The sequence below is a fragment of the Rhynchophorus ferrugineus genome, unplaced genomic scaffold, assembly GCF_030347505.1.
Source record: "Rhynchophorus ferrugineus isolate W39M unplaced genomic scaffold, kcgeb_rfMv2 rfM10, whole genome shotgun sequence".
NCBI classification, from domain to species: Eukaryota; Metazoa; Arthropoda; class Insecta; order Coleoptera; family Curculionidae; genus Rhynchophorus; species Rhynchophorus ferrugineus.
In genome coordinates, this window is record NW_027472589.1 from 31,285,113 (window position 1) to 31,429,291 (window position 144,179).

The 144,179-nt window shown below is 34.5% G+C and overlaps 5 protein-coding genes across 35 annotated transcripts; 3 read left to right on the plus strand and 2 right to left on the minus strand.

Moving 5' to 3' along the window:
- The first annotated feature begins 4,149 nt into the window (after nt 1–4,149).
- On the plus strand, nt 4,150–7,627 carry LOC143203453 (NPC intracellular cholesterol transporter 2-like). Its single transcript, XM_076415617.1, has 4 exons — nt 4,150–4,335; nt 6,570–6,689; nt 6,753–6,931; nt 7,450–7,627. Exons 1-4 carry the CDS (start codon nt 4,239–4,241, stop codon nt 7,552–7,554), a joined length of 501 nt encoding a protein of 166 aa, XP_076271732.1. The 5' UTR covers nt 4,150–4,238; the 3' UTR covers nt 7,555–7,627.
- Nucleotides 7,628–35,110: 27,483 nt separating this feature from the next.
- Nucleotides 35,111–75,002, minus strand: Mbs (Myosin binding subunit). Of its 24 annotated transcripts, XM_076415571.1 has the most exons (20): nt 74,588–75,002; nt 72,563–72,812; nt 72,340–72,502; nt 72,139–72,283; nt 68,284–68,497; nt 68,108–68,194; nt 66,738–66,914; nt 66,593–66,680; nt 63,827–63,952; nt 63,588–63,722; nt 63,373–63,528; nt 61,618–61,786; nt 60,666–60,887; nt 57,523–57,691; nt 55,138–55,259; nt 54,996–55,067; nt 42,349–42,540; nt 40,960–41,046; nt 39,429–39,527; nt 35,111–36,631 (listed from the first exon to the last, which is right to left on the minus strand). In XM_076415571.1, exons 1-19 carry the CDS (start codon nt 74,834–74,836, stop codon nt 39,429–39,431), a joined length of 2,922 nt encoding a protein of 973 aa, XP_076271686.1. In that variant the 5' UTR covers nt 74,837–75,002; the 3' UTR covers nt 35,111–36,631. The 24 variants fall into 24 exon arrangements, with proteins under 24 accessions (XP_076271686.1, XP_076271688.1, XP_076271689.1 ...); XM_076415573.1 differs by lacking the exon at nt 68,108–68,194; XM_076415574.1 differs by lacking the exon at nt 63,827–63,952.
- A 354-nt stretch (nt 75,003–75,356) lies between these two features.
- On the plus strand, nt 75,357–79,985 carry LOC143203446 (uncharacterized). 8 transcript variants are annotated; one of them, XM_076415596.1, is made up of 9 exons: nt 75,357–75,498; nt 75,635–75,711; nt 75,934–76,028; nt 76,082–76,132; nt 76,705–76,991; nt 78,286–78,487; nt 78,546–79,383; nt 79,445–79,613; nt 79,669–79,985. In XM_076415596.1, exons 2-9 carry the CDS (start codon nt 75,645–75,647, stop codon nt 79,772–79,774), a joined length of 1,815 nt encoding a protein of 604 aa, XP_076271711.1. In that variant the 5' UTR covers nt 75,357–75,498; nt 75,635–75,644; the 3' UTR covers nt 79,775–79,985. The 8 variants fall into 8 exon arrangements, with proteins under 8 accessions (XP_076271711.1, XP_076271712.1, XP_076271713.1 ...); XM_076415597.1 differs by having other exon boundaries at nt 79,448–79,613; XM_076415598.1 differs by having other exon boundaries at nt 78,298–78,487.
- Nucleotides 79,986–80,678: 693 nt separating this feature from the next.
- LOC143203447 (uncharacterized) lies at nt 80,679–85,513 on the plus strand. The gene is made up of 8 exons (XM_076415605.1): nt 80,679–80,832; nt 80,996–81,064; nt 81,275–81,369; nt 81,980–82,296; nt 83,821–84,019; nt 84,081–84,921; nt 84,983–85,148; nt 85,204–85,513. The coding sequence occupies exons 2-8, from the start codon at nt 80,998–81,000 to the stop codon at nt 85,307–85,309; spliced, it is 1,791 nt and encodes a 596-aa protein (XP_076271720.1). The 5' UTR covers nt 80,679–80,832; nt 80,996–80,997; the 3' UTR covers nt 85,310–85,513.
- A 6,517-nt stretch (nt 85,514–92,030) lies between these two features.
- LOC143203454 (uncharacterized) lies at nt 92,031–93,494 on the minus strand. Its single transcript, XM_076415618.1, has 2 exons — nt 93,012–93,494; nt 92,031–92,909 (listed from the first exon to the last, which is right to left on the minus strand). The coding sequence occupies exons 1-2, from the start codon at nt 93,424–93,426 to the stop codon at nt 92,044–92,046; spliced, it is 1,281 nt and encodes a 426-aa protein (XP_076271733.1). The 5' UTR covers nt 93,427–93,494; the 3' UTR covers nt 92,031–92,043.
- Nucleotides 93,495–144,179: the final 50,685 nt, after the last annotated feature.

The following is a 144,179-nucleotide window of genomic DNA, read 5'->3' on the forward strand; positions in this document are numbered from 1 at the left end:
TCCCGACACATAATGATCCGACAGCTGTCAAATTTATACACGCTTGGGTTTAACAAAAAAACATATGGATTTAATTCTAGTAGCGCCATCTATGTGGCAGGCCGGAGACTTTTCAATTAACCTGTTAGACTACAGTTAATGAAATAGGCACAATAGTTTGTAGGTTTGAGTTGTTTTACTATATTTACATTGAACTATTTTCCACACCAACTACGATGTAGAGTTTTAGGCGCGTTCTTTTATGTAATGGTATTACCAGGAGGCCTAATTGACAATTGTATATCCAAGTAATGTATTTTACTTTCACTAAAGATCAAGTTTACCTTTTTACGTTTAATTCTTGTTTCCTTCGATGGTGTATTTCACTGTCACAAGTTATTTTGATATCACTGTATTTCTACTACTTTTAATTTCTTCTGTTACTACCTGTGTACATTTTCTTCACAAAATTAGATTAAATAATTGCATTATCTCTAATACATGTGTATACAATACAATTTTCTACAATTACCCTATATTTTTTTTATTGCTCTTCGTGAGTCCACAATCTGCCCTATTGGCAATAAGTATTCCTTCTGTCTATATTATATATACATGGCATGTAGAAAATCACTTCATTAAGCAATCTTCTGTATAAAATATTATCTTAATTAATTAGTCTTATTCTAAAGCTTATTCTAAAGTCTACATATGTCCAGTAATCAGATCAGATGGTGTTAAACGTTTTAGTCTACGCACTTCACTATCACGTCGCATATTTAGCTGATTAGCGAGTACATTGGGATGCACTGACACTCTTTCGAAGTACTTCACACAAACACGTTGAATTACACTCGTTATAGGTTCTAGAGGAATATCGCGTTGTATCACTTTATTTGAAATATAGTACGGAGCATCAACAATGGCACGCAACACCTTATTTTGGAACCGTCGAATGAAGGATATATTAGATTTGCTAGCGGTACCTCATAGTTGAATTCTATATGTCCAAATGGGCTTGAGTATAGACACATACAACAATACCTTGTTATCTAATGATAACTTGGATTTGCGCCCAATGAGTCAATACATTTGATATAATTTTAGTCCCAGTTGTTTCCGTTTAGAGAGTATGTGCTTCTTCCAGGTTAGGCGTCGATCTAAATGCATGCCAAGATATTTAACATGCTCTGCTTGGGGGAGTTGACGATGATTGATATTCACTGGTGGACATGTTCTTCTAGGCAGGGTAAACGTTATATGCGTGGATTTTGATTCATTGGCTTTAATGCGCCATGTCATCAACCATAATTGTATTTGCTCCGGGTGGGTTTGTAGGTTTATTGATGCTGTGACTGGATCTTCATGGGATGCTAAGATTGCTGTATCGTCTGCATATGTTGCAACCCTATATTAATTATATATTCATCTTTAGTTGTTTCAGCTCTTATCACTCCATGTTGGTAATTGCCTGCATTAGACCATAAACCCACAACAAAAGTTTTATTCTGCCACTTTCACTATCAGAATTAGTATTCAAGTTAATTACCAAACTGTTAATTTCTAATCTATCAAACATTTATTCACAATTCCACCATTTGTCAATTTCTTCTTCTGTCCCTCTGATGAAGTTATTATATTATTACCGAAGGTATTATTGTAAACAATGCTTCTTTCTACAAAAAAAAATACCTAAAATATTATACCAAATTTTTAATTTATTTACCAAAGTAGCAAAACACTAAGTCAGCTGCAGGAATGAAGCCATGCCTGTTTCACAATTACGATTATCAAAACCTAATAAAACGTTATTACAAGATTTACCGTTGTCCATCAACTTTTATTGTATTTACACTCATTAAAAGCGTCTTGCAAAGAGTGGTCCAATGTTCAATTTTAAAATATTGATGCCTCGTTTAGATAAATGAATCGAAATAATAAATCTAAGCCTTTCTACTCCAACTCACATATTTCGAGTTGAGTAGAAACTGGTCGACTGTCTGAACATGGGAAAAGTCGAATAGCAGATGGAATATTAGAATACTCGACTGTTTCTTCTTTAAACAATTCTGCTTTTATAGAGGGTGTCAAGAATTAATAGCAGTATTCTATATGATTTGTACATTTTGACGAACCATAGAGATACCAAAAATCATTGATCGTTTTTTTATTTTTCAATCATTCTCGTAATATAACTTAATATAATTTATACCATATATATAAAACCCATTCATATTAAATATTCTACGCCATTTAAATAAAAAATTCTATGATGTTATATGAACAATTTCCACATATTACTATTTTTAAATTTCGCTGAACATTTTCAACGAGCCGCCTGTGAAGGAACGCGACATATTCGATATAAATTGTCAGAATAAAAGTGTTTCCAATTTTTTTTCTCATATAAAGGCTATACTGATCTGTATTAATAACAGATTTTATGTTGTATCTCTGTGAAACTGGTCAAAATTTTATTATCAAGGGCATATGGAGCAAAGATAATTATGCATATATAGAAAACAACATTTCGACAGGACCATCTGCATCTTCAAGATTTCTCAGATTTGGTCTATACTATTCAGCATTTCTATATTTACACTATTTAGCTAAAAGTTTAACTATACATATCTTCCTTTCAATCCAATATTTTTCTTCCAAAAAGAGTACTATTTTAATTTAGAAATTAATTTATTACTACTGTTCTGCTGTACTTCCATTAATACACAAGGCGAGTACGGGATTAATACATCAGTATGTATTTCCCAGATTGAAATAAAAGTAACCTATTTAAGCTAAAGTTAAGAATACACTTATATACACGAAACAAGTTCGTATGGTTTGGTTCTTTTCAATCTTCGGATTTCCTGTGCTTTGCCCAGTAGCTGTATTGCTTCAACAGCAACCTTATTTCATGTTTTATGGCGAAATCTTGGATCACTTCGTTTATCCATTTGATTCCGAGGTCACAGTGCAGATCTTCGTTGGTTACGTTGCGATAACCATTAGTAATTAATCGTAGAACATTGTTTTGGAGACATATTCCGAGGTATTTAGCTAATTCTGCTTGGGGAATCGGGCATCCGTTAAATGACATAATTAAATTTTTGTCATTTCGCCGCAATGCAAAATTAACATGCATAGACATGGATAGATACTGCATATTTAATCTTATCTGTTAGTCAAACAAATGTGTTTGGCAGAACAATGTATCAACAACACATGTATTATATAAGTGATAACAAAAATGAAAAAAAATATCATAATACATATAGGAACCTAGTATAATAATAAAAAGTATTATATATATATATATATATATATATATATATATATGTAGATAAGCAGTATCTAAATGATCAAGAATCGATTGATGCATTAAAATTACATTGTGTAGTGTGCTCTCAAAGATAAGATAATTTTTAAATAAAAATACACTTAATTTTTTAATAATTAACTTTTTTTGTTAATTTGGATATACGGCATAGAAATATGGGTCCACAGAACTTAACGTTCTATGACTCAATAAAACATTTTTAACAAAAAAATTGAGCCGAATTCAAAAAATAAATAAGGAACTTGCTAAAAAGTAAAAAAAAACAAACTTATATTTTTAAGACAGAAAAAAAACCATTTTAAAATAAAATATGTTCAAAATAATCGTTGTAATAACTAAATAATTATAAACAAAAACCTTATTTAACCTATCTACTAAACGTATTTTTTATTCTACTATATACACACAATTTAGCTTAATACCTACCTACATCTATTTATCTATTTACAATATTATTTTAACTACTACCAACTGATCATTTTGAAATTGGAACGAGCAATAAATTAGATTTGTTTTGTTCGTAATTTAATTTTGTGTAGTTGTCACAAAATTATATGATTATTATTGTATTGTCTGGGCTCGGTACCACTTATAATATCTTATGAGAACTAATGCTTCTTAATTTGACTCATCATAATAGTTATATTGACTCAGCAAATTATCAAGCAAATATATCAGGACTAATCATAACTCGTATAAATTTTATAACAATGTATCATTTTTTTTTTAATCTCCAGTTGGAACAATTTTTTTTTAATTTCGTTGATTTAGATAACGAAAATAATCAAATAATCAGAAACGTTAGTCGAGAGCCTACAGGTGTTTCCTTCAGTTTTGTTTGATTTAGATATCTACTGATAAACATTTTGAAATTACATTGATTGTTCTTCACAATTATTAGCGTAATAGTGTTGCTAGAAAAATGGTTCTGTATACGAGAATGTCTAAAATAATTTCATTTGCCATTGTGCTGCAACTAATTGCTTTAAATAGTGTCCAAACAACAGTCGTCAACTCTTGTAAGTAGTTGTTTCGTATAACATTAATTAGAATCTTATTAGATATGCTTAGTGTAATCTTAACTAAAAATTTAAAGCATTACTACTATTCTGTTGTACTTGTTGTAGTTGTTGTACAAATTAAAATAAAATTACTTAAGCTAAAGTTTTACACACTTACTAAATAAGTTCATGTGGTATGGTTCGCTTCGGTTTCGGTTTTAGTGCACCTCCATATTTGCACCCATAAGTCCAAATTGGGTTTATGTTTGACTGATAAACCAATCTCTTTAATTTTAGGTAAAGTTGATAGTATATGTCATCTAACCAGTACAGTCGGTTGACTTTGAGTGTAATCTGCTCTGCTTTTTGTTTAACATGATTTTTCCAATTTATCCTACCATCAAAATTGTCATGGAAAGATTTGGAGCTATTAAGCTGTATTTCCAGTCTGAAGTTCATTTGTAAATATTGTTGACTGCTACTTCTATTTTTTCTCCAGCCTTAAGCGGAGATATATCTTTTGTCACGATAACTGTGTCGTGGGCAAATGTTTCAACCACTGGTTCTTTTATTGTTGGAATATCAGCAGTATTGAGCAGGATGCAGATACAGGAATACCAGATACTACCTTGTGGATTTTAACAATAAATGTAGTTTTAAAAATATGTATATGCCAGCTTGATTGATGCAGTGGTCAAATCGAGAGGACGGTTCTCCTACTGTTGCGATAGTCCCGGGTTCGAATACTGCTGAAGCATGGTTGTAAATTTAGGTTTTTGATTGTCCAGGTGATCTTCTAAGTTGCCTTGATACCGAGCCCACGTTAGTTGGTATAAAGGAGGCTAAAATATAACAGGTCAATTGGAAAGTCCCGGACTACCATAGTAAAACACAATTTCTTGGCAAAGTTAGTTTTTTTATTCAACATAATTCCCTTCAAGGGTGATACACTGATTATAGCGACCCTCCAACTTTTCGATACCATTTTTGTAGTACGATTTGTCCTTTGGTTCAAAAGAGGCCTCAGTTTCGAGGATTACCTATTCATTCAACGAAAATGTCTTCCCAGCGAGCATTCTTTTGAGATCTGTGAATAAGAAATAGTCTCTGGGGGCCAGATCTGGAGAATACGGTGGGTGAGGAAGCAATTCGGAGCCTAATTCATGGATATTTGCAATAGTTTTCACTGACCTGTAACACGGTGCTTTGTCTTGGTGAAGCAGCACTTTATTTTTCTGCAAATGCGACCGTTTTTCGGCGATTTCGTCCTTCAAGCGGTCCAATAACGCTATATAATAGTCGCTGTTGATGGTCCTTACTTTTTCAAGGTAGTCAATGAAAATTATTCCATGCGCATCCTAAAATACAGACGCCATAACCTTGCCAGCCGACTGTTGCGTTTTCCCACTCTTTGGAGCGGGTTCATCGGGTGCGGTCCACTCGGATGACTGTCGATTGGACTTCGGAGTTAAATGATTGAGCCATGTTTCATACATTGTCATATATCGACGCAACAACTCGGGTTTATTACGTTTGATCATCTTCAAACACTGCTCCGAATCATCAACTCATCGTTGTTTTTGGTCAAAAGTGAATGATATGATTTACACGATCAGTTGATATTTTTAGAGTGTCTGCTATTTTATTCAATTTCAATTTACGGTCATTCAAAATTATTTTATGAATTATTTAAACTGTATTTTTTCCTTTCAAAAAGCAATATTTTATCAACACGCGAAATTCCTTTTTATCCATTTTTTTTCACAATAACAAAAGTTGCTTCACTCAAAATGCTAAAATTCACAAAATAATGATCCGACAGCTGTCACATTGATACACGCATCTTTTGAGGGTTAGGGCTAACTAAAAAACATATGGATTTCATTTTGGTAGCGCCATCTATATGTCAGGCCGGGAACTTTTTAATTGACCTGTTACAATCCATGTTAAGAAGACCTCCAAATTCAAGGCAGAGAGGGAATGAAGGATGATCAGAGAGTGAGAAATGAGGTGGTAGATGGATGTAATTAAATTTGAGGAAACAGTTGCATTAAATGAGCCGGCTAAGATTAACCAATGCTTGTAACATAGTTTGGGGCAATTATGAGTTGTGTCATAAATATTACAAATAACTCATTGTATAAAATCGAATACAAGTTATTTTATTCTACTATTTTACTAAAATGTATGTACTGTTTTATGTTAACTGTTGTTATTTTCTGAAACTCAATGCTTATTTTTGTAATTCCTAGGTAATAAAAATCTATTATTACCAAACACCACAATCTCCATCAACTCGCTCGTTTGTTCTGAAACGCCCTGTACGTGTATACCCGGTTGTCCCTTCAAGTTGCACCTGGAGTTCGACTCTCGTAAGTTCAAACAGTCAGTATCCGTCATACATAACAAGCAAATTATTTCAATATCATGTTTAGCTAGATACTTGGAGCATTTCAAGCCAGATATCATAGCAACATATGCTGGTATAAAACTAGACTATCCTCTGGGCCAGGACGACGGTTGTGATGGACTCCTGAACACCCAGTGTCCCATAGTGGAGAACGAACCCATCAAATACGAAGTTACCATGAACGTGCTCAGTTTTTTTCCAGAGGTATCAAAGACAGGATCATTTAAAGCGAAAAATGTTGGCTAGCTTCTTAATTATAGCAAAAAATATATATACAATGCGACGTATATATTAAATAATTGCATATATTTTAATCAGCGATATTTATTGATAAAAATGTTCAGTATCAATGGCAAGAAACTATTAAACAACTTAACTGTTAAATTTGATACTTTTGACACTTTGGTTAGCAAAAGGTTTCGAAATCCTGAATAGTGCTAAAAGGGCTAAACCAGCATCGTTCTTTCGACACAATATTACGATATATTCGGAAAGATAGGAAAAGTAGTAGGAAATTATTGAAAATAATTTATTGTAGCTTATATTGTAATAACATATGTTGTGTATTGCTTCAATAAATTCTTCATCTTCTTTCAATAAATATCAAGTATTCTAACAATACCAAACAATAAAGGACATTTTACTTAAATAGTCACAAATCTAAATTAAGAGTTACTTCAATTATTTGCCTAACACCAACGTAATTATTTTGTTTTATTTAGGTAACAGTTTCTTTGAATTTCACCCTTCAGGATCTGGACGCTGATGAACCAGTGGTGTGTATCCTGTTCGACATAAACGTTAAGAAAATGAATTGTCCTGCCTAATATTAGTACCCTAGAACCCTTAATACAATTTTTTTATATAACTAGTTATAAAAATACATCATTTGTTTTGTTCCTCATTTGTTTTTCCTTGCAACTATATCTTTCGAATGTATTCCTTTTTATTTTTAATAAACACATTAATATTTGTGTTATTAGATGCTTGATTGTGTTAATCAGTGTATACAGAAAGTAATCATGAGACGGCAGAAAATTGTATTTATTACTTTTATTGTTTGATGTGAAGAATTCACTTTTAGAAACATACGCTGATGTTTCTACACCATATCCCAATTATCGGTTTTTGTTTCAACGATTTTAAACATCGAACAGCTTAACAGTTGAAAATTCAACTGATTCTAGATATTTATATAATATGGGAAAGATCCAAATGTAGGAAAAATTGACTAAAATACCATTTCGAACCAAATAAAGAAGAAAGTATGATGTATTGTGAAAGACGATGAAAAATGAATTTACTACAACAACGCCAAGCACAGGCGAGTCTAAAAGAACTATAAACAAAACAACAGAAAGATACACTCTTGCAGCTCGGGTTGTATTCTGTAGCAGTAGTACTTACGAGACAGTCAGATTATCACTTGTTCTGATCGATAAAGACTTGGTTCGCTGGTACATGATTTCGAAATATTCAAAAATGGCGAAAATAGGTCGATGTCTGCCAAACCAACATCGTTCTTTCAATACGGTGTTGCCACATTGTCAGAAAAGGGGCAAGAAGTTCTAGAAAGTGATAAAAAATATTTTGATTAAAATAAATTGTACCAAGGTTTCTCAATAAATGACTTTTTATATCAAAAACCATCAAAGCTGCATTTGTCGATGACAGAATAAGAAGGTTTATCAGTATTACTGAAATTTGGATCGGCGATTCTGATTGAAAACACCAGACTAAAAGACACAAGGAATATTGTCTCTTCGGGTCTTCCGAAGCTTTCGAGAAATTGTTATTTCCAGTTTCTTCGGATGCAAGAGGAATGTTCTTCTTGAATTATATCCAAACTTTTAAAATACAAAGTCAGGTTAATATTGTAATCTTATTGGCCAACTAGATGCGAACCATCTAGAAGTTCACGAAGCAAATTGTTTTATATCAAGATAACGCAAGTGCTTACATACCTATTACTGATTCGTCGAATTATAATTCGAATATTTCAGTCCTCCGATATAACAAACAATCTCCAACACTAATTTACTGTTCTTATAATTAGCATCTTCATTTTTCCCTTTATAATCAATTGTTTCAATCGAAATAACGCGAATAAAAATAATCGACAATAATTTAACGACGATTGATTAATTTTCGTCACAGGGCTCCTACAAACTGTTGGAACTTCCCTGGTATTTTCATGAATTATAGAAAAAAAAACATTACAGCTATTAACGGTGTAGGAATAGAAGGAGACAGAGAACCGCGACTGTATCTGTGACAGAGAAGAGGCTTTAGTCCGGTCAATTCGCATTTCAAACTGCTTAAACGTAGCTAAGCTTAAATAGATCTACTTATTACAACTTTCTCATTATATACAAATAAATTTCAAAAATTATCGATATAACGATATATCGATATTTTTTCGCATCACTAGTAACTAAATAGGGAATAACTAGTTATAATATATATGTTTGCCTTTCAAGTACCTATAGTACAATTTCATACTTGAGCAGCTATTGTGCCTATAGTATGTTATGTATAATATTATTATAGATATTCGAGTATAAACTAATTAATGATTGTAATTGTGTGATAATAACTACAGGCTATTAACCGGAAAATGTTATTTTGACTTTTAAAAATTGTATTCTTTTAAAAGTTGCATTGGTTCCCTTCGTAGGTTATCTTTACACTAATTAATTTTTTTTGACACCATAGATACGTGGAGCGTTCTATTCTTCTCGGGAAGTTTCGGTCTCCAAAAATCATTTAATTATTCATGCCGAAATAAAATGTCTTGTGAATCATTTTTCGACGGTACGTGTAAAGTTCTTTTCCTAAAAAACAGTGTTTATTGCTAACATAATATGTACCGGTCTAAACGTTTTTAAAACAGTATCAAATTAAGTTATGAACTATATAACTTGTTTGAAGTTTATGGTAAGAATATAACAAACTCTTATGTTTACACTGCAAGAGATTTCAAACATTTACAATTCTGTAACGATTACAAAATAATCCGCAATCACTAGAAGATATATTCAGTTCCAAGAGAAAGGAATGTATATGTGTCAATTTCACTATGAGGTAGACATAATAAAACTTTAAATTAAGAATATTGCCTTTATTTAGTGGCACAGAATGTGTAAATGGAATCATCAGACAATTCATTCGTCAATGATAGGGACAGAAATTATATAAACACGTATGGATTTGTATTTACTCCATCATGTATTTTGTATATATTTTATTACTATTTTGATGGTGAAATATTTGCTAACTGGGTTTATATTATTTCAAACACAATGGCTAAGTAGTATGAAGAAATAAAAGCTGACAAGTGCAAGATGATTTGGATGGATGAGCCACAGTCCTTATAATAGGATATTATTCTAGTACATTTTCAACTTATAAAGTATAAAATAAACTTGCTAACAAGCACATTTGAGACATATCTGCTGTCTAAGGAATAACATAGCTAAGTGACTTTTCTCGAGAACTACTGTGTTTAATGAGTTTTACTTTATATTTTAGGTTGAAAATATAGTAATTTTTTTGGAAAGAAGCTAAGAAGCGATTGTAGAGTACAGTGCGTTTAATGGGTGGTTATTTTTACATGTAGATGTGTTCGTCACATTTTAAAATGTTTGCATTGTTCTATAAATTAAATAAAATTACTTGGCAAACTTAATATTGTTATGTTGTTAATAATTATTTTATATGGGATTATTATTAAACATCTTTTCTCTCATCAGTTGTGAAATATTTTTCCATATTATTTCACAAATTTTGTACTATAGACTTGCCTTCAATAAACGTAATTCCCTTCAATGAAAGATAACAAAACATTTCGTAATTTTGACACGTTTTTTTTAATTACCATTAGCGATATAGAAATCAAAGTTATATGTTATTTCAGATTCCTACAAGTAAAATATAAATATTTTAATTTTTCGGTTTTTTTATGAGGTTTGTATATAATTATATGTATTATTATTAATCATTAATAGATATAAAACACATATTTATCATTAAAAGGCATCTTTATTGTAATAATTAAATTACAAGGAAAAACAGGGTTATTTTTTTCGAAACCAAAACATATGTCATTCATAATCCCGCCAAATTTTCCCACGTTCGCTCAGATTTGTTGGCCAGATCTGCGGCTTCGTCGCCAAGCGCTGAAAGTCGACTTTGAACCAATTTTGAATCCTGCTCATCGCTAATGTTCGCCGAATTCGGTTCTGCTCATGCGCATGTTCAATTTTCCCACGAAATTCGTCCCGAATGCTCAGGTCTGTACCCACCATTAGATAGACCGTAAGTTCGTAGGATGGCAGGCAGTATCGTCGATATTTAATGGCCATCGCGACCGATCTAAACGCTGCGGGGAGAGCGACGAGGCTACGAGCGCGCCGCAGAAGAAGCGAGAAGCTGCGGAACACTTGTTGCGAGGTCTGACGGTGCGCGTGGGCGTAGGAGACGCGACCGATGCCGTTCGCAGGTGCGATACTCATCCGCAGGAATTCCATTTATTTGCATTCGCCCGGTCATATGGAGCGGGAATCAATTACCACGGGCTTTATTTATAATTATTTCCTTCCCGGGATCTCCAACGAGATTGTTGTTGGTGAACCCACATTATTCCGACAGCGTTTTTTCCTTAATCCCGGTCGATTGCCTGGAATGAAATCGCCGCCCATTTACTCGTAGCGTAGTCTCTATTTTAATTGGTACAGTTAATCAATCAACATTGTGTTATTGACCTATAAATTAGTTTTAAAGGATATTTTATGTAATTTGAATTAGCAGAACTGATGGCCATCTATAAGGCCCTGAAAAGTGTTCCATATATACAAAGTCTTAAATCAACTCAACGTCATCACCGGTAAAACCGTCCTATATATTCACGGGTATTTCCTCTCACACTGGAATCAGAGGCAATGTGAGCAGATTACTTGGATGGGATAGCCAAAAGATCCCTACTGGAGAACTTCTTCTGGGGCAGAGATTTGAAATCCTCTACTACTTTAGACAATTATACCAGCTCGAATTGGACCTGATTGAGAATAATGAGCTGTGAAAAGTGAAGAAAAAATTCTACCCCGACTTGTAATTGAAAATCCTCCTAAAAGGAGAGAATCCATTGTTATGCAATGAGTGCAGATCGTTGCTGTTAAGCATATACTAATTGAGTGTCCAATCTACAGCTCGCAGAAGCGACTATTCAACTTGAAAAATAACAGGTCAATTGAAAAGTCCCTGGCCCAACACATAGATGGCGCCACTAGAATTAAATCCATATGTTTTTTAGTTAGCCCTAAGCCTCAAAAGATGCGTGGATAAATTTGACAGCTGTATTGCTTTTTGAAGGGAAAAATACATTTGAAGCAAAAACTTGGCTTGATGCCGAGTTTCCGGACACTGCCCCAGGAAAATCAACTATCAAGGATTGGTATGCTAGGTTTAGACGTGGTGAAATGAGCACCGATGACGGTGAACGCAGTGGACGCCCAAAATAGGTTGTTACCGACGAAAACATTAAAAAATCCACAAAATAATTTTGATTGACCGTAAATTGAAATTGAATAAAATGGCAGACACTCTATAGATATCAACTAAACGTGTACTTCATATCATTTACGATTATTTGGGTATGAGAAAGCTCTGTGTAAAGAGGGTGCCGCGCGAGCTCACTTTTCACAACGAGTTGATGATTGACAACGCACCATGTCAAAAATCCATGAATTGGGCTTCGAATTACTTCCTCATTCACCGTATTCTCCAGATCTGTTAAACTGTGCGTAATATTTACATGATTTCTTTCGTTGTATTTCTGTAAAATACAATATACAAAACAGGTCAATTGAAAAGTGAAATGTTAGAGCCATGTTTCATCTATTGTCACATATCGACGCAAAAACTCGGGTTTATTACGCTTGATCAACTTCAAATACGGCTCCAAATCATCAACTCGTCGTTGTTTTCGGTCAAAAGTGAGCTCGCGCGGCACTCACTTTGCACAGAGTCTTCTCATACCCAAATATTCGTGAATGATATAATGTACACGTTCAATTGATATCTTTAGATTGTCTGCTATTTAATTCAATTTCAATTTACGGTCATTCTAAATCATTTTGTGGATATTTTTAATGTTTTAGTCGGTAACAATCTCTTTAGGGCGTCCGCTGCGTTCACCGTCTTTGGTGCTCATTTCGCCACATCTTCACTTAGCATACCAATCCCAGATGGTTGATTTTCCTGGGTCAGCGTCAGGAAACTCGGCATCAAGCCAAGTTTTTGCTTCAACTGTAGTTTTTCCCTTCAAAGATTCAAACGAACCAATTAAAAAAGTGGCCTGAGTGTCTGCATTGATGAGAACATACAAAACATTTCCTCCGCTTCGCCTATTTAAGTTCGACCTCTATATAATACATTATGATATGCAGTAACACCATAACAGAGTCCCTCAAAACAAATTTACAAACCTATCAATTCGGTTCAGATCCATCTGTTAAAGTAACCGGCTGATCTCAACAAGCCGAACAGAAATAATCCCGCGCGTAATTACCAACGCTCCGAAACATCTTTTTTAACCAAAGAGAGAATAACAGTACCATCGGTCAGGAATTATAAATCATCCTCCGTCTCTCTCGGGAGGGCGTGAAATCAAGCTGGAGATATCACAGTGACGACAAATGATCCCGCGGGGTCCGGAGGGAAGGGGGGCGACGCGCGGCCGACTGAGCCCCATATGGGGACCACTTAAGACCCCGCTGGGTCGTACTCATAAATCGATCGAATCACGTGAACAACGAGCGGTAATTGCCGGAGTTAATAGGAAGAAGTTGAAAGGATTTCGTCTGGTTCATCTTCGGCCGATACGTGGCGTTTGATTTATCGTCTCGATGTTGGCGGTTCCGATTCCCTGGCGGATGACCAAAATTATGTATTTTATCTTTCTAATACGGCTCGTGTCGTAATATTGGGGGTTTGCGCGGTGAAGATGTATGAAAATCAATGTTTTTTTTCCAGAATGACCAGCCAGATTGGTATTTTGCTGATGTCGCTTTGGGTTCGGGATAGAGAAGTTTTGCGAGCGTCTGAGACTCTAAGATACAACTGGGATTGTCGTCTTTGATTTAACTACTGGGGTTTGTTGATGGAGAGGGATTTGATCAGATTGTGTTCGTGTTCTAAGGCGCTAAGGGAGAACCTCGCACTGAGCATGTTCGTGAAGCTTTTTACGAACGGGAGGCCTGATTCTAGTTCTGTGTTCGCGTTCCTCATAAACCATGGAGCTTTGAGTAACGCGCAGATTTTTTGGACTGGAAGACACAAGTTTTCTCTCAGAAACGTACCTGTATCACACCTTTGCAAAAGTATACTGGACGGACTAGCATTTTATACAGAGTCGCTTTCTGGGGGATTGCGAGTTTCCTTTTTCTGTATAGGAGTGGATGTAGTAGGCTGTACACCTATGCAAATAGCGTGCTGGATTTGAGCTGATCATTGGAATCCACGGTCGAACTGGAGACCGAGGTATGATACCTTCTGGAACCAAGGGATCGGAATTTTTTTAATTTGGAGGCGATATGCACGGAACTTCTTCTTAGGGTGGAACATAATAGCCTGAGTTTTGCTCGGATTAATTTGCAATCGCCAGAATTTGTACCACGCAATCGCCTGGTTCAATTGGACTTGGAGTCCGTCACGGATGGCGTCGGAACTGTAATCAGTAGTGAAGAAAGCTCTATCATCTGCATAAAATGATGTGTGTGAATGTTTGGGAATGGGAAATCAGCCGTGTAAAGCTTGAACAGGGCTGGAGCTAGTGGAGCACCTTGTGCATAGCCGATCTTTACTTGAAGGGATATATCTTCCTAGTATGAGTGGTGAAGACTACAACCTTGTGCCATACTTGATCGAAAGCTTTGAATATATCTAGAAAAATGGCTCCAGCTTTGCGACTTTTTATCAGTGCCTGTTAGGTGGATGCTGCGACGCGAGCAGTTTGATGGGGGCTTAAAACTTCACTGGAAGGAACATATAAAGAAGAAAAGAAAAGAACTGGAATTGAAATATAGGAAAATGTACTGGCTAATTGGAAGAAAATCACAATTATCAGTACATAATAAATTGCTATTATATAAGCAAATATTGAGACCTATATGGACATACGGAGTTCAATTATGGGGATGTTCTACAAAGAGTAACATAAAGATAATACAAATTTTTCAGAACAAAGTCCTGAGCGGTATTGTGGGTGCACCCAAATACTATAGGACTGATTACTTACATCGAGAGCTTCAGATACCCACAGTCAGTCAAGAAATCAAGAGAATTGCAAAAGGGCATGAGGAAAGACTCCATTCTCATACAAATATTGCAACTTTTGGATACCACCAGAACAGTACACAGACTTAAAAGAATCAAACCATCTGATATTGTGCAGTGTTGTGCAGTGAGGAAGCATATATTAAAAAATTCAGCAGTGACATGTATAAACATTATTTCACCAGAGACTGAATTAGGGCCGATGGGTCCTCCTAGTTATATACCTAGATTTAATTTAGCATAAAGGCAAATTGTAGATTAGAACGAAACGACTAGTAACAATGTATTAATTAAATAATTAAAAAAAAACATTCTGGGGTCCTTTTTCTGTCGTCTGACTTACCACCTTCTGATTATTATTTGACCATACCGATGCAGCATGGCTGAACTGTAAAAACAATTGGATGGATGCCAGACCAATATCGTTCTTTCGACACTCTATCACCATATTGCTATAAAGATGAGAAATAGTTGAAAGAAGAATGAGAATGATGAATGATATATGAATATATTTGGATTAATATATATTGTACCAGTTCTTAAAAAAAATTAAAATATAAACAGATATAATGGCTCGTTGAAAAAGAATTCAAAATGCCAATTCACAACAAATACTGATCTACCATCGTTTGTTATATAAAAACCAATATAGCTATATGGTACAGAACTGTTGGACTGTATCCAGGATAACAATGTGTATAAGATTTAAGTATTCTTTTTAGTATGAAAAAGTAGTCAGAATAGATAATGCTATTGTATATATGCACTTATATAAGTTTAATTTAATTCCTGTAGTGCTCTAGTAGCAAATATTTTCTTTCCTTGATTGACTACCTACTTCATATTTATGATATACCAGATAGCCTAGTGAATGAATTCCTTATCACTTATATCTATCTTGGAAATTTCTTTCGTCAATAACAATAGCCACTTGTTATGTAGCTACCAAGTGATTTATCAGATTTGATAACGATATCATGGCTATCAGACGGTGTTAGATTCACAGCTTTTTAAACATGTTCACTAAATCGTTGTTCTGAAGAGAAATATTTTATATATATTTGTACTTCTTGGAGAATAGTCCACGCCTAGTAAATGATACACTTTATCATGCCAAGAAGTGGTTTGAATTATTTCTAATCCTAGAAACTAATGATTGAACAGAACAGATTCTGGCAAATTTACTTTCCCACCTGCACAACATAACCCAGTAGATCCACCACTGTATTTTTATGCCTTACAATATTGAAAAGTTTAATCAGCATTCAATATTTTTATTCGCAAACTCTCCAAAGGTACCCATAAATAATAATAACCAACGAAAATATTGATCTTTTGTGCCAGTGAAGCTATTGATGACAGTAACGGTGACACATTGTACGGGAAGACATACTTACTATATTTACTATTTTCCTCACAATTATTTCAAACCTGCTCAACATATAAACCTTCCCTGGACTGTGACAAATGTTTCAGAATCAAAATAAACCAAAATCACCCAGTCGTTCTCGAGTTTTAGCGAAACTAACTAACAGAAATTCATTTTATTATACGAGGGTCGCTATTTATATTTCGGGAATAGGAAAAAAACAAATAGTTAAGCTGAGAATATATTTTTATTGTTTTTCAAAGTACTCGCCACGATGATCGATACACTTTTGCATACGCTTAAACCAATTTTCAAAGCATTTATTCCATTCCGGATGAAGTATCTTCAAAACATGATTTTTGAGCGCCTCAATAGCTCCTTCGGGTGATGAAAATCGTTGACCACGCAGTTTGTTCTTCACGGATGGGAATAAAAAGAAGTCATTGGGTACCAAATCAGGGCCGCATGGCGGATGACCTATCAATTTGATGTTTTGAGTGATCAAATAGTCTCTTGTTTGAGCCGATGTGTGAGAGCCCGCACTGTCATGATGAAGAACAATCCGGCGTCTCTTGTTTGTTTTCCTTATTTTACCGCAGATTTCTGGCAAACAAATGAATATGTACCAATCAGAATTTACTGTTCTACGATCCTATAGAGGCACTGTTGCAATATAACCAGTTTTTTCGAAGAAACAAGCCACCCTTTTCTTTGAGGTCGTGCGCGAACAGTTTTTGTTGGATTTGGTTCATCTTGGGACGTCGGGCTCATACAAATATATCCATGATTCGTCACCTGTCATGATTTTATTATGATTAACGTCTTTCGAAGCACCGCGACTGAATTTCTTCAACATTTCTTTGCACCAATCGACACGAGCTTTTTTTGAACGATTGTCAAATTGTGTGGGATCCAACGCGGACATATATTTCGCACAGCTAAGTGTTCATGTAAAATCGCATATATGCTGGTGGAACTAATGCTTAGGGATACCTCAATCTCACAATAGGTAACATGACGATCTTGCTTAATCATTTCGCACATAGCATCGATGTTTTCTGGCACAACAGCCGATTTTGGACGACCTTAACGAAACTCGTCATACAGCGAACTACGACCACGATTGAATTCACTAAACCAGAGACACACGGTGGTTTTTGATGGAGCTTCATCACCAACAGTCAAATTAAGTTGATTGATGCACTCTTGTTCTGCAATCCACGTCGAAAATCGCAAAAAAATCATCGCACAAAAATGTTCACCATTCAGTTCCATTTTTTTGCCGAGACGAAACTTTCAACTAAATATAAAATAAACAAATAGCGTCCGTGCGACAAAATGTTCCGAGTACGTATATCGTCAAAAATGTCAAACTTTACGATGGAACCATCAGATGCACTCACATGACAACAGTGTTGGCAATTCCAGAAATATAAATAGTGACCCTGGTATACAGAACACATTTGTGATTACAAAAAAATTAGCAGAAAAAGCTGTAGAATATTATTTTCGGCATTTATGAGCAATGATTTTCCATATACCTATATCATACTCTGCCATAAGATACGTAATATGTATCAGTTTTATTATTTAACAATAAAACCATATATATATAAAAATATGGCGAAGGATCCAGGTAATATTTTTATTTTTATCTATACATTGAACCCATATCTGTACATAAAAATAATTTAAAAAACTGCCTTGTTAAACAAACAATGTAAGTTACGCGCAACCACTTACCTATTACCTGTGTGCCTACAATAAAAATTAACGCAAATTAAGCTAGCATTGTCCCAAAACAATGTAACAGAACAAATTCGCCTTCTTTTCCAGAAATAATCGTGCCCCGGCATAATAAGACCCGATAACGGGCAAATTTTCTATCAGCCCAGGCATCTAATTAATCCCCTAAGAAAATCACATAGTCCGGCCTCATAATTGATAATTATATTCAATTTAAAATGTAGCTCAAAGGTGAATCGTGCCCATTACGGCCATAAGCCGTCGCGGACTAAGGCCTTTGGGCGTTACCAAAGTTTTAATCTTCGTGCGCCGAGAAAACACGGGTCCATTCTTAAAGGTCATGTCGGTTTTCTTGACAAAATCATGAACTAACCTTATTTTTCATTTTCAATTACTTCAATTTAACGAAGGCGCTGGGCGATTTTGCAGTTGATCTAAAACAATCTATATGTTTTGAGCTAAAAATATAATAAAAAAACACTCGATACATATATTAATTTTGAAAATTGCTTTTTACCTTTCTATTTCACGTTGTTTTGTCAATTTCTAGTTACTAATATTCCTGAAAATTTTAGTTTTTTTTATTAATATCATAGAACGTCAGCAATCCGCCCTTGGGCAATAAGTATTATTTTATGATTTCAGTTATATAATATAACTATCCTGATATGTAGTAGATCATTTCAGTAAGTTACCCACTGTACAACTTAATAATATAAATCTTATTCTAAATAGTATTCTAACTTATTCTAAAGTCTATCCTAACTTATTCTAAAAAACTATTCTAGCTTATTCTAGATATTATTAAATCTCACTCTATGTGTTTATTAATCAGTTCGTACGGCAGTTTGCGTTTGAGCCTACGCACTTCACTATCATCGCGCACATTTAACTGTTTGGCGAGTGCATTGGGATGCACTAATAGTCTTCCAAAGTACTTCACACTAATACTCGTTATGGGTACTATGAGGATATCGTGCTGAATCAGTTTGTTGGACACGTAATATGGGGCATCGACGATGACTCGCAACACTTTATTCTGGAACCTCTGGATATCTATGTTATATTTGCTAGAAGTACCCCACAGTTCAATACCATAGGTCCAAATGGTCCAAATTTATTGACTTATACAGTAAAACCTTGTTATCTAATGATGATTTATAATTACGCCCTATCAGCCAGTACATTTGGTTTAGTTTAAGCCCAAGCTGTTTGCGTTTTGTAACTATATGTTTTTTTTCCATGTCAAACGTCGATCGAAATGCATTTCCAGATATTTAACGTTGTCTGCTTGCGGAAGTTCGTGATTATTCTACAAAGGGTGGTCACATGGTAGATTTTGTCTCATTTGCTTTGATACGTCACGTTTTCAATCACAATTCGACTTTGTTAAGATAAAGTTGGAGATTTCTTGTGGCTGATATTGGATTCTCGTGTATCGTCAGCATATGTTACAACAATAGTGTTTCTTGAGGTCGGTAGATCAGCTTTATACAATAGGTATAACAATGGACCAAGAACACTACCCTGCTGAACACCCGAATGTATTGGATGTAGATCAGTGTATTCGTCACCTGTTTGACAATAAAATGTCTGTCTGTGAGGTACGATTTCAGCAGTTGAAAGTGCATATGGGGCAAAAGCTTTTTTAATTTAACATGCAGTCCAGTGTGCCACACCATGTCGAAGGCCTGATAAATATCGAGAAATGCAGCGGAGAAATATTTTTTATCGTTTAAGTTTTTGTTAATTTAGTTGACTAATCTATGTATTTGTTGTATTGTTCCGTGTTTATTACGGAAGCCAAATTGATGGTCCGGAATAATAATTCTCTCCTCTGTGATTAGTTTGAGTCTCTTAATGTATAATTTTTCGAATAGTTTAGAGATCACAGGTAACAGGCTTATAGGATGATAAGAGGAGACGAAGAGATTTTATTCCTTATTTAGTAGCTCTTTCAGCTCTTTTGTGGCCTTGTTGAATTTTCTCTTGTTTTCATTTGTAGCCAAGTTTTTCGCAGTTTTCTCTTTTCGGCAATTTTTTGTTTAATTATAGATGAAATATAATTATAATTAAACTTTTGATATGTCGCACTATTAGATGTTGCGTACCATGCGTAGATTTTGTTATATTTTTGCTGCTATTTCTGTATCACTTTCTGTTTCGAGAGGTAAATTTAGAGATATTAAACTGTCTATTTTATCTCTAAATAAAGGCCAATTGGTTTTGATGTTATGCAAAGAAGGTCGTTTTGGAAAAGTTTAGTGATTTCAAATATAATTTTTAATTATTTCAATTTAACGAATGCGCTGGGCGATTTTGCACTTTGTTATTTTAAGACATATATGCTTTGAGTTAAAAAAATTAACAAAAAACACTAGATACAAATATTAATTTTGAAAATTGTCACTTAGTTCTTATTTGATGTTATTTTAATCGCTAGTTACTAATATTCTTGAAAGCTATATTAATTTCCAACAAAATTTTCAATTATTTTAATTTAACGAAGGTGCTGGGGGCTTTTTCAATTAGTAGTTATAAGACAGCATATATATTTTGAGCTAAAAAATACACAAGAAAAGCACTGGATACAAAAATTAATTTTGAAAATTGTCACTTAGTTCTTATTTAATGTTATTTTAATTGCTAGTTACTAATATTCTTGAAAGCTATATTAATTTTCAACAAAATTTTCAATTATTTTAATTTAACGAAGGTAATTTAAGACAGCATATATATTTTGAACTAAAAAATACACAAGAAAAGCACTGGGTAAAAAAATTAATTTTGCAAGTTACTAATTAGTGTTTATTTCGCCATAGTATTTGAATAATTAGCCAGTAATTTACTTTAAATATTTAGTACATTGAAGACAGTTTATTATTTAAAAATATTTATTTGTTTTTTGTATATTATATATCACAGTACTGTTGTTAGTATTTAATATTTCAGCGTATATAAACTGATACTTAAACAGTTCAAAATGGCGAAGGAATAAAAAATAACATTATTTCTAATAATAAATTTGATTTATAATTCGTAATGGGTTAAATATAATTAGATTACAATCTGCCATATTTTAATAATTTTGGACTATTTATATTTTTATTATTGATACCTTGAATTAATTAACAAAAAAGATTACGGGACACAGAATAATATATTTAATTTTCTTAATGATGAAATGGTGAAGGTAATAAAAAAATTCCAATATTAAAACAAATATTTAATTATATTTTAGATCATATATATATATATATATATATATATATGTATATTGTGCCTTTCCTGAAAATCTGTATTAAGACCTAAATGGCACCTATATTATCAAAAATAGTGGACTACGGCGTTGTTCAGCAATAAATAACGGTATTTAATTGCTAAATAGGGTGTCATTTTATGACCCATTTGCTAGTATTATATTGACCCTTCCAATTTTGAGTTAACAGGTACGTTATTTGGAATCAAAGAGAGAAAAATGTCGACATTTGAAGATGAGATTTGGTGACAGCTGTTCGGGTGTTATTCTGCGATGACTTATTTGCGTTGTAACAGGTGTACAAGTGGTTGTATCGATATGAGTGGGCTTGCAGCACAATGCGATAAACTAGAAGAAGATTTTGCAGAATTGGATCAAGAATATGACGAATTACTGGAGATATTGAGCAGAATACCCAGATTTTCCGACGTTAAGGACGCATTAAAATCAAACACCGACTTGGAATATTTTGAAAATGTACTGAGGACAGTATTGGATGAACAATCGAAGGTAACAGAACAACAGTGCCATAATGATTATCAATCAACCAAAAATAATTCGGGAAAATCATTGTTTCCTGGACAAATTAAGGAAGTGCATTTAAAAGAACCAAATGCGGATACAGGCGAATCAAACACTACACAAAATCAAATAATATCGAGATTTTCAAACACATCAAGCATATATCTGGAATGTCTTCAAAATGGATCAGAGACAATATCTGATAAACCATCAAAGGTGACGAAACTACAGTCCCGTATTGATAATCAGTCAACTAAAAAGAATTCGGAAAAATCACTATATGCAGAATTAATCGAGGAATTACATAAAAAAGAACCAAATTCAAGATCAAGCGATTCAAACATCGTCCAAATTCAAATACTACTTAACTTAATCAACAGAAGTGGTAACACAAAAGAACAATGGGGGCGAGTCGAACTACCCGCGAAAATTATAATGGTATCAAGAAAAATGCTCAAACGTGACAAGCGATCTCTCCTTTTCTCGTTGCGTTTCTTGTTGAGGAAACTGAAAGGGACCTTCAGGAAAAAGAAAGCGAAATTCGGAAAGCTTATTAATAAAATATTTTAATTATTTACCAGAATATTACTGAATATTCTACTTTTTTTTTGTTGTGTATGTTAAAGCCAGAAATATTTTGATTATTATTTAGTATTGTAAGTCAATTTTGTCTTGAGAAAAGAAATTATATTGTTACGAAACTGAAATATATAGATGTCAGGAATAATATACTGAGTATTTACTAAATTACCTTTTATATAGAGTAATAGAATCAAAAGAAAACAAGAGATATAACCAACTGCTAACTCTAAAATTTCAAATCATTTCCGTATTAATTTTTCAATAATTTAGATAAAATAGTTTCTCAGTTTACGTTTACAAATACATATTCTATCAAACAATTTTTCATAAAATAATTAAATTAATTTTAAGAAAACGACAAAAAATAAAAATCTGGCTATACCTTTAATGAGTATCTATAATTAGAATAAAAGACACTTCCATTATTTAAAATACCAGATAGAGTAATTTACAAATAAATAATCGCCATTTAATTGATAAATAGGGTGCCTAAATTATTTTATGACTTTAGTTGTTACAATTTATAATTAATAGGTACATATATTTGGAATAATATATATTGAATCAGAATAAGATAAGCCATTAGTTGAAGTGCGATATTAAAAAAAATAGTATTGGAAATTTAGCGACAGCTATTAAGTTGACATGCAACAACAGCTATTAAGTTGTAACAGGTGTAAAAAATGGTGGTGTTAATATGAATGAGCTTGCAACACAATGCTACAAACTAGAAGAAGATTTTGCTGAATTGGATGAAGATTATCAGATGAAGAGATCTTGAACAATATATCCATATTTTCTTCGTTATGAACGCACTAGAATGGAACACGAAAGAGGAATGCTTTGAAAATGAATTGAAGACAATACCAGAAGAAGAATCAAAAATACCAGAGCAACAGTGTAATGATTAGTGATGATCAGTCGACCAAATCATTGTGTGTTGAACTAGTTGAAGAATTACTTATAAAAGAGTTGATCAACAGAAGGGGAAACACAAAATAACAATGGGGAGAGATAATTCTCATTGCATTTTTTTTGCTGAAGAAACTGAAACGCATCTTCAAGAAACAGAAGGCGAAATTGGGAACATTTATTAATAAAATATTTTAAATATTTAACAATACTTGTGTTCTTAACAGTACTTGTATTTATTATTATTTATATTAATATTTAGTATCATAAAGACAACTTTTTTTCAAGAAAATAAATTTTGTATTTGTTATTTTTATTTACAAAACTAACCTTTTTACATATAAAGAAAGTAGTAAAACAATTTGGGCACCTTTAACAAAACAAACTCTTGTATTTATAAAATAGCCATAATGATGAAGTCTACCAACAATCACTATAATTAGATAATTATTGTATTGAAATAAAACAATAAATCGATTATTCAATTTATTACAGCTGTGTACATGCTGGGAGTGCCAGAAAATATTTAGATATTTTTAATAAACAATTACCGAAACTGTTAAAAAAATACTAATTTAACATTTTTATTAACAATGATTATATGGTTATTTTTTATAATGTTTAAGAAAAAAAAATATCGCTATTTTTTTTTAATAAATATCGATATTTTTCGGCATCCCTAGTACTCTTGTGTTACTGCTCCCAACTATCTGAGGACCTGTACTGACTTTAACCAGATCCAAATCCCGTTGAGATTTACAATAGAAGGAGATCCGTCGGTTATCGCTACTTTGGTCTTTTCTTGATTCATACATCCGTATCAATGAATATAGCGCTATCATCAGCGAGTATTAACTGAATTAAGGTGTCAAGACAAGTACCTGAAGAAGTTTAACAATATTTAAAGAAATACGTTCAGCTGTCGAAGTGATGGTCTGTGTGTACAATTGATAGGACAATTAAAAATCAATAAAAATATTATTTACATAACCCCAGTTCCTTTTTTCGGGCCTACTTTTCCCGACTAGTGTCCGCGCGAGCTCTTTGATCTTCATAAATACCTTACCGACAATTGATAGAGGACTTCTACCTGGATAATTTTTTACAATGTTTACTATAACCTTTTTTCGGTATAAGAACAGTTATTGCTTTCTTGCGTGCTTACGGTAGTCACTCTAATCGTCAAATTTAGTGTGAACAGAAAGCGTGAAACCGTGGAAACAATGTTTATAAGCTCAATGCCCATAATAATCAGTTTAAAAACAATAAAAGCTGAAATCTGCTTCGAACATATATATATATATATATATATATATGTATATATATACATATATATATATATATATATATGCTTTAATAAAAGAAAGACAGGTACCGATATACCTGTTAATGTTTATTTTTTATGGTTATTTCAGAAAATAATATATATATATAATGATGTATAACCCAATATAATGAAATTTATCTTGTATTAAATATGACCATTACAATCTTAATTTAATTTGTAAGTAATTTATTACTACTGTTCTGTTGTATTTACCTTTAAACACAAATAAGGCGAGAATGGATTAATAAATAAGTATTTCCCAAATCCCAATAAAACACTTATACACTAAACAAGTTAGTCTGGTTCGCTTCAATCTTCTGATGTCCTGCGTATTGTCCAGCAGCTCTATTGCTTCTACGTTGCTGTGATTCAGCAACTGTATTTCATGTTTTAAAGCGAAATTTTGAATCACTTCGTATGTCCATTTGATTCCGAGGTCGTCGTGCAGCTCTTCGTTGGTTGCGTACCGACAAGTTTTAATAATTAATCATAGAACTTTGTTTTCAATACGTTGGTTTGCTGTTTTGGTGGAACCCCATAGGTCCAAATAGGCTTTATTATTGGCTAATAAACAAGTTACATCAAGTTGAGAGTATCTTCCGACTAACCAATAAAATGGCATGACTTATGAGTCTATTTGCTCTGCTTTTTGGTCTAACATGATGTTTCCAATTTAATCTACCATAGAGATATATACCCGGTTATTTAGATGATTCTGCTTGAGGAATCGGGCATTCGTCAGATAATTAAGTTTTTGTCAATTCAGATTTTTAAGATCTTGTTGACCGCTACTTGCACTTTTTTTTCTATAGCCTTAGACAGAGATACATCTTTTGCCATTATAACTGTGTCGTCGGCAAGTACTGTTTCCTTTCTTGTTTGGGATATTAGCAGTATAGACCAGATATGGAACGTCCTAAGAGACTACCCTGTGGAACTCCAGCCGAAATAGATTTAAGTGTTGAGAATGCACCTTTATACGATACTTTAAATTTTTCTTCAAAAAGATAATGTAAATAATAAACATAAAAGGTACGTCGGTATTTATCTTATTTTATTAAAGCATATATACAACCCGTGTTATGAAGAAAGTAATAAAGTAATTAATTTATGATTATTTATTTGTATTGGTAGGTTTACTTGTTATATAAATGTGTCCAGTATCAGTTAGTAGTTAAAGTCCCAGTAGCAGTGACAAGTGTGTGATAGTGCTTCAGTCCACATTCTTCACGATGTTGTCAGAGTTAGAGTGTATAGATTTTAAGGATGCTTTCATTGATACTAGCGGGCTTACAACACAAAGCAATACACTGGAAGATTTGGATCAGGAGTACGATATACTGCGGGAGAGATTGAAGAAAATACAGAGACTTTATGACGTGATGAAGGTATTGAAATCAAACACCGATCTGGATGAACCAGAATACCGTGAACTTGAATTAGGAACAGTAGCGGAAGAACACATGAACGTAGTGGAGGAAGAGTGCCCTAGTGATAATCAAGCGAGTAATGAGAATTACATACTACTTGACGGATTATGTGAACAGGAAACTACGACTCCAGGTGAATTAAATAGTATCCGGAATCAAACGAAATTAGACTCTATAAACAATAGTGGAGAGATAAAAGACCATTGGGGACAAGTAGAAACGCCGGCAACTGTTGTATTAGTGATGAGGGAAACCCTGAAACGCGAGAAACTGACTTTTGTTTTCCCCAAGTATTTTGAATTGTCGAAGAAGCTGAAGGAGGCGTTTAAAAAGCAAACACAGAAGTTCGGAGACTTCTTTTAAAGTACAACAAATTCAATCGTATCTGATCGATAGACACTTAATATATTAAATATACATTTATTCAAATGCACAAAATCGTATTGTAGAATTTTTTCAAACGACGTCACCTAATTAGTCGTGTAAATACTATAAATTAAAATTTGTTTTGTATTAATAAATAGAGAAAAGGCAACAGATGCAATTATTATCTAATTATGGGCCACTCCTTACAATAAAAAGCTATTTCCGTAAATTTAATGAAATATATTTTTATAAACATGTATAGTACGATATAATACATTATTGTATAGATCATCATTACATAAATATTAAGCATTTTATTGCTTAATTCCCCTAATTAGTACCTTTTAATAATTTAACAATAAACCTGAAAGGTATGTCCATACCTGTCCTTTCTTTATTAAAGCATAGATACTGCCTTTGTTATGAACAAAGCAATAAAGTAGTTATTTAATGATTATATTATTTTATGATGTTTTATTTTTACAATTCAGTTTACTTGGTATATAAATACGTGTCCAGTATCAGTTAGTAGTTAAAGTCCCAGTAGCAGTGACAAGTGTGCGATAGTGCTTCAGTTCACGTTCTTCACGATGTTGTCAGAGATAGAGTGTATAGATTACAAGGGTGTTTTCATTGATACTAGCGGGCTTACAACACAACGCAATACATTGGAAGATTTGGATCAGGAGTACGATATACTGCGGGAGAGATTGAAGAAAATACAGAGACTTTATGACGCGATGAAGGTATTGAAATCAAACACCGATCTGGATGAACCAGAATACCGTGAACTTGAATTAGGAACAGTAGCAGAAGAACACATGAACGTAGTGGAGGAAGAGTGCCGTAATGATAATCAAACGAGCAATGAGAATTACATTCTGCTTGACGGATTATGTGAACAGGAAACTACGACGCTAGATGAATTAAATAATATCCGGAATCAAACGAAATTAGACTCTATAAACAATAGTGGAGAGATAAAAGATCATTGGGGACAAGTAGAAACGCCGGCAACTGTTGTATTAGTGATGAGGGAAACTCTGAAATGCGAGAAACAGACTTTTGTTTTCCCCAAGTACTTTGAATTGTCGAAGAAGCTGAAGGAGGTGTTTAAAAAGGAAACACAGAAGTTCGGAGACATCTTTTAAAGTACAACAAATTCAATCGTTCCTGATGGATAGACACTTAATATATTAAATATACATTTATTCAAATGCACAAAATCGTATTGTAGAATTTTTTCAAAGGACGTCACCTAATTAGTCGTGTAAATACTATAAATAAAAATTTGTTATGTATTAATAAATAGAGAAAAGGCAACAGATGCAATTATTATCTAATCATGGGCCACTCCTCACAATAAAAAGCTATTTCCGTAAATTTAATGAAATATATTTTTATAAACATGTATAGTACGATATAATACATTATTGTATAGATCATCATTACATAAATATTAAGCATTTTATTGCTTAATTCCCCTAATTAGTACCTTTTAATAATTTAACAATAAACCTGAAAGGTATGTCCATATCTGTCCTTTCTTTATTAAAGCATAGATACTGCCTTTGTTATGAACAAAGCAATAAAGTAGTTATTTAATGATTATATTATTTTATGATGTTTTATTTTTACAATTCAGTTTACTTGGTATATAAATACGTGTCCAGTATCAGTTAGTAGTTAAAGTCCCAGTAGCAATGACAAGTGTGCGATAGTGCTTCAGTTCACGTTCTTCACGATGTTGTCAGAGTTAGAGTGTATAGATTACAAGGGTGTTTTCATTGATACTAGCGGGCTTACAACACAACGCAATACATTGGAAGATTTGGATCAGGAGTACGATATACTGCGGGAGAGATTGAAGAAAATACAGAGACTTTATGACGCGATGAAGGTATTGAAATCAAACACCGATCTGGATGAACCAGAATACCGTGAACTTGAATTAGGAACAGTAGCAGAAGAACACATGAACGTAGTGGAGGAAGACTGCCCTAGTGATAATCAAGCGAGTAATGAGAATTACATACTACTTGACGGATTATGTAAACAGGAAACTACGACTCCAGGTGAATTAAATAATATCCGGAATCAAACGAGATTAGACTCTATAAACAATAGTGGAGAGATAAAAGACCATTGGGGACAAGTAGAAACGCCGGCAACTGTTGTATTAGTGATGAGGGAAACCTTGAAACGCGAGAAACAGACTTTTGTTTTCCCCAAGTACTTTGAATTGTCGAAGAAGCTGAAGGAGGTGTTTAAAAAGGAAACACAGAAGTTCGGAGACATCTTTTAAAGTACAACAAATTCAATCGTTCCTGATGGATAGACACTTAATATATTAAATATACATTTATTCAAATGCACAAAATCGTATTGTAGAATTTTTTCAAAGGACGTCACCTAATTAGTCGTGTAAATACTATAAATTAAAATTTGTTTTGTATTAATAAATAGAGAAAAGGCAACAGATGCAATTATTATCTAATCATGGGCCACTCCTTACAATAAAAAGCTCTTTCCGTAAATTTAATGAAATATATTTTTATAAACATGTATAGTACGATATAATACATTATTGTATAGATCATCATTACATAAATATTAAGCATTTTATTGCTTAATTCCCCTAATTAGTACCTTTTAATAATTTAACAATAAACCTGAAAGGTATGTCCATATCTGTCCTTTCTTTATTAAAGCATAGATACTGCCTTTGTTGTGAACAAAGCAATAAAGTAGTTATTTAATGATTATATTATTTTATGATCTTTTATTTTTACAATTCGGTTTACTTGGTATATAAATACGTGTCCAGTATCAGTTAGTAGTTAAAGTCCCAGTAGCAATGACAAGTGTGCGATAGTGCTTCAGTTCACGTTCTTCACGATGTTGTCAGAGGTAGAGTGTATAGATTTTAAGGGTATTTTCATTGATACTAGCGGGCTTACAACACAAAGCAATACATTGGAAGATTTGGATCAGGAGTACGATATACTGCGGGAGAGATTGAAGAAAATACAGAGACTTTATGACGTGATGAAGGTATTGAAATCAAACACCGATCTGGATGAACCAGAATGCCGTGAACTTGAATTAGGAACAATAGCAGAAGAATACATGAACGTAGTGGAGGAAGAGTGCCCTAGTGATAATCAAACGAGCAATAAGAATTACATACTACTTGACGGATTATGTAAACAGGAAACTACGACTCCAGGTGAATTAAATAGTATCCGGAATCAAACGAAATTAGACTCTATAAACAATAGTGGAGAGATAAAAGACCATTGGGGACAAGTAGAAACGCCGGCAACTGTTGTATTAGTGATGAGGGAAACTCTGAAATGCGAGAGACAGACTTTTGTTTTCCCCAAGTATTTTGAATTGTCGAAGAAGCTGAAGGAGGCGTTTAAAAAGCAAACACAGAAGTTCGAAGACTTCTTTTAAAGTACAACAAATTCAATCGTATCTGATCGATAGACACTTAATATATTAAATATACATTTATTCAAATGCACAAAATCGTATTGTAGAATTTTTTCAAAGGACGTCACCTAATTAGTCGTGTAAATACTATAAATAAAAATTTGTTTTGTATTAATAAATAGAGAAAAGGCAACAGATGCAATTATTATCTAATCATGGGCCACTCCTTACAATAAAAAGCTATTTCCGTAAATTTAATGAAATATATTTTTATAAACATATATAGTACGATATAATACATTATTGTATAGATCATCATTACATAAATATTAAGCATTTTATTGCTTAATTCCCCTAATTAGTACCTTTTAATAATTTAACAATAAACCTGAAAGGTATGTCCATATCTGTTCTTTCTTTATTAAAGCATAGATACTGCCTTTGTTGTGAACAAAGCAATAAAGTAGTTATTTAATGATTATATTATTTTATGATCTTTTATTTTTACAATTCGGTTTTCTTGGTATATAAATACGTGTCCAGTATCAGTTAGTAGTTAAAGCCCCAGTAGCAGTGACAAGTGTGTGATAGTGCTTCAGTCCACATTCTTCACGATGTTGTCAGAGGTAGAGTGTATAGATTTTAAGGATGCTTTCATTGATACTAGCGTGCTTACAACACAAAGCAATACATTGGAAGATTTGGATAAGGAGTACGATATACTGCGGGAGAGATTGAAGAAAATACAGAGACTTTATGACGTGATGAAGGTATTGAAATCAAACACCGATCTGGATGAACCAGAATACCGTGAACTTGAATTAGGAACAGTAGCAGAAGAACACATGAACGTAGTGGAGGAAGACTGCCCTAGTGATAATCAAGCGAGTAATGAGAATTACATACTACTTGACGGATTATGTAAACAGGAAACTACGACGCTAGATGAATTAAATAATATCCGGAATCAAGCGAAATTAGACTCTATAAACAAAAGTGGAGAGATAAAAGACCATTGGGGACAAGTAGAAACGCCGGCAACTGTGGTATTAGTGATGAGGGAAACCCTGAAACGCGAGAAACAGACTTTTGTTTTCCCCAAGTATTTTAAATTGTCGAAGAAGCTGAAGGAGGTGTTTAAAAAGGAAACACAGAAGTTCGGAGAAATCTTTTAAAGTACAACAAATTCAATCGTATCTGATCGATAGACACTTAATATATTAAATATACATTTATTCGAATGCACAAAATCATGTTGTAGAATTTTTTCAAAGGACGTCACATAATTAGTCGTGTAAATACTATAAATAAAAATTTGTTTTGTTGTAATATATAGAGAAAAGGCAACAGATGCAATTATTATCTAAGCATGGATCACTCCTCACAATAAAAAGCTATTTCCTTAAATTTAATGAAATATATTTTTATAAACATGTATAGTACGATATAATACATTATTGTATAGATCATCATTATATAAATATTAAGCATTTTATTGCTTAATTCCCCTAATTAGTACCTTTTAATAATTTAACAATAAACCTGAAAGGTATGTCCATATCTGTCCTTTCTTTATTAAAGCATAGATACTGCCTTTGTTGTGAACAAAGCAATAAAGTAGTTATTTAATGATTATATTATTTTATGATCTTTTATTTTTACAATTCGGTTTACTTGGTATATAAATACGTGTCCAGTATCAGTTAGTAGTTAAAGTCCCAGTAGCAGTGACAAGTGTGCGATAGTGCTTCAGTTCACGTTCTTCACGATGTTGTCAGAGTTAGAGTGTATAGATTACAAGGGTGTTTTCATTGATACTAGCGGGCTTACAACACAAAGCAATACATTGGACGATTTGGATAAGGAATACGATATACTGCGGGAGAGATTGAAGAAAATACAGAGACTTTATGACGTGATGAAGGTATTGAAATCAAACACCGATCTGGATGAACCAGAATACCGTGAACTTGAATTAGGAACAATAGCAGAAGAACACATGAACGTAGTGGAGGAAGAGTGCCCTGGTGATAATCAAACGAGCAATAAGAATTACATACTACTTGACGGATTATGTAAACAGGAAACTACGACGCCAGATGAATTAAATAATATCCGGAATCAAACGAAATTAGACTCTATAAACAATAGTGGAGAGACAAAAGACCATTGGGGACAAGTAGAAACGCCGGCAACTGTGGTATTAGTGATGAGGGAAACCCTGAAACGCGAGAAACAGACTTTTGTTTTCCCCAAGTATTTTAAATTGTCGAAGAAGCTGAAGGAGGTGTTTAAAAAGGAAACACAGAAGTTCGGAGAAATCTTTTAAAGTACAACAAATTCAATCGTATCTGATCGATAGACACTTAATATATTAAATATACATTTATTCAAATGCACAAAATCGTATTGTAGAATTTTTTCAAAGGACGTCACCTAATTAGTCGTGTAAATACTATAAATTAAAATTTGTTTTGTATTAATAAATAGAGAAAAGGCAACAGATGCAATTATTATCTAATCATGGGCCACTCCTTACAATAAAAAGCTCTTTCCGTAAATTTAATGAAATATATTTTTATAAACATGTATAGTACGATATAATACATTATTGTATAGATCATCATTACATAAATATTAAGCATTTTATTGCTTAATTCCCCTAATTAGTACCTTTTAATAATTTAACAATAAACCTGAAAGGTATGTCCATATCTGTCCTTTCTTTATTAAAGCATAGATACTGCCTTTGTTGTGAACAAAGCAATAAAGTAGTTATTTAATGATTATATTATTTTATGATGTTTTATTTTTACAATTCGGTTTACTTGGTATATAAATACGTGTCCAGTATCAGTTAGTAGTTAAAGTCCCAGTAGCAGTGACAAGTGTGTGATAGTGCTTCAGTCCACATTCTTCACGATGTTGTCAGAGGTAGAGTGTATAGATTTTAAGGATGCTTTCATTGATACTAGCGTGCTTACAACACAAAGCAATACATTGGAAGATTTGGATAAGGAGTACGATATACTGCGGGAGAGATTGAAGAAAATACAGAGACTTTATGACGCGATGAAGGTATTGAAATCAAACACCGATCTGGATGAACCAGAATACCGTGAACTTGAATTAGGAACAATAGCAGAAGAACACATGAACGTAGTGGAGGAAGAGTGCCCTGGTGATAATCAAACGAGCAATAAGAATTACATACTACTTGACGGATTATGTAAACAGGAAACTACGACGCCAGATGAATTAAATAATATCCGGAATCAAACGAAATTAGACTCTATAAACAATAGTGGAGATATAAAAGACCATTGGGGACAAGTAGAAACGCCGGCAACTGTTGTATTAGTGATGAGGGAAACCCTGAAACGCGAGAAACAGACTTTTGTTTTCCCCAAGTATTTTGAATTGTCGAAGAAGCTGAAGGAGGCGTTTAAAAAGCAAACACAGAAGTTCGGAGACATCTTTTAAAGTACAACAAATTCAGTCGTTTCTGACTGATAGACACTTAATATATTAAATATACATTTATTCGAATGCACAAAATCGTGTTATATTACAAATATGTGTCCAGTGTAAGTTAGTAGTTAAATTTCGATTAGGAGTCACATGTATATAAAGATTTTTCAAAAACTACAATATACCTTTCCATAAAATATTTCTTTTTATATTGGCAAATGCCCTAGCTAATCCAAAATAAAATTATCTGAATAATTTTTAAAATTTTTTATGCTACTCATATAAGAATAAACTTTTTTATCTATTTTTTGATACACATATGTTGAATTTTTTGTTATTATTTTTTGTTCCATCAACACATGTGTTCTATTTCGGGTGAAATAAGCTATTTTTGTGTGATAACTATCAAAATATGGTTATAAAATAAGAGAAACATATAAAAAATAACAGAGTAAAATGAGACATTTCTAATCATAAGCATATGTATATAGATATTTATCAAAAACTAATATATAATAATAAACTAATAGTAATAAACTACACACAAAACGTTTCTTATTATATGAAAAATTCGGTAGGGAATACAGAATAAAATTTTCTACATACATTTTTAAGAACTCATTTTTTAATACACGGCGACATCTCTTGAAGATTGTGATTTTCATTTTGCCCATACAATTTTACAGAATTCTGTTTACATAAATTTGTAAACAGGGAACTGTACAGTTTATAATCTAATTCTCGTCAATCCTAATAGATGTCTCAGGCGCCAGTTCGACCTGTCGTTAGTAGATGGCACAACAAGATAAATAATTATACACTTTGTTTCCTTATAGTATATACGGTGGCCTGCACACCAATACTATTTTATTTAAAATTCTAAAAATCTTTTTATCTTATACATATATGAACAAACTTTTTTAGCTATTTTTTCGTACTCATATGTTGAATTTTTTGTTATTATTTTTTATTCCATCAACACATGTGTTTTATTTCGGGTGAAATAAGCTATTTTGTGTGGTTACATCACAATATGATTATAAAATAATTAAACATATAAAAAATAACCGAGTAAAATGGGACATCAACATCAATGGGATTAGAGTAACACTAACAAACATGTGTATATAGAGATTTATCATAAACTCAAGTATACCAATACAAAAACGTTTCTTATTATACGAGTATATATTTCTTCTATACAAATTTTCTATATACATTATGTCCATTACATGGGAATAATTTTTTTTTTTGATAATTAATACAACTAATTTAGCATTTTTAGCATACAGCGACATCTCTTGTTTACGATTTTCATTTCTCCCTTACAATTTTACAGAATTCCGTTTATATAAAATTATAAGCAGGAATCTGTACGATTTTTAAGCTAGTTCTCGTAAACTCTAATAGATGTCTCAGACGTCAGTTCGAGCTGCCGTTAGTAGATGGCAGAACAAGATAATTTACACGCAACCCCACTTGTTGCTTTATAGTATATATGGTGACCTGAACATCAGTCATTTTATTTTGTAATAATAAAAATTCCCTAAACAGTGAACAGGCAGCTTGTCTCAAGGCGAGAACGAGTACATCAATAAGGCAACGAATATTTAAAAAAAACCACACGTTAAGTCTCAAAAATGTTTAATGTAATAATCAGCTATATAAAATCAATATTCACATAATTTAAGAGCCTCTCTAACAACAAACGTTTCGTCTTTAAACACTTTACACAAATTACAGATATTTATAATAAACAAATATTAAGCAAGGCACAAGATCGCAACAGACAGAGGAAATGATAATCGGTGGCGAGGCGTCGACCGCACGAGGACACCCTGTATGTGTGTCCCAGATCGATACGGACAAACGGTAAAAATAGAGACGAACAAAAAAAAAATAAACGAGCGGCGCGGGAATCGGGTCCCTTTTCCATCTGGATCGCGCGTCCTCTCTCGACGAGTTCTTTTTTCGACGCTGTACACCGACAAAAAAACGACAAGCCAAAAATCATTAATTATCCTAAACTGTTCCAGTTAAGAAATACTTAAATTTATTATAAATACCTTAGATCCTAAAACGCTACTCTCTCATATAATATATTTTACACATTATTTTACAACGCAAGGAGAAACAACAATATTATTATAATTGACATTTTATGCAGTGATAATGCTAGTTAACACTTAGGACGACTCGGATCCTAACAACAAGATAAATCGATTAATTTATTTAACAATTAATTAAATCAGTTCGTGTCTAAATAAAGTGGATTTGGGATTAGAAAACAAACGAAAAAAAGTCTTTTGAGTTGGGCTCTGGGTTGGTTCTTCGACGGTTCCGACGGAATTTCGCAACAACATCCAGGGTGATTCAGAGGGACGTATCGTGTCGTAAATCGCCGTGGATCTGTATCCAGGTCACGGATCGTAGCGGACCGATGTGATGTGAACCGAGAAATTCCGAATGGAGTGGATCGATGCGAAAAAGCGAGGAAGGGAGAAACTACCAAAGTCAAATCACAAAAAAAATTGTAAAAGTCTATCACATGAAGCAAAATGAATACGATGTTTACTTACTACTAGTAGAAGTTCTCTCTTTTGAGACTAATTAATATAACGGTCAAATCTCGAAGTCAAAACAAAAATAAACTAATAAATAGATGAAAGTTAATGTCAAGGACATCTTGGATCGGAACCGACTCCGTTCATGACCTTCTGTAGTCATGACTGATCCGGTTCGAGCCAGGATAGTCCTACATTGATAAACAATCATAATTTAATACTCCAATGTACAAAATGATACTTAACGATAAATAAACTAGGAAATAAATACATTTGTGGACGTTTTCCGTTAGAGAAAAATATAAAGAAAGGTGACGGTGACCCTGCGAGAGTGAAGAAAACCCGGGGAGGAGGAGGTGGCTCTCAGTCTTTGAGGGAGGCGGAGTCTCGCGACCGGTCAGGGATCACCTCCGGAAATGCAACGAAAATGAAAATTCCTCGTACGCGAAGGGGCGGGGGGAAACAAAACGGGGTCGGAGGGGGGGTTAGGCCTTATGCTATTTGGACAGTTTGCTGATGACTCGTATGAGGGCGCCGTTCTCGTCCTTTAATCTCTGGTTCTCGTTCTTCAGGTTCTCCATGTTCTGAAACAAACGAAACCGTACGGTACGGATTAGTGAGTGGTCTGCGGCGATATGTCGGCAGACATGAATTAAAAGCGGGTCAAGAGAACAAGAGCACAACATAAAAACAATCTAATGGTTAAGTCCAATCGTATTAGAGATTAGAAATATAACGCTCTCGGGTGTATTAGGATTAGGGTAACACTAACAGGTCAATTGAAAAGTCCCCGGTCTACCACATTTTTTTGGCAAAATTACATTTTTTTAGTTAACATAATTCCCTTCATAGGTGATACACTGATTATAGCGATCCTCCATCTTTTCGATATCATTTTTGTAGTACGACTTGTCCTTTGCTTTAAAATAGGCCCCAGTTTCGACGATCACCTCTTCATTCGACGAAAATTTCTTCCCAGCGAGCATTCATTTGACATCTGAGATCGCTGGGGGCCAGATTTGGAGAATACGGTGGACGAGGAAGCAATTCGAAGCCCAATTCATGGATTTTTACCATCGTTTTCACTGACTTGTGATACGGTGCACTGTCTTGGTGAAACAGCGCTTTCTTTTTCTTCAAATGCGGCTGTTTTTCGGCGATTTCGTCCTTCAAGCGGTTCAATAACGCTATGTAATAGTCACTGATAATGGTCTTTCCCTTTTCAAGGTAGTCAATGAAAATTATTCCATGCACATCCCAAAATACAGAGGCCCCAAACTTGCCAGCCGACTGTTGCGTTTTCTCCCGCTTTGAAGCGGGCCCATCGCGTGTAGTCCACTTGGATTGACTGTCGATTGGACTTCGGAGTGAAATGATGGTGCCATGTTTCATCCATTGTCAAATATCGACGCAAAAACTCGGGTTTATTACGCTTGATCATCTTCAAAAACTGCTTCGAATCATCAACTCGTCGTTGTTTTTGATCAAAAGTGAGCTCGCGCGGCACCCACTTTGCACAGAGCTTTCTCATACCCAAATATTCGTGAATGATATGATGTACACGTTCAGTTGATGTATTTAGAGTGCCTGTTATTTCATTCAATTTCAATGTATGGCCATTCAAAATCATTTTGTGGATTTTTAAATGTTTTCGTCGGTAACAAACTCTTTTGGGCGTACACTGCGTTCACCGTCTTCGGTGCTCATTTCACCACGTATAAATTTAGCACACCAATGCTTGATGGTTGATTTTCCTGGGGCAGTATCCGGAAACTCGGAATCAAGCCAAGTTTTTGCCTCAACTGTATTTTTTCCGTTCAAAAAGCAATATTTTATTAACACGCGAGATTCCCTTTTATCAATTTTTCTCACAATAACAAAAGTTCTGCTTCACTCAAAATGCTGCAATTCACAAACTAATGATCGGACAGCTGTCAAATTTATACACGCATTTTTTGAGGGTTAGGGTTAACTAAAACATATGGATTTCATTCTAGTAGCGTCATCTATGTGTCAGGCCAGGGACTTTTCAATTGGCCTGTTAAACTAAGACAATTAAAGGACAATAGATTGTATACACCACAGTGATTCTAATATCCTGCCTTCTCTATTGATTACTTCGTTTTAATAGATATGAAAATACCTTCTTATTAGTCCCTCTCCCCCACCCATTCATCATTTTGCTTTAGTTCTTATATTTTTTATCAAACATTAGGCATTGACAGATCACTCAGTAAGTTTAACATTCTTTATCAAGACACACTTGTTTAAGAGTGTCTTTTACAAATCTTTCTCGCAGGAGTATTGTAGTGGGCTCTTCCACCAAAATCATAATAGCCAGTTGAGCAATAGGCTAGAAGGCTATTGCAAAAAAAACCGATTTGAAATAATGACATTTTAACTGTATTTTAATTTTTTAACTGTGAAATATAGGATAAATGATCCTACCTAACATAATCGAAGCCCGCTAAAAAGTTCAAATGTTGGAATACCGAAATGATGGTTAAGAAACGGTAAGTGACGTCAATGTTTCGTATCGCTTCTGATAGCAAATCTTGAAATTTAGTTTTTTTATCTCTGGTAAAATTTTAGTAATCCTACTTTTATTTTTAAAATAAATGTATTTTTAATAACCTCTCTAGCGTATATTGTTATGATAAATCAATATTTTTATGATTCTTTGCGATCATCTAGCCTATTGTCTGAGAAGTCTAATTAATGCTACTGTGGAAAAGTTACAGATTTTTTACAGACACAGTCTATAGATTTTTATTTCTGTCTCTTTGGATTCCACTCAAAGACATTCATTGGCACTACACTATATATAACTGTGTGGTGATGTTTTCTCATGTTGAATAACAAACATACTCTAAATCCATTTCAGCATATTTCAAAGTGAATTAAAGCTAGAAAAATAATGTATTTCCTCAATGAGTTGGCTGTTAACTTAAGTCAATATTGCTAATTTGCTAAATGGTACTAAAAAAATTAAAAACCAAGCAGCATGTGGTTAACTGTCCAGTTTTCAGTATGTCCTATTTTTGTGGACATGCAATTATTTTAACAATCCCAGAATTTGAGTGCCATCCCAAATAACTAAATGATATATCAAGGTGTATTTTCAATCTACTTTCTCGTAACCAGCTTGGTTATTTCAGTGTGTGAGTGAGAAGCGACATAAGCGGTAAATACGATGATTTTATATGGTTATCGAAATGTACACGATGATGAGAGAGAGAGAGAGAGATGATACTGCGGCACGCAACAACGTCGCAAGACAACAACAAAAAATCGTGACATGACAACAAAAGAAACAACAAAAAAATAAATAAAAACGAAAACTCTGAACAGCTGTGGCGTTCGCTCAGGCGGTGGCGTTACCTATTGTTTTGCCGCATTGGTCAGTTTGTTGATCACACGGGTCAGAGACCGGTTGTCAGCCCTGAGCCTTTCGTTTTCGGCTTTCAATTTTTGCAATTGCTAGAAACAGTCGGTGATTAGGATTCAGAATCGTTCCCTACACACGTTCGATGATGATCTTACACGTCTAGTGTTAATCGGGGAAGGTGTGTATGGAGATCTGGTGTTGTGTTAGATGATTCGGGAGACAGATGATTGTTTAATGGAGTACGGACGGTGTCGTTATATACATTATTGACTTGATACTCCAATAAGTAGTTGGGTTTTGAGTCTCTTTTTTACATTACATTGCTTAAAAGATATTTCAGATTCTTTCGAATTGTATATGATTATATTTAACAATATATAAGGAAAATTGTTGTATAAATAATCTGCAACAGGGGTATGTGATGTTAATTAAAACCATGCTAGATCTTTAAAAAAACTCTCTGGTTATATGTAGCAATCCAGTGACTCCTTGTCCAGTGAAAAAGATCCCCTTTTTCCATGTTCGGGTTTTAATTATCCAGCATATCCCATTCTAAATAGACTTAAATTGCTTAAACAGTTCTTGGCTGTGAGAGAAAATCTGCATGATTATTACAGTGTATGCCTAATTAGAGAATAAAACAATATGTACCATCAATAAGTACTTAATCAATAGGCATAAAATTCACCCATGGTCGTTAAATATGATTCCTAAGCAGTTCCTAAAACTCTACACAGACTGAATGCGTTTAGATAGGAATATTTACCATATAGAGTAATTCATGCCATTATTATTTATTTTTCTATGATTGTTGATTGAATGACAACTAGAGAGTTTTCATAATGCTGCCAAAAAGTTTCAATGGTGGTCATCTGGTGCTTATAAAAATGTAGATTACTTCTTCTTGAATGGCTTAACACCCCATATAGAGATATTGCCACTATTAAGGAAACTTTGGAATGGACCAGTTTCTGTCCATTTCTTATGTAACAATTAGTAAACACCCAGTCCCCCAAGGTCTCCTTCCTTATTCCATCTTGTTCTATTCCTATCTCCAACAAATCGTTTATTTCATACAAGGGAATACATCTTGGTTCTTCCTTTTTCATTTGTCCTGCTGTCATGCTAAAAGTGGATCTACATTTTTATCACAAGCCCCAACGACTTATTTCCTTTAAATAATGTTAAATGAATAAACTCCAACGCCAACTACTTATTGACCCGGTAGCACCGTCAAAACATTACCGTTAACAACTCAAAAAAAAAAAACAAGAAACGTACTCAATAAAAATAGAAACGTGATAAAAACAGTTCTGAAAAGAAAATGTTAGATTATTATTCGAAAAAAGTACGGTCTACTGCTACGGAAAAAAAGTCTAGGGGGACAAAATCTGGAACAAAATCAAGCAGTACAAAAAAGGTCCGATGCATCTTGCAAGACAAGCGTTTTGCTTCAGGCTCGAATAATAACCACGGCTTAATGTTACCGTCCACGCCACGGGGGCGTGTAGCGCGAATAGTTACCTTTAGTTCCTCCTCCATCTCGCTCAGTTTGCGTTCGATGGCTCGTCGCTCTCTCTTCTCCAGTTCCGATAAGGAATTTTTACTGGTCTAAGACAGAAAAAATGTGTCATTAGTCATCATAAATTATATCATCATTCAAAATCCTAATTTATTGCTCTTCTATATGACAATATTGGGCTAAAACCCCATAGGCACAATAAAGAAGTTAGATAGAAGTGGCAGAATGAATGAATCTGATTATAAAGCATCAGTTAGATAAATGCGCAGGTGAGAAAGCAATCGATAAAATTACAGTAAACAATGATCAATCATTGTACTGAATAATGTGTTTCTATATTGTGATAGGGAAAGGCAGATTTTCTTGGGTTTGATGTCTTCAACCTTACATATAACGATGTGAACAACTGAGCAAATTTTGTAATCTGAACAAAAAAGATAAACAATTTGCAAAATAGTCTATATTGACACCAATAGTGGTGATAGAATAATGACCGAACTATTCAAATGATACCTGATGGCGTATGACGAATATCAAGATTTTTCAAAACATAAGACACACTATCTGGAAGCATAATGCGCTATTATTAAAAGTGTTAATGGATCACTTTATGCGGTAGGCCTTGGCCACCAAACTCAGGAACTACCTGAGTAAACAAAGCCGTGACAGAAATAAACCGAACATTTTTCTCCAATCGAAAGTGATTCATGTTTGGCAATATTCCTGCTATTCCATTATATTATGTTCGTTTAATGGACCGTATACAACAAAGCATGAAACACACATATCTCTGCTGCTTCAATTATAGATCTAGCGCCAAAACAACACAACAAAATCTGTGACGAAATAAACTCAATATTTTAGGAGACATACATTATCAGAGCATGAGTTGTTACTGTTTAGTTTAAATAATTCAAATGATCCTTTAGAGTAGATCAGTCCCTTTCCAGTATATTATTTTATTTTTTGATACATATTTTTCTACTATTGTTATTTTATCTGTAACAATTCATATGTTATGTGTGTTTTTTGTTGTTAAATTTTTACTACTAATGTTCTCTTGGTCTTTTTGGCATAGTAATATTTTATTTTCCTTGTTTTTTACTCCCATGTTAAACTATAACACAGTGTAATATTCCTTTAGAAATAATGTAATAATGTAATTAATGTAAATAATTTTTAAATGTAAAATTCCTTAGGAAGATTAAAGATAAGGAAAATATCTGAAGAAAATGTATAAAGTTATATATGGTATCAATTGTTTACTAACAAAGCTGTTTAATAAAGAATAACTGAGATTAACTGATTAAATGAGTAAAATACATTCCGTTAGATTAACAAGGGTCCTTGAAATTAATTGAAAATGAAGATGTATAGGATGGGTGCCTTACCACGACATTAATTTTTTCTAAAGTTTGTTTGGTGTCCCGCAATTCTTCGTCGGTTTTTCTCAGTTTGTCCTTGAGTCGCTCGTTCTCCACCAGCTGATCCTCGTACAACTTTTTGTAGTCTATTTCGCCGTTCTCGTTTCTTATATCGGCCAAACTGCTTATCCTTGACCTGCTGCTTCGTTCTGAACCACTCTAAAAAACGACAAAATCGTGAATTAGTTACGAGCAATACTGACATCGAATCAAACAAAAAAAAACACACAACAATCGAATCAAAGCAAAACATCGTTTCTTTCTTTGGGTGCTTACAAAGTATCCTTCGGAATTCAAGGAGGTCAGACTCATGGATCTCGGTCCCATCCCGCTGCCGGGTAACGATCCCATCGATCTGGATGCCGACCGTTCCCTGTAGCTACTTCCCCTGGATATGTCCCGTCTTGATCGTCGTCCATTGTCACTCTTTTGAGATCAAATTGATATATAGAATACGGGCACAACTATTTATTTTGACGTTATAAAATCTGCAGGAACTTGGGCATTTTTATATTTCGATTTCATTGAAATGAAATATATGCATTCTTATATTTCGACGATATGATAAATATTTTGATGATCTTCGTTATGCTGTCATTATATCTCGTAATATTCACCTACACGAAATCCTAACGATTTTATTTTTAGATAATCTTGAGTTAGATTGGCGTTAATGTGCTCTATATATTCCTGCAAATTTTCTGTTAGTTCGTACCAGTGAGTCGAGCGAAGTAAAGATACAGATATAACTATTTATAATGTTTGTTTTCGTTATAATTTTTATTTAAATACTGCAATAGTAAACTGTTGACCTGATAATGGATTTGTACATCTAGTGGGCCCAGTTACTTTACCACACTAATAGGGAACTCTGTGCACTCTTGTTATCCGCTCTGAATATGCATTCTATAATGATTGCTAAACATTAGCTAATTTTAGTCAATATATGCGGATCCAGTCCGGAAAGCAAACTCTAAATCTCCAATTGATTGCATATAAATTGTAAAAATATTTGTTGTAAGATCAAGTAATACAGCTAATAAATGAAGCCTATTAGTATCTTTACTTCTCATACAAGCTCCGGCCCGTTTGCTTGAACAAACTGACCTTCAAATAGTTGTTTTCGTACGATTTCGGATAGTTTTGGGTCAACGTCTTGACGTTCGACAGGGCTTTGGCTGGTATGGTCAGGCTGGCGTACCCCCCAGCGCCGCTGGCTCCCCGATAACCGTTGGGGAAATAAGGACTCTGATAGCTGAAAACCCATGTTAACACAATGAGTACGGGATCCTACCACACCACCTCGTCATCAACCTGGATCCGTAGCTGGGATTGTAGCTGTTCAGGGAAGAGTACGAAGACCCGTTACTGTAAGGAGAGCTGTACGCGTTCGAGCCTGAATAGGGATTGGTGTTGGCACCATAGTACCCGACGCTGCGCGGCCTGCTCCCGTAAGAGGAACTCCCGACCCTCGCGGCGGACGAAGAGCGGTGCCTAACGGGCGGCACCGGCTGCTTGCTACGCGGGGTGTGGTGGAAGGTGGACATGGCGAGAACGATCTATCGCCCGGAATTCCTGCAATTATCCTGTCGGTTTATGTTGGCCCGGGACGTAGAAAAAATCCCACAATAACTGTCGAAAAATGAAGGACGTCGTTTTATTTTTATCGATGGTCGAAACTGGTGAATTGAGAAATATTCAGAAAGATATTTTAAAGTTATACACAGACCTTTTTATATTAATTCCGACAGTTTACTATTCTCCTGTGTTGTGCGTCATTCACGATGTCAATCATAGACACCATGACTTTATATAACATTTTTTTAAGAATTGAAACAGTGTATTTTATTTTTTTTAGTCCAAAAAATCACCTGCGAAAATATACCTAGTTAACTAGAAAATGAGTGATAAACTCCATCAATTCTGCATCATCAATCATCACTACAGTAATATTAGCATTGTAAAAAATTAATTTATCTTTAGTATATATTTTGGATATTTGATGGAGGTGTCAATATTTTATTTTAAATTATGTTTTCTTTATTTGTACCTATTTGGCTAAATGTCCATACAATATATATGATTATTCAACGGAATCTAAAAAATTATATATTTCACAAGTTCTACTTTCGGTACATTATTTTAATTTTTTTTTAATAAACAGACGAGTATAGTTTCCACATTCATCAACTCAATAACCCTGAATTTTTTTCCACCAGCAGTAAAATGCACAAAATAATTGTTTTCTAAAGGTTTTTGAAAACAAACAAGAGAATTGCATTGAAATAAAAACCAATTAGAACGGAGTTCAGCAGACAAAATCAAATTATATTACCTTTCAGTTAGTTACAGTTTTTTAACAATTAAACTGATATAAATACTCCGATATTATCTTTTACTTATTTCCAAACTGGTACGTTGATATATACAGCACGTTCTGTATTATTAAAAAATAACAATCAATTATATCGTATTCTTACTAAATTTATACGATTCACGGTGATTTGTTGAAGGGGCCATGAACATTTATATATATCCAATAATTGAATAACCTAATTTTTTATAATATGCAATAAAATATAAAAATAATACTATTGACGGACAATTACGAACATAACAAGAAAGCTGCATTAAAACAAATTAGAATAGTTTACTGTAGACAAAATAAAATTATTGTTTTGAAAACTGCCAACAGGGATTGAACTATTTTAGCATTATATTTTACCTGGCAAAAAGTTACACTCGTTGCAATTATATAACAGTTTACATTAGACAAATACATTATTGAATTGGTCAAAACAAACGTTAACGATGACTAATTTAATTTTAATGGTTTGTTTAAATGACTTAGATAGACTTTGTTATCGTTAATTAGCTTTATTCGCAAGGAGGTCTATATAATGTTTAACTAAAACTATGTTACAAGGAAAAAGTTTACATTATTTTGATGTTTATTTGTATCATCTACATATTCTCTAACAAAACACCCTCACTCTCAATCTTTGTAAGATCTTGTTCAATATTTATTAGTGCTAGGTTTAGTATATAAATTGTTTCCTACATATTAGACAAAGGCTTTTGATGATTTTAACAACTTTACAATATTCCTTTCGTTGTAAGAGTTAAGAACACTTTCCTTTAAAATAATTGAGTTAGTATATTGGCAATAATTAAGTGTTTAAGCTTATATAGAGCTATGAAATAAAATTCAGCCAGCGTTAGTCACCGGCTATTACTCTATAAATAAATGTGGCCTACAACGGTGTTGAGTAATATTTATCAAATGTATAAATAAAATCGAAAAAATCAATGCTCATCGTCGTTCTATTGTGGCAGCTTTGTAAACAACTACAGCAGAGAAACTGTTACACTAACACATACCAGGATCAATCAGGTCTTCCATGTTTCTCATCTATATAAAATTGAGTAACAGTGAACAGTATTGGTAAGATTTAAAGATAAACTTTATTATGATAAAATATGTTTTATCTTAATTAGGCATTATATATTATTATATTATTATTATAGCTATATGATGGTTTGATGTTTTATTAAATTAATTATTGTATTGCACAATAATTAATAAGTTCAATTTTTCTCAATTAATTTTTAAATAAAGAACTAAGAACTTGGGAATTACTTCAATGATTCTTTGGTTTTAATTATGATTATTCTTGTTCGAAAGTCACTTAAGGTGGTAATAAAAGGATCATCAATCAATTCTGTTAAAGGTTGATGAGATTTTCAGAAAAAAAAAACAAAAAGACTGAGACGAAAAGAGGGAAAAATCCAGACGGTGTTGCCTCTAGTCGTGTTTGTGTAAAAATGCAACTATTGGTCATGCATGGTAGTTCTTAAGGACGGTGTTTGAATGAATGACAGTGAAATAAACTATTTCTTCAAACTTCTACGTTTAACCATGATATTTTTAGAACTTTTTTCTATATAAATAATGACATATTCTGTAGGAGTCTTCAGTCTTTATTGATGCATTTTCGTATATACTTCTTAAAATTAATAGACTCATTTCGTTCTTATATTTTATGTGTCTAACTCTGTACTTTCTAAATAAATAGTCAGTATTTCTTAGCAAAACACCCGAATAACAAACTCATCGTGTAAATATAAAAAGGTATGAACATTTTTCGACAGTTCGAGAATCGATGATTTTTTCACTCGTCGGACAGAAAAAGCAAAAACACGCCGTATTTTCATACTTGTGATCGCCGATGCAACAGCTCTGAATGAGGGGGGAACGACGACAAAGACACAAACGAAAATAACTGAGGAGAGCACTACAGACAAGCACTATTGGCGACAATCGTCCGTCGGTTCATTCACCAGAGCTCCAGAGACTCGCGCGACGATCTCCTCTCGGAAAAACAGAAGAATTATGTAAAATACGAAATACGCAGATCGTGGATGTGTCGCGGCAATCGCGTTCGGTTGAAAACTGGACGGTGCGCGCTCGATTTCGGGAAATCGCGCGAGCGAACTAAACTTCCACCTGGGGGGTTCGTCGTAGTAGACAGTTTGGACGACGGCAAATCATGCTGCTGCACATCGCGTCATCATCGAGCCGCGAATCAAAAAACAACGAACCCTGCTTACATGTCGTTGGGTGATTGACACGGTTAATTAAGATGACTGATGGGAGTTGATGAAAAAAATATTTATTACTTCGTATATTCACGCACATGGACTGAAAATGTCATTGTTTGACCTCAATATGATCGAGAACAACGTCAACGGGTTAATATAAAATGTAAGATCTAGGGAAAGTGCCCAGGAATGTTCTGGTTCAGAATTACTAAAAATTCGTCACTATTTCTCCGATTTGCTTAGTGAGTTATAAATTTATATAAAATAACTTATATTCTCGGTTACAACACCCTACATTAATAGATATTGAGCTTGAAACTGACGCGTTTACAATATATTATAATCACTTACTCACTTAATATTCTTAATTATAAACAAAAGGAATTTTTTTTTCATGTGGAATAAATAAAAGTACTTTTTTGCCGATAAGATTCAGGAAGGTACAGGAATTTTTATATATCGATTGTTTCAATCTAACAAATCATATTAAATAACTTATCATTAGACCTAAAATAAATGGCTCCATATAATCAATCATTATTCAAGTGTGAGCTGTCCTTGTCACTATTAATAAAAGTTAACGATGACATGAGTTTATCTTGTAACAAATAAAATAATATATATTAACAGATGATTGACATTATCTCACTCAAATTCTATTTAAACGGATTCATTTCAAATACTGCTCCAACGTTTTCTTCTATTAAGAAATTTTCAATTTTCTGGGATTATTTGTCCATTTCTTGAGGTTTGGGCCACTATGATATTACTATTATAAGATGACTAGAGTGACTGTAATGGCGTCAACCTCTTAGTTTTATTTCTGCTAATCCTATAATTATGGATCCCATCAGTTCTTGAGATCTTGATCTTGACTTTTAACTCTACCCAATTAGTTTAAAAGGTGACAATAGTAATTAATAAGTTCCCCGCTCTACCAGTTTAAAAGTAATCCACGAAGAAAATTTGTTTAATTAACACTTTCTTGGCTTTAATCAAATTCAATCCAGAAATATTGTTTTTATGAATGGTATATCATAAAAGATTGCTAGAAGAGCTCCAATTCTGCAACTCAATTGCCAAACTCAGCAGAAAGGGACCATTTGCCACTGATTAAAATCCTTGGGAATGGTTGGAAAAATAAGGACAAAGACATTGAATTATATCTTAAGAAAAGGCTCCAACGACAGAAAAGAAGGAGGTGTTTGACGAAACCAAATATTTACAGCGCGAGTGTACATCCAGCTGTTAAAACAACAGAAGAACGCTATCGATCTCAACTTATGCGATTGTGCTGGACATTAAAAGAGAAACACTAATCAAGAAACACACGACAGAATAGAGACACAGTGGCTCGAGAAGATAAAATCTTATCTTGAAACTCTAAAATGAGAATGAGTCACTGGGACTGTCAATTGGATTTTGGAGTGAAATGATGGAACCATGTCTCATCAAATGTCAAATATCGACACAAAATTGTGGATTTTTTAAAATGTTTTCGTCGGTAACAACCTCTTTTGGGCGTACACTGCTTTCACCGTCTTAGGTGCTCATTTCACCACGTCTAAACTTCGTTCGCATATCAATCTTTGATGGTTGATTTTCCTGGGATAGTGTCCGGAAACTCGGCATCAAGCCAAGTTTTTGCTTCAACCGTATTTTTTCCCTTTTAAAAAGCAATATTTTATCAACACGCAAAATTCCTTTTTGTCCATTTTTTTCACAATAACAAAAGTTGCTTCACTCAAAATGCTATAATTCACAAACTAATGATCCGACAGATGTCAAATTTATACACGCATCTTTTGACGGTTAGGGCTAACTAAAAAACATATGGAGTTAGTAGATTATTATACATTTAGATTCTAGTAGCGCCATCTATGTGTCAGGCCGTGGACTTTTCAATTGACCTATTAGTACCTTGAAACGTGAAAAATAACAGCGGTTTTCAATTTGGCGTTGAATTTTCAGTTCTACCGTCCTACTAATTGAACCTGTACAAACCGATTTAATCGAACAAAACATCTAGACGCGGGAGTGTATTCCGAAACGCTTTTATTGGACGTCCTTATTATCCGCGAAAATAAAGCGAGCTCATAAAAAGCCAGTAGTGGCAATGTTTAAATTCCGAACTAAAATAAACAAATCCGGACGTTGGGGAGGGCGTCTGGGAAACGTCGCGGCGCAGTTCTGGTGGCAGCCTCGCTCTTCGCTCGCGCCGTCGGGTTTATGCTAACCGACCGATTTCCAGGAAACTCGGATAAGCCAAGAATAGTTGCGACTCACCGATGGTTTTGGAACTTAACTGAGAGGGAGAGTCCACAGAGACGACCATTTTAACACGAAATATAGTTAAATCGGGTTTTGTCCTTATGTGTGACCAAACTGCCAACGGGAAGTGTCAATCGCTACAACGTGCGTCTTAATAATGAATTTATGTTATTCCTCAACCGACTTGTTCAGCAGATTTAGCACCGTGGAACTTCTGACTATTCTCTAAGTTCAAAAAGCCCCTTCGAGGACATTGTCTTCAGCCAAATTTAACAAACACAAAGAGCAGTAGTAGTATCTCCACGACGGACGTCGATATAAATACTGTATATCCCAAAGGGATTACTTTGAAGGGGACCAGATACATTTGCAGTAAAAATAAATTTTATACACAAGAAAAGGAAATATAACGGTAATAATGATGTATAAACCGCTAAACAGCAGGTGGAGAAGTACTCCAATGAAAACGCTCTAAACACTCAACTTATGTAGTCACAATATGGCATGGGAATATGATCTGAACGATGAAAACGCCGCAGGCCAATGTGCTGCAATGGCTCCTCGTATTCACTAGCATAGTACCACTACATCTACAAAGGGAGGAGGAATATTAACACAACTAAAGGGACACTACTGTCGAAGTGTTAAAAGAGATGCCAAGACTCAGATAAAAATCAAGTAAGGCCCCAAAGAATATCGCCAAAGGTCTAATACAAACCGAGCTAAAAATAGAAAAGAACTGATGCGAACAATGGTCAAAATTTTTCATTACAAAAGAATGGTGTTCAATCTCAATAAAGCGACAATGGGAATATAAAAGGCGAGAAATACATGGGCAGTACTTGAGAAATTACTAAAAACATTCGAAGACCTTGAATTGCTAGACTTATTGAAATAATAAAATGTTTCTGCGAAGGGAAAGGGTGCCACAGAAATTGGCTGACAGAAGATTTTTCTATGGCGTATTATGATTGGCGAAGATAATGAAAAAGTCATGGGTTAGTTGAAATTGGTTCATCGAAAAAAGAAATGACGGGAAGAATAGTCAAAAAATCTTTTGAAACAAAAGTCTGGTGCTCGATGCTAATAAACTAATGCGAATTGAACTGTCCAAAAATTTATGGGCAGTACTTTGTGGAGACATGATCAGTCACACCAATAAACTGGATTCAGAACTTGACGTGCGTTCTTGGTTTCAATGACTTTGTCTATTACTGTAACGGCTTAAAAAATACGTAAATGACTTCCATCAAAACAAAATGCTTCGGGTCCCTTTTATCGAAACCAATTGAGTTCCATAAAAAGAAACAACAAATAATAGAAATAAATAGATAATTACCGTTCAGCTTGTATGAGGGTTATTAATAGTACATTTAGGAGCGTCACATTTTCTGGTATTACCGCTTTTGTAGTTAATTATAGAATATATGGGATTATACACACGCGTTCATGTTCGGCAGAGGCGACTTTCCCATTAATTTTCCGCGTCACGCTCAAATTTAGAAGTCATGAAATATTTGTCATGTTTTATAATTGTTGTTTTGCCTTTACCATCGTCGGGCTCTTCCCAAGGTCCGCGGTTATTTCAAATTATAAAATGTAAAACATTTCGTTATACATATACATGTTGTTATGCAACGAGTGATCTTCATAGCAGCAGTGAATTCGCCCATTGTTGTACGACAATATAACACGAACCTCAGTTTTATTAGTACCATCCTGATCGAAATATCGCATGACGAGAGAGAACGTTCAAAGCAGAATAAGAGTAGCAACTACAAAGCAGTTGGTACTAATGATGAAAACTGAAACTGCCAAACTGAAAATCTCCAACTTCCAACTAGTGATCTTGTTACCACCCACCTGTTGTCATTGATCACTGGTTGTTGATAGCCCTTCAATAAATGATCCAGGGAATGAAGTTTCAACAAATGATATGAGAAGTAGAAACCAAGAGCTATGAGGGAAAAAGTTTTAATATATAGGAATAAACATATCTCAAAAATGACGATAATAAGGCTAATAATAATATATGGTGCCGAGGCAATGATAACGATAAAACAAATTAAAAAATATTAGGAATAAAAGAAAGAAGAGTATTAAAAATCATACTAGAATCAACCAAAATACCTAAGAACAGACTACGAAATACATTAAAAAAAATTATTAAAGCCTTGGATTAAGGAAGAAATCCAAAGAAATGAGAATTTGTCAACAAATAAAAAAACCAAACAGAGATTGACCCGCTCAAGAGGATTTTCAAAGCTTTTTTAGAAGCAGCAGTTTTTCTTTAATTGCATCAACCACTGCAATTAAAGAAAAGATAAGAGAAAAGATAATTAAAAACCGCTGCATAGTCCCCTAAAGCGCAGAGTGGATTGCAACCTCAAGCAATAGAATTATCTCCGAAGATCACCACACTGTATTCCATTTAAACAGATATTTTATCAAGGTTTTTAAACGACTCATATCCAACGAATGACCACTGGAAAATCGAAAATACCAAAAAACCATTAGCGAAGGCGATACCGAACATCCGCTCCACTTAAAAAGGAGCGATAGTTTTTAAACGTTTTTGGATAAAGTCGTGTGTTGGGCGCCCGCCAGAGCCGTCGCTCGGTCGACGTGCGTCGGTGACGTCAAGAGCACCGTGGGCGCCGAATGCATACAACGAAATCGCCACCGTCAAGGTGTAATCCCGTTTAATCTCAATTTTCGGCGTTCCAAAACAATCGCCGACCGAATTTCGGCACATCTAAACATGGGCATGGAAAATAATTGTTCCAGCCTCAAATTCGGGAAATATTTTATGGAAATATCGAACGTCAATGAAAATACAAAATGTTTCCATATTATTAATGTAATAGTACTTGTTCACTACCTAAGAGAGAACAAAGGAACGGAAATATCAATAGAAACAAATCGTTAGAAGAGGCAGACAAGTTGGAACATTTTGTGAGTGATGGTATTAGGGAGTGCAAACAATATCAATGAAGAAACAAGATAAATGAATAAAAGTAGACGAAATGGTAATATAGAGAACCATACAATGACAACAAAAATAGCCAAGAACTAATATAAAATAAGAATAATATATGAAACAGACAAGAAGATGCCAGAGTGGATGCCAACATGAAAAAAGGGGAGACCAAGGTCAAGAGAGTTGGATGAAGTGAAACATAATAAAATATAGAAGTACTTCAGGCATGAACCCTAATTTTAATATTTTCATCTCATCAAAGAAAAGTGTGGCCCGAACATGTATAATCCCAATAAATTTTATGTTCCATTAACATTTGAGGAGTATCATTATCAGTATTTATTCAAAATATTATTATTCTATAATTTTTGTTAAACCTTTTCGAAGGCCGTCCTCGCTTTGAATTGATTATTAAAACTAGAAAATTTGAAACTATATAGACTCTTTACCATGCGGTCAAACAATTAATGTGAATTCCTTTTAATGAAGAAAAAAAACCTGGATTACTTCTTCGAGTGTCTAACAGTTTGGAAAGAACGGTTTCCGTATAATGTGGAGAAGTTTAGCGTTACGTAATGGGCCTTGATTGGATCAAAAATAAAAATATACACCTCGTAAACGCTATAAATACCGTCTTAATTAATGAACGAGGTTCGACTGGGGTATTGGGAAACTGATAAATTGGCATTGTTGACTCTTATAGAACAACCAAAATATAAAAACATCAAATACGGTAAAACGCCATAATAAATAGTCTACGCAGGTAACAAAAATAAAAGTACGAAAAAGCATCAACTATAGAGTTAGTTTTGGTTTAACAGCCAACAAAATGTAAACCAGGTGTTTTTATATATTATATATTCTAGTGCCAATGTCTGAAAATATTCGACAATGCATTACAATACTCATTTTAAGATTTATTTTATACTAGCGACCCGCCCCGGCTTCGCACGGGTGCAATGCTGATACTAAATTAAATACACTACAGTAAAAATATGAACGTTGTATATAAAAACATAGCGGCCCGCTCCGACTTTGCACGGGCATAAAATATATATGCCTATGTCACTCAATGAAAACATGATTAAAATCGATCCAGTATTTTTGGTTCATTCATTACTGCCCTTGGCCTGCACGCATTAAATTTGGAGTAAAACAATTCCTCTTCCCCTATACTTACTATGAAGATTTCCTGCTATCTTTGGAATATCTAAATTCATACAATTTTTATTACATTACACATTTTTAAACGCAAATTTTAAATTTGTAATATCTCCGAAAATATTTGTTTAATTTACATGCTGGAAGGAACCATATTGATCTATATTAATTGCACACTGTATTTAAGGTACTTAATTCGATAAGGATTAATGCCGTATTGCTTAAAATAGCTTCGTAAATAAGCCATTTTCTCACGTAAAAAGTAAACAATAAAAATGGTTAATGTGGGTTATCCCTAAAAGATAAACATATACCATCGCGGACTTTTTTGTAGACCTTTTTATGGTGTACAATACTGTAGTACATTAATTTGATCTAACTCGTAGGGTTAGGCAGCGTTTTTGCTAATTGCTAAATAAGCCTAAAAAAATAGGTTAATTTACGACATCACGTTAGAAACCTCTAAAATTAACAATGTTGCCTCAGTATATTATGCATGTATTATACATATAAACCTTCCTCTTGAATCACTCTATCTATTGAAAAAAACCGCATCAAAATCCGTTGCGTAGTTTTAAAGATTTAAGCGCACATAGGGATATAGGGACAGAAAAGGCGACTTTGTTTTATACTATGTAGTGATTGTAGAACAAAATTATGTGATTTACTGTTAGAGCATTAAGAACTTACTTAATTAATTATAATATATATGTTTTCATGGTGTCAAGAGCCATGGATAGTCTATAATGCTCAAAAGTCAGTTTAAATTACTTAATAAAACTTTACAAAAGAATATGGATGGCAAATGCTTACACCTATAAAGCATCTCAATATTACAGTCACTTAAGATCATTGGAATCGTTAAGCCATCAATAGAAACATCGACATTTTAGAAAGATTCCAGAGCAAAGCAATAAATAATGTGTTGATCGGTATTGGTTTTAGTGAAACAATATTTGATGCTTTCAAAATAACGCTTTTCGAATTTGTGTCTACAGAACTCGAAAAGTAGCCAATAAACTGACTAGAGATGTTTATACAACATTGTATTTTAACAGAAGAGTGATTTGATGTATTTTTTAATCCGAAATTCCAACAGAAACGGGCAATTGTACGCGCACTCTAGATTCACTTATCATTTATCACACTTTGTAAGAAATTATCACTATTTTCACGTGCTCATATATACTAAGAATTCAATACAATATTTGACCCATAACTTTAATTTGTTTCTACTTAGTTTTCACTTGTTTTTAAATACGAATTAAATTGAAAAATTAGAAAATGATTATATATGAATTAATACAATACCGCACGCTGTGATGCATTTGTTGTATTTTGTAAATAATTTAATTGTATATGTGGATTCCCTGGAATACTTTTATATAATCCTCTAATGATTCATATTATATTAAGTCACAACAACGAGTTAACAAAAAGCTAAAAAACCAGTTAATATAACTTCTGAATGACATTGTTAGGAACGATTTAGTATTGTGACATTTACAATACCCATATGATCAAAATCTCCTCATAGACAGCATTTTCGTGAAAGAAACGATGTTTTGCACAAATATCGACAACGGCATTCATCACTTACCTCTTGGCTGTTGACTTTGGTCGTTTCTGTAGTATCTCCGCCCGCCGACGGATCTTTTTCCTGGTCCATGTCCTGCAACGATCAACAAAAGTCACGTTAATTCCCCCCGTACACTTGGGAGGACCTGCAACGTTCGACTCACCTCCATGTTGTCAAACGAGACCACGCCTGTCGATCGCCTTTTAGGCCGCCTCCTTCTTTGGATGGCCGCTTGTGTTGCGAGCGTAGCCTGTGCGTTTCTCACGTCATTCTCTTTATCTTGTTCTGAAACAGAGAAGGGTATTATTTGTTTGGTGATCGTTTTCGGCAGATAAGAGATTCGTTTTTCGATGTTGGTACACCTGTTTCTAGTAATTTAGTATGGAGCTAAGGGAGCAAGATAATTCATCGCGCGAAAATAACATACTACTATTTTTGCTAAAGTCTATAACAGCAGAATTTTCAATATGAAAATGAAGAAATAGTGAAATACCAGAGTCCTTCCATCTATTATTCAATCCGTTCCACCTTCAGACAGTCTACCAGTTTCTATTTCATGTGACAATGTGAAAACATTCGAGTAATCGAGTCAATCAGACTTGAATAAATTTCAATAGAGATCTCGACTTATCACAAGGAAATAGGGAACTTCTAGGACTAAGGTTACAGAAATAGGAACTCTTGCACTATCATGTTAAATTATTTTACAACGCAAAATATATAAAGCAGAAGCGAACTCACGAGCTATACCGTTCAATTTCGAATGTAATGTTACAACAAAGAACATTAGAACATTATTGCTAACTCATAATTAATATTTACCATTCTATTTAAAATGAAGAACTTCTATTAATTGTATATCACAAACACTAGAGCCAATAACAATAAGAATTGATTTAGGAATTAAAAGAAACGCTTTAATTTTTTTATAGTGTGATGGCTACAATAACTCATCAATAAATTTCAATTAAAAATTCGAAACTCGTAAAAGAGCTATAATTATTTATAGAATCTATTTATCGAACAAATAATCTGATTCTTAATCTTACTTAATAACTCATATACTCATACTCATATATTGTACATACCGTATCATACAGATATAATTACTGTAAGAGTTGAGCAACACAAAACAGATTACCGAATAATATGAAATATACCGAAGATATTTTAAAATAATTGAGATAAGATAATCGAAATATGTGAGTGTAAAAAAAGGTTTCACGTTTTAACTATGAAACACTTTTTGCCTAATGTTTTAAAGATAATGACATTAAAAATAACAAAAATGATCGTGCCGAAACGTCTGGATTACCCAAAAGTTTTAACTTAGAGCTTCACGAGTTCATGGTTTGTGCGTTTTTTCCAGAAATATTTTGATCAACTATATTAATTTTGACAGGCTAGATTTTTGGATTAAAATCAGCTTGCTATATTTTTTCTGGGAGTAGTCTCTCTAGAACTATTGTTCGTGCATATTACACACTCTACCAATCATCCAGATGTTGCAACAATTCTAATTCCTGTTTTAAATCACTGACATTCACAAGACCATTCCATCAGTTTGGAGGTAATACACAAACAAAATTTGTATTGCATTCTAAATAACTAATGATAGAATCAAATCTCATCCATAACGATGAAAAAACAAATACAATGTGCGTTGTCCAACGTCAAGTGTGGGGAAAAGAGTGTGGTACTTCCCAATAGATAACGACAATTGAAATAAACCTGGACACGTAGATTGCGGTGACACATCACTACATAGACGTATCTTAAAAAGGTTACACACGATCATTAATATGAGTGCGTCGAAATTGGTTTGGTTGTTGGGAAGTTGTTTGCGCCTGAAAGTAGTGAAAAGTAACGAAGAATTTTGAAATGTTAGATCTACAAACGGAAGAAGGAAGCTGTACAAAAAAATTCTTAGAAAACTTCCTTTTAACTTGTGAAATTCTGATGCTCCATTTTAGTTATTCAATCAATAAAAAGGCCGATGAGACTATTGAAAAAGTCAAGTAATATAAGTGTAATAGCCATATCAACATTGGTATGAATCTAGATATTGACCACAAAATTATACAGAATCATTAATACAAAGCTGGTTATATGAAGAAGACCGAAAGACAACCGGAAGTCATAGAAGATCCTTAACAATGGATGGCGAGACTTGTGAAGATAAGGCTTAGCGAAAAAATGGGTGTTGTGTGTGTCTTTGTGATGGGTTATTTCCAGCAGGTCAGGCTCTTGTTCAGATATCTGCAGAACTTTTTCAGTAGTGGGAAACTGATGCAGTTTTTCAACATGAAATTGCTCTGAACAAAAAAAAACAAACAACAACAGCTTGTTTGTTTAAATAAATTAATTTTTACACTATAAAAAACGCCGCGAACTTATCTAGAGACGATAAAATCAAATTTATGTTACCTACACTAGAGTAGTTTTCACAAATACATTTAGTAAAGGTTATCGTTTGATATAAGTGCCCTATATGGAAACAGTTCCGCAGATAACAGAAAGACGATGCCCCATAAAACTACAAACTAACCTTTTTCCTCCAAAGACTTAGGCCGCCTTAATGGTATCGTCACGGTCGTCTCTGCTGTGTCTATGGGTGCTGACGTGGGTCTCTGAGTCAAGGTGCTGGCCGGATTATGTCGCCTGACGTAGGGGGGCGTCTCGGGGGTCTCCGGCTTGGTGGCGTCCTCCAACTTGAACTGCGCCAACAAAATAAACCGATTCAGTACCGCATCGTCCAAATGGAACAACACCAAACGGCATGCATGTACTCTCGGTGCACAGATCGCGACGACAGCGATCTCCGCACCGGGGTGCGATACCTACCAGGTCTAGGTTAATGTGATTTGTTCGGATGAGTAGCGCGACAGCGAAAAATTAAAATAAAACACAAAACTCAATTCAAACGCTTTTATTTTCCACATTAGATCAATAAAAAAATAATAAAGCAACCATTAATTGTATTAAATGAATTTCCGTCCTAAAGTCATCAATAAATTAAAAGAAAAAATTAATCCAAATACGTTCTGAAATTGCGGGGTCCCATTTTCAGAAGTATTTGGGTCGCGGTGCGTGGTTTTATGTACAGCGGCCGTTATCCACACAGTCTACTTCAAGATTAATAAGTCTACGTTCTATTTTAGTTATAACTCTACTAAGCAACAAATAGAACAAGCAGTTTATATATCTAAATCTACAACGACCCGATGAACAACTTAAAAAAACGATAATTGAAATAATTAGACGCGTAAGTTTTTCATAACCAAATAGAAGAACACAAGTAGAAACAAGAGAAGGTACTGCAGAGGATGGCACACTAAATAGAAGCTAAAACTTAGAAATGGTAACGCACGGTAGATCTGTAGTGACCTCTGCAAAAAAACAATGTTTTAATTAGACAGGGTTGGATCTGGTTGGATCCATTTGTGTCGATCACTTCTTATTACTGTTAGCTTCTGCCTGTTCAAAGCTTAGATTAGGCGAGTAAAAACACCCAAAATGTATGCAAGATCTACTAAATTGGATAAGAAAATGTTTCTTTTAATGATAATTTTCTTACTGAATGATAAGTAAAAAAACGTCCTTTTTTATCAACATTTTCAAAGACAAAAAACATAAATTGAGCAAAATTTTATTGAGACATAAACCTTTGATTTAGAAGGCCATTACCAAAAACAGAGATACTCGTCTTGGCGAATCTACATCATCATTTTCCGAGAAATAAAGTCCAATAATGTATCTACTATAAATTTTGCACCAAACTCGTGAATACAATTGTCTGTGTCAATTCTTAAATGGTTTTTTTTTCTTTTGATTACCAACACTTCTTAAATCTTGCCTATATATTTTAGGACACTACATTGCGTTTTGAGTTTGTATTACCAATACTTTTTCGAGTCTTTGTATAAACAGATTTATAAGAAGTGAAAACGTAATCCACGTTCCTTAATTTGGTGGAATTCAATTGTTGTAGTGCTATGGAGTGTTTGTTGTGCGTATAATTATATATTTACTTTGTTTAGAGAATTATTTTATTATATACGTAAATTTGATGAATAAAAATAGAATAAGATAAAAATGCACGATCTAATCCCTAGAGTAGATATTCTCAACTGTTTTTGTTGTTAAAAACAATTATAAATTATGGAATAGATTGTAATAATAATTTGAGGACACACCTTGATAATATGTTGGTTGAGTTCATAAAGATTCTTAATTGCTTCACTTCTTCATATAATAAATATTTTACTATTGAAGAATGCCCTTACAGTTGTAATTAGTCTGCTGAATTGATGAAATTTTATAGTTAAAATTAAAAAGGGGGATTACTTTTTACAACTAAACATCTAATTATTGTTATATTCAACCTCTTATTAAAAATCTGTAATATGATTAAACTCAATTACAACTAAAATTAATGTTTCTCTCAAAAGAAGTAAACAAACATAACTGTTACGTTTTTGAAGACATCAAATTAGATAGACAGAATGAATTAATCCAAAGAACCTTTCTCATAATATGATTTGGATACTATATATGTACATGTTTTTAAACAGATACATATTTTAAATTTATTTTATTCTTAATAAAATGGATAATAAATAAATATTTAATTAGAAAATTGGTGAACATAAATGATCACTGGCAGAAAAATATTTCAAGTATTCTCAGCAAGATATTGGATTGGTTAACATTAATAAAAACTATATTTCAAGTAAGCAAATATTAAAAGAAATGCAAACCAACTCCTGGTTAACTACAATATTCCTTTGTAAAATAGGATTGTTGATGCACCTATACATATTATTAGTTTAGCCCTGACTCAGCTGCCGAAAATTTTATAAATAAATGACACAATGTGGTAAACATTCTCTTGATTTGTTTATGTTTCGTGTGTCCTTTAAATTATTATAAATTACCCAAAACTATACTGGTTCAACAAAATAAAGCATGAAAGTTTCTAGCTCGCCTAATCTAAACATATCAAATCGCCCCTAGCCATTCCCCGTAAAAAGTGATCGTCTTTAGCAAGCCCCCAATTTAAAATGTGATTTGACTGCAAAAAAAAACTGTTGATACAAGAGCTTCATTTACTGTGGGAGGATAGAAGTGGCATTTTCATTTACCAGCTCCTACTAATCATGTGTGTAATCATGCATCTAGCTTCTATAAAATTGGAAATAAAGGTACATTCACACTAGAGCAACTTACGGCGCTAGACCTAAAAATTATTATTCATGAAACTGTGTACATTTTAAAATTATTTGGACTGATATCTCAATTCAACTTAATATGTTATATCTCCGCTGTTGAATGTATTATTGTCGTGTTATCATGTATTTTACAATGTTAGAAGAGTTTTCTTATAATTTATAGGAATAATATGGTGGAAGTAAACTATTACGAGATTTAAAGAAAGATGACTTATCATCGTATCGTATCAGCGTATCTATACAACCTGACAAAATTATGTTAATGTAATTAACGCATATCATCATTCTCTAAATCCGGAAAGCGTTAGTAATCGACACAAACCCACAATTATTAGTACGGAAATGCCCGTCTATCCTCCGAAGCCAACGGGGACAGTGACCACGAACGGCACCACAACAAAACGGCAGAGGGAGCGGAGAGAACACCGGCAAGAAAGCGACACCTCATCCAAGCACTCACCTTGCTGCTGCCATCCACCTTCAGCCTCCACGAAGGTCTACGTTCGTGGGCGCTGGCGGGCGCGTTCAGCTGCGTTTGGTCGCTCGAACCGCCGTTGGCCGAGGATTCGGTGGCGCCGCCTCCGGTAGACGTCGTGTCGGTCCTCGTCACGACGGTGGGTGTCCCGGTCGATATCGTCACCGACACGCTGACGGTGGAGTTAGTGGAGTCTCCGCCTCCGGACTGTTAGTGCAGTAGTGATTCGATCGGTTAGATTACGAGTAGAGGAGAGTTAAGTTAAGTGTTAACTAGTAGAAGAGTGACTCTAAGACCCTTTTCCGAAAGAAAAGTGATGACGAAGGTAGAGGCTTGACGTGGTTAAAGTAGGTTTACACCAGGACAGTTAAAACATGATATTTATGAGCATACAGTATTTTGCCCTATGGCTCAACTCCATTTTTTGTCAATATCAAATTAATTTTTAAAAATATTCCAATGTTTCTCTTAAGTAATTATCAGGTAAAATAGTATGTTTTCTTTTTTTTTTAGAGACACCAAAATAGAAAATAGAGAAACTGGGAAATTAAGTAGAATAATCTACTTAATTTGAAGTCTATTCTTCATACTTACTGTTACCAATTACTGTTTCTTGAGTTAGAGATAAAAGTATTGTGTAATGTGAGTCCTATGTAGAAACAAGAGAGAAAATATAAAACCAGATACCAAATAATATCTTTAAAAGTATAGTATATTATTATTTTTAAATGAAATCTTCTGAGTATAGTTCTGATATCAGCAAACATGATTACCATAGGGGAAATTACTGTATCCTATATTTCCATCTACTAGAAATTGTACCACTAACAATATAGACGATACTTCTATATAGCAAGTTACAGAAATCATAAATGTTAAACATCATGTAATAACTGAGAGATGTAAACATACCATTAGTGATGGAAACAGATCTTACCGAATCGGTGGTGCTGCTGGGCTGGTTCTTAAGTTTGACTAATTGTTCCGCGGACTTGATCTCCTCCAAGGTGACGCCCTGCGTGGATCTTCTGGTCTCTCTCACTCGTTTGGCGTGTGCCTTCCTCTGCGTTTCGCTCTCTTCATCCCTTACTGGCGGTACAAAGGATCTGAAGTCAGAGAAAAATACACAATCAGTACGCGCTCAGAAATGAACGAACAAACTTCAGATATCATGCGATGAATATGGTGTTTCTATATATAGTGCTAAAATCAGTTACTAGCCACGCATACAGTAACATATACACTCTATGCATCTAGCATGTATGTAGTTCTTTCCTCGGACGCTGGGTGGAAATGGAGAAGAGGAAAAATGTGATCAAGCTATTGATATGTTAGGTGAGTGAAAAAGTAACCCACGTTTTTCATTTTAATCATTTTAAAAATATGATTCCGTTGTCTAATTATAATCTTACTTTGTTTAAAGAATATCTCTTAAATATATATTATTTCAGGTTATAAATGGTACAAGTTGTCCAAAAGAGAACGATGGGCATATCAATCGATTTTAGGAAGTTTTAAAATAATGGTAATTTAACGCGAGTGTGTTACGCAGAAGACCCTATAATATTTGAGGTATTCGCAACTTAAATGATGCATCAAGCATTTCTATTATTTCAAAATGGGGGGAAAACTTTAGGGGTAATTAAAAATGTTAACTTTAAAAGTATTTTAAATATGCATAATCAACATTACATCGTGTTTTGCTCGGAGATCCAAAGTTGTACTCCTACAAAATTCAATTATGTTAAGAATAAAGTCCAGGGATATCACTTAGCGGCTAGACTTCGTAAACTACAAAATTGCGCAGTTTTTAACGTTTGCGATCTTGCTTTCGGATGAAATTCATTTTCATATTAAAGGACAAGTAAATAACCAGAACTATCGCTGGTGCACAACGAAACCAAAATACAAGTATCAGGCTTCTTAGATAGATAAAATTTCATTCAATTCAGAGCACAAACTACAAACTTTTCTAGCTATAGCCAAATAATATGGTTTCAACACCATGAAGAGTCGACCGATATGTCTACGCCGCGAGTTTAATTTTTCAATTTTCTCTCAGTAAAATCCATGCTAGTTTTCCCTGCTTAAAATTGGCCTCGAGGAGAGACGCCATTAATTGGCCTCCACCAAGTCCTGATTTAAACTCTATAGAGTTTTTCCGTGGAATTAATTTAAGTGTAAAGTTTACGATAATAAATCGACTTTCCTAGTACGTTTGAAGGGTAATATTTATTATCCTATTACCTATTAAGTCTACTCGCCATAAGATATTTCCAAATTGTGAACTCAATTTTCAACAAGAGATTGATTTTCTTGAAATCACATTTTAAACGTTAGGAATTACTTTTTCACACACCAAATATGTTAATAACACTTCGTAAAAAGATGAATAGAGTGGTCTAACACACCCTGGCTAAACGGTTGTTTCACAACCGGGGATATTAGAAGATTAGAGCATGATTCCAAGCCGTGTACTATTTGAATTAATCCGCATTCCTGTTGATGATCGATGGGCAGGTGGTCTTAAGCTCAAACCGCGCAAGAAAACCTGGACAACTTGGTTATTGAACAGTTTCGGTCAAAAACAAAAAAAAAAAACACAAAAAAATATACAGTGCGTTCTAGGACACAGCGCGTTAGGGAAAACCCAAGCCAAAAACACGGTCAAACCGTCAGCGTCGGCGCGTACTTGAAGAAATTCTTAAATATCTGGAACCTGGTGCCGCCCGGCGTAGTGGGTGTGGTCGGGGCGGCGGGGGCAGCAGGAGGCGCGGCGCCCGCCCCTGATGGAGCAGCGCTCCCGTTCGCTGTGGGTGGCGTTTTGTTAAGGGCCAGTTGAAGGCCGCTTTACAACAGATAATCAGCTGGGTTCGGTTCAGGTACGTTAATCGTTAAACCACCTACCTTCTAAACGCCGATTGATTGTTGACCGCTTGCGGACTGGTGTTGGGTGATGTGGTCTTGCTCGGCGGCGATATTAGCGCGTTGTTCGCCGTGCTGGTGGTGCTCACGTCGTTACTCCTTTCATCTTTGTTCGCCCTGTCAACGAAACACACCACGAATTAGTCGACGCGCGACGGCCCCACCGAGGGAGGATCACTAAAAAGAGTTCTATATGCGTGTGTATGAGTTAGTGTGCGTACCTGCTAGTTGTTAAAATAATGTCAGACTTAGGCCTAGCGGGAGGATTGGCCATATAGTCGGCATTAATATTGCTAACGTTACTTGCTTGGATACGCGCATGCAGAGCCTTGTATTTTGCGTAGAACCTAGAAGCAGTGTGTGTTAAAAATTAAAAGACTAAAATTGGTACTCTGGTCGCCAGGCCTATGGTTTATACTAAAGCATCGCAGCCGACATGCTCGAGAAGAGAAAGGAAAACAAACTTTAAGGGCGGAGTATTTTAAAGTTCAGCGCTCGATAACTCGCGTTACCGAGTTCGTTTCAGAGCGAAGACGACTATCCATCGAGTTTACCAATTTTGTTAGTCTTAAGCGTTAAAATAAGCAAAAGCCTCGTCGTTTCGAATAAAGCGATTTATTTTTACATCCATTATTTTCATGACACCCTCAAGCATAACCAAGATCACAATGAAAGAAACACAATGTTCCATTCATCGCAATTATATATCATAGTCGTTCATCACCAGCAAGTTACCAGTACCATATTAACATGAACCAATAGTATGTAACAAAAGAAAAACGACAATAAACTATGAAGATTTGCTTCTGTGCATTGTGATTTTGTATCAAACACACAAACTAAAGCAATATCCTGTAATAATTTCAAATTGGCTTAAGCTTAACATCCCTGAGAAGCTCTCTACACCCTTCAGAGTTGGTTGTAGTTTTTTTCATCCCTCCCTGTTGATTCGTGGTCTCGCTTTTCTCGTCATCATTCATCAATTTTTCGTTTTTTTTAATTTCATTCTGGTGATTTATTTTTTAGTTCTGTGATAATTTTTTTAAATATTAGAGTTCCCCTCATAACTATTTTTTGTTTTTTTTTCTAATTTCCTGCGGTTTTGCTACATAGTTGAGTCCTCCTTCCAACTTCTTATCTTTGTTATCGACAATTATTGTTTAACAATATCTCGAGTTTCACTTCCTAAATATTCTTAAGATTTATTTGAGTTTCTTTTACTTTTTTCTTGTTTTTTACAAAATATTTCTGTTATGTTTAATTTTGTAATTGGTGCTGAAATTATTGGTTTATCCTTTTTGGAGGTTTTTGCCATTCTTCTTACCATAACCTCCATTTATTTTTACAACAACTTAAAACTGTACTTTAAATATTATAGTTTTTTTTTTCACGTGATCCTGCTTCTGACTGTCCCCTTCCAGAACCAAAGTCATCCAATCTATTCATTACAGATCTTAAATTGTATTTTAAATAATCATATAATGCCATCAATTAAATCGTTGTTCCCTATATATTTAAGAAATAGATGCAGGACAACTGAAGGTGCAGGGTATCTCCGAGTTCTATCACTATAAATGGTTTGATACAAGGTGTGGCGATTTTTTAGAAGATTCAATTTCCCATCAGGCGTTGAAAATATAAATACCAGAAAGCAATAAAAAAACTATATGTGCAATTTTACAGCGTGAGTGCTCTCCATATGAGTACTGATTAATATTGTTTAATGAAACACATATTAAGAGGCATTAAAAAAAAGCAAGCAGTTTGTGTCTGAAATAAAATAGTATAAACCATAAACTGGGCTTGGTGAAATTACCAACAGAACCCAACAAAACTGATCCACCCATGATTAAACACTTGAAATGAATGAGCGAATGACTATGGTGTATAAATTAATTCGGCCTCCTCACATGTTTTATAACAGAATCTTTTAATAAAAACGAGACATTTCTTAGCGTTTAGTGGTGGGGAATTAATTTACACTTGATTCTATGATGGCTGTCATGATTTTCGATAACTAACTGCAAGAATTGGACAATAGAAAACAGATTGCTTTGTGAGGTCTATGCATAGACATTTCAATAAAATGACCTGACATTTTTATATAAATATTCAGATTACTTATACTCGTGTGCAAAATTCGAAAAATTAGTTGATGTATTAACCTGTAATGTTTACACAACATTACCTTTTAGCAGAATAATATTTTTATGTACTTTTTGAAGTAAATAGACTTAGTAAATTTGTCATAGTTATAATAATAATGTACGATTACGGTTCAAATTTAATATCAGCTTTCTTGACTTGAAATTTGAGCAAGTACTTTGAAAGATTTAGATAAAAACAATCTGAACATTGTTGATAGGTTCCTTTGCCTATCGGGAATTTTAGACATGATTCTCAGACTTAGATCATGTCCTTTGAAGCAAAAAAGAAAGTTAGAAGGAAATTCCAGGGGGCTATAATGTTGGAGCCCTCCCTAAAAGCATTGGAATCCTCCTGATTTAATTTTTTTAATATTTACTTTTGTAGTAAACTTAAACTAACGTAGACTTTCAAAGAAAAAATACCAAATCATAATTAAAACCTAAATGAAATGTACACGTCTAGACCCACCAAGAATTCTGTTTTATAATGTCACGTCTCAAGGTAATCATTACCCTCCCTGCCTGAACCCCCATGATCTGATAAAAAGATGAAGCAAACAAAATCTTTATCTGTTAATAATTACATTGTGTGATGTTAAATAAAAATAATAATCTACAGCGTCTTGTTACACATTCAATAAGCTATTATGATAATATTGCAAAGAGTTAATAAACAAAAATAAGAGCCGGTTCGATACATTCCTAGATAGGTCAATGAGTTGTAGAAAACTTTTTACTGGATTATTCAAAAAACATTCTAAAAATGCAACGGACCGGCCATAAATAAATTTGAAATGATTCGACTGATAATAATAATAATAAATAAACGTGTATACATACAATTCATCGTTCTGGAAGCTCTTTGTTCTTCTAATAGTCACTTCGGTGTCATTGTTTAGATCGGAGGCGTTGTTCAACTTCAAGTCTTCTGCGAGGATGAGCATTCAATCATTTACTCTTATTAACTTCTAAACTCTAAACTTACTCGAACTCTTTTCGGGGCTGACGGGTTCGGGTTTGGGCTTGGTCGTCTGCCTCCAGGGCATCTTCTCCTCGACGTTCTCGATGCTTTTCGGCGGAACTGGCGGCGGCTTCACGATTTCGGGCTCCTTGATCGTGATCTTCTCGTTGATCGTTTGTGAGTTCACCCTGTTCTTCTTCTCTGTAACGTTACGAGACAGAGATATTAATAACTATGAACGTGCTGCGTTAGTCCATGTTAATTTCGGGCGGGTAACATTAGAATATCGAGTGATGACCATAAATTATACTTGTGTATTATATATAAGTTGTTGAATCATGTAACATCAAATGGGAATATTTTAAGAATAAATAAAAAGCTCTCAGCTCAGGTGGGTGAAAGGGTAATCCACGTCATATTGCTTAAAGTAATGTAAATTGGAGCAAACGAAATACATACAACACAGGAAATCATAAATAAGAATAGCTAACTACATATCACCTGATAATGGCACAATTACTATAAAAGGAGAGATATGCCATCAGATTTTTATGTAGGACAAAAAATATTATATAAAAAGAGAATCCAACAAGAATAAAGGAATTATACTACTGAATTCGAAGTACAATTCACGAAGTTCAATTGCTTCTTTTAATGATTACAGATTACTTAAATTGATTGCCAACACGATTCTTCAAGTGGAATTAGTACAGTCATGTACGCTTGGTTTTTTTCGTGTTTCTACATTGTTTACAGATAGACTAGAGTCCCTCATATATAGGCCGAGGAATAAGGAATTAATTTTTACGGTTTGCTCATAACAGTCACTAGTGTTGTGTTTGGGGCGAATTTTCAGTTACTGAATACTGAGTCACTCAAATAAGATTCTTATTGGTGTTAATATTGAATTGAACAGGCTAAGCAGTTTTCCTTTTTAATTTTTCAAACAAAAACGATGCAGTGCCCTATTTTTTTCTAATTTTAATTACTTTTTCGCATACCCAATACTTTTGAGTGTACCAATTAACATGAATCTGAAACGATTTCATGGATAAATACATCATTTACAGTCACACCATATTTAAGATGTTTTTTTGGTTGTTTTTCGACGTGTGTTCGATTTGGTTTCGTATTAACGGGCCTAATTAGTTAGTTTCAAATTGTTACTAATTTTTTTAGAATGTTTATGTACAACAGTTGAGCATATTTATAAACAAAAAGACCATGCAATATTTACCAACGGTAAAAAAACTCATAAAAACCAAAAAAATGTGTAAATGCCTTTTAGTAACGGTAAATAAACAGTAATTAGTCTAGGTGTTGGGTGTTATTTACGACACATCCCGTGGGGGATCGTTTTAGGATAAATATTGACGTTATGCTATTCGATTTACCATCTTCATCTGTACTGGTTTCCGATTCTTCCGAAGATTCCGTCTCACTATCTGAGTCGGACTCGCTTTCGCTAGAAACCTCCATTTCTTCGGCAGCAAGAAAAAGGAAGGAAGAAAGTATTGATATTGTTCGTTCGTTAAAAGACCGTCGGTCAGTGCCGCGCCGATCGACTTACCGATGTCGCTGTTCTTGGTCTCCTCGTTGGCCCCGGTGATCTCCACCTTGACCTTCTTGATCTGCGCCTGGGATTCGGTGTCGATGGTGTTGACCTCCTCCTCCGCCCGCTTCTTGGCTTTCCGCTTGTTCACCTCCTCCTTGTTCTGTTCCTTCCTGAGGTCGTCCAGGAGGTGGTACATTTCGGAGTCGGCTAGGTCGAAGGGCGTCTGGCCCTAAAATAGGAAAGGTAAATTAGTCAGAATAGTACGTGTCCGGAAGACTTTTTAGAAACAAATTCCCCGTATTACTAAAAGCATTATAAACAAGATAAAAAGTTGGTGGTTACCATTTCTTCAAAAATAATAAAATAATCCTCAGTTTTCTCCGAAATATAATCAACTAGTAATTGAATAAAACTTTTGCGATCACAACTCATTGTTTTATTTTTCCAATATAATTATCAAATTGTAGATTATCTTCGAGATACCTCCTAGTGGAAGCCCTAGACATATCTCTAGCCGATACTGAAGTCGGACTAAAAGTAAAGCAATAATTTCAGATTACTGTTTTAAACTAACTGGATATAAAAATTCGCGTGAAAAAAGACGTGTTTTGTAGAAGATATTTTTCACCATAAAGTTCATACTTTTTTCCAGAAAATTTACAAATATTTAAATAAAAATTTTATGAAATACTATTTAAATATTGTTCTTTTGTATTCATCAAAATTCCGGTATAAAAAATAAGAAAATTAAGTTTTTATAACCTTGAATCCTTAATTTGGAACTAATTTGACGGATTTTGCGTGAGGTATTGCATTATAGACTTCACAGACCATGAAAAAATCATTGGTAAACCTAAATATTTATTGAATAAGACAGGCCACATGCCTCCACCACAAATTCGCGAAGAAAAGTGTTTCAGTACGATTATAATACGAACATTTCTTTTATTTATCATTATATATTGTGATCTTTATCAAACTTTTTGGCCAATAAACAGTTCAATTTTGGAGAACACCTTAAAAGAAAGGAAAAACATATTCACAATAATCATAAAAAGCGATTTATGTATAATATGTTATGTATGTATCTATATGTATTAACTTTGTACCATATCATTATGTATGACATGGTACAAAGTTAGTTATTCACTAATAATCACAAAAAGATGATTTAATGAATGAAAATCATATGACTCACTATCAATAACCTACATTCATATTGATAAAGTTTCATCCTGGTACAATGAATCATTTCACTGATTATTTAAAAAAAAAAAGGAAACATGTAGTTTCCTACATAAAAGATATCAAACAACAAATTCACATATTCTCTTTTTATTCAGCATTGTTATTTTCTGATATAACATATATGATATATTTCTTCTTGATTTTGATATTTTAGGCATTATAATTTCGATACAATAGACAAAGAACGCCTTGTTCGACCTAACGACCTAAGAAATCAATATGGAATATAACAATCTATTGCTAGTGATATAAATGTGAGGTCCTACCGCAACCAAGCAGTCATTTCCTATTAATACTGGATCTAATTGATGTCACGTGATTTAACTGTGGAGCAATCAGTATCCAGCGTAACAATTGCACAATTTTTTCTTCACGAATTAAAAAATAATAGATGAAAATTAATTTAAAAAAACAGACGTATTTTCCCTTAGAGTAGTACAACAAATAACACATACCACAACGTGGACACATCGATGTTACCATAGTGACAGAACTCTATGATGTGTTTATTTTATTCTTTCTATTGCTTTATGGCATTTTATTCGGGGAAGCACCTAACCATTTCAACAATTTCCAATACAACACATTCGTTGTTTGTACAGTGATATGAAAGGGATTTTCAATGAAATAGAAACTGTCAAATATATCCTATTATAACCTCATGTGTTTCCATTGGTTGAATTTAAAATCATCATATAAGTACCGATGAACTATATTTGCTTGTTAATAAGAACAAGATTGGCAATTTAAATAAAGTAAACAGTGAAACACGCAATTATTCCATCTGCTATTTGACTTATTCCATTATATCCGGACAGTTTACAGGTTGGAAAATGTACTATTAAATTTATGGGTTAAAAGTAGGAAATTAAGGCAGTGTGAAATTAGAAGACCTCAACAAGTTTTCAACATCCCATGATCCTGATGTGAAGTATTGATTCCTAATCGATCCAAGCACCTGGTAGGTGTTTTTCAACATTAAGAAAGTACATGGAACAATAAAAAAGAAGAACAAATGCCCTTTAAATGAAAACCTTTCGTCTAATTCTATATTTAAAAAAAAATAGAGCTAATAAAAACATTTATTAATAGATGAGTGATGAGTATGAGGATAATTGAATACACTGAGAACACGTGAAACGATAGAATACTTATAAACAGCCTTAAGATGTTTTTTCATGCTTATTCCAGTACTAACAATGTATATATAAAAATTTAATTAATTAGATGTTAGTTACGCCTACGCCAGTAGATGTTAGGAGAAAAATCATTTTCTTGTATTCGACGAGTTAAACTACTTATGACTTATGAAAAATAACAAAATAGAAGTTAAATGATGTAGTTCTATTAAACATCTATAAAAAAACGACTGCAAAAAACATCACGGCGAAAAAGTGAAGAAATATTTTATAATTTATAGCAGAATCAGGATCATCAATTGTTAATCCTATCGTATTTAATTAAAACACAATTTAACAATTACTATCTCGATAAAAACTGGCAAGACAATATTGCTGTATCTCAGTAAATTATGTGTTCAGAAAGGGACGGTTGCCACAGAAGTGGCATATAATATAAATCTCAAATTGCCGCTCAACAGACCTAACGGGACCAAAAGTGGATTAGGGAAACTGCCATAAATGTGAGTCTGGTGTTATATTTGAAGCAGTAATCGGCAACGGCAGAAACGAAGACAAAAACGGAAAGGAAAAAAATTATTTTTCTAAAAAATGGGAAATATACCAACAACGCATAATCTAAGGCCAATGACCTATATATAAACAATATAAACTAAAAAAATATATTTTTATATTTTGTAGTTTTTAAATTCCGCCGTTGTAAATGCCTACTGCATATGTTATATAAAATGTTAGAGTTGCCAAGGATACCGGCCAAAGAATTTAGGAAGTCCTTTGTAAGTGGGCTAACTCATGATGTTCCAGCACAACACATGGGTTGAAAAATCCCGGGCGTAACAAAAAAAAAGCATATTTTTTTTGTTCAAAATTGGCTTTATTCATCAACGTAATCTTCATCAAAAGACACACAGCATTCCAGCGCCACTAGCACATTTCAATACCGCTTTTGTAGAACGACTTATCTTTTGCCTCAAAATAGGCGTGTCACCAGATGTTCCATTGCTCACACATTTTTGTTTTTGGTCAACAGTAAGCAAACGCGGCACCCACTTTGAACACAGCTTTCTCATAATCAAATGCTCATGCGATATAAAACCAACACGTTCTTTTGATCTTGACGATGTCAGTTAATTCACGCAACTTCACTTTTCGATCATTCAAAGCGATTTTGCGGATTTTTTTTGTTTTCTAGAGTTACTTTAATGTTTGTTTTGAAGGTTAGTGCTAACTAAAAAGCGGTGAATGCTATAGAACTAGCGCCGAGACTTTTCAGCCCATGTATTATCAAGCGATAAGATTTCTCAAAGCCACTGATCAACAGTGGTCGAAATAAAGTGCTCAAAATCGAGGGTTTAGGAAAATATTTAAACTGAGGTTGGTGGAGCATCACTTTTTTAGTCTCAGATTGCAGATGCAGTTTTTTTTTTTAATTCTAGGGAATGTTTTGAGCATAAAGACAGTTTTAGGCTATATCAATTCTTACCACATAGTTTTTGGCATCCATATCCGCTAAATTCTCAACTAGCAGTCTACTGGCCTCGCCCTGAGCCCAATGAGCGGCGGCGTGCAACGGGGTCCACCCGTCCGCGTCCTGGGCGTCGACGTCCGCTGAACATTGCAGCAGAATCCTGAAATAAGAGCACGTAGTACGTCGCCGCTTCGTCCCATTTAACGCAGCACTTACTTCATGACATCGATGTACCCCTTGGCGGCGGCTACGTGGAGTGGCGTGGCCCCAGTTTTGGAATGGGACGCGTTCACCGAGGAACTTTTCGTGGCCAGCCATTCTTTGGCATCTCTCAGCATAAGGTTCTCTTCGTCGTTTCTAGCTGCATTACAGTCAATACCTGCAAAATCAAAGGCAGAACGTAGAGTTAAGGCGCGGGAACGGTACGAGAGAGTACGACCTCTTTTCCTGATCTCCTCCCTCAGGAGATCCTCCATTTTCTGGCTTTCGGTGATGTCCAAGGCCAATTCGCCGTCATTGTTGACGGCGGCTACGTTTGCCCCCTTCTCGATGAGGAACTTGGCGATGTAAACAAAGCCACAGCTGGACGTGGCGTGCAGGGGCGTCCATCCTTCGTTGTCCCCCCGGTTGACGTCCGCCCCATGCTCTACCAGAAATTCGACCATGTCTAAATTGTCGTCAATACATGCCTGCAAACGTTTGATTGTAACAGTTAACATTGAAACTAAACCCCCTAAAGCTAACCTAGCAGCCCTAATCTTCTTTCGTGATATTCTGGCGTTTACATTAAAGTTACAGTAGTTCTAGTGAAACAACTCTGAACGATACATAAAAATATAACTCAATGAATGGTCAAACTGAAAGAAAAAGGTTTGGTTCAAACATTAGCCTATTTTGAAATTATTCTATGAGAAAGGTATACAAAACGGGGACAATCTCCTGATGAATAAAATTGAATATTGAGTTAAAGTCGTTTAATTCATTACATTCATGTTCATGTTTAATGATTACGGGTCGTGTTTTTCTAATAACGACTCTCGGGTCACTTAAGTGAATGAAGTTTCTATTTTTTCTGTTAAATATTCAGATTCACGTACTTGACCTAACGTTATTAGTGTGTGCTAAATATAGTTAGTTGCGAAAAATATAGGCCAACCTTTTTATTTTTATTTAAGGTTTAGCAATTATCATGTCCTAGGGGTAGATAATTTGATTAATTTTGTATTCTTAGTTTAAACAATGAAATTCACTCGTTAATAAATTGATTGATAACATTCAATATACCTTATCAATATCATATTATCAATGTACCCAATAATATCTGTACAGTTTTTAATTTGATCACAACTTTTATTTAGTCTCAATAAGTTGTCAAACTTCCTAATACTTATTACAGTTCAGAGGAAACTCGTATAAACAAAAGTTTTTTTTTCAAACATTTCTTGATAATATACAAAATTAGAAAAACATAAACAAATCCAACTAGATTGGCATGACATTATTATGATTTTGTTTAAACATGTTATCACTAATATAAGAACGATTGAATATAGTAGAATTTTATTCACCAATCCCTGAAAAATAATATACTTGAAAAGCATCATGGATATGACTATATTTAAAGTTAATCTCAACATAATATTCACGGCATGGTAGTAGATAATGGCAAGAAACACAAACTATTCATAAATTTATGGCATACAGCATGGCCTATATAAAAATAAACAGGATTTTTTATGGCGACAGGGAGAAGTTATCTCATATTCCAGAATAAAATTGTTTCACACGAGAATTATATTTTCCAGACGCAAGTTGTCAACCACCTTAACATGCAGACAAACCATAAAAATAACACGGTATAAAAATAGTTCGATAAAATGGAACATGACTAATGAACTGTATTAACTATCTGCCAATACATTGAACGACCAACCAATATCGCCGATCACACGTGGATATTTAATTGTTTGATATCTGCGTTTCCTGTAAAAACTCTAATTTTTACATTTCTCGTATGATGCATTGTAATTTTTTACACTATGTAAAGATTGAATTTATAAACAAAATATTCTGGGTTAATGAACATAATTCTCTCTTTTTTTAGTGAAAAAGCGTCACATAAAAAACGTATTATTTATGTTGCATTATGAAAAGTTCATTAACCTTTCCCTGGCATAAATAAAAATGTTCTAATTAATACAAATAGAAAGGTGAATTAGGTTTGATGAATATACTGTCATAATAAAAACAATAGGATAAATAAAAGAAAATAATCAACAATCAATCGTTGTCATTAACCACTGTAAGGATAAACATGTTACTGAACGATTAAATAATAAATTTGACGTCTTTTTGTCGGTTTTATGTAATTTGTACTGATAAATTTAAGAGCATACTATATAGAGCGATTTTCGCGGCCATATTGAGTATTTACGTCACGAGCACAAAAAGATGAAATAAATACCTGGTGTAGGGCAGTTAGCCCGTCAACGTTCGCGGTATTAATATCGGCTCCTTTATCCAACAATTTCAACACCTCTTCCTTATCACCGGCTGAACACGCGGCTAGAAACACACATCCCGACGAGAATTTTACCCTTCGAGACTTCTGCTTCGGCGACACTGGTTCACGGTTCGTGTCCGATTCTTCCCATCTTTTTAGCTGTTCGGCCCTTTTGAATAGGGCTGAACTGGACCGAGTCTCCAACGACATGATTATTTAACACTTTTTAGAGTCCACGGTCCGATACGGACTGCATTCCGATATTTTTTCAGTACAGAATCCGATCAACACCCATTTGACAGGGGCGCGGCTAAACGTCAAAACTAAATCTCGGAATGATGGTGCGCGAAGTCGAAATACTAAAAAACAAAAACATAAGGTGCTATCATAGTTATAAATTATTTAAGTCAGTATTATTCCTATTAATTTTAAATTCGTATTTATCTAACATTAAAAAATAATCTTATTATTTTGATACTAAAATGATGAGTTTTTAATTATTCATCCGTTCTTGCGCTTATGTCATTTCCGTTATTTCCATGCTGTATTGCCAAATGGTTTAAAAAATGATAAGTAATATATTCCTGGTGGTTAAATATAAAATGAGTTGTACATATAATAAAGTTATTTACAGTAAATTTAAAAAATTATTAGATGTTTAACATTTATGCAGAATATTTATTTCAAAATATAATTTTGCTTTGAGTTAACTTTAACACTGTTTCAGGATATTGGCAACCAGGCCTGTCATGTCTACCATTACGTTTTATTATCGATATTGTCGTGTCGGTGTTTCCTATTTAATTCCGTTTTCGATGTTGAAAATTAGTTATAAATAAAATTTGTCTAAGCTTGCGACTATCAGATAATAAGTAAGATATGTATTTCTGTAATCTATATATTTTGAGTTACACGTACGCAAAGCTGGGTTGTATCCTAGAATTCTTTCAACTCCATTTTAGTTTGTGAATATTCTTCTAGTTATACTGATTATTCGTTTTTCTTCAGTATTTCAATAATGGTTCGTGGCAGAGGCGGTTACCCCCGAGGCACTTATAGAGGAAATTCATGGAAGGGGGCCGGTGGCAAGTATTCTAAACTATTTTATTTGATGGTGTAATTCTTGGGAATATTTTAGCATTTTATCTATATAAAAATATTAAATATTATAAAAGTTGTGTTTTGTGATCGAATTACGTAAGCAAGTTTAGTTCTTATTTGATCAAATGTAATTTTGAAGTGGTTTCGTAAAATATCTGAATTCAAGTTGTAGCCTATATTTATAGTGAATACTTTACTTATTTCAGGTTATGGGAGGTCATCTCCGGATCGATACAGTTTTGGAGGAAAATATGGGTCTGACATGTACAGGATGGATGATTATTCAAAATCATATCGAATGGTATGTATAGATTTTATTATATTTTTTGCTATGGTTGCTAGTGTAATTTGCAGGATGATTTCAGTAATGATTGGCAATCTCCTGAGAGAAAAAGGGTGAGTTTGGTAAGTATTTGTCATCACAGCATTACAGTTTTGTGTTTGCCCTTTATCTTCACAGGAGGAGTCTAATTTTATTCCCAAAGTCTTGCAAATATATTTGATAAATATCTTAGCTGGAGAGGAGATAGATATGACTGTTGAAAACTTGAAAAAATTCAACCTTTTTTTGATTCGTAGAGACAGGATCTTAAAAATCAAAGAGAGGTTTACTTTTTGTCTCTTGGTTGAAGTGAGCAAAATATGCTTTTGGTCTAAATAAAATTAAAAGATTCATTTAGTTGAAGATAATATCAATGTACGTCTAAGAGCGAACCACTTACGAGAGAAGATTTTTTTTAAAATCAGCAGTGAATACATAATATCTTTTCTGATTTATAAGACATACAAATTGTCAGATAACAGTCTGAAATCAAAAAGGGGTCCTAGCAAGTTGACTATTTGGTCCCTTATTGATTTTTCCTTTGATATTTTGTTTTAAGTTGTGGGTAAAATGTAAAAAGATAATTAAGATGCCCCCCCAATCAGACAGGCGGGCGATCCGAGCTTACTAAAATGTTAAACTCCGTATTACACAGGGATCACGTCATGACTCGTACGGTGGCGGTTACAACTCGGGCCGATATGAACCGTATCCCCCAGAACGTCGGGGTTTCTCCGCTGAAAGAGAGAGGCACATGGCTACGTCGTCGCCCTACTCGCCTAGACGCGAAGATTTTCGTAGGCTGGGTAACAGGGTCTCCAGAAGCGGTCGGAGGGATAGAGGTGCACCCTCGAGGCGCAGATTGCCCGCAGAGAGTTATGGCATTAGGAAGAAGGGAATGAGACCAGCTGATAGGAGAGCTAAAATTATAAAATTGAGGAGGTAAATTTGACAATGTTTTATTACTGATACTTTTTGCAGGACTATTTTCTTTTGGGTCAGAACCGTTGGTTTTGTATAGATGTCGTATGTACGTAAGTTTTGTAGAAAAATTAGATAGATGCCTGATGGCAAACGGTCCCAAAAAAAAAATGGAAACAAGGCTATTAGATGAATTGCAATGAGCAATATCCAGCTTCCTGCTAGTATAAAGAAAAATGTTTGCTGCATATCTATTGGATTCAGATGAATGTTAAGATTTACCTCGCAAAAGATCATACATTTGTGGCTTGTTATGACCATACAAGAGTATAAGAGTCCTAATTATTCCTTGATAATAAAATGTCTTATCCACTCTATATATTAATTTGTTTAACAAGATAGTAAAGCTCCGATTTATCTATACCATAGGCACTGTATTATGATTTTAAAAATTATTTATTGTCTACAAAGAATCAAGGTACTGAAAGGACGATTAACGTTTTAAACTTTGCCTCAAAGCGTTGAAATAATAACGAAGTATTTGTATGTGATATGATTATATATATATATATATATATATATATATATATATATATATATATATATATATATATTCGTATATATATATATATATATATATATATATATATATATATATTCGTATATATATATATATATATATATATATATATATATATATATATATATATATATATATTTATATATATATATATTCGTGGTGTACAGATTATTAACGTTTCAGTATAGGAGGAGAATGTTATAGATGTGTGGCTAAATCTTGCTAGGCAAGTGGTTGTATCTTCAAATTCGATATAATTTGTTTATGAGTACCATTTTAATATGATTATTTATTTTATTGTTGGATAAACAAGTTGGAAGATATACAAATTGCCGAAATGAAATCATGACGGCACTTGTTTCTCTTTGGCGTCTAAGATGAGATATTGTTTTATATTTATATTTTTACGGTAATAATACTTTATCCTATCTTTTTATTATGAATTACAATTTCAGTGATGGTTACTGTTAAATTAAAAATATTTTTATGAGTATTACATGTATAACGTATTTTGTAGTTTTCTTTGTATTATTAATTTTTAAATATGTGCCTTTATATAGTTGTCACAAGCATTTTTTAATGATCGATCAATCGTAGCTTTACTATAGGTTGTGTCGATAGGTTCAGACTTGCACTCGACGACGAATTTCCTGCCTTCATTAATGGGCGCGTAGTGATTTTTATAACGTTAATATCTATGGTTCCTAGTTAGCTTACTGTTTTGATTGAATGTAGTTATTCTGGTAGCCGCCATAAACAAACAGCCGAGGGGGGAGATCAGGTCGAAAGTGACGCCAGTGATAGCGCGCCAGAAAAGAAAGAGGACGATGAGGGGGAGGAAGAGAAGGAAATCATACCTAAAGCTGAAAAACCGGAAGGCGAGGAGGTTGTCCCGATGAAAGAAATAGAAGAAACAACCGAGGCAGAGAAACCCAAGGTAGAATACCGTCCTTATAGTTTTAATAGTTCGCATTTTAACGTATTATGTCAATAAGGAGGGCGTTGAAAAGGCGGAAGAGGAAAAACCCAAGGAAAAAGACGATGCCGAGTCCAAAACCACCAACAAAAAGAAGTTCTTCAAGCTGGATTGTCCGCGCTGTCACGTAACCCACTCTACGTTCCGAAATTACGAGCTTCATCTGCACGGAAGGACTCACAAATTGGCCATGTCCAAGGTGGCCCTGAAACGCCGGCTTATTTTGTCGCAGATACGCCTGGCCCAGCGCAACGCCCAAAACGATCTGGAGAAGAATACGAGCAAGGACGAGCTGACTACCCGCACCCATTTGTGTCGCCTGTGCAAGCTCAACTACAGGCAACCCAAGGCCGTGCATCAGAGCAGTCAGGCCCACAAGAACATGAAGAAGTACCTGATGCCCTTCTGTAAAGTATGCAAGTTATCGTGCAGAAGCCCGATGTTTTACGAAAACCATATATGCTCCATCGATCACCTGAAATGCAAGCAAAGGGCGGCCGCTAACGGGGAGGAGTCGACGGAAGAAGACAACCTGGAAGAATTCACCACCATCGATTCGGTGGGCGATGTTGAGGAGAACGTGCCGTCGGGCGACGAAGACAAGGCGGAGATCAACGTCGGCGTCGAGCGGATAAAGAAGGTCGAGGTCTACTACTGCGAGTTATGCAGGATGTACTTGAGGAGGGGCGGAAGCGACGAGGACGAAATCATCTTGTCCGCGCATTGCAAGAAACGTTCGCACATGCAACGTTATATTAACCACAAAGAGAATGAAGCTCTCAGACAACGGGCCGAAAAACTACAAAGGATGGAGACGGCCGAGAAAGGAAAAAAGAAGGAAGATACTAAAAAAGAAGGTGTGTTAAACTTTAAACTCGTATCTCTAGCGGTGTTGAATTAATTATGTTTCTTATATAGGAGATGAAAATATGGACACCTCCGATGCAAAGCAAACCAACAAGACTGAAGAGGACAAGCTCTGGGATTCCGTCGATAAAGATTTGGGCGAGTTACTGGAGGAAGGTGACGGTAACAAGAGCGATTACGACGATGATGATTCTCGCGTGAACGGGGAAAGGTACGACAGGTAGGTGCTGAAAAAAAATAGTTTACAGAGTCGGATAACATTCATCTGTTTGTAGGTTTAGGAGCGATGAAGGAAAATCTGGAGAGGAAGACAAAACGGAGACTCCCGACATTGATAAAGGCGCCGTTCAAGCTGAGAAAAAGGCTGAGCCCGCTGAGTAAAGAGTCGGATTGCGATTATTTGGATATAAATTTTATATTGATGCAATGATATCTTATATATTATTTTCAAAAATACACTCTTTATTGAGAGTGGAAAGAGCGCTGTAGAATGTAAGCTACTTATTTTTGTGTTTGGTGTTCAAGTATGATTGAATTATGTGGTCATGTGTGGTATATTATTCAATTAGAAATATAATATTATTTAATAATACGCTATGTATTTTATTTTCCTTACTATTTTCAAGTAATGATGGTGGTGTATAGAGATCAAAGTAGGCTTCTTAAAAATACCATCAAATTAATTAGGAAGGACGGTGTGCGTTGAGTATCATTACAATCTGCGATTGGATAGGATCTGCTATAAAGTTGATGCGAACTATCAACTATCTAGCTGTTTTCTATTGAATGTTCATAGATTTACTAATAGTTTTATATTTATGGTTCTTCATTTCATGACTTATTTATTGTTTCTTATATTGATTTAAAATCCGTCAATCTCCTAAATGGTTTCATGGATGGTGAGGGCTACAAAAAATAATAATTCATTAGTCCATATTTATTAAAAGGACAAGTTAACGGGAAAACATTATTTTGAAAGAATAATTGTTTATTGTAATAAAAAATGATAATAAAGTTAGATTAAACGAAAATCAAGAGATATTTTTTGAACTACAGATTATTTATCTGTACTTGCGCAATCTATATTTCCGCTTTTTATTGCTAGGTTGTCAACTCGTTGAAATTTATTGAAAATATCAGCAAGTTTTGCAGACAATTTGTATGACGAAATAACATTTAATTATAACTAATTTATATGAATTGGTTAAAAATATGTTATTTACTCAGGTATTGTTTAAATGTTAATTCAAAATTATTATTAAAAATTTTATATTTCGTTGAGTAGGTTTGACATCATCGGTTGGTTATTGGCAACCAGTGTTGCTCATCCGCCATTACATTGATTTTCTCGTCGGCGTCTTATTTTTAATTCTGCTCCGGCGTTACTAGTAGTTTTTGGCTAAAAGTTCTAGTGTTTGTGAATTGTTTGCTAATCTCAGGTGAGTACTATACTTTAATATTTAGTTATAATATTTATATATTTTATATTATGTGCATTTACAAAACCGGGTAGCGTCCTCAAAACAAAGCTTCGACTCCATTTTAATTTTTTAGATTTTTTTCGTTATTTTACTGATTATTCGTTTTTCTTCACTATTTTAGCAATGGTTCGTGGTAGAGGTGGTTACTCTCGAGGGAACTATCGAGGAAATTCATGGAAGGGGGGTGATGGTGAGTTTTTGTAATGTTTTATCCAAAGATGAAAAAATGTCTCTCTAATTGTAAGAAAAGTGAATATTTGTGAGTACATTTTTGCTCTAAAGAACGTAAATATTTATAATCAATTTCAGTATCTAATTGAGTTCTCCAATCATTTTTATGTAATTTTCTCTTTTATTTAAACAAACATTATTTTTCTTATGACGGCTGAATTTAATACAGGTTATGGGAGATCATCACCAGATCGGTTTAATTTTGGAGGAAAATATGGGTCTGACATGTACAGGATGGATGATTATTCAAAATCGTATCGAATGGTATGTACAGGTTCTAGGCAGGTACCTATTGCTGTAGTTGTTGGTGTAATTTACAGGATAGTTTCATTAATGATCTCCTAACAGAAAAAGGGTATGATTTCTCATTTTCTTTTCTCTTCAAAGGAGTCAGATTTTATTTAAGTCTTGCAAACATATTTGATAAATACCTTAGCTGGAGAGGGGAGAGATATGACTGTGCAAAGCTTGAAAAGATTCAACCTTTTTTTGATTCATAGGGACAGGATCTTAAAAATCAAAGATAGGCTTACCTTTAGTCTCTTGGTTGGAGTGAACAAAAGAATTTTGATCTCTATGTTTTTAATTTAAACCAAATTAAATGATTCATGTACACTTCGTTGAAGATACTCTTGATTTATGCCTAAGAGAGATTACACATGAGACAATTTAAAAAAAGAGATTTATCAAAGACTTAGGAATTGTCTGAAATCAAAAAGGGGCTCTTGCAAGTTTACTTGGTCTCTTATTGATTGTTCCTTTGGTATTTTGTGTTAAGTTGTGGGTAAAATGTAAAAAGATATTTTAGATGGCCCCCAAATCAGACAGGCGGGCGATCCGAGCTTACTAAAATGTTAAACTCCGTATTACACAGGGATCACGTCATGACTCGTACGGTGGCACTTACAACTCGGGCCGCTATGAACCGTATCCCCCAGAACGGCGGGGTTTTTCCGGAGAAAGAGAGAGGCACATGGCTACGTCGTCGCCCTACTCTGCTAGGCGCGAAGATTTTCGCAAGCCCCCCTCGACCAGGGACGTGTTTAGGGGCAGGTTGGGTAACAGGGGCTCCAGAAGCGGTCGGAGGGATAGGGGCGCCCTCTCCAGGCGCAGATTGGCCGATAATTATGGCGTCAGGAAGAAGGGATTGAGAGCAGTTGATAGGAGAGCTAAAATGCTTAAAATGAGGAGGTAAATTTGATTACTGATAGTTTTATTACTGATACTTTTTGCAGGACTCTTTTCTTTTGGTTCAAAACGTAAGTTTTGTATAGATGTCTGATGTACGTAAGTTTTGTAGAAAAATTAGATAGATGCCTGATGGCAGACGATATACCGACCCCCTAAAAATAACAAAATAAAATGAATGATTGATAACTAGACGTACTGCGATGAGCAACATTGAGTTTCGTGCTAGTATAAATAAAAATATTCGTCGCATATCCTTGCTACGTTTAGTATAAGGAATTACGAGGGATGTTAACGTTTACCTCGCAAAAGAACGCACATTTCTGAGTTTTTATGACTATGCAAGAAAATAAGAGCCCTCATTAACTGATTATACTAAACTATGACGTCATTGTAATGTATTGACATTATTTGATATGAAAACCACACGTGATAGTAAAGCTTCGATGTGTATCTGTAATTACCGCAATTATCGTATATGTTTAATTGTAATTGTTAAGTTAAAATAGTTTGAGAAATATTATTTTAAAATTTAGCTGTTTCTATTTACAATTTTACAAATGATTTGGTTCAGTTCATATTTTTGGGTTGTCGTTTTACCACTTGCTTTACTGTTTTTATCTTAATTTTCAGTTTATTTGTATGCCTTTTTTAATATGTATTGTTATTCAGTTCTCGCACAATCAGTCGTAGCTTTACTGTGATTGTGGGTCATTAGGTTCAGGTCTTTTTACAAGAGGACGAGTTTCTTCTTCCCAATGGACAATTCTTTTAAACCGGTGTTTTCGGCACTTATCTTAGCTATCTTTTGGCGTTCCAAGGTTGGAGGAAGCTGTAGTTGTCTAGGAGAGTTTAGTGACTAGTCGATTTCTTTAATCAAAATTAAAGTTTAGAATATTTATTCCATGTTAATATTAAAGCCTAGGAATCTTGGGATCAAAATCTAAATTGTCATCAATGAAAACATTTTAAAGCAATTCTATAAATATCTTTTTGGCAGTCTCAGTTGGTTTCCTTTGTCACTTATTACATAGGTAATCTGGCGAAGAAATTTTGAACAGAAATATTTTCTAATTTTATACTAGTTGAGGAAATAATTCTTAAATTGCTGTAAGCCAAATCGAGATATTTTTCTCTAGAACTACCGTTTTCGTAAGGAGCCATTTCCATTCTGATTGAAGCATCTATACTTGTGTTAGGTCTTGATCAATTATCCTCAGTTTACAATTGTTTTTCAGTACCCAGTTTCATTATGACCAATCATGAAATTCTTGATGTCTCGTGATCAATCTATCTGGATATAAGCATAACATCTACGATCTATTGTTTCATCTCGTTAGAATCAGGTTTTAAAAAATGTTTAGGTATATTTTCAAATCAAGCAAAAACAAGAAGGTAACAAGCTATTTATCGAAAATCCCGATTTGTGACCTCTTAGACATATCTTTATTGGCGGACGTTTAGAGATAATTTTAGAACATCCACATATGTAGTTCCTAGATATGTTATTACTTTGATTGAATATAGTTATTCGGGCAGCCGCCGTAAGCAGACAGCTGAAGGTGGCGATCAGGTCGAAAGTGACGCCAGTGATAGCGCGCCAGAAAAGAAAGAAGAAGAGGAGGAGGAAGAAACAGAAATCGAACCTAAGGTTGAGAAGACAGAGGGCGAGGAAGATGTCTCGATGAAGGAAGCAGACGAGACCATGGAATCAGAAAAGCCAAAGGTAAATTGCTGTTTGTTATAGTCCTTGTATTCATTTCTATAACATATTTTTTCTATATAAGGAGGGCGACGAAAAGGCCGAGGAAGAAAAACCCAAGGAAAAGGCTGACGAGTCTAAAATCAGCAAGACCAGCAACAAGAAGTTCGTCAAGCTGGAATGTCCTCGATGCAACGTGACATTATCTACTTTTAGACATTACGAGACTCACTTGCGTGGAAGGACACACAAGTTAGCCATGTCTAAGGTGGCCTTGAAGCGCCGAAGTGTCTTGTTGCAGATGCGCCAGGCCCAGCGCAACGCCCAAAACGATTTGGAAAAGAACGCGAGCTCCGATGAGCTGACTTCCCGTTCTCAATTATGTATTCTGTGCAAGCTCAACCACAGACAACCCAAGGCCGTGCATCAGGCCAGCCAGGCGCACAAGAACATGAAGAAATTCTTGATGCCTCGTTGCAACGTGTGCAAATTGATCTGCAAAAGTCCGATGTTCTACGAGAACCATCTCTGCTCCATCGATCATCTTAAACGCAAACAAAGGGCGGCCGCTAACGGGGATGAATCGATGGATGACGATAATCTGGAAGATTTCGCTACCATCGATTCTGTGGGCGATGTCGAGGAGAACATGCCATCGGGCGACGAAGACAAGTCCGACATCAACGTTGGCGTCGAGCGGATAAAGAAGATCGAGGTCTACTATTGCGAATTGTGCAGGATGTACTTGAGAAGGGGCGGCAGCGACGAGGATGAGGGTATCTTGGCTTCGCACTGCAAGAAACGCTCGCATATGCAACGTTACATTAGGCATAAGGAAGATGAGGCTCTCAGACAAAGAGCTGAGAAGTTGCAGAGAAAGGAGACCGCTGCTAAAGGAAAAAAAAAGGAAGAGTCTAAAAAAGAGGGTATATCAAATCTTAAACTCATATCTATAGTAGAATTGAATTAATTACGTTTTTTATGTAGGAGATGAAAATATAGACACCTCCGATACAAAGCAAACCAAGACTGAAGAGGACAAGCTCTGGGATTCCGTCGACAAGGATTTGGGCGAGTTACTGGAGGAAGGTGACGGTAACAAGAGCGATTACGACGATGATGATTCTCGCGTGAACGGAGAAAGATACGACAGGTAGGTGCTGCAAAAAAATACTTTACAGAGTCGGATAACATTCATCTATTTGTAGGTTTAAGAGCGATGAAGGAAAATCTGGTGAGGAAGACAAAACGGAGACTCCCGACGATGATAAAGGCGCCGCTCAAGCTGAGAAAAAGGCTGAGCCCGCTAAGTAAAGAGAGTCCGATTGCCTTTACACGGATGTAAATTTTATATTGGTGTAATAATTTCTTATATATTATGTTCTTTGTCAATTGAGTCTGGAATGCTGTCGGATTTAATCTATTCACTTTTGTGTATGGTGTTCCAAGTATGATTGAGTTATGTGGTTGTGCCTGCTATATTTTGAATTGGAAATAAAATACCTTATTTCATTTTAAGATACTGTGCGTTTTTATTTTCCTTCTTTCAAGTAGTGAAGGTGTTCACGGAAAGGTGGTTCAAAATGGGCCTTTTAATAGGAAAATTGAAAGTAACAATAGATATTTTAATATTGGTTTACTACGTTTTCTCATATTTTAAAGGAAATAGTATTAGACTTTTATTTATTAGACCATAATTTGAACGTAGATTATGCCAATTTCTCTAGGCTATTTTCAAACATCTAGCGATATCGAGGATTTGCATAAGATCCGTTAAACCTGGTAGGTGTCCTGGAGCTTACGATAATTTCAGTGCAACATCAATTGAGGCATTGTTATTAAGCCTTCTGTATGTGTGCAGTTTTACACAGTACATGATGGTGATCTTGTGTATTCAAGTTAATTATCATGTATTTTTTTTGCAAATTGGAATCAATTTTTAATTTACGTTTGTTCGGAATTATTTAAAGGACGTCTTTTGTTTTTCCGTACATATCTCTTGAACGGTGAATGTTTTTGTTTGGAGGCTTGCCTTAAGTTTGTGCTTTTTTCTGTTGGTTGATGAATCTGTAGAATTATTTGTGAATCATCTTACCTTTTTCCACTATTGCTATGTTGATTGGTTTCAATGTCTATTATGTTGTCTCTCGTACTCACTTTGGTGGTACATACGCAAAAAATGGAAAATACAGACAAGATTAGCATGACCGCTATGTAAAAGAGAGTAAAATTTACACTATTTGCACTGGCGTGTGCTCCTACTTCTGTTAGCTAAAATAGAACTTCGGCAGTACGATTTGCTGAGAACAATTTATTATTTATTCTGTATTTTCCTTATTTTATTAGCTAAATAGTATCTATAATTATTAACATTTTAACATTTTTATTTCAGTTTCTAGTTTCAAAATATAATGTTTACAGAATACAGAAGGCACAGATATAGAACAAGAAATGATTTTTCAATGAGTAAAAAAGGCGAATGCGCCGGGATCCCTGTTTTAAAGTTAATTTTTAATAACTTCGATGGAAACTTTTCTTACATATTGTTTTTTATAATTGGATTTATAAGAACTGATATAAAAAGCAGAATTGACTAGTTAAATTTATTAATCAAATTAGTGATTTAAGTGCATGTAGAAAATTTTATAAAATATATAATATTTAAAGGTGAATATGCGTTTTTATTTTCAATCAATGTTTTCTATTGAATTATTTAAATTACATTACTTATGTTGTGCTAATGGTTTGATTTTATCTTACTATTAATTCGCGCAAATTTATAATTGATTTCAGATTATATCATCAAAGTATGCTTAAAGCTAGTAGAGTTGCTAGTTAATTAATTATATGTAATAATATTTGAAAACCAACACTGACTAAATTGTTTTCACATGAAATATAATAGTTGACAGTAAATACGACAGTAGTTCGTCTGGTTCTTTGTATTTAATACATAACGTATATATTTGTAAACTAGAGTAAGTTTTTTAAATATAATTTCACTTCCAATCTTTTTTCTTTATGTCTGAATAAAGTTTTTACTTTTTAACACAATGACACAATTATAAATAAAATATACACGATCAACACTATTCTAGTCTAACCCAAAATCTGACGGGTGTCAAAAATCAATATTAGTGTCATTAAAGTAAAATTTTTTTTTGACTAGTTAAGTTATTTTTATGGAAATTAAATGAAGAAACAATAAAACAGAAAACGTCTTATGAGACAGAACGCGATATTCCGGATAACATATCGAGTAACGTTTAAAAACTATTGATGTAATTTACCGAACTTCCTACTAAAGTCGTCCATGATTAATTAATAGCCCCAGTGGCAAAATATACGAATTTTTATGACAGGCTATTGGCCAAGTTCCTCAAACATATACACAGGCACACACGCGCTGACGGTTAAAAGTTTTGGCCGTTGTCATGAATATTTGAAAAATATCCGTAAAATTGACGTTTAATATTAAAACAAGTCGAAAATATCGAAGTACAGGCGAGCTGTTCGCATTACGTCACTCGTGGTTGGCCTTTAGGGCTTTTTTTCGTGAGACAAAAGTCGTGAAGTTAGTCGCGCTAGCGTCTACAATTTACTATTAGAGAGTATTATAATAGCTCAATTGAAAAGTCCCCGGTCTACCGTAGTAAAACACATTTATTTGGCCATTTTTTTTTATTCAACATAATTCCTTTCAAGGGTGATACACTGATACCAGTTTTGTCGTACGATTGTCCTTTGCTTCAAAATAGGCCTCAATTTCGACGATCATCTCTTCATTCGATAAAAATTTCTTCCCAGCGAGCATTCTTTTGAGATCTGGGAACATGAAATAGCCGCTGGGGGCCAGATCTGGAGAATACGGTGGATGGAGGCAGGATTTTTGCTATCGTTTGCACTGACTTGTGACACTGTGCATTGTCTTGGTGAAGCAGCACTTTCTTTTTCTACAAATGTGACCGTTTTTCGGTGATATCGTCCTTCAAACGGTCCAATAACGCTATGTAATAGTCGCTGTTGATGGTCCTTTCTTTTTCAAGGTAGTCTATAAAAATTATTCCATGTGCATCCCAAAATATAGACGCCAAAACCTTGCCAGTCGACTGTTGCGTTTTCCCACGCTTTGGAGTGGGTTCATCGTGTGCAGTCCACTCGGATGACTGTCGAGTGTCTGCTATTTCATTAAATTTCAATTTACGGTTATTCAAAATCATTTTGTGGATTTTTAAAATGTTTTTGCCAGTAACAACTTCTTTTGGACGTCCACTGCGTTCACCATCTTCGATGCTCATTTCATCAGGTCTAAACTTAGCATACCAATCCTTGATGGTTGATTTTCCTGGGGAAGTGTCCGCAAACTCGGCATCAAGCCAAGTTTTTGCTTCAACTGTATTTTTTCCTTCAAAAAGCAATATTTTATCAACACGCGAAATCCCTTTTTATCAATTTTTTTCACAATGCAAAAGTTGCTTCACTCAAAATGCTATAGTTCACAAATTGCTGATCCAACAGCTGTCAAATTTATACAGGCATCTTTTGCGGGTTAGTACTGTTAAATATATAACTTGTCTCGATACAAGAGCCAGCATAGAAAGGAGGAAGAAAAGTTAGTAGAGGGCGCTGCGACTTGTATCGAGTGGGTATAAATTACCAGGGATCAAAATAAAGTTTCTCTTTTGTTCCAAGGTCATAAGTGGTGCATTAATTCCGTTCCGTCCCGAATCATATGGACTTAATCCGGATCTAGTAGCGCCATCTATGTATCAGATCGGGGACTTTTCATTTAACCTGTTATTTTTCAAGACCCACAATTTCGCGAGATAGTTCCGTGCTACGTACGTGGATTGAGGGGCGGAGGGGGGACAAACATAAACCTCGCACGATGCGGACCTCCCCATAACCGCCCGATATTTCTTCATCGGGCCGGTTTCTTTTCCCGCCGTCTCGCAGACCGAGCCATATTTTAAACAAAGCGAGCATCCCCCGCAAATGAAGAAGAAGCGCCCGGAGAAGAGGAGGCGGCGGAGGGGGGCAGGGAAAAAAAGAGAACTGCCCCGGAAATGTACGTCGTATATCTTTTTGCACGTCCGGACGGGACATAAAGTCTGGCCTGGGCGAAATTGAAGAAAAGATCGCCAACCGTGCGGCCGTCCCATGAGCCTATAAACACGGCCTCGTAAATTTGATGCCCCACCAGCCGGGAGAGAGAGCACAGCATATCCACTCGAATATTGATGTAACTACTGTGCTATATCACCCCGGGAGTTTACAGTTACGTATTATAAACTAAGGTTAAGCGGCGGTAAGATCGTGTGTCGCCGGAACGAGCTGGAGGTGATCGTGGTATGATACCGGAGGTTCACCCCCTTCCCCACCACGTTGATATTCATCGTGTTTGATCCTTTAACCTGCGGTAATACGTCATTATGAAAACTACAACGACGTGATGCACGTTATATCTTATATCATTATATTTTGAATTTATAGCAGTTATATATATATATATATATATATATATATATATATATATATATATATATTTTTTTTTTTTTTTGTTTGTACATACGTCATCAAGATGTTTAATGTAAGAGATCAATTGAAAAGTCCTCGGCGGTCCCTGACACATAGATGGCGCTACTAGAATTAAATCCATATATTTTTTTAGTTAGCCCTAACCCTCAATAGATGCGTGTATAAATTTGACAGCTGTCGGATCATTAGTTTGTGAATTATAGCATTTTGAGTGAAGGAACTTTTATTGTGAAAAAAAAATGGATAAAATGTACAAAAAAAAAATATATATATGTATATATATATATATATATATATATATATATATATATATATATATATATATATATATATATATATATATATATATATACTAGCTGACCCGACAGACTTCGTCCTGTCAAAAAGATTTGTAATGTGGCAGTTTTTGTGCCTACGTATTTTAAAAAATTCTCCTGAACAGAACCATCACCCTGGTGATAGGGCGTTGTGAATAAAAAATAATTAAATAAAACATATATAAGGATTGAAAAGTAAGTAATCGCTTTATTGTTAATCATGTGAATCATAATTATTATTATTATTATCATTATATTGCTTTGTGGTATACGATGGTTTTTGTTTGATTACCTGGCGCATAGATAAACAAATCTGATGGTTTTCCAACACGGGAACAGGCAACATACAATTGACCATGTGAGAAACATGGGTTTTCTAGATTAATACCACAAACACTTAATGATTGCCCCTGGGACTTGTTTATAGTCATAGCAAAAGCAAGCCGTCAACATGTCTATAGGAAATTTGCCATTACCAATGTCAATGAGTTGTTTAGAGAATATGTTTCCAGATTGGTCATTTTGCAACTCGACACGCATATTCTTGCTTAAATGAAGTACTTTAACATGTTTCCACAAATTGGAGGACTTTAGACATGCATTGAGTTCATCAGCTGGCGTTGATCGTGGAATCACTGGCAATGTTTGACGAAAATCTCCTGCTAATAAAATCATTGCACCACCAAATCGGTTATTATTGCTACGTAGATCTTTTAAGGTTCTGTCTAAAGCCTCCAAAGATTTTTTATGTGCCATCGTGCATTCATCCCAAACAATCAATTTACATTGCTGCAAAACCTTTGCCATTGCAGAGTTCTTCGAAACGTTGCAGGTTGGAGTTTCATTGCTTTGCATATTTAATGGCAATTTTAGTGCTGAATGGGCTGTTCGACCACCTTCAAGCAAAGTTGCTGCGATTCCCGACGAAGCGAGTGCAAGTGCAATTTTATTTTGTGAGCGAATTGTTGCTAATATTAATGAAATAAAAAAAGTTTTTCCTGTACCACCAGGTGCATCTAAGAAATAAATCCCTCCAGTTTCATCATTTGTTACTTTCATAAGAGTTTCAAATACATACTTCTGTTGTTCATTTAACAGTGGAAGATTTGTTTGAATTTATTCTTTCAAAGCGTTGAGATCATACAGTCTTTCTCGATGCAACTCTTGGTTAAAAGCGTCATGCATTGGACGATTGGGCGCGGTCAGGCCTAATTGAATTAATAGTTTGTTTGACATTATCAAGCACATGTCCTCAATTGAAATCAATGCTTCATTGTAAATTTCTTCACTGATTTGTATATTTGGATTTCCCATTCTATTCCGTATTTGATACAAAATATCATCACACATATAATCTTTGTACTTCATCCACAAATCAATTGGGTTTGATGGGAAGCATGTAGATATGATTATAGAAAACAATGTTCGTATTTGATGAGTGTGTGATGATATTACAGCATCATTGAGAGTTTGATCCCAATGAGCGTCATTTTCAAGCAATTGCAAACGTTGACAGGCTTCTCTGTAGGATCCACACAATTCACCATCAACAGTTCGTAACTGTTGGAATGATGTTGGGCCACGTACATTGACTAATAGCAGTCGTAAATAAAAACATTCATCATTGCTTGGATGTACTGAATAAATCCGGCCAATCGCATCGGTGGAATATACATCTGTATATCCTGGAACTGGTTTTCCTTGTTTCCGTCGTATAAATCTCCTTGAGGATTGATTCCAGGTATAATATTTTGGCATTTCAGAATATAGCAATGTTTGTGCGAAATCATCGTTTTGGCATGTCTCAAAAAAACTGGTTAATGTAGTAGATGGTGGCTGAGCAGCTCTTTGTACTGCGTTCTGTGCTGTAAAATACACTCTTTGTCCATTTTCTAAATGCACAGCTAAGTGAACAACAGAAGGGTGTCTCTCATGAATAGGAAAAGAAAATATTCGCCAAACTGCTTCATTACTACTGACATAGCGGCCCATTTGGTATTGGGTAACTTCATCATTAGAATTCTCTGCACCAATTCCAATCACAGCCATATCACTCCCTTTGGTTACATATTTGCAAATGTATTTAATCGATTTCACTGAATGGCAAGATTCAACGTTGATGTGTGCTTTGAATGTCTTTGATAAAATGGGTGAATATGGAACAATCCAACGATTATCTATTTCAATATCTTGTTAATTTAATTTGACAATTGTTGATTTTCCATTGTCTGCTGTCGATCTGCGACGATACAATGGATAACCGTCATTACCAGTAATTGTTTCCGATATTAATGTCCGTGGATATCGTTTTGAACATTTACCATCCATCATACACGGTGAATTTTGATTAAGAGTTCCACAAGGACCATGTATCATGTTTTTGATAACTACCTCATGCAATCCAGGATCTACTTGTACATTAGGGATTTCAGCTGATATCACTGCATCAACTTCATTTGGCCTTATCTTTTCAACCAACCAAATCAAAATGTGTGCATGTGGCAATCCTCGTTTCTGCCACTCCACAGAATACATCCAGCAGCGTGTCTCACCAAACACATTATGTTTTACGATGAAATTCATTAAAGATTTCAACTTTTGTCTAAAGACTCTGGCTGTAATATCATGACGATCAATGGATGATTTCCCAGGTAATAACTCCTGCTTAATTTCTATCCATTGCGGATTGCATGTAAATGTGATGAACAAATCTGCTGTACCATAATGACGAACATACGACATGGCATCTTGAGCATATTCGTGCATATGCCGAGGGCTTCCGATGTATGTTGCTGGAAGAATAGTCATCCGACCGACATTCTGTGCATTTCCATCAGTATTAATCGCATCTCGAAGGTGAATATACTCTTCAGATCGGAGTTTGGTTTGATTCAACCTGATGAATGTTAATCTCTCCGTTTCAATTTTAACATACATGTCATCAACATATTTGTGATATAATCGCCGACATTTCAATATGTGATTATCTGCATTTTCCCGAATCATTAGGCGGTATGAATAATAGTTCATTGAACTGACTTTTTTGTTGGTTTCAGAACCTGTAAACAGATTTTGTTTTAATAACATTCAAATATAAAATTAAAATACATAATATAGTGACTGAGATATTATCGCCATAGCTAAACTAATATTTTAGTTACCTGTAATGGGATTTATCATTTTTATTGATAAATCGTAGCCATCTTCACCTTGCCAAAATATAATGGGATATTGCAGTGCATCATATGAGCGGTGTGTTTCCTTTATACGTTGTAATTGATCATTCCGACGATGTAAAACAATATCACGGGATTCCAAGTTTTCTCCAACTACAACGATAGCAACTTCATCAATAGTTGGTGCATTAAAACGTCTTGTATGTTGACCTGCAGGTGTTTTATCAGCTCTGATTACAATTTTGTGATTATCGGATGGCATCAGATCCAGGGCAGTTTTAAACAATATAATCAATTGATTGTGTTGATGAAATAAAGTTTGTAATTGTTCTACAATAGACCTTTTTACTAAATTGTTATGTGCACAACGCAGATCAATTTCTTGTGGTGAATTGCCCATAAAATAAATATGCAGGAATTTGTTGTCGCTATCTGACACTGATAACAGTGAACCTGCTCTGTGATATATTTGCCCTTGTATCTGTAAATAAAAAAAATATTATGGTGTGGTATAAATTAATGGATTGTCAATGATCAAACTTAAATAATATTTGATCTTAAAAAGTATATATTTAGTTTTAACTAATATCTATCAAATATAAAATATAATAAAAGTGTCACTGAAACTGAATCACCATATAATATGATGACTAAGTGATATATTTCGTAATGATTAAGAAATTGAAGATTAGTAACACATCTTAACTTTGGTGACAGAAAATTTTGTTCGCTAAAATAATTATGAGTAACTGCTATAATACATACCTTGAAAGTTGGCATAAAATTTTCCCGAACTGCATTTGTTGCCCCAAATGAAGTCATTTGAAAGCAATTGTTATATTGTTGAATATGTGTCAAAAAGTGTATAGAATCTGTTCCTATTCCTGAAACCAATGAGTACAATGGTTCTGGTGGTGGATCCAATTGTATCAATTTCACTTTACCATTTGCGCAACACAATCCATTGGCTTCGTTTTTGTATTTTAATGCCTTACAGTGTGAGCAAACCAAGTTCATAGAACCAATAACAACACATTGGTAGTTACTGTAGTCAATTGACACATCGTAACTGAAAGCAGCTGGATTCAAACTTGCGCGATTATTAGTTGAATTTCGCGCTCGCGCTTCACGCGTTTGTGATATCCGAATTCTTTCACGTTCATTTCCGTCGTCACGTTCTTGTGCAGTACGATTAGATCGGTAATTAGCTTGGTTTATAGCATTTCTGGTTCTTCTACCTAAATTGCTTCGTCTTATAGGAGGCATATCAAATATAAATTATTTTTTCACTAATCACGAACTAAACAAACACTAACTAACTAAACACTCTGCACAAAACACGATATACGAATTTGTTTCGTGTATCACTTGACAATTCATCTGTCATCTGTCAAAAGTCATCTGTAACAGACAATTTTTTTTTTTAAATTTGATATGACTTGAACTCAAATCCTTTTAAGCCGTACGAATTGTTTTATTTATTTAAAATTTGAATTAAATTTTAAACAAATAAAATATTTTAAATAAATAAAACAATTCGTACGGATTAAAAGGATTTGAGTTCAAGTCATATCAAATTTAAAAAAAAAAAGTTGTCTGTTACAGATGACTTTTGACAGATGACAGATGAATTGTCAACTGATACACGAAACAAATTCAAACAAAAAGGGCTATTTTTAGGGTTTTTCCAGCAATAATTCTAATTTTTCTCGCCGTAAAAACCATCCCTGAACTTCAACGAATATTTTAAAAAAAGATTTGGCCAAATTGGTCCAGGCGTTGTTGAGTTATGCGCTTAGGAACATATTTTGCGATTCATTTTTATATATAAGATATGTATATATATATGTATATATATATATATATATATATATATATATATGTATATATATATATATTTTTGTTTGTACATACGTCATCAAGATGTTTAATGTAAGAGATTAATTGAAAAGTCCTCGGCGGTCCCTGACACATAGATGGCGCTATTAGAATTAAATCCATATATATTTTTATGTTAGCCCTAACCCTCAATAGATGCGTGTATAAATTTGACAGCTGTCGGATCATTAGTTTGTGAATTATAGCATTTTGAGTGAAGGAACTTTTATTGTGAAAAAAAATGGATAAAAAGTACAAACAAAAAAAATATATATATATATATGTATATATATATACATATATATATATATATAGTTTGTGACATATATATTTATATATATTAGTTTGTGAATTATAGCATTTTGAGTGAAGGAACTTTTATTGTGAAAAAAAATGGATAAAAAGGAATTTCGCGTGTTGATAAAATATTGCTTTTTGAAGCGAAAAAATACAGTTGAAGCAAAAACTTGGCTTGATGCCGAGTTTCCGGACACTGACTTAGGAAAATTAATCATCAAGGATTGGTATGCTAAGCTCAGACGTGGTGAAATGAGTACCGAAAACGCTGAACACAGTGGACGCCCAAAAGAGGTTGTTACCGGCGAAAACATTTAAAAAAATCCACAAAATGATTTTGAATGACCGTAAATTGAAATTGAATGAAATAGCAGACATTCTAAAGATATCAACTGAACGTGTACATCATCTCATTCACGAATATTTGGGTATGAGAAAGGTCTGAGTAAAGTTGGTGCGGCACCTACTTTACTCGCGCGCCCACTTTTGACCAGAAACAACGACAAGTTGATGATTCGGAGCAGTGATTGAAGATGATCAAGCGTAATAAACCCGAGTTTTTGCGTCGATATGTGACAATGGATGAAACATAGCACCATCATTCCACTCTGAAGTCCAATCGACATTCATCCGAGTGGACTGTACACGATGAATCCGCTCCAAAGCTGTTGCCTTTTTAACAGTCGGCTGTGGCGGTTATGGCGTTTGTATTTTCGGATGCACATGGAATAATTTTCATTAACTACCTTGAAAAAGAAAGAGCCATCAACAGCTACTACTATATAGCGTTATTGGACCGTTTGAAGGACGAAATCGCCCAAAAAACGGCCGCATTTGAAGAAAAAGTAAGTGCTACTTCACCAAGACAATTCACCGTGTCACAAGTCAGTGAAAACGATGACAAAAATCTAGGAATTGGGCTTCGAATTGGTTCCTCATCCACTGTATTCTCCAGATCTGGCCCCCAACGACTATTTCCTGTTCCCAGATCTCAAAAGAATGCTCGCTGGGAAGAAATTTTTATCGAGTGAAGAGATGATCGCCGAAACTGAGGCCTATTTTGAAGCAAAGGACAAATCGTACTACAAAAATGATATCGAAAAGTTTTAGGATCGCTACAATCAGTGTATCACCCTTGACGGGAATTATGTTGAATAAAAAAAAACTAATTTTGCCAAAAAAATGTGTTTTATTACGGTAGGCCAGGGACTTTTCAATTGACCTGTTAAGAAATTATTAAGAAACCTTTAAAAAGCAAGCGACATTACGCCATCTTGCAATACATATTTCAGAACTAATTCACACACAGTTTGGGTGCTGGTGTATCCGTTGGTTAGACCAAAGGAGAGTAGGATGACCGTTAACCGCATTAGCCAGCGTGACCATCCAGACGGTATGGCGGAATCGACAAGCTAACGTTTCCCCATTGGCTCCCCTCCGGCCCCCCGACGCCGCTCCGACAACCGATCCGGAGAAGACGTTTGCGGTAAAAGCTCGATTTTGAAAATAGCCCTTGTCGTGGCCCTCTAGCGATCGGATAGGGCATTAAGGAGACCATTAACCGAATATCTAAACATAAGGCTGCTATTTCACTTAAAACCAATTAGGGTGGGGACGCCAGATAAAAGCCGCTGTTATTATTTGCTGGTAACGACACGGGATGGTATCGGTAGTTTATAGTGCGCGGGCAGATGTCGACAAATCGTTGAAAGATTGCGTATGAAGAATAATATTAGTGGTCGAATGTTTTGGTCTGAATATAACAACGCTCCATGGGTCTTGCAGTAATGCTTACCTAATAGGGCAGAAGCAATGCGCGTTTTTGAAAATGTTTTCTCCATTTGATAAAAATTATTAGCTCTAATGAAATACTGTAGTAACATATTACATGTATCAACAGAGTCAAAGTTTATATTCAAGGTCATCAAGGTTGCAATGAATCACGTGCAAGCTTACATAATTGGTCTGCAAATTGCTTTGCACACTTCCATTTTGTTTTGCCTTTTTGATGTCCTTTTTATTAATGAGTTTGCTATTTAACAGGTCAATTGAAAAGTCCCCGGCTTACCATAGTAAAACACATTTTTTGGCAAAATTAGGTTTTTTGTTCAACATAATTCCTTTCAAGGATACACTGATTATAGTGACCCTCCAACTTTTCGATACCATTTTTTAATACGATTTGTCCTTTACTTCAAAATAGGCCTCAGTTTCGGCGATCACCTCTTCATTCGACAAAATTTCTCCCATCGCCATGAGTATCATTTTGTTTTATTAATTATCGTGGTCAAATAAGCCATTCGAAATATATGTTCAAATTATTGTAATTTACGTTTCTGAATTTGTTTCTCAACCGTGCACTCATTGTCGCATCTTAGACGAATTACTTCATTTATAACATGATTTCTGAGATAAATATGTAGAATTTGCCTTAAGCATTACATTCGAAAGGTCAAGATCAAGCATAGAGATGTCAAACTGCAACAAACTTTGGAGAAAGAAGATTTTTAGACTTGCTTTTGGTTTTGATTGTCTCTATATCGATCAAAATATGAAAATAAATATATATTATAAACCTATTTCATTAGAAAAATAAAATATTCTGAAATATTTTCATCGATAATCTAGTAGTCATTTCAACATGTCGGTCAACACAGGGGTATTTATGTTAAATAATATTGTTAATATTAAAAAAAAAATTGAATATTATAATAAAGGTGAGAATTAAAAATGGCCATTTTTGTATACTTTATACCTATAGGTTTCTGATTTTGCAGATATTTCAAAAGATTAACAAAAAGTAGATGTTCAAATGATATGTCATGTATTTTAGGATAGTATAAATCTAAGATTTAATTAATAGAAACTATGAAATAATATGATAACATAAGATATGAAGCTTTTTGATTTATTATCTCTTTCTCGCTTTATATAGATCTCTGAGGCAGATAAATACTACAGAAAAATGGAAATATATCGTATAAAAATGTTATTGCAATAAATTTGAAATAATATTTATTTTGACCTACTTTCACACATTTTTATCGTTTTATCTTCATATTTTCATAGAGAGAAAAACCTAATACCAACAAACCAGTTTGGGTTTATTAATAAGCACTCAACAATTGACCAGGTCCAATATTAAATAATATTGTTAATATTAAAAAAAATTGAATATTGTAATAAAGGTGAGAATTAAAAATGGCCATTTTTGTATTCTTTATACCTATAGGTTTCTGATTTTGCAGATATTTCAAAAGATTAACAAAAAGTAGATGTTCAAATGATATGTCATGTATTTTAGGATAGTATAAATCTAAGATTTAATTAATAGAAACTACGAAATAATATGACAACATAAGATATGAAGCTTTTTGATTTATTATCTCTTTCTCGCTTTATATAAATCTCTGAGGCAGATAAATAGTACAGAAAAATGGAAATATATCGTATAAAAATGTTATTGCAATAACTTTGAAATAATATTTATTTTGACCTACCTTCACACATTTTTATCGTTTTATCTTCATATTTTCATAGAGAGAAAAACCTAATACCAACAGACCAGTTTGGGTTTATTAATAAGCACTCAACAATTGACCAGGTCCACAGAATAAGAGATGTTACTGAAAAAGCTTATGAAAGTAAAAAAATATGCTCAGCTATATTTTTAGATGTAGCACAAGCCTTCGATAAGGTTTGGCATGAAGGCCATAAACTACAGAAAATGCTAACAAAACAACACACCGAACTATTAAAATTATACATTACAACCAGAATGTTTAGAGTCAAACAAGAAGAAGCTTACTCGACAATAAAAGAAGCTAAAGCAGGTGTACCACAAGGAAGTGTACTGGCACCAATGCTTTATCTACTCTATACTTGTGATATACCACAAACGGAAAATATTACGATGGCTATATTTGCTGATGATACTGCGATTATAGCTGTCGGAGACAATAGTGAAAGAGCCTCACGAAAATTACAACAGACAAGTGACAATATAAGTAATTGGACACAAGCTTGAAAAATAAGAATTAATGAAAGTAAATCTGTACATGTTCAGTTCACCTATAAACAGACCATACAAGCACCAATAACATTAAATAATACTATTATTCCATAAAACAACAACGTAAAATATCTCGGAATGAATCTCGATACAAAACTTTGCTGGAAGGAACATATAAAGAAGAAAAGAAAAGAACTGAAATTGAAATATAGGAAAATGTACTGGCTAATTGGAAGAAAATCACAATTATCAGTACATAATAAATTGCTATTATATAAGCAAATACTGAAACCTATATGGACACACGGAGTTCAATTATGGATGTTCTGCAAAGAATAACATAAATAAAATACAAATTTTTCAGAACAAAGTCCTGAGAGGTATTGTGGGTGCACCCAAATACTATAGGATTGATTACCTACATCGAGACCTTCAGATACCCACTGTCAGTCAACAAATCAAGAGAACTGCAAGGGGGCATGAGGAAAGATTCCATTCTCATACGAATATTGAAATATTGTAACTATTGGATACCACCAGAACAGGACACAGACTCAAAAGAATCAAACCATCTGATCTTGTGTAGTGTTGTGTAGTGAGGGACATGCATAAACATTATTTTACCAGAAACTGAGTTAGGACCGATGGGTCCTCCTAGTTATATACCTAGATTTAAGTTATCATAAAGACAAATTGTAGGTCAGACGGAAACGACTAGTAACAATATATTAATTAAATACCAGTCCAATTCAATCAATACCAAAAAAAATCTTCATATTTTATTTCAGATTTGCCCGAATTCTGTAAAACTGTATGGATTATGTACTTATCTTTTATGAGTTTTATTACGGGCTCTGATAATCTATTCTATTCTATTCTATTTTGATTGTTATTAGCATTTAATCTTTCAATATCCAAAGACCTTTGATCAGATCATCTAATGAATCTAATAGTTTTCCAACTGTTGCCCAAGCATTCCTTTTAAGGCTATTTGTTGTTAAGAGATTGTTCAAAGACTCTATTGACTCTATTTGTGTTGATTACAACGTTTCTTCTGAACCAATTAGACTACATTTTTATTCTGTTCTCATCTTATAACTATAAAGTAATTATTCATACAGTAGTAGTGGAACTTACAACTTGGAACGTACAAATAATTTAAAAATTCAACTTCGTCAGCTCTCGTAATTTTGTAATGTACACATCCACCAACTGCATAACTTTGGTTTAGTCTGTTTCATTAATAAATTTTCTCATTTCTTCTTTTATTTGCATTTTAAGATTCAGATTTTTTATTTTCCTTGTATTCTTTGTAACATGCATTGAACGTAAGAACCTTTGTGACTTGATTCCCATAATTTTTATCTAGCTTAGACTACGACCTATTTAGTAAATCACAGAGAGGGACTGGTAGGAAATTAACTAGGATAAACGTAAACATAAATTGTTCATAGGTAATTAAAATGAGGCTATGAGACATGAAGAATAACGGCGGTTTCAAACTTATACCTCCAACACATACATCTACATGGACCCACGGACTACGGACCCATCGTCAGTGGTGCCGAAAACTTAATGGGCCTTTCATAACGCTCACAAAAGGAATCCTGAGTGCTTCATCCAGCTTAGCTCCATTGTGCACACATTAAACACTCGAAATTTGCGTGTCGTTACGGATCTTAAACCCGCGGATTATCCGGGCCCGGCTGGGGGCCGGCGGTCGGGCGTTTTTTTCGATCGGGGCGCGCCTGTCACTCATCGATGCTCGAAACCCTTCCCCGTTTGAAGATTAAACTTTATAGATTGTAAAATCCCGTCACGTCGACGGCGCCGTCATTGTTGTGACGCGCGATGATGATGTCGACGATGAAAGGAGTGAATCATTCGGTCGTGGGGGCGTAGCGAACGTTGCAAGGTGGCTTGTTGTTTTGGCAGGTGTTTTTTAGGGGGTGCTTTGTTTTTGTGTTGTGAGAAATGCGTTTGTTATATTTACATGTGGTCGGATCATTTTTTCACTTTAGGACGTTTAATGAGAACAATTGGTATAAATATATTAATTAGTGTTGGGACCTATTGAGTGTTTGGGATTTGATTACTTTTCAGGATACATTACTCCTCAGTCGTCTCCAGTTTTGGCGCATGCGCCATATCCTGCATAGAATAAACCATAGAAAAGGAAAACAATATGGTTTATTCTTTTCGCGTCGGTCAAAAATCTAGGATATTCAGATTTTTGTGGTACATTAATAATTCTATAGTAATAATAATTAAATTGTGTTATTCTTGATGGTTTAACACACATTGGTTTTAAAATATGGAAGAATGAGGGTAAGTGCAGAATGTAAGTTTATATTTTTAAGAGATATCAAATCCAAACATCATCAATTTTATTTATAGTGGGAATGTTAGCTGCCAAATTTATAACACACCATTTTTAACGACGTCGAATAGGTACCAACATATGTCAAAATTTAATGATAACAAGAATAGAGAAGAAAATGATTCTTATTGTGTTGGAAGTAAAGTCATTAATGAGGTTTGTCCAGCAAGAATTTTTTTTTATTACTCTTCGTGAGTCCACAATCTGCCCTATTGGCAATAAGTATTACTTCTGTTTATATTATATATACATGGCATGTAGAAAATCACTTCATTAAGCAATCTTCTGTATAAAATATTATCTTAATTAATTAGTCTTATTCTAATGCTTATTCTAAACTCTACATATGTCCAGTAATCAGATCAGGTGGTGTTAACCGTTTTAGTCTACGCACTTCACTATCACGTCGCATATTTAGCTGATTAGCGAGTACATTGGGATGCACTGACACTCTTTCGAAGTACTTCACACAAACACGTTGGATTACACTCGTTATAGGTTCTAGAGGAATATCGCGTTGTATCACTTTATTTGAAATATAGTACGGAGCATCAACAATGGCACGCAACACCTTATTTTGGAACCGTTGAATATATTAGATTTGCTAGCGGTACCCCATAGTTGAATTCCATATGTCCAAATGGGCTTGAGTATAGACTCATACAGCAATACCTTGTCATCTAATGATAACTTGGATTTGCGCCCAATGAGCCAATACATTTGATATAATTTTAGTCCTAGTTGTTTCCGTTTAGAGAGTATGTGCTTTTTCCAGGTTAGGCGTCGATCTAAATGCATACCAAGATATTTAACATGCTCTGCTTGGGGGAGTTGACGATGATTGATATTTACTGGTGGACATGTTCTTCTACGCAGGGTAAACGTTATATGCGTGGATTTTGATTCATTGGCTTTAATGCGCCATGTCTTCAACCATAATTGTATTTGCTCCAGGTGGGTTTGTAGGTTTATTGATGCTGTGACTGGATCTTCATGGGATGCTAAGATTGCTGTATCGTCTGCATATGTTGCCACAGTAGTTATTTTTGTGGTGGGCAGATCAGCCGTATACAGAAGATCAGTACTGGACCCAGTACACTACCTTGCGGAACTCCTGAATATATGGGATTTAATTCGGTATGTTCATCGCCTTGATTTACAATAAAATGTCTGTCAGTGAGATACGATTTTAGTAGCTGATAGTCCGGATGAGGGAGAAGTTTCTTTAGTTTAACCTGCAAGCCCGTATGCCATACTTTGTCAAAAGCCTGAGATATGTCTAGGAAAGCAGCCGAGCAATATCTTTTGGCATTTAGGTCAGCGTTTATTTGGTTTACAAGTCTATGCACTTGTTCTATAGTCCCATGCTTATTGCGAAAGCCAAACTGATGTTCTGGAATAATTTTTCTTTTTTCTATTATATAGTTTAATTTTTTTATGTATAATTTCTCGAAAACTTTCGAGATTATTGGTAATAAACTTATAGGTCGGTAGGAGGTCACATCTTCTGGTATTTTTCCTGGTTTAAGTATCATTAATATTTTAGCTACTTTCCAGATACTAGGGAAGTAATTAATTCGTAGCATAGCATTAAATATATAAGTTAATAGTTTTATAGCCTTTTCTGATAGTTCTTTTAAAATTTTGCCAGTAATTAAGTCATAACCAGGAGCTTTTTTAATATTAATCTCTCTCATTATTGTATGTTTAACTTTTTTGACCGTTAATTTCTCGTGCGGTAAATCCATTTGAAATGGCGAATCTAGAAAGCTAGTAATTTTATTTTCGTCATCATTATGTAGCTGAGACTGGAAAGGTTTAAAAACATTTTTTAAGTGTTTTGAGAAAATGTCGGCCTTCTCTTTATTGCTTCTCGCCCAATTATTTTCGCTTGTTTTAATAGGTGGGTTATGCTGCTGGGATCTCCTAAGCTTTTTGTTGCTTTCCACAACGAATAGTCTGTAGCCTCAGTTGATGTCAAGTTTTCTAGGTATTCTTGAATGCCTTGGTTCTGTTCGATTTGGATTAGATCTCTCAGCTCTTTTATGGCCCTATTAAATTTTCTTTTATTCTCTTCAGTCCTTTGCTGTTGCCAATTTCGTCGTAACTTTCTTTTTTCTGCTATCTTTTTCTGTATTGTACATGATATATGTGTATTTTTTCTTGGAAATGTTTCACTGTTGGGAGTCGCGGAATATGCTGCCTCCTGTATATTTTTTGTAAGATTTATTGTCCAGCAAGAATAGTAGCAAAAATTGAAGTAACTGGTAATAATTAGAGATTTAGTCGCTGGGGCCCAGATCTGGAGAATACGGTGGATGGATTTTTGACAATTAAATAAGGCCGTTTTTCAGCGATTTCGTCCTTCAGACGGTCCAATAACGCTATGTGGTAGTCGCTGTTGACGATCCTTCCTTTTTCAAGGTAGTCAATGAAAATTATTCCATGCGCATTCCAAAACACAGACGCCATAGCCTTGCCAGCGCACTTGGCTGTTACGTTTTTCCACACTTTGGAGCGGGTTCATCGTGTGCAGTCCACTCGGATGACTGTCGATTGGACTTTGTAGTGAAATGATGGAGCCATGTTTCATCCAGTGTCACATATCGACGCAAAAACTTGGGTTTATAACGCTTGATCATCTTCAAACACTGCTCTGAATCATCAACTTGTCGTTGTTTTTGGTCAAAAGTGAGCTCGCGCGGCACCCACTTTTTACAGAGCTTTCTCGTACCCAAATATTCGTGAATGATATGATGTACACGTTCAGTTAATATCTTTAGAGTGTCAGTTTCAATTTACCGTTATTCAAAATAATTTTGTGAAATTTTTAAATGTTTTCGTCGGTAACAACCTTTTGGGCGTCCACTGCGTTCACCGTCTTCGGTGCTCATTTCACCACGTCTAAACTTAGCATACCAATCCTTGATGGTTGATTTCCCTAGGACAGTGTCCGGCAACTTGGCATCAAGTCAAGCTTTTGCTTCAATTTTTTCACAATAACAAAGTTGCTTCACTCAAAATGGTATAATTCACAAACTAATGATCCGACAGCTGTCCAAGTGATACACGCATCTTTTGAGGGTTAGGGCTAATTAACAAGCATATGGATTTGTGGCGACCGCCACGACCCTTTAGGCCACCACCAATTCACCATCAACAACTACAAAGGTTGGCAACGCCGGTGGATTGGTACCATGCAGTTCCAGGGTATAAAAGACCATCACGACGACGTCTCGCTCTCTTTTCTTATCACCGTCCCCCTGTAACAGTACCACTTCCACAGCGCTACCGTACTTCCTTCACCTTAACCTAATATCCTGTCAATTATCCCATCGACCACATGTATCAATCGTAAGTTAAAATAAACAACTTTGATTCAACCAGTGTTTTTAGTTCCCGTGCAAATTCCTTCCAAAAATAGTAGTGAGTGTTCTGACAAATAATCGCAGCGGCAGTCACACATTTCGACCGATTGACCGACCCGACGAACATTCCTATAATTGGTGACCCCGACGTGATCAAAGTGCCTAACAGGTAAATCAACTCAACTCAACATAAGCCACTCGACAGGTGCTTGACACGTGCATGGAAGGATAGCACGAGGAACGGAACTCATCAACATCACGTGGTCGACGACATCCCACGAGAGTAGCCTGATGGACGAAAACCACAGAAACCCATCATGTATACCAGCAACACATGAGCACCCTCGCATCACGAAACGGGACACGTAACACATTTACAGGTACCCTCAAACAAAGCTAAACGCCTCAAGACGAACGACGTCCTGCTACAGCTCCGATGGCAGCTGATCCCGTAAAACTCCTCGCTCAGGTTGGGATCCCCATCTCATCAGCAGTCCCCGGGCATTTGTTTGCGTGATTGCGGGTGCGTTCCGGAACTTGCACCATATATAGGTACGTTCCACGGCAGTTCCACTAGGAGGGGAGTTATGTGGCGACCGCCACGACCCTTTAGGCCACCACCAATTCACCATCAACAACTACAAAGGTTGGCAACGCCGGTGGATTGGTACCATGCAGTTCCAGGGTATAAAAGACCATCACGACGACGTCTCGCTCTCTTTTCTTATCACCGTCCCCCTGTAACAGTACCACTTCCACAGCGCTACCGTACTTCCTTCACCTTAACCTAATATCCTGTCAATTATCCCATCGACCACATGTATCAATCGTAAGTTAAAATAAACAACTTTGATTCAACCAGTGTTTTTAGTTCCCGTGCAAATTCCTTCCAAAAATAGTAGTGAGTGTTCTGACAAATAATCGCAGCGGCAGTCACACATTTCGACCGATTGACCGACCCGACGAACATTCCTACAATTGGTGACCCCGACGTGATCAAAGTGCCTAACAGGTAAATCAACTCAACTCAACATAAGCCACTCGACAGGTGCTTGACACGTGCATGGAAGGATAGCACGAGGAACGGAACTCATCAACATCACGTGGTCGACGACATCCCACGAGACTAGCCTGATGGACGAAAACCACAGAAGCCCATCATGTATACCAGCAACACATGAGCACCCTCGCATCACGAAACGGGACACGTAACACATTTACAGGTACCCTCAAACAAAGCTAAACGCCTCAAGACGAACGACGTCCTGCTACAGCTCCGATGGCAGCTGATCCCGTAAAACTCCTCGCTCAGGTTGGGATCCCCATCTCATCAGCAGTCCCCGGGCGTTTGTTTGCGTGATTGCGGGTACATTCCGGAACTTGCACCACATATAGGTACGTTCCACGGCTGTTCCACTAGGAGGGGAGTTATGTGGCGACCGCCACGACCCTTTAGGCCACCACCAATTCACCATCAACAACTACAAAGGTTGGCAACGCCGGTGGATTGGTACCATGCAGTTCCAGGGTATAAAAGACCATCACGACGACGTCTCGCTCTCTTTTCTTATCACCGTCCCCCTGTAACAGTACCACTTCCACAGCGCTACCGTACTTCCTTCACCTTAACCTAATATCCTGTCAATCCTCCCATCGACCACATGTATCAATCGTAAGTTAAAATAAACAACTTTGATTCAACCAGTGTTTTTAGTTCCCGTGCAAATTCCTTCCAAAAATAGTAGTGAGTGTTCTGACAAATAATCGCCGCGGCAGCCACACATTTCGACCGACTGACCGACCCGACGAACATTCCTACAGATTTAATTCTAGTAGCGCCATCTATGCGCCAGGCCGGGGACTTTTCAATTGACTTGTTAGAACCACCTCCTTTTTCGAACTCTGTTAAAAAAAATCGCAACGATACCAGCTGTAGATGCACCAGATCAAAGAAGAAAGAGAGAAAGGGGGACAATAAGAGAGGACGAATCGACATTAAATGAGCGGCTATTATGTCGTTCTTTTAAAATGACCCGTGTCGTATGCTCTCGCTCGGCATGCAACCATGTCAAAACAATTTAAAAACAAATTAGAATTCAGAACGGGTAAATAAAACAAAGGCACGGAACGCTCGTGGCGGTTCTCGTCCTTTTTGATGTGACAACCGTCGCTTTATTCGCCGCGATGCCGGCAAAGACGGAGCCTCCTCGGTCTTGCGGTTGGTTTTCCTTTATATAATGATTGATATATTTATAGCATTCCCCGTCTAGTCATTAAACGGTTTTGCGTCATGCTTAATATTAGATTATGTGTTGCTTTTTATTGATGATTTTATTATTTGTTGAATACTCGAACGGGTCATGAATTATGCCTGGTTTATAATTTATGGACACGTCAGTTCGATAGGAAACCGTTACTGTTGGCGAGAAAAAAACGCGGATGTAAAGATGAACGAGAGGTTATCAAAAAGGCGTTTTTTTTTTGGTGTGTTATGAAGACGGTAAAACGGTCCCATCACGAGTCAATAAATTTTACAACAATTTCATATTTATTTAAGAATAGATGTTTTTCCAAATAATCTTATATGTTGGTTATTCCTCAGTCGATAGGCCTTGTAGGATATTTCATAAAAAATAAGATAATGTACTGATAACAATTGCTAGTTCAAACTTCCGACAGAAAACTATAAGCAGACACCAGGGAAATGTGGAAGGATACCGAAGAAACGCAGGAAGAAATAAATTATCCAAATTTAAAATAAATATACGACAAGTAAAGTGATTGAAATATTTCTTGGAACATCTAACACAACTGAGGTGTATGAAGCTAGTGTGGTTAACTGGAGAATGTATTTAAACACAAATTTATCTCAAATGGAGCTACCCCGTGAAAAAGTTACTCTCAATGAAGTCGAACAACTAATAATGACGGAAATTAAATGTAAAAAAACTCCTATGGAGTGGATATAATCTAATGGCAGGGATTACAGATATTATTCTAGAGCATCAATTTGTATTTCGAAATATCTACGGAACAGTAGAACAAAAATATAGACCACTAAACCAAATAAATACATTATTGCTCATTTGCATTATTGGATTTATTTCATTTGATAAAGCTTGTATCAAATTTCACCTTACATATATCTGACACTTATATCGTCATCAGACCTGGCAAAACCTGCTAGACATTCAACGAAGCGGCTTTTGTTATAGTCGGAGAAAATTTGCAAGTCAGATATGTAGGTTCATATTTATTTAAGAATACATGTTTTCGAAATGATCTCTACGTGTTGGCTATTCGTCAGTCGATAGGCCTTGTAGAATAGCGCTGAAAATGTGGCTTTGGTGCGCGATAGTGTTGCAGTGTCTCCAGAAACATCAAATCGGAGACGTGGTTCCCAGTTACACATTTCTGCACGTAGTTTAAGGTGAATTTTCCCGTATAAAATTCAGTTAATCCTAATCAATAACTACCAAGAGATGCGGATCAATGAGTTGAGTACAATAATGCAATCTTAAAGCTGTCTGGTGAAATTGAAGATTTTTCGTCTAAATTGATAATAAGCGTGAAGCCCATTGTCTTCTCAGTGGCCACGTCAATAAACAGAACCGTCGGTTTTGCGAATACAGAATCCTCAATTAATTCATGAAACATCATTGCATTCATTAAAAACAACTGTAGGGTGTGGTAATCATGCTGGAAACATCATTGGTCCATATTGTTTTGAAAATGATCAAGGTGTCGCAGTTTCTGCTATTGCTGAACTGTACCAAGACGTGATTCGCAATTTTCTTGTGTCCGAAATGGAAGAGCAAGGACTAGCAGACATGTAGTTTCAGCAAGATGGGGCCACAGCACACACAGCTCGTTCAACAATTCAATTATTGAATGACGTTTTTCCACGAAGACTAATTTCACGAACTTGCGATTTAGCATGGCCAGCCAGATCTTTGGATTTAACAGCACCAGACTTTTTCTTGTAGATTTTTTTACAATCAAAAGTTTATGTGAATAAGCCCCAAACGATTCAACATCTTAAAGACACTATTCGTCATGAAATTGAGGAAATTCAGCCTCAGATGTTACAGGATGTCATGAAAAATGCCTTAAAAGAGCCTAAAGTTGCATAACGAACAATAATTTTTTAATCATAATTATAAAAAAAATTAAATACCATATAAACTTTTTATAAAAACAAAAAAATTTATTATCTTTTCTTTGAACAAAGTTATAGGCAATCAAAACGGTAGCGGGACTTTTGCCCCACGCTGTATAGTATTATTATTTAAAATATAAATATTTGATATGGTTTATCAGATTAAAAAGTCCAGTTAGTATCAAAATTTCAAAAGTTTAATAAAATCATTCTACTTTTTATGATGAAAATACAAATTAGTTTCTTCACTGACACTAATTAGCAATAATATGAATTTATTAGACGAGGTCTTAGTCTATTTTTTATATTACAAAGAGGAATATTTGGATCAATAAAATTTTTTCTCGATTTATTCGTATCTTTGTCAAGTTTAAGTTTCTATATTTATGATTTTTTTATTAATTACATCTTCCAATCGATATGCTTAGTATAATCTTAATTTATAAATCAATTTATTACTACTATTCTGTTGTACTTGCATTAATATACAAGCAGGGCGTGTACGGGATTAATACATCAATATTATGTCCTTATTTCGGTAAAAATACAAAATAGTTTCTTCATTGATACTATCAACAATGAATATTTCAAAATGTTGGTGAGATCTTCATATGTTTTGTTTATATACAGAGTGGACGCACAAAGAGGAATATTTGGATATACTTTTTTAAAACTTTTTCTCGTTTTATTCGCAGGGCGTGTACGGGATTAATACATCAATATTATGTCCTTATTCGGTAAAAATATAAAATAGTTTCTTCATTGATACTATCAACAATGCATATTTCAAAATGTTGGCGAGATCTTCATATGTTTTGTTTATATACAGAGTGGACGCACAAAGAGGAATATTTGGATACACTTTTTTAAAACTTTTTCTCGTTTTATTCGCAGGGCGTGTACGGGATTAATACATCAATATTATGTCCTTATTCGGTAAAAATATAAAATAGTTTCTTCATTGATACTATCAACAATGCATATTTCAAAATGTTGGTGAGATCTTTATATGTTTTGTTTATATACAGAGTGGACGCACAAAGAGGAATATTTGGATACACTTTTTTAAAACTTTTTCTCGTTTTATTCGCAGGGCGTGTACGGGATTAATACATCAATATTATGTCCTTATTCGGTAAAAATATAAAATAGTTTCTTCATTGATACTATCAACAATGCATATTTCAAAATGTTGGCGAGATCTTCATATGTTTTGTTTATATACAGAGTGGACGCACAAAGAGGAATATTTGGATACACTTTTTTAAAACTTTTTCTCGTTTTATTCGCAGGGCGTGTACGGGATTAATACATCAATATTATGTCCTTATTCGGTAAAAATATAAAATAGTTTCTTCATTGATACTATCAACAATGCATATTTCAAAATGTTGGCGAGATCTTCATATGTTTTGTTTATATACAGAGTGGACGCACAAAGAGGAATATTTGGATACACTTTTTTAAAACTTTTTCTCGTTTTATTCGCAGGGCGTGTACGGGATTAATACATCAATATTATGTCCTTATTTCGGTAAAAATACAAAATAGTTTCTTCATTGATACTATCAACAATGAATATTTCAAAATGTTGGTGAGATCTTCATATGTTTTGTTTATATACAGAGTGGACGCACAAAGAGGAATATTTGGATATACTTTTTTAAAACTTTTTCTCGTTTTATTCGCAGGGCGTGTACGGGATTAATACATCAATATTATGTCCTTATTCGGTAAAAATATAAAATAGTTTCTTCATTGATACTATCAACAATGCATATTTCAAAATGTTGGCGAGATCTTCATATGTTTTGTTTATATACAGAGTGGACGCACAAAGAGGAATATTTGGATATACTTTTTTAAAACTTTTTCTCGTTTTATTCGCAGGGCGTGTACGGGATTAATACATCAATATTATGTCCTTATTCGGTAAAAATATAAAATAGTTTCTTCATTGATACTATCAACAATGCATATTTCAAAATGTTGGCGAGATCTTCATATGTTTTGTTTATATATAGAGTGGACGCACAAAGAGGAATATTTCGATACACTTTTTGAAAACTTTTTGTCGTTTTATTCGTATCTTTGTTAAGTTTAAGTTTCTATATTTATGATTTTTTTTGATAATTACATCTTCCAATCGATATGCTTAGTATAATCTTAATTTATAAATCAATTTATTACTACTATTCTGTTGTACTTGCATTAATATACAAGCAGGGCGTGTACGGGATTAATACATCAATATTATGTCCTTATTTCGGTAAAAATACAAAATAGTTTCTTCATTGATACTATCAACAATGAATATTTCAAAATGTTGGTGAGATCTTCATATGTTTTGTTTATATACAGAGTGGACGCACAAAGAGGAATATTTGGATACACTTTTTGAAAACTTTTTCTCGTTTTATTCGTATCTTTGTTAAGTTAAAGTTTCTATATTTATGATTTTTTTAAATAATTACATCTTACAATCGATATGCTTAGTACAATATTAATTTATAAATCAATTTATTACTACTATTCTATTGTACCTGCATTAATATACAAGTAGGGCGTGTACGGGATTACGTATTTCTCAAAAATATTTATGAACGAAATGGTTTCTTCATTACAATGCAAATTTCAAAATGTTGGTGAGATCTTCATATGTTTTGTTTATATACAGAGTGTATGCACAAAGAGGAATATTTGGATACACTTTTTGAAAACTTTTTCTCGTTTTATTCGTATCTTTGTTAAGTTTAAGATTTCATATTTATGAATGATGCCTTTTGAATAATATCATATCCTTATTTTGGGATTATTGATGAGTTATAACAAGAATAGATAAATGCAAAGAAGCGGAAAGATCAGGAGAAGTGAGATTGACGTTCCGAGTCGGTAGCCGGCCATCGTCCGGATGTTTTATCGCAACAATTCGCCGGCAACGTCCGGTAACTTTTTCTCTGCCGTCTTTAATCCCGCAAATGCAGGGCCAGGCTGACCATAAGCGGAGCCGCGGCCGGTCATTTTCCAGGATATATGTGCCCTTTCGGGCGGCCGGCTCGCCAACCGACCGGCCTGATTTGAAATGCAGATGTACGAGCGGCAATCCGCGTAAGATGTGTACAGATGGCCGAACCTTCATGATTTGTGGGACCACTAACGGGGTCCCGAAGGTCTCGCCGCCGTTATACCGGCCGGAATATGGCGCGGTGCCCCTCCGCTCATCATTATTAAAACGTCCATGAATAAATACCGAGCGAAATTAACCGGCAAAATAACCCTTTCGCACTTCTGCTCTTTATTAAAATTCCAATTCAGTCAGGGTCGTTTTGGGGGGACGTTACGCGGACGACCGTCGACTCCGAGTGACGCGTTCTGTTTTTGTGACCCGTGTGCGGTCTCGAACCCACTCTAGATCTAGTCGGGTCTATTTTGGGCCCAGCGAAAAAACGATTATGTAATAGTTATGAATATTAAGAATATTGCAGGTCGTTTGTTCACTTTAAACAGTCATTTACTGAGACACATTGAGAAACATTTTCAATAAAATTGTTGGGGCTTATATTATTTAATATCATCAATAATTACCTCTCTAACGAAATTTACGAGCCAATTTTAAATAATCAAAGGGCAAAAACAATTTATAATCTGCAATAACTATAACTAATATTTTGAATAATTTTGCGAACGTCTGACATACATTTTGTTTATCTTTTTTTATGTTTTGCATGTCATTCCTTAACTACAATCTTTGCCTACTACTTGTTGAAATTTTATTGTTCGATTTCTGTTTCTAGCATAAAGAGCAACATATCTGCAATTAACTGTTTAGAAATAATATGATTTACGTTACCTGTTAATAAAATTGTAGTTTTAAGTTTTACCTTTTTCCATCAACTTTTATTGTTTTTGCTTTTGCTTTTAGACTATAATAAGGAGTGTAATAACTTGAACAAAGGAGTATAATAATTGAACAAAAATGTCATCAAACATAATTTATTTTAACATTATAGTTCGTCTAATACATATATTATCGAAGGACTTAAAACTACATTTAAGAACACAGGTATGATAGTTTGTAGGTTAAATTTGTTTTGTTTACACTAAACTCTTTCCACGCTGTACTTACTGTTCTTATACATTTCGTATATTTGGTCTCGAATAGAGCCAATATCAAGATGGTCAAGATTCGTCACCCACTTTGTATGTAGACGGGTTTTCTTAGGTGCATCTAACGTATTATTCTTCATTTTGTAAGCGATGTTATTCCCAGTACCTACACTAATATTTAGCGCGGTAGCAACCCGCTAAAAACATTTTGAATAAAATTCTTGGGGCTTATATTATTTAATATCATCAATAATTAGCTCTCTAACGAAATTTACGAGCCGCAATCAATTTGTGACCCTGACTATCTATCGTTTTCAGCATTTTCAAACGAAAAGTTTTCATATATTACGGAGCGATTTAAAATTTATCAAAATAATCAAAGGGCTAAAAAATTTATAATCTGTAATAACTATAACAAATATTTTGAATAATTTTGCGTAGGTCTGACAACCGGCCGCCATCCGTTTGTCAGACATATGCAATATTCTTTAATGCAATAGTGTTAAGAGGTTTTAACTCTTACCTATAAATGATTGTGACTGTATAATTGACTGTAATTTTTAGATACAGTATAATGTTAAAATAAATTATATTCGATAAGATTTTTGTTCAATTATTTTATTTAGATTAGAATTTTCTTGTATGTCAAAGACAAACTGAACTAAAACTCAGAGTTGATGCGGCAACATTGCAGTGTTTCGGCGTCACAAATATCCATGACTCATTACTAAAAAAAACTTTGAATGGACTATATATAGTCCATCCAAAGTAGCAATGAAATCGAACATTCTAATATAAATCAAATAAAGAAACAAAAATGTTAATAACGTATAACTTAGTTTAATATTATAGGACGCCTAATGCATATAAATACAGTTAATTAAACAGCCACAATACGTTATTTTATTATATTTACATTAAATTCTTTCCTAAACCTGGTAATATGGTATCCTCAGGAGGCTTAGTCCACCTAATAGAGAATTGTACATCTAGGTAATGTGTTTTATTTTCATTAGATAACATATTTACCTTTTTATGTTTAGTTCTTGTTTCCTTCGTTGCTATGTTTTCTTGTCAAATAATTTTGATATCACTGTATTTCTACTTAGTTTCTTTGTTACTACCGTGTAAATTTGTACTGATAAAATTAGATGTAATCACTGCATTTGCCATATCTGTAAAACCGTTAGTATATTCTCTCTTCGTACATTTTAACCAAATGCTCATATATATTCCGAACAATTACACATATATCTATGCACATAAATCTTTTACACCCTACAATATGAGTTTCTAGTTCAAATTCTAGTTCTAAGTCCAATAGTTATTATGTATTCATCTTTAGTTGTTTCCACTCCATCACCATATCTTAGCATTGAATCTTAATCCCGCATCCAGAAACTTTCATTCTCTCACTATCACATTCCGAACCACTATTCAAGTCAATAACTAAGCTAAATATCACGATGGCTACTTTTGCTGATGATACTGCGATTATAGCTGTCGGAGACAATAGTGAAGAAGTCTCACGAAAATTACAACAGGCAAGTGACAATATAAATAATTGGACACAAGCTTGGCAAATAAGAATTAATGAAAGTAAATATGTACGTGTGCCGTTCACTTATAAACAGACCGTACAAGCACCAATAACTTTAAATAACACTATCATTCCATATAACAACAACGCTAAATATCTCGGAATGAATCTCGATGCAAAACTTCGCTGGAAGGAACATATAAAGAACAAAATAAAAGAACTGGAATTGAAATATAGGAAAATGTACTAGCTAAATGGAAGAAAATCACAATTATCAGTACATAATAAATTGCTAGTTCAATCGAGTTCAATTATGGCGATGTTCTGCAAAGAGTAACATAAATCAAATACAAATTTTTCAGAACAAAGTCCTAAGAGGTATTGTGGGTGCACCCAAATACTATAGGACTGATTACCTACATCGAGACCTTCAGATACCCACAGTCAGTCAAGATATCAAGAGAATTGCGAGGGGACATGAGGGAAGACTCCATTCTCATACTAATATTGAAATATTGCAACTTTTGGATACCACCAGAACAGGACACAGACTCAAAAGAATCAAACCATCTGATCTTGTGTAGTGTTGTGTAGTGAGGTGCATATTTTAAAAAATTCAGCATTGACAATTATAAATATTATTTCACCAGAGACTGAGTTAGGGCCGATGGGTCCTCCTAGTTATATACCTAGATTTAAGTTAGCATAAAGACAAATTGTAAGTTAGACGGAAACGACTAGTAACAATATATTAATTAAATAATAAAAAATAATTAAGCTGTTAATTTCAAATATAACGCTGGTTTGCAATTCCATCGTTTGTAAATTTCTTCTTTTATGTGTCTGAGGGAATTTATCCAAAGCAAAGGGTGTTATTGTAGACAATCCTTTCCACATATCCTTGCCTGTATCTTTGACAACCTGCATATCTACTACAGTAATTCTCTGCCATATCCCATAAAAATTTGATTTGATTGAATATGCAGTGATGGGGAGGCAGACTTCACACTCTGTGATCATATTATTCAGTCAGCTGCTCTACTGTGTATCTTTTTTTAGGTTTATTTCTAAAAAATAAATTAAACATTTCATTTATATTTGCTAAGTGACAATTTGAAATTCTTCACTCTGGCATGGTATCTTCAAAAGTTAATTTATGTTTTGCATTTCATTCCATAATTACAGCCTTGGCCTACTACTTGTTGATTTTTTTTTTTTTATTTCTGTTTCTAGCATAAAGAGCAACATATCTGCAATTAATTATTTAGAAATAATATGATTTACGTTACCTGTTAATAAAATTGTATTTTTAAGTTTTACCTTTTTCCATCAACTTTTATTGTTTTTGCTTTTGCTTTTAGACTATAATAAGGAGTGTAATAACTTCAACATTTCAGGATTCCGCAATCAAAGTTAACAAGTCAAAACGGTGGCCAATTCTTATTATTATTGTCGTTGGTAAAGGGGAAAATTTACTTTATGATTTAAGATGTTTTAAATTTAAAAATTTATATCATTTCTTCACACATCGCCATTATAAACAATGTGGAAGCAGTAAACAGTTTTTTTATTGTTTATTTTAATATTTGACCAATACAATGTTTAGTTAGTTTACTGCGAATCAATATTTTTTCTTACAATAAACAATAGATGTCACAATACATACTATTTGACACACTATGAAAATAAATTCATATTATAACGATTGTTAAAAATATCTGAATACCATTGAATTTGACTTAGATTAGTAGAAAGATGGGTTTTGTGAAACTTTTGAGCGAATGCATTATGAAAAAATCATTATCAGTCTTAGTGAAACAGGATATGGCTTAGGAGGTTTGTTTTAGGCATGCATGTAATTACACACTGTTATTAACAATTTGGTTGAGGCTTTGTGGTTTAGGAAGTTGTATGCATAGTGGGTGCTGTATTTTATAACGATGATATAAAGTAAATTTGCTTCATAACCAAATATGCGTGGATAAATATCTAACTCATAAAACGAAATCACCAGGATTACGATATCTCGGAATGACTCTTGGACAAACTATGTTAAATAGAAAAAAAAGAAGAGTTAAAATATAGGAAAAGGTATTTGTTAATTAGAAGAATATCACAGTTTTAGTACAAAATAAACTATTACTATAGTAGCAAATATTACAATCTATATGGACTGCACCTAGATACTATAGGACAGATAACTAACACCGAGATTATCAGGTACCGATTGTCACTTAGGAAAGCAAGAAGAAGATATAAAGGGAGGCACCATTCTGATTTTAATGTCGAAGTCATACAACTCTTGTATAACACCAGAGCACCAGAGCAGAACCAAAATAATCAAACCATTTGGTATTATGTAGTATAGTGTAGTGAGGTGCATTTAATAGAAAACAATCATGTTATTACATAAACGTTATTACATTAGAAACTAAGATAGAGTTTCTCCTACATATATATACAGTTAAGTTATTCTAATAACAAGTTGTATGTTAATCGGCAACGACTAGTAACAATATAATAAATAATTTAAAAAATAATGATGCCAAAAAAACTCTCGATGATTAATGAGTTGTATTAACATCTACTTTATTCTTTAGATTTAGCTCCTTCGACTTTTAGAGTGTTTTCAAGAGTGACGGAAGCATCTATCGTTAGAATATCGTGTTTTTTTACTCCATGGATTGGTTTTACGGCAATAAAATTGGTGTATTTAAACTTACTGATATATACCAGTGAGGATAAGATCATTATAAACTCACATCAAGAACATGGGGCATAGTTTTAGGCAATTGTTTCCAACATGGGGCTGCTTTCAAGAGTCAAGGAGTTTCAAAAGTTTCGTGGTTTTCTACTACAGCGATGGAATTCGTTGTACGTTAATAGAATGTTTTCGAAATCTGGTTACCAAACGACATCTTTCAATAAGTTCCGGTTTACACTTGGAAGCGCGTGAACGAGGATCTGGCCGCCGTTCGCATCCGAAGCCTCATCAATGTTGCAGGACGGGAATAAAACGTGAAAATTACCTACGCGTCGACGGTCTGGAGCCGAACTATACGTTGAGGGAACGCTGGGAAATGCACGAATTCGGCTGCAATGTTTGTCGGCCGAATGGTTATTTAGTGGGGAGTAACGAGCGAGGGGCTGCGGGGGCGGGAAAATAATTTCGAGTCTCGGGGGGGTACGTGTGTGTGTGTGTGTGCCTCTGTGTGCGTTCCCGTGAACGTTCCGAGGCCATGGGAGAGCAGTAGAAAGATAAGGTCAAGTAGTTTTAATCCGATCAAATATTGATACGTTTTCTCCTACCTTTTTATTACAATTTTCAGCCGGTTGTGTTGATGGTGGCGCGCCCTGGTGGTCTTTATGTCGATGTATGCTGTACGGAAATAGAAATTAGTTTTCTTTCAAACAGTAAGGGAACTAACACTTCTAGATAAAGACGTATTCGCTCACGATACTAACAGCTATTTTAAAATACGACATAACTTGTGCTATATTACATGGAGTATTTCCGCAACTATTAGATTGTTCATATTTCATATTTTAGTCAATAGTAAGACTAAAAATTGGACATCACTTTAATATTTAAGCTTTTATAAGAACTAATTTAATTTTAACGGAGCCCATTTAGAAAACTTTACTTAGACACGGCAATCACTGCGCATAATGGAACACGTTCGATTGCAAAATGTGTTCTTGTTCTATTTCATGTTTTTTCGCGCTGTTCGCTGCGTTTTCCATCCAAATGTATATAAGTACGTAATTTTATATATAATCTATTCGAAATAATAGTGAACTCACGCCTTCGAGATGTTTAATGTTTTGCCGCAATTTGTAAATTCGTTTTACAATCAGACAATATTTTCCTCCTCATATTATTCTAGTTAAAAAGAGACACAATGCTGTCTAGTACGTTCTAACATGTAACCGAACCAACTTGCAAAAGTCGTCCGATTGTCAAACGTTTGCAAAATTTCCAAATTTTGAAATCGCTGCTAATTATTACTTTGTTTGAAAGTGTCGAAGCCAGACAGAACAGTTTATATCTCTAATCGGTTACTTCGAACTAGACAGGAACTAGATAATGGAGGTCTCCTCTGGCCAGTACAATGCGTTAGAGGGGTAAGGATTTTTACTGTTAAATACTAAGTTTCTGTTTTTGTTAAAGCTATTTTTAGTGTGTTACAGTTACACTGAATATTAGTATGGAAACAGTCACTAAAATATCTCTAGAAATTAAAAATACATGTTAGCACTATTAGAGATCAAATATATGAAATGTATAAAAACAGTAAGTAGTTTTACAATATATGTTAAACATAATTTAATACAATTATTTCAGGAGAAACTGTTAGTCTAAGAAGTATCCATAGAAAGCTTAGAGATATGCAGTTCTTTGAGGGATGTAGAACCTCTTGCCATACATTGTTGGGAAAATCTATGAAGAGATATTGAACTTGAGATACGAACTTCCAGATATTGTTTTTAAAATAATACAATTTTATATGCTTTTAATATAATAAAACCAAAGAAGATTTATTACAAGTCTTTCAATGTGTGCATTTAAATGAGAAATTGATATTTCAGAATGTAATGAATATATATAGCCAATGGTCACTCATGGCAAGATGATAATAAAGATAGTCCCAAGACAACAAAAGTTGATGGAAATAGGTAAACGTTGGAATAACTATTGATTATATTTTGCATTGCAGATATATTCTTCTTCATGATGGAAATAGTAATGGTTAATAACACTTTCGATTTGGATGAACCTGATCGGAGACATTGAAGAAGAAATTGACAAATAATGGAATTCTAATCTAATATAGAAAATAATAATAAAAATCGTCCGGTCGTCAAACGTTTGCAAAGTTCTTCAAAATATTAAATATAATAACTACAGGTTATAAACCGATTTAGCGCTTTGCTTGTTTTGATTAATTTGAAATCGCTGCTTATTATTACTTTGTTTGAAAGTGTCGAAGCCAGAAAGAACAGTTTGTGTCTCTAATCGGTTACTTCGAACTAGACAGGAACCAGATAATGGAGGTCTCCTCTGGCCAGTACAATGTATTTTTAGTGTGTTATAATTACACTGAATGTTAGTATGGAAACAGTCACTAAAATATCTCTAAAAATTAAAAATATATGTTAGAACTATCAGAGATCAAATATATGAAATGTATAAAAACAGTAAGTTGTTTTACAATATATGTTAAACATAATTTAATACAATTATTTCAGGAGAAACTGTTAGTCTAAGAAGTATCCATAGAAAGCTTAGAGATATGCAGCTCTTTGAGGGATGTAGAACATCTTGCCATACATTGTTGGGATAATCCATGAAGAGATATTGAACTTGAGATACGAACTTTCAGATATTGTTTTTAAAACAATACAATGTTATATGCTTTTAATATAATAAAACCAAAGAAGATTTATTACAAGTCTCTCAATGTGTGCATTTAAATGCGAAATTGATATTTCAGAATATAATGAATATATATATATATATATATATATATATATATATATATATATATATATATGGTCACTCATGGCAAGATTATAATAAAGATAGTCCCAAGACAATAAAAGTTGATGGAAATAGGTAAACGTTGGAATAACTATTGATTATATTTTGCATTGCAGATATATTCTTCTTCATGATGGAAATAGTAATGGTTAATAACACTTTCGATTTGGATGAACCTGATCGGAGACATTGAAGAAGAAATTGACAAATAATGGAATTCTAATCTAATATAGAAAATAATAATAAAAATTAACTAAAACTTACAGTTGATGCTGCAACATTACTACTACGGACTATAAGTAGTCATATATATAAATAAACAGAGCATGTAAGCTGCTACTTTGAATTTGTTTATTTCTGATTTTAAACAAACATAATTTAAGAAAGAAAATAAACTAGTTCCAATCACTTGAAGAATGTAGTTTAGGCTAAATGACGTGGCTCGGTGAATGGAGGTAAAACGAAATGAAACAGTAGTGTTTACATTATGTGACCGTTATTTATTGGCTATATAAAAAATGTGAAAAGTACAAATAATAAAAAGGATGGCAGCGGTGTTACCTGGAGACGAGGCTTGGGCAGTCGAAGGTGGCACGTCTAAACCAAACGAGGGTTGAGCACTGAATCAATCGAAATACCCTTCAATAACATCCCAGATAAACGTTTCGGGCTTGCCGCCAGCTATTCGTTATCGGGTTCTAGTTGGCGCTGCTGGCACCCCGCCCGTGTTCAACATCTGGGATTATATTTCTGGGTATTTTGTAGACCGTTATTCCACGATGTAAAATTCGACATGCCTCAAGGTCGCTACAGTAGGAATGATGCAAAAGCTGATGACTATAAGATGGAAAAGTAGCGGCTATTGATGGACAATACTTTGAATAAAATACATGGTTCTTCACGATAAAGCTTCAGATTTAAAAAAAACCTCTAAAACGAATTTATAGGTCCAAAAATAAAAATAAAGTAACCCGTTTAAGATGGGATAATCAGCGCATAAATGAGGAACAAATACGGAGACGCAGGATACAAAGGTTCGAACATGTCGGTCTTGAGGAGCAGGAAGAAAGAGACTATGGATTGGTGATGGTGAACAGCATCAAAAATGAATGCTAACCTCGAAGAAGGAGCACCATTACCCCGAAACAATAGACAACCGGGACAGGTGGGGCAACCATCGAGATTGTTTATCGATATCTGGCCGCCGTATCTCCCGCCGATGTGGCTCCGGGTTCCTTTTATTTCCTCCGCCTTCGCGTTTCCTCTATTACGGCGCCTCACGCTCGCCGCGAATGGAGAACAGTAAAATAAATAGTCATTCAAGGAAACTGCAAATAGTTCTGCGGAACGAAGCCGCGGCGGAAAACGGCCGGCATTGTGGAGACGCAGCTCTGGGGAAATCAAGAGGGCGGCGAGAGGCGTCGGTCGGGCGAGGGCCTCGGAAAATCTCGCCGAAAAATTAGAGAAAAAGCCGGCAGGAAAATGAGGCGTTTTCTCGCGGCCTGGGACCCGTAAAGGCGGGATGCGTTCCTGACGGTTACGGGATACGTCTTCGGTCGGCGGTCCGTTACGTTTATGAAGCCGTTCGCTACATTAATCAACCACGTTTATTTTCCTTTTTATGTTGTTTTTTTTTCCGTATTAGTTCATTCGGTTTTTATTGCCTCGGAAGATGTCTACCCTGTTAGTGAGATAACGAATAAGTTTTTCTGTTAAAAATTGGAAACAGGATTCTTAAATCTGGGAAAAAATTAGAAGACGTCTCCTCTTGTCGTCCTATAAGCCTATTACTTGTGATCTCTAAACTTTTTGAAAACCAATACATTAAGAAACTGAACATTAATCGCAGAAGAGAGAAACATTATTCGAGACCATCAATTTGGCTTCCGTAATAAACACGGAACAACAGAATAAATACATAAATTAGTCAAAAAAATTAACAAAAACTTAAACAATAAACAATATTGCTCCGCTGAATTCCTAATTAGTTCTGATGCTTTCAACATGGTGTGGCACATAGCATAGTGAATTGAAAAAGCTGTTGCCCCATACGCACTTTCAACTGCTGAAATCGTACCTCAGAGACAGACATTTTATTGTCAAACAGGTGACGAATACACTGACCTACGCCCAATACATTCGGGTGTTCCGTAGGGCAGTGTTCTTGGCCCATTGTTATATCCATTGTATATAGCTGACCTATCCACCTCAACAAACACTACTGCGCTACGATACAGCAGTTTTATCATCACACGAGGATCCAATATCAGCCACAAGAAACCTCCATCTTCATCTTAACAAAGTCGAATTGTGGTTGAAAACGTGGCGTATCAAAGCAAACGAGACAAAATCTACCCATGTGACATTTACCCTTTGTAGAAGAACATGTCCCTCGGTAAAATTGAATAATGATGAACTTCCGCAAGCAGACAACGTTAAATATCTGGGAATACATTTTGATCAACGTTTGCAATTAGCTTGGGCTTAAACTAAATCAAATGTATTGACTGATAAGTGTATGTATTGACGGATAGGGAAACAAAATCAGTTAATAAAATGAGCAATATACAGTAGGTGGCCAAATTATTAGGGACGGTACTCGTATTTACGAGGATACATATTGAGCTCCATTTAATTTTAAAACAGATAATAATCAGAGTTTGGCGCATGCGTATATACAGCTATATTTATTAGCGTTTTACAAATTTTTTATTGTGGTTATTAGATTTAATGTCGAAAATATATATTAAGCAGCAGAAAATTATATAAGTAGGTAATTAGGTTCTGGAGGTAAATAAAAATGGTAAAGTTTTAAAAAGAACACAATTTATTTAAAAAAATATTAAATAAAATGAAATAATAAAAATAATTTCTATATGAATTTCTATTTTTATAACAGCACCTTATTTAAATTCTTTTACATAGTTGAACAATTCGTTTAGATCAAACCCAGCCAATATAGTTAAAACTAAACGAAAAAGCCACCACTATATACAAAAGCAGTGAAATTCTCCTAAGAATCTCCAGATATGATCAACTATGATAAAAATGAATGGATTATCGTAATTTTACGTTGAAAGCTGAATTATTTTTACAAAACAATAATTTATTTCCCTATACTCTTATATAATAATGCATTGTAATTTTTTGTTTTGTTTATTGGATGATTCCAGGTCTACTTTTGCTAGGAAATTTAATTTCATAATATCATTGTACACTGTTTATCTTATCAATCTATATATCTATATCTAATCTTAGCAAAATGCTGTCTAATTTCTTCTGCTCTGATTCTCTGAATTTCCTATTTTTCGACTTTCATTCCCAACAAATTCTAACTACATCTTACATATAAAATAAAATTTAAATCATTACTAAAATATAATATGTTTAAAATAAATGTCTAATTATTACCAGTTACTACAGGTCTCCACCTAGGTTTCTGCTACTATTCTTGGTGGATAAACCTCATTAATGACTTGACTAGTTCCAACACAACACGAATCATTTTCTTCTCTCTTCTTACTAAAATTTAATGGCATATGTTGATGTCCTATTCGATGTAGTTGAAAATTATGTGTTATAAATTTGGCAGCTGACATTCCCAATATAAATAAAATTGATGCTGTTTGAATTTTATAACTTTTAAAAATTTAACTTTAAATTCTGCACTTACCCTCGTTCTTCCATATTTTAAAACCAGTGTATGTGTGGTTTTGACTTGATCGACTGTACCGATCGTCTCGAAGAAAATTTACCGCCATTAGTAAAGGAAGATAGTATAGTTTATCCTTTTCTATGGTTTAATATATGCAGGAAAGTGCACATGCGCCATATCCGGAAATATTTGAGTAATGTATCCTGTGTTTATATAATTTATAGTTTATTATATTTGTTTGAATAAATTATGTTATCTTTAAAGGGTTATTTTATCTTAAATAGATACTGGTACTATTAAATTTTTTTTGTGAGGTGGCAACACAGTATACGCGCGTCCTTTTTCAATTGTGTGACCTTTATTCTCATTCTGTCATTGTCCGTCTCGCGCACTTTGGAGTTTTGTTGTTGTATTGTCTAGATGTTATAATTTCATTACTTTTAACCGACTGTTGTGTTAAAATAATCAAAAGGTGAGTAAAGCTTCGTATTGCTTGAAGACTTGAATAGACTATATATATATATATATCCGATTTTTACAATATATGGCGCATAGATAATGCTGACAAGCGTCGATTCCTGATGATAATAAATAAGATTTAATATAATTAAAACATATTTTGAATTGTTTATTTTGCCGGTAGTGGCACAAATAATACAGGCTGGTGATGTTTAAATAAAATACATTATAAGTTTATTGAAAATAAATTTTATTTCAGAAATTAATAGTTACACAAGTCTGTTGATTTTGTGGCATAATATTACTATATTAAAATAAAAGAGAAAATACTTGAAAAATATTATAACTATAATTATGTGCAGCAGCGGTAAAAGAGCTTTATATGGAGATATCAATTTACACGATTTATGTTATCCCGTAGAGGCAAAAACGAAGGGAATTTAGCAAAACCAACTTGTTGTCTGTGCAATATGCAGTTTTCAAATCCTAGCATACCTGTCAATCGTGGTCTTCATATTTTCATTTGCGAAGAATCAATTGCAAGTTGTCGTATGTTTCTTTGAAGTGTACGTAAGGACCTACAAGAGTAAAATCCGCAGTTATGGAGCAGAACTCTTTAAAGCGTCCTTGTGATGAATAAATGAAAAGATGCCATTGTGAAATATCGTATGTGACAAAAAATCCTGACATCCTGGCATTGTGTTCATATGGTTTTCGTTTTCCGCTTTCTTTGTTACGTATTTGTGTTATTGAAAAAAGAAGCTTTTTGGTACTTTGATCTAATAAAGGGTTATATTTCAAAGTGTTAGTGTTAAAATATCAGTACTTCGAAAGAGTGTCTGTACAGTCCAGTGTACTTCCCAGTCAGCTAAAAGTAAGTGATAACAGTAAAATAGTTGGTGGTAATCACCTTTAGTCTTTAGTCGTTTTGTCTTATTATAATAAATACAGCGTTGCGATTTAACTAGAATAGCCTTTGGATTCTTTCTTTTCTCCCGTAGTCGCTCCCGTTAATTGATTACTGTCGCCAAACACTCAAAGTTCGAGCGATATCGATCAGTCCGCCTTGCGAGCAGACCCTCGCCGAGGTACCGGGGCTCGACGGTCGGCTACAATAGCTCGGCCGCCCTTTCATGAAGTCGAGACAGCAATCAACAGTACATATTTGTATATAATTTGTCCATATGAAAAGGGATCGGTTCACAATACGGCCGGCCGGGGCCTTGGGGAGCGTCGCCGGCGAGATACGCGAGAAACAGCCGTCGTCGACGTCGCGATACACCCTCCTCCGCCGCCGCCTCCTGCTCCTCCTCGCCCCGTCACCGCCGCAGCAGCACAGAATCGGCTACGAACGTTTCCGTTCTGTTTATACAACCATATGTATATCGTACGCATGAATACATCTAAAAAGGGGTCATTCCGTTTGCATTCCGAGAGTTTCCTCACCTCCCCCCGCCCCGTCGCCATTCACCCAGCTCGTCAGGGGTGTAGATGGAGGGATGGCGCAGTGGTATTGTTTGAATTTCGGATCGTTGACGGGTTTGAGTGATTTTTTACGTTCGGTTGCTTCTCGCTCATTAACATACGGCTAATTGACTGAGGGATAATAGAGACACTTGCGAAGTTACGATATATACAAACATATGTCTGAATTTCTTATGCTCTTTTATTCATTGTCCATGTATTTTTTTAAAAAATAAAACGTGGGGAGAAGAGAGAGAATACATTAGGTATGCTTAGTATAATATTAATTTACAAATAAATGTATTATGACTTTTCTGTTTTACGAGATAAATACATCAGTAGGTATTTCCAAAATTGAAATAAAATTAAACTACTTAAGCTAAAGAATGGCATTTATACACCATACAAACTCGTTTGGTTTGGTTCGTTTCAATCTTCTGATTTACTGCTTGTTGTCCAGTGATTGTGATTTAGTGACTCTATTTCATGTTTTAAGGCGAAATCTTGGATAACTTCGTAAATTCACTTGACTTCGAGATCATCGTACAGCCCTTCGTTGATTACGTAGCTATAATCAATGGTAATTAATCGTAGAACTTTATTTTGGCATCGTTGGATTACTAGTGTGTTTGATGTTTTAGTGCAACCAAATATGTGCACTCTATGTGCTCTATGATTGGCTAATAAACGAATCTTTTTAATTTTAGGTCAAGCTGAGAGTATCTTCAGACTCAACAACATATTTTTTCAATTGTTCTATGTCAGAAAAAGGAGGTTGTTTTTTTTTTCTAAATCAAGTCTTGCCAGCTATACACCACGCTCCGTACTACGGTTTTAGAACATTTCTAGAACCATAACCCATAGAACAGTGTCCAATGTACTTGCTGATTAGTTAAATTTGAGTGTTAACAGTGTAGTGCGTAGACTAAAACGTTTACTACGATCTATTGAGGTCTATTGAGGTCGAATACAATACTTAAGCGTACAATAAATTAAGTTATCAGTTTAAGATACAACAATCAGTATACAGTTGATGATTCAAAGATATAGACTACAATCGTTTGAATATATCGGTCAAGCGAAAGGTGAATGAATTCCAGAACGGAGCAAACAGCCCCGAAAAAGATATGTATCAAGATCAGTGAAAGCGAAAGAATAGGAACTAATCGGAAGAATAGGGGACCCAAGAGTTTTCCCAGGTAGAACATTTGGGGTTGCTGCGGAGGTTTAGTGAAGAATATTTCTCTGGTAATGGATTTATGATGATGATGATCCTCTATATTTTTTATTTTAATAACATATAATATTTTGGCTGAAAAGTCCCGGGCCTAACACATAGATGCCACCAGTTTTATTGCATTCCCCTCTTTTTCAGTTAGTACCTTCATTAACTTTCAGAAGAAAGGCTGTTAAAATTTCATGATATTCTACTCATAAGTTTCTGAGTTATTGTGCTAAGAGTGGCACTACTTTTGTTATTTACAAAATAATGGATAAAAACAATTTCGTGTTTTAATTTTACACTGCTTCTTGATGAGAAAAAAATCCTGTTTAGCGAAGCAATAGCTTGAAAAGTGTTATAGGGACTCCGCTTCATCAGAAATAAAAATAAAACAGTGGTTTGCTGACGTCCACATAAGGTGGTAACACCAGAAAACATAAAAGAATTCGCAAACTCGTTTTGAATTATCGAAAAGTGAAGTTGCATGTGTTAGATAACATCGTAAAGATATCAAAAGAACCCTGTTAAATATGGTTGCCGCGTTTGCTCCCTGTTGATCAAAAACAAAAACGTGTTGATGATTCTGAGCAGTGTTTGGCCATGTTTAAATGTAACAAGCTGGCATTTGTTCGTCGATATGTGACAATGAATAACCACCATTGGTAATAAAAAAGAAGCTGTTTACTAGAGTGGTCATACCCAAATATCTTATCTCATTATTGTTGATGAAAAAGTATCTCGTACAACAATAAACTGAATTATTCTTTAATCAGTCTGAAGGTAATCCATGAAATAAATTGCCCTAAAATTTTAGAGATGAATACTTGGAGCTAGAATCATAACAGTGGATCATAGCACGTCATTGATAGTTCTTCATTGATCACACTTCTTAAAGTTTCACCTGAATACTTTTATGTACCAAGCTAGGCCATTGGCTGCATAATTATATGGCTCGGTGAATGGAGATAAAATGAAATGAAACGGTTATGCTTACATTATGTAACCATTATATATTGACGATATAAAATATTGAGAAAATACAAATAGATGAAAGGGATGTCAGGGGTTTTACCAGAAGACGAGACTTGGCCAGTAGATAGTGGCAAGTCTGAACTGAACGATGGTCAGTGACTGAATGATTCAAACTACCCTTCAATAATATCCGAAATCGGCGTCTTGGGGTTGTCAGATCTTCATAATCGTTTACTAGTCGTCGTTACCGGCACCCCTCACATATTTATCATCTGAGATAATATTTTCTGGGTATTTTGTAGATCGCTATTCTAAGATGTAAAATTCGGCATGTCTCAAGGACGCTACACTTGCACGTGCAGCGTTCGCTACCGCACTTTCACTAGAATCGAACCAGCGTTTGGCAGTATAGTCTATTCAAAGTTATTTCGTATATACATCATTTAAATTTGTGACGTCAAAACGTCGCAATGTTGCCACATCAACTATGAGTTTTAACAAAAATATAGTTTTTTTTTGCCTCTTCTACCTCTTCCTTTGCCATTTCCGTATTCTTGTCGATGCTTCCGTCGACCACGTGAAACGTAATAAATCATCCTGTGAGGTTTCTGTTCCTTTTCTTCTGTTCAGAGTTCAATATTAAGACCTCAAAATCAATAGGTAGTGATACAAAAACAAGAAAATACAGTAAATACAAGTCATTATATATGTATTTTGTTTAGTGTAGGGTAGTAATTAAAACAACAATCAAAAACCGAATATAATTATTAAATTCTACGGATTTGACACTTCTCGACAAAAAATAAGTTTCCATTTGCATTTTTGATTACAAATTAGGTTTTATGTATATTTAAACTTTTGAAAATCACACAAGCTCTCAAGGAAATATCGTTTTCGTTCGAATATGATATAATTTCGAGTTTTGAAAAAATCTTTATGAAAATTAAGTCATATAATCATTATTTTCCATAATAAAATTGTCTTTGATTACAAATTAGGTTTTATGTGTATTTAAACTTTTGAAAATCACACAAGATCTTAAGAAAATATCGTTTTCGTTGGAATATGGTATAATTTCAAGTTGTGAAAAATTCTTTATGAAAATTAAGTCATATAATCATTATTTTCATAATAAAATTGTCTCGATATTTATAGAACAATCTGGCGCGATTTCCTTAGCTCAATTCACACGGCGTACAATATAATAAAGTGACGCCTCTGTGTTACATGTTGTCAACGACCGATATTCTTTCTTCAGTCGAAAAATTGTACAATACGGAGGGATCAAAGCAATGTTATGAAAGCGAATTTGCTGGGGGTGAACTAATGGTAGACGACGACATCCACCGGGACCCACTTAATGCGTATTTTTACGGTTTATATGGGTTTTTAAAAAGGCTATTGTCGGAAAATGTACGTTTGCGGGCAGAAGGTCCCTGTTCGGTAAGCTACACAGAGAGATGGAGCGGAGTTCAAAGGGTCACGTTAAAAGATACGTTTTGTTTGGAGAGACACGTCGTTGGAGGGCGCAATTATTTCAGGGGAAGTTTAAACTTTGTTTAAACATTCAATTAATTAATTTTATCCCATTAAGGTGGCACTTATTGAGAAAAAAAGGTAAGTTCTGTATCCCCCACAGCTCTTACAACGTGTTGCTAAGCTTTGTCATGCGAGTCGAGGACCTTGCGCTTGTAACTGATATTATTCTGCAACAATAAATCGTTCAACTCATGTAGTTGATGTTGGTAATAATTTAATTGGGATTTAGCAACTGGTAATACACTACGTCTGATCTCACCATATCCACAGTAATACTTTATGTATTGGTATGGGTATACATGGGTCTCCCGGACTAACCCAGGGCTTGATACTGGTTAGTATTAGTACTGAGAATTATCGCAATCACTTTCCATCGCAAGTCACAGTACTATACACATAGACGACAGTAAAAAACCTATACATCCATGCATATACAAGTTTCGATTGGCTAGAACTGCAGATGCGCACTTGTTCTAATCTAGCCTGACAGTTTTCACAACTACGCGTCCTTTTCTACATACGCCTTGTTGTTTATCACAGTTGTGTTTAGAAGTCATTTTTGGGCTAATTTTGTATTTATTCATATATTATTTCATAGGCAAAATTAGCGGCAGATAATGCGAAAATAAGTGTATAAGGTATGAATTATTAGTAAAATATTATCATTTTATATCACTAATTTTATAGAGAGATACTTATATTTTCCTGGTTTTACAAATATTTTAAAAGATATTACGAATCAATACAAATATAGCAATAGAATCTTTGAATAATGCACTAAGGAGGAATGCTAGGGTGTCAGTTGCAAAAAATTATAAGATTTGTTGGATGATCTGGAAGATTTGGTAATCTGGAAAAGGATTTTTAACATTGAAAGACCAAACGCTAATATCTGTCAGGATAGTATATTTATTAATACATACGGCTCAACGAAATTCAGGAAAATTTGAAGACAAATTTTACAACAAAATATAGAATGTAAATATCAGTCAAATCTGCGAGAATATTTGTATTGTAAAGTGTGTAAGATTTGTGGGTATATGTATGTCTGTAGCTGTCCAGAGTTTACGATAAAGAATACTCTGTGCGAGCATGTGCATTTGGTATGTATGAGAAGATAATGGGCACTAATTCTTTTGCAGATAATGTTTTTGCAGGTAGTGCTCGGGGAGAGAAGAGACTGATTTAATTTCAAGACAAGAAATTAGAAAAATCATACCAAAAAAAACACACAGTGAGAAGCGGAAGAAGCAAATAAGAATAAGAAGGCATCGATAATAGAATAGTAGAGTAGACAATATATCTATAGATTAGAAATCAGTCAATGAAGAATCTGAAATAGAAATTGTTAATAACATAGAGGTGGTGCTTAAGACATAAAAAAGCAATTCGAAAGCAAAATGTAAGATATGTTATTTTGGTTCAAATCTTTGTTTTAATATTATATATATATATATATATATATATATATATATATATATATATATATATATATATAAGAAAAGAAATCTAAAACGAAAGAAATAGTAAATCATAAATTCTATGTTATCAATTTATTCCAACTACTTTGTATTAAGTGCACCTTATATTTACACTATGGTGAAAATTTATGACACTTTATTTAAACAATTAGCTTTTTCTTTCTTTTAAAATACCTGTAAAGTCAGAACGATATAAGTATAATAACAAATAGACAGAAAACGTATAAAAACATAGCCATATTTCATTCTTACCTTTACTATAATCTTCAAATAAGTTCTGTTTCTATATTATTTAACATAAAAATATATCTTTTTGTTTCATAGCAATATACAAAATTACTGTTACAAAATTATAATATTTTACTAATAATTCATACCTTATGCACTTATTTTCGCGTTATCTACCTCTAATTTTGCTTATGAAGTAATATATGAATAAATACAAAATTAACCTAAAAATGACTTCTAACCACAACAGTGGCAAACACCAAGGCGTATATAGAAAATGGCTCGTAGTTATGTAAACCCTCAGGCTAGATTAGAACGAAATTAGATTAGAATCGAAAATTTTATAGGGATGGATGTTTAGGTTTTTTACCGTCGTCTCTCAGAAGAACCAAGTCGTATATCTGTTAAGGCAGGTCTTCAAGACCAGAATCGGAACTTTAACTTTATGATCCAACCAACGTATACCGTCAAAAGCGACATGAGAAGACAATCGAAACGGTAATCATCGGACGACGGCATCTCCCCGATGATAAACAAGAACGGGGACGTGATATTGCGGCGCCATCTATAATGCATCGGGGCCCCGGGCCGCACTCAATCAAGTCGGAGCCGCTGATGGACGCCCCGATAGACCGACGGGCCGCGCCTCCTCGTTCGTCGGATTGACACCCCGACGCCCTTTTAATGAGTAATAACGGTGAAATATTCAGTTTGTTTTGCACTGGAACCGCCGCAAAACTCCGCACCGTCGAAAAGCGAATTGACGGAGACTTTTCCATGGTCGGTCCGCTGTCGAATTGTCACGCTCGTATTAGACGTGGTCGGGGTTTGAACTTGGCGCAACGTATTGTGTGGTTTTATCTTTATATTTTTTTAATGAGAACACATGGTCGATAGTTCCAAGTATCCTAAATATATTGGGCCTATAAATTAATTAAAGGATTTTTTTAAACTTTGAGGATTTATTGTGATAAGTCGGCCTATGTTCGGCTGTTTTCTTCCAAAAGAGTGTACTTCCGAGGTGCTCCTATCGGAACCAAGTCAGGATCTGATGGGGGCATGGGGGGAAATCGAGGGAACCACTTAAATTTCAAAGGCACGTCAAAAGTCTTCACATATTTCTTATCTAAAATAGTCAGATAGTTGGGTATAATGTTATTGTTGACCTGATGTGACGGAAAATTGGAAATCGTTCAATGCAAAAGCCATTCAATTTGGTTTTAAGCACTAGCTATAGCATATAAGACGTCGTAGAAGCATTCCTGACAGTTGCTTCTATGGTGTAATTGTTAAAACGTTTAGCTCCAAACCGGAGGTCGCGGGTTTGATTCCCGGGGCGGAAAATACTCTTTGGTTGTTCTAGTTTAGTTATAACTTTTGTCAAATCACCTAGGCTAGGTAGCGGAGCCTGCAGCGCTCCTTATTTACAATCGTTGTTTCTTTATTACTATTTTTCTTCATGCGAAATGCGTAGTTTATTGAATAAATATCTAACACTAAAAAGAGAAAAATAATCAAACTTATATTTACTACAAAAAATAAAACATTTTAAAATAAAATATGTTCATAATAATCGTTGTAATAACTAAATGAAAATAAACACAAACTTTATTTAAGCTAGCTACTGCACGTATTTTATATTCTACTATATACACACAATTTAGCTTAATACCTACTTAAATCTATTTAACTATTTACAATATTGTTTTAACTACTACCAACTGAACACTTTGAAATTGTTTAGTTAATCACTCATCACCACAAGTACGACACAGATTCCATCAAGCCAGCGCTTCAATTTGGCCTTGTCGATGGTAAAAGACCAAATGTGATGAAAATTGCATTTTGGAACATCTATTTTCAAGGTGCAATAAGTTTTAACTGACTCTAATGTTTTATGGACTCTTACTTTTTAAAAGAGTTCTAGTAATAGCTCCATTGAATAAGTATTACTAGAAATATGAAATTTAAAATAATTTATTTTATTTTTTTAACCATTAATAATGAGTGCCTTAAAATAAAAACCATATAAAGTTTCTTAATAAAAAGTTAGATATTTTACTTAACACATGGCCTGAAAAATTGTTCAAAATTGGCTTTAGTCATCAAGGTAATCTGCGTCAAGAGCCACACAATCATTCCTGCGTCGATCTAACACTTCAATACCACTTTTGCAGAACGATTTATCTTTTGCCTCAAAATAGACCTATCACCAGTTGCTGTCCAGTCAGATAACGATGATTTTCATCCGTGTTCCATCCATTATCACACATCGACGCAAAAATTACGTTTAAAGAAGTTTGTTACGTTTAAACATGGCCAACCACTGCTCAGAATCATCGAAGAATCAACTTAGTAGAATATCATGAAATTTTAACAGTTTTTTTTTGAAAGATACTTCTAACTGAAAAAGCGGCGAATGTACTATCACTACTAATAATAAAATCACTAATAATGAGGTAAAAGAGCTGAGAGTACTGACATGATCGACTAATTAAAAGTGACATTTGCGTTTGGATTCCGGTCAATCGAACATATCGGTTATTCACCAATAATTTTCGGTTGCATGTCTTAATATGGTTTTCGGGTTGCCCATATCCGTAACTTATAACCTCGGGAAAAGGTCTTTTCTGGTCGATCGGTGGCTTCTCCCGACGATTTCCTTGAAACAAAACCAAATCGGATCGGTCTTGGTTTGCGGCGTCACGCGATTTATTATCGTTCACGTTTATATTAAAGTCAATATTAATAAAAAGCTTCAATAAAACACGGAGTGCATGTTTCGGTACAATACAGTGTTTCTTTTAAACCTCACTGACAATAAACTCATTAAACCAGTTTTCTTTACCAATCTACCAACACCGTTACTCAGGATTCGCGTTACTATAGTTATTCCAGTCAGACTTGTCCATTGCTGCATCACTCACGATCATCTAATATATAAATGAGCGAAAAGCTTTCCTCCCTTTTTGAGGAAAACGGAAGCACCAGCGTGAAATTTGGCACGTTTAAAACTTTTGCGGAAGAAGAATTTTTGTCTAATTTGCGCGACAAATAAATAAATTACAACAAAACAAAATTCGCACATATCTAGCAAACAGGAGTATGTGTCAGATCAGTAATATAATATATATATATAAACAAATCTAACAGGTAACCATGCGGGCAAAGAGTTTAGCTCACCGACAATAACTTACTAGGATCGAACCTGGCTTTAGCCCCAGCCAGGTTTTTTAAAAAAGTTTATAAAATAAAATTGTAAAGATTGGCCAGTGGTATTGATTTCTGATTAACTTCAGGTTTCATTAGTAAATGAATTTCTTAACAAAGCTATAACCGAATATTGCAGGTAATAAATATGTTAATTTGTGTATCAAGAATTAAAATGAATATTGTATGTAATATTAACAGTTATAAAATAGATTCAAAGAAGTTTAATTCCCCATTTATTAGTCAGTTGTTAGTTCTCACGTTGGGTATAAGACAAACTATAAAGCAACAGATAAATGAAAGCCAGAGAAGAAGAGAAGATCAGCTGCAATGGCGAGATCAAAGAGTGAAATAAATAAGCGAAGAACAATACAATTTTATTTAAAAATTTAGGTGAAGAAATTACTCTTTTAATCAGTCTTTTGTAGTTGTTGTTTTATAATATATATTTTAGGTGAGAAATTTGAATATATAAATAAATTAATTAAAATATGCAGGAGCTAAAATGAAACTAACTACATGTATTCCGTAGATGGAATACATTGGACAAATAGAGGAAATTATGAATTATTAACAGTACGTTTGTAAACATTTTAAAGCATTGATAAATATTAAGATGTCTAATGGTTATTGCAATCAGATATGACATTTTATTCTCTGAATAATCTATGAATTATTCTGATTATTTACTTTATAAACCTAAGTTTTGGAAAATCAATAGTTCATTTATATGATTGTAAATACACTTCTTTAATATATATTTCCAAATTGTAAAAAATAAGTTACCTAATTCTGTTCGTTATTATTGTATTTGATGCTCTGTATCTATTAGAGTTCTGAAAATAATCTTACTTCTGATATTTTGTTACAATGTTCAGTGGCGTAGTAATTTGCCTTTATTAATACTTTGTTGATAATTAATAGAAATTAGATTAGATAGTAAGTGTTGGTTCTTGAGATAGTTTGTATATATTTTGATATATTTTAATGTATAGACATTTATTCTTTTAATTAATGTGATGTATCATATACATTTCTGATCTTATATTGAAAATACTGCAAAAATAAGTTTTAGTAACATATCATTTTTAAAGTAATCTTATTAGCAGAGCAACATGATTAATTTAATATATTGTGGTCGAACTTCGACCACAGGGTGATCATTAATTTAAGTAAATAATCGAAAGTTGCACATTTATGTAATATATTAGGAAAAAGAGCGGTTTATTACATTATACATTAGCTAATGCTGCAGAAAAATTGGTTTTAAATATGAGATAGAGCGGCGTTCAGTTGCGGTGGAAGATTTAGTACACGCAAGCCGGACTAATTCCGTCGGCTCCTGCCGCCGACGCTGCCCACCGGTCCACGTCCGAGAGGCGGCAGGATTTATTCGCCGCCTATTATTCGCTGAATGCAAATTAGCAATTTTGTACCGAATCTGGTATTCATACAGTTAATCATCGTCCAGTTGGCCGATTATCATCGTAAATTGCCCTCGGCCTGGCCGACGATGGTGGCGGCAGCGGTCGCTGGTCCGCTTTTCCGGTCCGGATTTATGGCGGTGGAAGCCCGGACCACCTCCCCCACCCCCTTGGCTCCGGGCCCCTCTGGCTCCCCTATCCGATGCGGTTAATAAATTAATAAAACGGCTTAAGTTTAATTTGAAGTTTTACGTCCGCAGTTTGGAGCGATGCGAGCGATTTTCCTCAGAAAGTGAGGAACTGCGACGCTGCTTCTCGTGCTTGTTTCTAGCTTTTGTATTTTTGGTGGTGGTGAATACGAAAATGACTTTCTTTCATCATAGAAGGTTTGTCATTAAAATGGAAGATAAAATTGAAAAAAAACTGAACCGACTTCAAATAATGAATTCAAGAAATGAATTAGCACAAAAAAACATTTTAAAATCAAACATAATAATCGTTGTAAAAATTAAATAAAAATAAACAACAACGTTATTTAACCCATTTATTATAAGTATTCTATATTCTACTATATACACACAATTTAGCTTTATACTTGCCTAAACCTATTTATCTATTTACTTAAATATATTGGAATGTATTTTGATCGACGCTTAACGTGGAAAAAAACAAATAACGAGAAAACGAAAAAGCAATACTTTGGACCATTTGAACCTATGGTATTGAACTGTGGGGTACTACTAGCAAAACTAACATAGATATCTTCCAGAGATTCTAGAATAAAGTGTTGCCAGTCGTCGTCGATACACCATATTACGCGTCCAACAAACAGATTCAGCGCGATATCTCCTTAAAACCCATAATGAGTGTGATTGGAAGTTCGAGGTACTCTGAAAGATGCATGCAATGCTGCATCCCAATGCACTCGCCAAACAGTTAAATGTGCGCAATGACAGTGAAGTGCATAGGCTCAAACGAAAACTATCATACGAACTGATTAATAGGCACATAGAGTGAGATTTAATAATCTCTAGAATAAGTTTAGAAAAATATTTAGAATAAGTTGGGATAGACTTTAAAATAAGTTGATACGATTTAGAATAAGATTCAGATTATAAGTTTTACAGCACATCACTTACTGAAGTGATCTTCTACTATGTCAGGATGGTTATATTATATAACGGAAATCATATAATAGTACTTATTGCCCACGGGCAGATTGTTGACGTTCTAGGAGGATTAATTAAAAAATAATCTATTTACAATATTATTTTAACCACTACCAACTGATCACTTTCACTGTACCACTGACGTCGTTACCAGCAATAAATTAGATTTGTTTTGTTCGTAATTTAATTTTATGTATATGACATGAAATTATATTATTTTGTATTGCTGTCCATTGTAGATTCTATATCATTCTGTTGGAACTAAATTTTGTGTGAATAATTCAGCTTTTTCGTCGTTGCCCCGAACCTCTTCATTTCGATCATTTTTTATGATCTGCACGGACGCTTCCAGTACGTTAAGTGCTACTGAATGATACGCTCACCAGTATCCAATAATTGTAAGTATTCTCAATACTCTACACGAACTAACTAAACTAAACAGAAATATTTCCCTTGACTGGATCTCCGACCACAAGATAATCAAGGGAAATGAGATGGTCAAGGACACCATCTTAAATGTTATTTACTGTAACAGCGTGTCAAATTCTCATGGAAAGTCAATTTTTTCTTCATGATCTATCTGCCATATTTATCTCAAGAAACCTATCCAAATTGTTTCGTTTCCTTGATATCCTTGAACTTTTTTTTATTACTCTTGGTAGTTCCACAATGTGTCCAGAGCGCAATAGGTATTTGTTATGTATTTGTTAAGTATTTGTTATATATATATATATATATATATATATATATATATATATATATATGACGTGTAGAACATTTCTTCACTAAATGATCCCTTGTATAAGATACTATTTTAATTAATTAGTCTTATTCTAAAGATTATTCTAAAGTCTATATATCGGCAATCGGATAGTGTTAGACGTTCTAGTTTACGCACTTCACTGTCACTTCACATATTTAGCTGATTAACGAGTATATTGGAATAAATTGACACTCTTTCGAAATACTTCACACATACACGTTGAATTACACTCGTTATTGGTTCTAGAGGAATATCGCGTTGTATCACTTCATTTGAAACATAGTACGGCGCATCGACAATGGAGCGCAACTCTTTATTTTGGAACCATTGTATGATGGATATATTAGACTTACTGGCGGGTTCCCCATAGTTGGATTCCGTATGACCAAATAGGACTGAATATAGATTTATTCAACGATATCTTGTTATCTAATGATAATTTGCGCCCGATAAGCCAATACATTTGGTAGAGTTTAAGTCCAAGGTATTTCCGTATAATATAATTCATTAAACAAATTCATAATAGTATAATTCAGTCAGAATTCACAATCAGATCAATTTATATACATTCTATGTATCCAAGCCCAGTAATATATACCTTATTATTTTATATATTGCACATTTATGTTCTATTTTATCCACTTATTATAATATGCAATCTCCCTGTATTTTAACAAGTTCCTGTACATTGTAATTAATTATTTTATCTATACACTTTTATGTTCTGTATTACCCATTTCTTATTACATATAAATAGTTTATCTATACTCTTATTTGTTCTTATTTATTGTAATTGTTAATCCACAATATTCGCACTGTAGTCACCAATTGATTGAAGAGATTTTACTTTATATAGCTGGGTTGTCATTATCCTAATTACATTTTGATCAGACACAGCTCTGGAAAAGAAGTTCAGAGGTACTTACTGATCTACTATGATTTACGTGAGAACCCAAATCCGCCTCTGTATATTAGTCCACCCCATGTTTTTCAGAAGTTAAGGAAAGTTCCCTATTCATGCTTGTTCTTCACATAGATTTTGTTTTGCGTTGGTTTTCACACTAAAAATTACTTGTAAACAACATGTAAACAATCATTATAATTTACTGTAAACGCGTTGTTCTTTATCCCACTTCTGATGCAAACTTTTAGGCCCTCCGGAAATAGAATTTCAATTGATTTTACTTTCGCATTTTCACCATGGAAGTATTTAATAGTATTAAAGCAAAGAACGGACTCTATGGCCTGTCGTTTTGATTCAGGTTCTTGATGATAAGCTCAAATCTCATAGATATTGTCGAAACGACTTACGAAACGTTAAGGTTCTCAAACAGTTTGCTGTGTTTTGAATTTTCAAGTTTAATAGAATTGAATCACGACATCTTGCTCTGAAATAATAAAACGGCAGGAATATTTTGTTTTACCGCTGACAAATAGATGACCAGAACGGAAACTAAGTTTGCCTGTAATTACTCTTTGTTCATCGTCACTGTTAAATCTGACGCAGACATTTCAACAAGAAGATCTGCGAGCTGTCCGTTCTCGGCACGACGGCAGGAAAAAGCGACCGTTGTCTCACATCAACGCTCAATCCTCCGGCACCATCTCTTAAACGTCGTCCCGTTCAGAGTGCGAGAGGGCGCGGGAGAACGAGGGGCGGGGAGGCGGCTGAGTGGCGGCCGCCATCAAATATGCACCCCGTTCTATAATTCACCGGTTCGACCTGGACGTCAGCGTACTTGACTGGCACACAAATCTTGGTTCCTTCCGCTGTCTGGAAACAAATGAAACCGGAGAAAAGACGAGTCGTTTTTCCGGAACGATTGAAAAGTCCAATCGGAACGGGTCGCGCGGAATTATTTATCAGCGGCATCGGCCGAATTTTCCGCCGTCCGTTTCTCCCCGACGGTCACTTCTCTGTCAGCAGTTTACTGCTTCGTCCTTCGCCCGCTGCCCCCACCCCTCGAGTCGTCCGTCGTTTTTTCTCCAGTTGTTTCTCGATCTTGGGGATTTTCTAGATATACGGTATTTTAGACGATCCATCACAGGCTGATACATCAAAACTGTTCGGTTGTATACTTTTGTGGGTTTTATATTTAAAATATAGTTAAAATATACAGTTTTGGGCTTATGCTGGTGACGTAGTCACAGAGAAAATAGACTTTTAACTCTTCAGGTAATATAGGCAACTTTGAAGAAATGTTTCGTAACGTCCAAGTCTTCCCCAGGGCAGTGTTATTGACCCATTTCTATATCTATTGTATACAGCTGTCAAACAGTTAAATGTGCGCGATGACAGTGAAGTGTGTAGGCTCAAACGCAAAGTACCATACGAATACGAATTAATATAGACACATAAAGTGAGATTTAATAATCTCTAGAATAAGTTAGAATAATTGGTGCTAATTTTAGCGGGAATGAGTTGCTTTTATTCCCTCATTAGTTTAAGGCGTTTTCCACTAATTTAGATACCATTGATAGCAGATTTATTAAAAATGTATATATATATATATATATATATATATATATATATATATATATATATATATATATATATATATATATATAGCGTAGATTTACAAAGACAGATACAGTATGGATCAAGTGCATCACGCTATACAATAAATGATGGAAACTTTCTAATGACAGCAAAATGTCTAACTAACAAATATCAATCAAAAATAAAATAAATCGGCATACGATTTGTAGAAAATAATCAATGGAAGCCCTCGATTTTCGTCGGTTCTCAATATCCCCGCTTTCGAATGTATTTTTCCCTTATCAAATATTGACGATTTAATTATAAAGTGCTCTGTGATTTGTAATTAAGCCTTTCAAGAATTTCTGTAAAAAGTTTACGTTCGAGCCAATATTACAGACTGCAACTTCAGACCCATTCAAAGTGCTTTGTGCTTTTTTTCCTTCGGTTTCGTTCTTTCCTCCCGCGTCCGTCCTCGGCTCGGGGCCCGCCATTAATAATTGAACGGTTTAAATCTCGAAAACAGAATAAATGCTTCATCGCTAATTGCTACGGTTCAGGAATATGAGTCAGATCGATTTCTTTCTCTTAATTTTTATATGAAAGATTTATAGTTTTAAGAGGTTGCTATGGGGCCACGGTGAAAATATATTTTTGAATTTTGATTTTTTAGTTGATTGACATGCAACATACACAGCGTCGGTTAGAACTGGCTGGCAAAGAGTTTTAGGAAAGTTTGATTATGGAGAAATGAATGACAATGGTTAACGCTTGTTGCCATTTACCCTATTAAATGGTTTCGTGATGGGTAAATGGATTCCCACAAGGAGGAATGGACTCAGTGGAGTTATATTTTGTTTTGATTAATTTTTGATTCGCCTTATTCTCAAAAAGTAAGCCTATATATGGTTTGTTCAAACTAACAGTGAACTTGCGTCATCAATATATTTAATGTATTGCCTGTCGCAAAGTGTCAATTCGTTTTAAAATCAGAAAATATTTTCCTTATCATTTTATTCTAGTTAAAAATAGTCACAATACTATCCGATAAGTTAGAATATGTAACCGAAATAATCTACACAATGTACAAAAAAATATTCACAACAATAGTGACAAGAGGTTGTAAACAGGCAAATTGTTTTAATGCTCTGCTTGTTTTGATAAATTTCAAATCGCTGCTTATTATTACTCTGATTGAAAATTTCGAAGCCAGACAGAACAGATTGAGTCCCTTATTAGTTACCTCAAACAGGAACGAGATAATGGAGGCTCCCTCTGGCCACTAAAATTCGATGGGGAGGTAAGAATTTTTACTGTTAAATATTAAGTTTCTGCCGTCTTTATTGAATTGTTTTTAGCGTATTGTAGCTACACTGAATATTAGTATGGGCACGGTCACTGAAATATAAATGAGAAAAAATGAAAAATATAACTTTGGATTCGTCGAAAAGAAACTATCGTCGTACGAAACAGGCGACGAATCAACATCAGCATCAGCAAAAAAGTCAGTTGTTTTCTCAATACAAACATAATTTAATACAATTATTTCAGAGTCGTTAGTCGGAAAAGTATCCTTGCAGCTTTTTAAGGGATATAGAACATATTTTCATATACTCTGGGGTAATATAAGATTTAAAAGGTATAAAGATAACCCACGAAGGTGTAATGGAACTTCAGGCATCACTTTTATAAGAATACAATTTTAAAAGGATATAATAATATCAAACAAGACTTACTATTTCAATTTGGGTATTTAGATGAGACATTGATATTTCAGAATGGACAAATATACAAAAGTTGATGGAAAAAGGTAAATGTTGGAAAAACAATTGATTAGGTTTTATTAGTCATAACATTTATTAATAATTCATTGTAGATATATTGTTCTTTATACTAGAAACATACTTAATAATATCTTCAGTCGAATGATGGAATCATGAACAAATGTTAGATAGGCTAGCAGTAAATCTACAACGACGATTCTAAGAGCAAATAGTAATGATTTAGTCTAAGACAGCCATCCAGGTCGACATGTGTAGTATGGTGTAGTAGGTATGAAGTTTTATGGGCTGCTAAATTTAAATGAAGTTGTTGCTGTAGCAATTGATTAACGAACTGTTTCAAAAACGACCAGTAATAAAAAGCCGCAAAGTCATTTTCTTGCAGAACAAATCGGTCTGCCACATGTTGTACAAATTTTGAAGGATTTACTATTGGAGCTCCAATCTCGAAAAGTTCTGCCATTATGCTATCCTACTCATCAGATATAGCGCCTTCTGATTACCACTGGTTGGAGATCAATGAATGGTTTGACTGGTATATGGGTTCGAAATTTTGAAGAAGTGTGAAAATGTGTCGATGACTAAATGCCTGCCTGGATGTTGATGTTGGCAGAAAAGTGGGAAAGATAGCAGGAATTGATAGAACATATTAGGCTTAATATATATTATACCAGATTTCCTCAATAAATAGGCAAAATTATCAAAATAACAAGTCAATTGAAAGGTCCCAGCCTGACACATAGATGGCGCTACTAGAATTCAATCCATATGTTTTTAAGTTAGCCCTAACCATCAAAAGATGCGTGTATAAATTTGATAGCTGTCGGATCATTAGTTTGTGAATTATAGCATTTTGAGTGAAGCAACTTTTGTTATTGTGAAAAAAATGGACAAAAAGTAATTGAATATATACAGTTGAAGCAAAAACTTGGCTTGATGCCGGACACTGCCCTAGGAGAATCAATCATCAATGATTGGTATGCTAAATTTAGACGTGGTGAAATGAGCACCAAAGACGGTGAACGCAGTGGATGCCCAAAAGAGGTTGTTACCGGCGAAAACATTAAAAAATCCACATTATTTTGAATGACCGTAAATTGAATGAAATAGCAGACGCTCTAAAGATATCAACTGAACGTGTATATCATATTATTCACGAATATTTGGGTATGAGAAAGCTCTATGCAAAGTGTGTGCCGCGTGAGCTCACTTTTGGCCAAAAACAATAACGAGTTGTGATTCGGAGCAGTGTTTGAAGATTATCAAGCGTAATATAACCGAGTTTTTGCGTCGATAGTCTTTGAAAAAAAAAACTTTGAAACTCCGAAGTCTTTGAAAATGGTTCTACCTTGAAAAAGGAAGAACCATCAACAGCCACTATTACATAGCGTTATTGGACTATTTGAAGAACGAAATCGCCGAAAAACAGCCGCATTTGAAGAAAAAGAAAGTGCTGCTTCACCAAGATGATGCACCGTGTCACAAGCCAGTGAAAACGATGGCAAAGATCCATGTTAAAATCCATGACTATTTTCTGTCGTCAGATCTCAAAAGAATGCTTGTTGGGAAGAAATTTTCGTCGAATGAAGAGGTAATCGCCAAAACTGAGGCCTATTTTGAAGCAAAGGACACATCGTACTACAAAATTGGTATCGAAAACTTGGATATAAGTCGCTGTAGTCAGTGTATTACTCTCGAAGGGAATTATGTTGATTAAAAAAAAATAATTTTGGCAAAAAATGTGTTTTACTCTGGTATGCCGGAGACTTTTCAATTAACCTATTAGATACTTGATATATATTGTTATATTGTCTGTATAAGAACTATACAAATACAAACGATCTGCATATTCTATAATATAATAAGTAGGAGCTGAGTAAAACCTTAATACTTAAAAATGGTGTTCTATTTTTTGCATTATTTATAAACGGTTGGTATCATCTAAACAATGATTGTATAGGTTATTACAATGATAAGCATTCATTAATCTTTTAGATTATTTATACTGTTTGTTTAACACATAG

What these genes read in the sequence shown, in the direction of transcription:
- LOC143203447 (XM_076415605.1), top strand. Translation starts at nt 80,998, where the DNA reads ATGGTTCGTGGTAGAGGTGGTTACTCTCGAGGGAACTATCGAGGAAAT. An exon ending in TTCATGGAAGGGGGGTGATG is followed by an intron (nt 81,065 to 81,274) that starts GTGAGTTTTTGT and finishes AATTTAATACAG; the next exon opens with GTTATGGGAGATCATCACCA. An exon ending in AAAATGCTTAAAATGAGGAG is followed by an intron (nt 82,297 to 83,820) that starts GTAAATTTGATT and finishes GATTGAATATAG; the next exon opens with TTATTCGGGCAGCCGCCGTA.
- LOC143203446 (XM_076415596.1), top strand. Translation starts at nt 75,645, where the DNA reads ATGGTTCGTGGCAGAGGCGGTTACCCCCGAGGCACTTATAGAGGAAAT. An exon ending in AAAATTATAAAATTGAGGAG is followed by an intron (nt 76,992 to 78,285) that starts GTAAATTTGACA and finishes GATTGAATGTAG; the next exon opens with TTATTCTGGTAGCCGCCATA. An exon ending in GGAAGATACTAAAAAAGAAG is followed by an intron (nt 79,384 to 79,444) that starts GTGTGTTAAACT and finishes TTTCTTATATAG; the next exon opens with GAGATGAAAATATGGACACC.
- LOC143203453 (XM_076415617.1), top strand. Translation starts at nt 4,239, where the DNA reads ATGGTTCTGTATACGAGAATGTCTAAAATAATTTCATTTGCCATTGTG. An exon ending in AACAACAGTCGTCAACTCTT is followed by an intron (nt 4,336 to 6,569) that starts GTAAGTAGTTGT and finishes TGTAATTCCTAG; the next exon opens with GTAATAAAAATCTATTATTA. An exon ending in GCACCTGGAGTTCGACTCTC is followed by an intron (nt 6,690 to 6,752) that starts GTAAGTTCAAAC and finishes TATCATGTTTAG; the next exon opens with CTAGATACTTGGAGCATTTC.
- LOC143203454 (XM_076415618.1), bottom strand. Translation starts at nt 93,426, where the DNA reads ATGGGCAATTCACCACAAGAAATTGATCTGCGTTGTGCACATAACAAT. An exon ending in AATGATAAATCCCATTACAG is followed by an intron (nt 92,910 to 93,011) that starts GTAACTAAAATA and finishes ATCTGTTTACAG; the next exon opens with GTTCTGAAACCAACAAAAAA.
- Mbs (XM_076415571.1), bottom strand. Translation starts at nt 74,836, where the DNA reads ATGTCGTTGGAGACTCGGTCCAGTTCAGCCCTATTCAAAAGGGCCGAA. An exon ending in GGCTAACTGCCCTACACCAG is followed by an intron (nt 72,813 to 74,587) that starts GTATTTATTTCA and finishes AAACGTTTGCAG; the next exon opens with GCATGTATTGACGACAATTT. An exon ending in CCAGCAGCACCACCGATTCG is followed by an intron (nt 60,888 to 61,617) that starts GTAAGATCTGTT and finishes CTGCACTAACAG; the next exon opens with TCCGGAGGCGGAGACTCCAC.